This window comes from Labeo rohita, chromosome 21, assembly GCF_022985175.1.
Source record: "Labeo rohita strain BAU-BD-2019 chromosome 21, IGBB_LRoh.1.0, whole genome shotgun sequence".
Taxonomy (NCBI): Eukaryota; Metazoa; Chordata; class Actinopteri; order Cypriniformes; family Cyprinidae; genus Labeo; species Labeo rohita.
In genome coordinates this window covers 13,861,500-14,002,888 of record NC_066889.1, presented here as the reverse complement: position 1 = coordinate 14,002,888, position 141,389 = coordinate 13,861,500, and the positions used below count along the sequence as shown (strand labels likewise).

General features: G+C 35.5%; 18 protein-coding genes across 24 annotated transcripts; 10 read left to right on the top strand and 8 right to left on the bottom strand.

Moving 5' to 3' along the window:
* Window positions 1-933: 933 nt before the first annotated feature.
* fosl1b (FOS like 1, AP-1 transcription factor subunit b) lies at window positions 934-2,638 on the bottom strand. 2 transcript variants are annotated; one of them, XM_051093747.1, is made up of 4 exons: window positions 2,266-2,638; window positions 1,812-2,048; window positions 1,325-1,432; window positions 934-1,241 (listed from the first exon to the last, which is right to left on the bottom strand). In XM_051093747.1, exons 1-4 carry the CDS (start codon window positions 2,356-2,358, stop codon window positions 1,104-1,106), a joined length of 576 nt encoding a protein of 191 aa, XP_050949704.1. In that variant the 5' UTR covers window positions 2,359-2,638; the 3' UTR covers window positions 934-1,103. The 2 variants fall into 2 exon arrangements, with proteins under 2 accessions (XP_050949704.1, XP_050949705.1); XM_051093748.1 differs by lacking the exon at window positions 1,325-1,432.
* Window positions 2,639-5,846: 3,208 nt separating this feature from the next.
* On the bottom strand, window positions 5,847-7,008 carry tmem223 (transmembrane protein 223). The gene is made up of 2 exons (XM_051093746.1): window positions 6,413-7,008; window positions 5,847-6,327 (listed from the first exon to the last, which is right to left on the bottom strand). The coding sequence occupies exons 1-2, from the start codon at window positions 6,873-6,875 to the stop codon at window positions 6,029-6,031; spliced, it is 762 nt and encodes a 253-aa protein (XP_050949703.1). The 5' UTR covers window positions 6,876-7,008; the 3' UTR covers window positions 5,847-6,028.
* Window positions 7,009-9,224: 2,216 nt separating this feature from the next.
* ovol1b (ovo-like zinc finger 1b) lies at window positions 9,225-11,697 on the top strand. Its single transcript, XM_051093745.1, has 4 exons — window positions 9,225-9,639; window positions 10,355-10,572; window positions 10,726-10,969; window positions 11,071-11,697. The coding sequence occupies exons 1-4, from the start codon at window positions 9,540-9,542 to the stop codon at window positions 11,364-11,366; spliced, it is 858 nt and encodes a 285-aa protein (XP_050949702.1). The 5' UTR covers window positions 9,225-9,539; the 3' UTR covers window positions 11,367-11,697.
* A 1,640-nt stretch (window positions 11,698-13,337) lies between these two features.
* On the top strand, window positions 13,338-25,343 carry LOC127152865 (transmembrane protein 151B). Its single transcript, XM_051093733.1, has 2 exons — window positions 13,338-13,997; window positions 22,122-25,343. The coding sequence occupies exons 1-2, from the start codon at window positions 13,938-13,940 to the stop codon at window positions 23,745-23,747; spliced, it is 1,686 nt and encodes a 561-aa protein (XP_050949690.1). The 5' UTR covers window positions 13,338-13,937; the 3' UTR covers window positions 23,748-25,343.
* A 5,841-nt stretch (window positions 25,344-31,184) lies between these two features.
* Window positions 31,185-41,579, bottom strand: tmem179bb (transmembrane protein 179Bb). Of its 2 annotated transcripts, none has more exons than XM_051093743.1 (7): window positions 41,446-41,579; window positions 38,137-38,216; window positions 35,961-36,163; window positions 35,198-35,394; window positions 34,920-35,057; window positions 33,469-33,547; window positions 31,185-32,218 (listed from the first exon to the last, which is right to left on the bottom strand). In XM_051093743.1, the coding sequence occupies exons 1-7, from the start codon at window positions 41,466-41,468 to the stop codon at window positions 32,063-32,065; spliced, it is 876 nt and encodes a 291-aa protein (XP_050949700.1). In that variant the 5' UTR covers window positions 41,469-41,579; the 3' UTR covers window positions 31,185-32,062. The 2 variants fall into 2 exon arrangements, with proteins under 2 accessions (XP_050949700.1, XP_050949701.1); XM_051093744.1 differs by having other exon boundaries at window positions 35,961-36,804; window positions 41,446-41,456.
* On the top strand, window positions 37,710-41,907 carry sumf2 (sulfatase modifying factor 2). The gene is made up of 9 exons (XM_051093742.1): window positions 37,710-37,922; window positions 38,649-38,793; window positions 38,893-39,007; window positions 39,187-39,231; window positions 40,406-40,556; window positions 40,685-40,740; window positions 40,849-40,933; window positions 41,456-41,597; window positions 41,768-41,907. Exons 1-9 carry the CDS (start codon window positions 37,865-37,867, stop codon window positions 41,856-41,858), a joined length of 888 nt encoding a protein of 295 aa, XP_050949699.1. The 5' UTR covers window positions 37,710-37,864; the 3' UTR covers window positions 41,859-41,907.
* Window positions 38,142-48,084, bottom strand: phkg1b (phosphorylase kinase, gamma 1b (muscle)). Of its 2 annotated transcripts, XM_051093740.1 has the most exons (11): window positions 47,872-48,084; window positions 47,614-47,739; window positions 47,291-47,469; window positions 45,739-45,793; window positions 45,133-45,198; window positions 44,270-44,433; window positions 44,085-44,175; window positions 42,889-43,042; window positions 42,651-42,776; window positions 41,446-42,562; window positions 38,142-38,216 (listed from the first exon to the last, which is right to left on the bottom strand). In XM_051093740.1, exons 2-10 carry the CDS (start codon window positions 47,694-47,696, stop codon window positions 42,296-42,298), a joined length of 1,185 nt encoding a protein of 394 aa, XP_050949697.1. In that variant the 5' UTR covers window positions 47,697-47,739; window positions 47,872-48,084; the 3' UTR covers window positions 38,142-38,216; window positions 41,446-42,295. The 2 variants fall into 2 exon arrangements, with proteins under 2 accessions (XP_050949697.1, XP_050949695.1); XM_051093738.1 differs by having other exon boundaries at window positions 47,614-48,084.
* A 2,131-nt stretch (window positions 48,085-50,215) lies between these two features.
* On the top strand, window positions 50,216-57,825 carry bicdl2l (bicaudal-D-related protein 2-like). The gene is made up of 6 exons (XM_051093671.1): window positions 50,216-50,931; window positions 52,991-53,113; window positions 53,230-53,388; window positions 53,676-53,746; window positions 53,878-53,998; window positions 57,294-57,825. Exons 1-6 carry the CDS (start codon window positions 50,545-50,547, stop codon window positions 57,588-57,590), a joined length of 1,158 nt encoding a protein of 385 aa, XP_050949628.1. The 5' UTR covers window positions 50,216-50,544; the 3' UTR covers window positions 57,591-57,825.
* A 254-nt stretch (window positions 57,826-58,079) lies between these two features.
* abhd11 (abhydrolase domain containing 11) lies at window positions 58,080-65,975 on the bottom strand. Its single transcript, XM_051093672.1, has 6 exons — window positions 65,735-65,975; window positions 65,179-65,314; window positions 64,924-65,097; window positions 63,205-63,375; window positions 62,913-63,094; window positions 58,080-62,777 (listed from the first exon to the last, which is right to left on the bottom strand). The coding sequence occupies exons 1-6, from the start codon at window positions 65,887-65,889 to the stop codon at window positions 62,642-62,644; spliced, it is 954 nt and encodes a 317-aa protein (XP_050949629.1). The 5' UTR covers window positions 65,890-65,975; the 3' UTR covers window positions 58,080-62,641.
* A 10,981-nt stretch (window positions 65,976-76,956) lies between these two features.
* On the bottom strand, window positions 76,957-83,537 carry LOC127152823 (claudin-3). 2 transcript variants are annotated; one of them, XM_051093674.1, is made up of 2 exons: window positions 82,790-83,537; window positions 76,957-78,623 (listed from the first exon to the last, which is right to left on the bottom strand). In XM_051093674.1, the coding sequence occupies exons 1-2, from the start codon at window positions 83,270-83,272 to the stop codon at window positions 77,973-77,975; spliced, it is 1,134 nt and encodes a 377-aa protein (XP_050949631.1). In that variant the 5' UTR covers window positions 83,273-83,537; the 3' UTR covers window positions 76,957-77,972. The 2 variants fall into 2 exon arrangements, with proteins under 2 accessions (XP_050949631.1, XP_050949630.1); XM_051093673.1 differs by lacking the exon at window positions 82,790-83,537 and adding an exon at window positions 78,726-78,931.
* A 7,021-nt stretch (window positions 83,538-90,558) lies between these two features.
* LOC127152841 (uncharacterized) lies at window positions 90,559-102,672 on the top strand. Its single transcript, XM_051093696.1, has 7 exons — window positions 90,559-91,272; window positions 93,516-94,056; window positions 95,451-95,594; window positions 95,679-95,780; window positions 95,838-95,924; window positions 98,391-98,621; window positions 101,905-102,672. Exons 1-7 carry the CDS (start codon window positions 90,631-90,633, stop codon window positions 102,561-102,563), a joined length of 2,406 nt encoding a protein of 801 aa, XP_050949653.1. The 5' UTR covers window positions 90,559-90,630; the 3' UTR covers window positions 102,564-102,672.
* LOC127152825 (claudin-4-like) lies at window positions 93,454-94,250 on the top strand. The gene has a single exon (XM_051093675.1). The coding sequence runs from the start codon at window positions 93,570-93,572 to the stop codon at window positions 94,203-94,205; it is 636 nt and encodes a 211-aa protein (XP_050949632.1). The 5' UTR covers window positions 93,454-93,569; the 3' UTR covers window positions 94,206-94,250.
* Window positions 94,678-99,647, bottom strand: cldn29 (claudin 29). 2 transcript variants are annotated; one of them, XM_051093677.1, is made up of 2 exons: window positions 98,451-99,002; window positions 94,678-95,996 (listed from the first exon to the last, which is right to left on the bottom strand). In XM_051093677.1, exons 1-2 carry the CDS (start codon window positions 98,933-98,935, stop codon window positions 95,363-95,365), a joined length of 1,119 nt encoding a protein of 372 aa, XP_050949634.1. In that variant the 5' UTR covers window positions 98,936-99,002; the 3' UTR covers window positions 94,678-95,362. The 2 variants fall into 2 exon arrangements, with proteins under 2 accessions (XP_050949634.1, XP_050949633.1); XM_051093676.1 differs by lacking the exon at window positions 94,678-95,996 and adding an exon at window positions 99,621-99,647 and having other exon boundaries at window positions 98,232-99,024.
* Window positions 102,673-106,472: 3,800 nt separating the features above from the next.
* On the top strand, window positions 106,473-108,224 carry LOC127152827 (claudin-4). Its single transcript, XM_051093679.1, has one exon. The coding sequence runs from the start codon at window positions 106,577-106,579 to the stop codon at window positions 107,141-107,143; it is 567 nt and encodes a 188-aa protein (XP_050949636.1). The 5' UTR covers window positions 106,473-106,576; the 3' UTR covers window positions 107,144-108,224.
* A 2,741-nt stretch (window positions 108,225-110,965) lies between these two features.
* LOC127152248 (claudin-4-like) lies at window positions 110,966-112,952 on the top strand. Its single transcript, XM_051092809.1, has one exon. It carries the CDS (start codon window positions 111,538-111,540, stop codon window positions 112,165-112,167), a length of 630 nt encoding a protein of 209 aa, XP_050948766.1. The 5' UTR covers window positions 110,966-111,537; the 3' UTR covers window positions 112,168-112,952.
* Window positions 112,953-113,856: 904 nt separating this feature from the next.
* On the top strand, window positions 113,857-115,895 carry cldn30 (claudin 30). Its single transcript, XM_051092806.1, has one exon. The coding sequence runs from the start codon at window positions 114,002-114,004 to the stop codon at window positions 114,935-114,937; it is 936 nt and encodes a 311-aa protein (XP_050948763.1). The 5' UTR covers window positions 113,857-114,001; the 3' UTR covers window positions 114,938-115,895.
* Window positions 115,896-115,927: 32 nt separating this feature from the next.
* Window positions 115,928-121,357, bottom strand: mettl27 (methyltransferase like 27). 2 transcript variants are annotated; one of them, XM_051092807.1, is made up of 6 exons: window positions 121,292-121,357; window positions 119,134-119,254; window positions 118,930-119,058; window positions 118,687-118,822; window positions 118,316-118,408; window positions 115,929-116,713 (listed from the first exon to the last, which is right to left on the bottom strand). In XM_051092807.1, exons 1-6 carry the CDS (start codon window positions 121,309-121,311, stop codon window positions 116,511-116,513), a joined length of 702 nt encoding a protein of 233 aa, XP_050948764.1. In that variant the 5' UTR covers window positions 121,312-121,357; the 3' UTR covers window positions 115,929-116,510. The 2 variants fall into 2 exon arrangements, with proteins under 2 accessions (XP_050948765.1, XP_050948764.1); XM_051092808.1 differs by lacking the exon at window positions 119,134-119,254 and having other exon boundaries at window positions 115,928-116,713; window positions 121,292-121,331.
* Window positions 120,713-133,261, top strand: nf2b (NF2, moesin-ezrin-radixin like (MERLIN) tumor suppressor b). Its single transcript, XM_051092805.1, is given in 18 exon segments — window positions 120,713-120,981; window positions 121,566-121,672; window positions 121,752-121,877; window positions 121,979-122,101; window positions 122,262-122,345; window positions 122,434-122,502; window positions 122,608-122,690; window positions 122,776-122,851; window positions 124,297-124,434; window positions 124,516-124,590; window positions 124,663-124,776; window positions 125,250-125,372; window positions 125,624-125,645; window positions 125,648-125,840; window positions 128,693-128,795; window positions 128,885-129,024; window positions 129,109-129,259; window positions 131,629-133,261. Coding segments are annotated over 17 exon segments (1,758 nt in total). The 5' UTR covers window positions 120,713-120,981; window positions 121,566-121,582; the 3' UTR covers window positions 131,677-133,261.
* The last annotated feature ends 8,128 nt before the right edge of the window (window positions 133,262-141,389 follow it).

The window sequence follows — 141,389 nt, the reverse complement described above, 5'->3', positions numbered from 1 at the left end:
TTTAATATTAATATTTTTTAATTAATAAAAATGCATAAATATAATTGTGATATTGTGAACATAATATATAATAATTTACATTATATTTCAACTATACTTTATTAAATGTTAATATAACATTTAATATTACAATATTTACTACATTTAATATATTGTTTCATAATATAATATTTATAAAAAGTATATAACTGTATAAAACTATATAATTGTACTGTTTAAAAGTTTAGAGTGAAATGTTTTAAAGAAATTAAGGTAAGACTACAATAAGGTGTCATTTGTTAACATTAGTTAATGTATTAAGTACAGAACAATACATTTATTACACTATTATTAATCTTTCATTCATTGTTTGTTTATGTTCATTCACAGTGCATTAAACTAATGTTAACAAACATATCTTGTGATTTTAAAAATGCATCTGTAAATGCTGAAATTAATATTAAGATTAATAAATGCCACAGAAGTACTGTTCATTCTTAGTTCATGTTAAATTATATAGTTAACTAATGCTAACTAATAAACCTTGTTGTAAAATGTTACCGAAATTAAGTTCTATTACGCAAGGACTGAACGGGCAATAGACTTATTGCTACAAAAATTCAATTTCAGACAAATGTTGTTCCTTTGAATGTTCTGTTAATCAAAGAATGCAGAATGCATATATAGCAATTTCCACAACTATATATTAAGTGGCAAAACCTTTTTCAACATTAATAAATGTTATGATAATAAATGTTTTTTCAAATGATTTTCTAATGATGATTAGTACATCACAGGACTAATTATACTTTAAAAATAGAAAGCTGATATTTTAAATTATAATAATATTTTACAACAACTAATTTTACTGTACTTTTGAATGGCAGTGTATTTTAGCTACACCCATGTGACAAAACATCTGACAGAGAAACAACATCTGAAACTGTGGTTTATTATGAAAACAAGTGAAACAAATTGTGCATGCAAGATAATAATTCTCAAGGTATCACTGAAATATATTTTAACATTTCGCTATCTTTAACAAATATACGCCTATTATGTTATATAATCCACAGCTGATCTGAACCAGCAGACTCAGCACTAAACATGACCAGCATCAGTATTTATTCTGGGTTCAGGTCATTTAACTTGCAGATGGGCATATGTGCCTCAAAAACCAACTCCAGCCTCTCTCTCTCCCTTTCAAGAGCAGCGATCTCGTTCTCCAGTTGTGCCTTCACATTCTCCAAATGATCCGTCTCCTGAAATAGAAAGCACAAGCTCAGGACGTTTGGCTAACGGCTAAACATGTTTTATAACACAAATACAGTATTACTAATCTCACATTCTGTAATGTGTCTATACGCATCCGACGACGGTCCCGACACCTGGCAGCTGCTACTCTGTTCCTTTCCCTGCGGATCCTTATCCTGTCAAGTTCCTCTGAGGACATCTATAAAGCCCGAGGAGGTGTTAGCAAAGCCAGGCAATTCCAAATTTCATTTAAGTCTAAAAGAGTGATGGTGCTGCCATCTTATGGTTGACATCAAGAAAAAAAAACACACAGCAGTTCTACCCAATTCCAAATATGCTGTTCCTGTTACTCATCCACTGGCACCAATAACAACACGATCCATCCATCTGAGCCTGCGCTTTAAGATTCCCGCGCAAATATTACAGCGCTGACTCACTCCACATGCCCCTTTGTGATTCAGGTGTGAGTCATTTTACTCATTTACCATAAATGTATGAATCACCGGAACCCTTTAAGTTTACTTTCACTATTTTCTGCATTCTAAACTTGGAAAATATCAGAAATATCAGTAACTTACATGTTCGTTAGCAGCTCCTCCTGTGCTGTCCTCCATTGATCCGTTACAGGGCGGGTCAGGACTGGGACACTGTGACAAACAGGGGCAGTTAGGCATGGCGGTGGGTGTGAATGAGGAAAATGTTTCCAAGTTTGTCTCTGATTGGGAGAGTAGAGAAGACTGCAGAAGCCATTGGAGATCTGGACTAGATGCAATTACATCAAGATTTGGGCTGGATGTAGTGTCCTCAGTAAGATTCTGCAAAAATAGCAAATAAAAATAACAAAAATTAAGTTGAAAAGTGTAATAATGTTAAAAAATATATACACATTTAGGCTTTGAAAATATTTAAGAATTCAGAATACTTAATTATTGTCTGTTCTGCTGTATTTCTTCTATTTAATTCAGTTGGTTTTTAAAATGTATTACATTAAATATCTTAACATATTAAATAAATAAATAAATAAATACGTACCGGACGTATGTGAAGAGTCGTTGTGTCCACCCATGAAGAAAACTGGGAATCATGCATACGATTATACGACTCTCTTCCTTCATTATGATTCATTATGAACTAATCCGATTCGTATTCTTTGAGTTCATATTATTTCTGTTCGTTAAACTTGGCGTAAATCCATTTCCCGTGCTCTTATTTAAAATACAGGCCCACAACGGCATAAACTCGGTAGGAGACAAAATAACAAAACTAGGATAAATCCATCAGAGCGAATGATGAAAAAATAAATCAAAACACGTGCTACAACTTTTCTTAAAGTGTTTCAACGCCTCCTCACACCCACACTTTCTCCTCCCCATCACTGGAGCATCTATCTTTTCCAATCTGCCGCCTTTTCTCCTCTGTGGACACTACTGCTTTCTCTGATGGCTATTACTTATGAAGACCTTTTTGGCAATAGCGCCAACTAACTGTCGTTGAAATCATATTCACTAGGAAACCGAGTAAATATCCTAAGTTTAATGTTTGTGGTTTGAGAGCTACAGAAGCTTCCATAGCTCACACCCTTCACATGTTGAATTTCACTTACAGACATTTTTTGGCCAAGTGACGTGTAGGTTTGAAATGTATGAATAAGCGAACCGTTGAAGAACTGGAAGTACATCCGTGAATCACTGAACTGGGTAGAAAACAAATACATCCCGCATTTTATGTTTCACGGCGGGCTGGTCTGTACTGTATTCAAGAATGCATTAAAGTGAGAAAAAAAAAAGACCTGAAATAAAAATAATAATAATAATAATAATTTGAAACTCTTCTAAATTACAATTATTTCATTTTTTGTGGTTGGGGCATATAGTTTATATTTTTTGTGCATGAGGCATCATTTTTAGATCACCACGACTGCATGTCAGGGTCATATATTTTTTTAAATATCATATTTTAATGTTTTCATGAAAAGACACATTTTGTTCAAACATTTGGTCAATACAGTAGCCCCAAAAATGTCTTCACACACACAGAGATGATAGATAGATAGATAGATTGACACAGATATACAGATATAGATAAATAGATAGATAGAGACAGATGGTAGATAAACATAGATAGATAGATAGATGATAGATAGATAGATAGATAGATAGATAGATAGATAGATAGATAGACACAGACATACAGATATAGATAAATAGATAGAGACAGATGGTAGATAAACATAGATAGATAGATGGATAGATAGATAGATGATAGATAGATAGATAGATAGATAGATAGATGATAGATAGATAGATAGAAAGAAACAGATGATAGATAGATAGATAGATAGATAGATAGATAGATAGATAGACACAGATATACAGATAGAGATAGACAGACAATAAATGGATAGATAGACAGAGACAGATGGTAGATAAACATAGATAGATGGATAGATAGATGATAGATGATAGATAGATAGATAGATAGATAGATAGATAGATAGATAGAAAGAAACAGATGATAGATAGATAAATAGATAGATAGACACAGATATACAGATAGAGATAGACAATAAATGGATAGATAGACACAGACAGATGGTAGATAAACATAGATAGATAGAAAGAAACACAGATGATAGATAGATAGATAGATAGATAGATAGATAGATAGACACAGATATGGATAGACGATCAGTGTTGGGAAGGTTACTTTGGAAATGTAATAGGTTACAGATTACAAGTTACTTGATTTAAAATGTAATAAGTTGTGTAACTTTTCAATTACTTTATTAATGTAACTTATTACTTTTAATTACTTTTTGATAACTTTTCTAATTTTCTAATATTTTCATCTGTTAATGATTTTGAAACATTTAAACCAGGCAGAGTTAAGCTTACAGTAGCACTCAACACTGATTACTGTCAGACTTTCAAAATTCTTTATCACTTGAATTAAGATTATAATAAGTAAGGGATAATATACATTCTTACTTTGCGATAACAACTGGCTGAATGGACATTACTTCACACAGCTGCTTGATAAATTATTTATATGTTTTGTGTCAAAATTATTAGACACGAAACACTGATCTGAGTTTAAATATTTCAACGCAAAGCTTCAATGAAGAAATCAGTTGCTAGCAAACGGCAAGTTCAAACTAGACATTTTAGGGATACAGTGCAGTCATACCAGTTTTCTTACACAACATTTCACCACATAAACAATTAAGTAGTAGTACTAGTTTGTTAGTTATCTTATAATCCATTACAGTGTACAAGAAAAAAAAAAATGGCAGCAGCTGCGTTTGTATAAACAATAGAGCAAGTCCACGATACCAGATGACAGAATTAAGAAATTGTCCACATAATATTGAAAGAAGCTTTAATATTTTATTAGCTAACCAAACGCAAAGCTTCCACCAAGAAAAATTATCAAGCATATAGCACTGACTTAAGATGAAGATTAGATAGATAGATAGATAGATAGATGGACAGACAGATTTATAGATACACAGACAATAAATAGATACAGAGGGTAGACAGACAGATAGACAGAGTGATAGACAGATACAGATAGATAAAGACAGATGACAGATAGATAGATAGACAGCCATAGATATAGATAGACGATAAATAGACAGATAGAGACAGATGGTAGATAGCCAGATAGATAGACATACAGATAGATAGAAAGACAGACAGATGATAGATAGACAGACAGACAGATATATAGATAGACAGACGATAAATAGACAGACAGATAGAGACAGATGGTAGACAGACAGTTAGACAGAGAGTGATAGATAGATGATCGATAGACAGACAGATATAGATAGACAGACGATAAACAGACAGACAGACAGATGGTAGACAGACAGTTAGACAGAGAGTGATAGATAGATGATGGATAGACACACGATAAATAGACAGATAGACAGATGGTAGATACAGATAGACAGTGATAGATAGACAATAAATAGACAGATAGAGACAGATGGTAGATAGATAGTGATAGATAGATAGCTAGAGGATAGATAGATATAGATAGACAGACAATAAATAGATAGACAGATAGTGTTAGATAGCTAGAGGATAGATAAACAGATATAGATAGACAGACAATAAATAGATAGACAGACAGATAGACAGATGGTAGATACAGATAGAGAGTGATAGATAGATATAGATAGATAGACAGATAGAGACAGATGGTAGATAGACAGATAGTGATAGACAGATAGATAGATAGATAGATAGATAGATAGATAGATAGACAGATAGAGACAGATGGTAGATAGACAGACAATAAATAGATAGACGGACAGATAGACAGATGATAGATACAGATAGAGAGTGATAGATAGATATAGATAGATAGACAGATAGACAGAGTGATACATGATAGTTAATCCGCTCCGTGCCATGGCCACATTACCACCTCAGGTGTGTATTATCTTCTAATAATTCAATGGCCCGCTGCCAATTATTCCTTACTTAACTGAGTCAGATATCTATGCTGGTAAAAAAAAAAAAAAAAAGAAAAAGAAAAGACAACTATAATTTGATCTTAGTCATACCCATATGACTAAGACTATGTGTCATAACTCAGATGGCAGAATAAGCTTGTCAGCACAAATCCCAGGTAAAAAGTTTTATTATGAACAGAAAAGTTATACAGTTTACTCCTCTTGTAAATTCAGCACTTGTTTTTCCCCGTAGGCAAAACATAAAACAAAATGAATGGCAGATTATGATTCATTCATAGTGTAGCACAGACAAACAGGGGTGTGAATGACATATTATAAGGGCCTGTAGGCCCCAACAGTAATGTCAAATAATTTAGGATTGTTCAGAGTCCCTTCTTTGTCCAAAAGGAAGTAGAACTTGTACCCTTTGATTTTAAGAGGAACAAATGAAGGCGATTCCTGTCTGTGCGCATGACACGTCACTTGAGACAAAGGCACAGTCAGATGGTGAGCTCTGAGAGGTCCCAGCGGTGACTGTGTAGATACAGTGACTTTTCCACCTCCCTTATGCAGAATTACACGACTCACAGAACGACGGCTGAATAATATTGCCACACCAACAATTCCTCCGCCTACAACAACAGAACAAGAGAGCTTTAGAGAGCTGGAATACATTAAAAAAATGTAATCTAATTAGAAATCAGACCTAAGGCTTACCAATAACTAGACACCCAAGAGTGAATCCATACCTCCAGGCATTTGAACCAAGATTCATATCAAAACTGAAAAGCCCTCCTAACTCAGTTCTGACGTTTTTAAGATCACCACTATTTTTTCTTGTGTCTCGAAGACTTGTGAAAGCAAACTGAGCCAGATATGCCCAGAATAGAAACTGGCCAGCACAAAATATGGCCAAAAGTCTGAAAAAACGCGTCCGGTCGTGTTCAAAGAGAATCACGTCCTTTGCGACGGCAGTAGACGTAAAGTTATAGGCATTCCTGACTGAATTCACGCGTACGTGGCAACGTAGTGGATTCAAGATGTTTGTGATATCATTTACTTTAACGAACTGGGTCGCTGTGGACACGAACGCTCTCGAAGACTGAATACCTGTCAGTCGATACGCTGAAATAAACGTTCGACAAGATCTTACACCGAACAACAAACACTGAATACCCATGATTTAACAAAAGATTAATTTTCAGTAATTCTCTGAAATACTGACATTTCAAATATGACACATATCTGTACGTATTTTATTATCTAACATGCCGAGCGACTTGAATAGCACCAGGTCGACGCCATGTTTATGCTCTTCCAAACTACGGAAGCCTCATTTGTCCAATTGGTCCACTTCGCGTTTCTCCGTTGTAGTAAAAGAGATCGTCCACTTCCATATGAAGTAAGATTTTTAATATTCTGCTCACCAGGCCTGCATTTATATTATCCAAAATACAGCAAAAGCAGTAATATTGTGATATATGTTTACAATTTAAAATTACTGATATTTATTTTAATATATTTTAAAATGCAATTTATTCATGTGACAAACATTTTCAGCATCATTACTCCAGTTTTCAGCGTCACACAGTGCTTCAGAAATCATTCTAATATACTGATTTGCTTTAACATTTTTATTATTATCAGTATTTATAACAGTTAAGTACTTTTTTAGGATGCTTTGATGAACTGAAGGCAGTATCATTTTTTTTTTTTTTGTGAAAGAAATGATAGAAATTAATATTTTTATTGAGCAGGGATGCTTTAAATCAATCAGAAGTGATAATAAAGACATTAATAATGTTACAATGGATTTCTATTTCAGATAAATGCTGTTCTTCTGAACTTTCTATTCATCAAAGAAACCTGAAAAAATTCTACTTGGCTGTTTTCGACATAATAATAATAATAAATGTTTTTTTGAGCAGCAAATCAGAATATTAGAATGATTTCTGAAGGATTGTGTGACTGGGGTAATGATGCTAAAAATTCAGCTTTGAAATCGCAGGAATAAATTACATTTTAAAATATATTCAATTAGAAAACAGTTCTTTTAAATAGTAAAAATATTTCAAAAATTTACTGTTTGGATCTTTTACTGGACTTTGGATCAAATAAATGCAGGCTTGGTGAGCAGAATAGACTTAAAAACATAAAAAATCTGTATTAAAAAAAATCTACACTACCGTTCAAAAGTTTGGGGTCAGTAAGACTTGTAATAGTCTTTAAAGAAGTCTCTTATGCTCATCAAGGCTGCATTTATTTGATTAAAAATATACAAAAAAAAACCAAAAAAAAAAAAAAAAACAGTAATATTGCAAAATGTTTTTACAATATAAAATAATGTTTTTTATTTTAACATACTTTAAAACAGAATTTATTCCTGTGATGAAAAGCTGAATTTTTATCAGCTGTTACTCCAGTCTTAAGTGTCACATGATCCTTCAGAAATCATTCTAATATGCGGATTTATTATTAGAATGATCAGTGTTGGATAATATCAACAGTTGTGCTGCCAAATATTTTTTGGAACCTGTAATTTTTTTTTTCAGGATTCTTTCATGAATAACAAGTTTAAAAAGTACAGTGTTTATTCAAAATATAAATATTTTATAACAATGTAAATTATTTATTATTAACTTTTAATAAACTTTTAATTATTAACTTAATACATCCTTGGTGAATAAAAGTATTAATTTCTTAAAAAAAAAAAAAAAAAAGAAAGAAACAATAAAAATGTACTGACCCCAAACTTTTGAACGGTAGTGTATATGTTTCTAGCATAATAATATGGTAATGTAATTTATACAATAGAAAATGTTGGCCAACATTTTTTTTTCATATAGTCGCTGTTACTTAGCTATAATAAGCGTTAAATGCATCAAAATTGTTTTAACGATTACATTTTGCTGAAATGCCTTTAACGGGCATACTCACTACAGTATAAAGAGTGACCTGGTCTCCCCTACATGCAAAACTGCTTTTCTGCTATGTATAAAAATAAACTTTCTCCAAAAATAGGCTACCGATATTCCCTTTTATCCATTGATGTAGCATCAACAAAGTGCACGGACACATTGTGTATATAAACAGATCACTGTATTCATTTTCACAGGGTACTTTAGAAACAGATGGAGATTGCAGGTGTGTTTGTGTTTTCATTGTATGTATGTGTGTGGGAGGGCTGTTCACTCTTATCAGATCTTATTCTGAGACATTAACATGCTGCAAACTAATTTGCATATAAGGTGTGATGTACTAAACGGACTACAGTAGCCTATCAGTTACAAAGTAAACAAAGTTCCACAATCCTCTCATTGCCTATAAAAATCCATATTTTCAATGATTAACAGTGTCTCTGTAAAGTTTAGTAGACTAATTTACCCGACAGGACACGCCTGCCCCCCCTGCTGATACCCTACTGTTACAGCAATACACCCTAACAACACACACCCACCTCCACACAAACAGACAACAAGCCTACATAAACAAAGAAGACCCACACCCTACAAAAAACCTGAAGACGTAGGCAACTTCAAAAAGTTAATAGATGGACTAACATTACATTACAGTGTGCTAAAACTAACAAGAGCTTGTTAATATTTAATAACCGTTCACCTTTCTCATTACGGTTACGTTAACATTATTTTGAGAACCGGTTTTACCTGTACCTGCACTGCGCCGTTATATTTCTGCGCATGCGCAACCTCACCTGGCGGTTTCCTTGTTATAAAGAAAGCGATAGTTGAGCTGTGGATAACTGTAAAACTAGGTTGCGAGAGGATCAGCTTAAAAACATTTTTAGGAACTCGCATAAATCACTCGCTAGGGTTTTTTTTTAAACATGCCTCGCGCATTCCTGGTGAAAAAAGTGAACATCGCTGGTGAAAAAAGAAGCTGGAGTGAGATTCCGGATTCCGCGCGTGGGGACGTTTACATACCTGGTGAGTGTCTCGTTCGTGCGTGTCACTGGGTGGAGAGTTAACAGAATTTAATACTTATACATTACATAAGTAATTTTATATTGACAGTGGTTGCTGTTGGAAACAAATCACTTGACAAATGCAATTAGACTGAACGATAAGAAACTATTTTATTGTTATCAAAAATGTTATGATGAGGTATTTTCTGAGCCGAATTGTTTTATAAAGCTATTATTTTATTACATATCATTTTTTATATTTTAAAATGCCTTATGAATGACTATTGTGACTTACTGTGGTTACTTGCATTAAATTATGAATGTGACCCTGGACCACAAAACCAGTCATAAGGGTCATTGTTTGAGATGTAGGTTTGTTAGGATAGGACAATATTTGGCTGAGAGACAGCTGTTTGAAAATCTGGAATCTGAGTGTGCAAAAAATCTCAGTAGTGAAAACGTGGCCTTTAAAGTTGATCAAATTAAGTTCTTAGAAATGCAAAAATTAAGTTTTGATATATTTACGGTAGGAAATATACAAAATATCTTCATGGAACATGATCTTCACTTCATATCTTAATGATTTTTGGCATAATTTTTTTTTTTATATTGTTCGCTATTGCTACAAATGTACCCATGCTACTTATGACTGGTGAAAAAAGCATACATGAGTTGCCAGACAAAATCTGGTTTCTCTGCTCTGACTTAAAAACCTCTTTGCTTTTGCTTCTCCCTAGAGTTCATTTTTCCACCGTATGTGCATGAAGTCTCTGAGGGCAGCATTGCGGAGTACTCCTGCTTCACAACTGCACAAAAAAACAACACATTTCTACAGGTCCGGTCACATGTCTTGTCTGCACAGCTGCCATCTTCTGCTGCACAGAGTCAACCTGATCACAAACCGGAATGCCGCCTGAGGACCCAAAGAGTGCCTTACTTGCGCTCAAAGATAAAGGTGAGCCGACAACTCTTTTGTTGCTGTCAAATCGATTAATCGCCATTAATCGCATTTGAAATAAAAGTTTGTGTTTACATAATACATATGCATGTGCTGTGTATATTTATATACACAATGGAACATCTCTCTCCATTATTCTCCCGTTTTCAGATAACTACTGGTAATATGCCGCCTGTTTTACCAGTCATCCCTGATAATGCAAACAAATTAGCAGATATACCATCCGCTGCATCATTGTTATCCTGCCAGGTGTGCCAGAAGACATTCACTACAGCACGTATGCTGAAACGTCACGTAAAGTGCCACAGCGACACAAAAAAGTACTCATGTGAGCACTGTGGAAAAGGATTTAACGACGCTTTTGATTTGAAGAGGCATGTACGCACTCATACTGGTAAGTTTGTGTTTAAATTAGTATAAATAACAAGTATACTTACATGCTTAAATATGCAAGTGCATATATTTTTAACTTTCTTCTCAACTTGCAATATACAGGTGTGAGACCGTATAAGTGCACTTTGTGTGTTAAAGCCTTCACTCAGCGCTGTTCTTTAGAATCTCACCTGAAGAAGATCCACGCCGTAACTCAACAGTACGCCTACAAAGAGCGAAGGGACAAATTGTATGTGTGTGAGGAGTGTGGCTTGACTGCACAGACACGGGACGGTCTGCAGAAACATCTCCAAGATGAACATCCACAGAGACTGATAAAGACAAAAAGCAAATATAAACTGGGATATACTGTGGAAGATAACATGTCACCATGTTCACCTGAAACCCATCAAATATAGTGCCGAAGAAAAAATTAGAGAACCTTGTTGTTAATAGATGATAATCGTTTTGTTCCACTCTACATGCACTTTTGTACAGTCAGTAATTGTAGGCAGTACCAAATAGCTTAATTATTGCAATTAGGAAAATAATTTGGATGCTGAATCACAAGTTATGCTGAAACAGTGAAGTGTCTTAAGTCATAGTACACACAAAAATAAAATTCTGGTATGATTTTGTTTGTTTTTGTTTTGAACATATTCTCTTGTAAAGTTGAAGTGTAAATTATGCAAATATTACCAATGCATAATAATTTGCATAATATTATTGAAGTATGCAAATAATGTACTATAAAAGAATATACTTAACTGACAGTAATATTTTTGGAGACTTAATTGCATGTTATTTGTAATGTAATTTATATTTATATTAAATGCAAATAGTTGAACTTAAGAGAACTTTTTTGACATATACATTACCTGTCAAAAGTTTTTGAACAGTAAGATTTTTTTTTTTAAAGAAGTCTCTTTTGTGCACCAAGCCTGCATTTATTTGATCCAAAGTACAGCAAAAACAGTAACATTTTGAAATATTTTTGCTATTTAAAATAACTGTTTTCTATTTGAATATGTTTTAAAATGTAATTTATTTCTGTGATCAAAGCTAAATTTTCAGCATCATTACTCCAGTCTTCAGTGTCACATGATCCTTCAGAAATCATTCTAATATGCTGATTTTTAATGTTTTAAATGTTTTTCAAGAAACATTTATTATTATTATACTGTATTCAATTATATAAAATTCTACTCAGCTGTTTTTAACCAAATAATAATAGTAATAAATGTTTTCTAACATGATGCTTCAGAAATCATTCTAATATGCTGTTCAAGAAACATATTTATTACTTTTATTATCAGTATTTATAACAACTGAGTACATTTTTTCAGTATTCTTAGATGAATAGAAATATCTAAGCTTGGAGTCAGTATAATTTCTTTTGGTAAAAGAAATTAATATTTTTATTGAGCAAGGATGCTTTAAATCGTAATCAAATGTAACAACAGAGACATTTATAATGTTACAAACGATTTCTATTTCAGATAAATGCTGTTCTTCTGAATTTTCTATTCATCAAAGAAACCTGAAAAAATACTCAGCTGTTTTCAACATAACATAAAAATAATAAATATTTTTTAAGCAGCAAATTAGAGTGATTTCTGAAGAATCATGTGACTGGAGAAATGATGCTAAAAATTAAAGCTTTGAAATCACGAAAATAAATAACATTTTAAAATATATTCAAACAGAAAACTATTTCACAATTTTACTGCTTTTCTGTACTTTGGATCAGATAAATTCAGGCTTGGTGAGCAGAAGAGACTTCTATAAAAACATTAAAAATCTAACTTTTGACAGGTAGTGTAAACTGAATATTTTTGGAGACTTAATTGCATGTTATTTGTAATATTTTGTCATTTAAATTAATATTAAATGCCAACAGTTGAACTTAAGAGACCCTTTTTGACATATACGTAGGATTTATGTACATCTTTATGTGTAATTTCATAATTATTCATATTGTTTTTAAAATATGGTTCAAGTGTGGAATGCACCAACAAGCATTTAACTAAAATACGCTACTTGAATGTCATTTCTATTGAAAATGTATTTAAATATGTTCGTAATTACACATTTCTAATGATGATGTTGCAATTTAATAAATTTAAAACAGCCTATTAGTACTTTGAATGTAATACTGAAGTATTAAAGTACATTCAGTACTAGCTACAGTTAGGACGTATTTTTCACAAGCGTTGCCCATTTGCCTTTATATTACTACTGCAGCTTTAAACGTGTAGCCAGGCTATATGAAACGATTTATGGCTGTTAAATAAACTGTAAGACAACTAACAGGACCTACATTTAATACGGTAGCCTTGCATGTGTACGCGTTGTGAGCGGGTTGGCATGAACTGGCCAATTATTAGGATTTGAAGGCGCGTTTAAGGATGACGTCAGAGTGAAGTCCGCAAGGAGACCGTTCAGGTGAAAGGAGGTTGAGGTGGAAAACACGAGATGCTCGAGAAGGAGAGTCCGAGGATTCCGTCATTTCATCATGTCGAATGGTCGTTAAATTAAAAGGCAGAGAATATAACAAAAGATTAATCTCGCCGCCACTGATTACGACACACCGTCGTCGGCAGCTTCGACCAAAACGGCTGTGCTGAGCGAGGCGCGAATATGATGCACGCGCTGTTATCCAGCCATCGCTCTGTGTCGAGCTTGCGATGTTTTTGTCACACAGGCTGAGGGGAAATCAGGCGCAACAGTTACCCATTGTTCTTGGACTAAAATTCAAGAGAATCGCTACTGGGATAAGGTGATGTGATAACCTCTGTAAGACACGAAAAGGAATGGACGCATCTTTTGGGGATGCTCTTGTGTAGTGAACGACGCCACCATAGAAACGTGGTGGCACTCGCCGCTGATGGGGTGAAATAGGTTACGGAGAGGTCCTGACGGTGGACCGCAGTGCTATTTTTCATCCTGGACTGTGTGTGCCGTGATAATACGTTACATGTTAGAGAAAAATGCAAGGGGTGACGGTGACGGGAGAAGCGCCCACATTGAATGGGGGCGGAAGGGAGGAGGTAAGGCGTGAAAATGTTGGTAAATAAAAGCATGAGTTTATTGTTGCATTACGAATATGTAGAAGGTGAAATACGATAAAGAAAAATAATCGACATTTATATATTTTTAAATACTATTTAATGCATTTTATATATATTAAAGGTATCTACACTGTTCTTAACATGTTGCAGAGATTATAAAATCATAAAAGTAGTAAAAAACATTATTGTTAGCTTGCCTGTAGGCAACAGTGTGCAAGAATGAAAAGAAATTATTCAAAAGGTTTCATTTGGAGTGAAAGTGAGGGATTGCTATCCATTTTTACTTATGTCAGAATAAAAAATGTTTAAATGAAAAATGTATTACAATAGCCTACATACATATTAATAGCTATGACATAATCTAATAAAATTGGAATTTAAATTCCTTTTTACCTGTATTTTTATTGTAATTAAACATTAAATAATAAGAATATATATGTATATGTATATATACATATACATATATATTCTTATTATTTAATGTTTAATTACTTATATATATATATATATATATATATATATAAACATCTGACATAATAACACATTCTTCAGTGCATGAAGCAATACAGTGTCATGATTTCATATTCAAAATAATATTTTCTCACTGCTGTGATGCAAAAATGTATTTATAACTAATTTAAGGAAAATAGTTTTATAATAATATGTTTAGTACTAAATGTAGTGTGATCAAGCAAAAGCTTTTCTTTGTTTATTCAAAGTCACCTTCATATTTATCTAATTCATTGCCATCTTATATGTTACCGTGGACCACAAAACCAGTCATAAGGGCAATTTTTTTTTATTGAGATTTATACATTATATGAAAGCTTAATAAATAGGACAATATTTGGCTGAGATACAAAAATCCAAAATCAAAATATTGGGTAAATCGCCCTTAAAGTTGTCCAAATGAAGTTCTTAGCAATGCATATTACTAATCAAAAATTACGTTTTGATATATTTATGGTAGAAGATTTACAAAATATCTTCAAAGGAACATGATCTTTACTTAACATCCTAATGATTTTTGGCATAAAAGAAAAATCGATAATTTTGACTCATACAATGTTTTGTTGGCTATTGCTACAAATATACCCATGCTACTTGAGACTGGTGTTGTGCTCCAGGATCACATGTGGTTGCAAAGTGAAGAAAATTGTTACAGCATTGAGTTACTCACATTGAGAAAATATTATTTTGAATATGAAATCATGCTGTGCATGAACACTGTATTGCTTCATGCACTGAAGAATGTGTTATTATGTCAGATGTTTTTTTGAGCTTTAGCTGTAAGACATTTGACTTTATTTAATCTGGATTGCAATTGCCTGTTTATTAAGGGGGTAGGGCCTGTAACCTGTCTAAATGCTTTGTCACCATAGGAACGATGAAAGCTAGTAGATGAGAATGCACCCCCACTATTTCCGTTTCTCTTTTTTGCCAGATCTGTGATGGAAAGAATGATATCATGCATCTAATACAGGCTAAATAGGTTTCTATAGCTTCATGCGTGTAGTTTTTGTTAGCAGATTTTTCTGTTTATTATAAAAAATGACACTTTCAGAGAATCCTAACAAAGGCTTATTTATATGTCGTTGGATACATGAATCGCCTTAAATATGTGCATTGAAAAATAGGCTTTCTTCACACTTTGATTTTCTCACTTTGAGTTTTCCCACCTGGCTCACAGCATTTATCTTAGATAACCGGAGGTCAGGTCTCAACGGGCGCGTTCATTATTTTCTGGACGGTTATTTATCTAGTGTAGTTCATTAAAGAAAATCCAATAATTAACACACACACACCTTTCTAGCAGCACACACGGTGCCTTGCATATTCTTTGTGACAAGCCTTTTCTCTATTCTTTCTCTCACTCACACCCTCAGTTGCCGAGTTTACCCCCCATATACGGTTACAGACTGATCGATAGACTGAGAGACAGTGGGGGATGGGACGTTTTTGTAATCATTATTGAGTTTTCATAATGTTTGTGCTACATTGTCACTTACAGACGTATTTTAGCTGCAGCTATTTCTGTTTAGTGACAGCTCTCAGTTTACAACGTCTAACGTTCAGCTGTTCTCTTTCTTCGTATGTCTGCCAATGAGTCTGGATGCTTTGTTCGTGTTGTTTTGTGGATAAACGCAATGAGCAATCTCAATGAGCACTCGCCTGGTGGGATAGAAATAGTTGTATATGCTGACAAGGCAATTAAGACTTTAAGAGGGCACTCAGACCTTCCTGTTTTAATTTATGACTATCTCTTTCTCCTCTGCAATTTACTATCATTAGTGTATCCACATGCCTCTTACTCATAACTAGTCTCTCTGCTAGCTATTCACTGATTAGTGTGCTTTGTAGCCCAGCCTTTGATGCATTTCACTCTCAATATCATTTGTTCAGACTGAATATTTTATGAGGCCAGTGTCCTTCATCTCAAAATATTGCACTCACAAATAGAAATGAAAGAAAAGCCTCTACCAAGGATGAGAATCGTAAAGAATTTCCTTATTGATTCCAGTTCATTATTGATTCCATGTCAGTCTCCATTAGCAAATGATGAGAGAATTTCAATAATAAGTATATTTAAGACAATTTAAGGAGACAATCACTTCCAGAACAAAAATTCACAGATAATTTACTCAACCTCTTGTCATCCAAGATATTCATGTCTTTCTTTCTTCAGTCGTGAAGAAATTACGTTTTTTGAGAAAAACATTTCAGGATTTCTCTCCACATAGTGAACTTGCAGTTAGTTTTAAATGGCTCTAAATGATCCCAGCTGAGGAAGAAGGGTCTTATCTAGCGAAACTATTGGTTATTTTCTAAAAAAATTACAGGTTATATAGTTTTTAACCTCAAATGCTCGTCTTGTCTAGCTCTGTGTGAACTCTGTGTATTCCGGTTCAATACAGTTAGGGTATGTCGAAAAACTCCCATCTCATTTTCTTCTAAAAAATTAAAAATCATCCTACATCGCTGCAGAAATACCAACCCAGTGTTTACAAAGTGAACGTGCAAAAAAGATCAAATGCCCTTTACAAATGAAGATAGAACAGCAATGTAGGACGATTTTGAAGTTGGAGAAGAAAATGAGATGGGAGTTTTGCAACATACCCTAACTGTCTTGAACCGGAATACACCGGAGTACACACAGACCTAGACAAGACCTAGAGAATTTGAGGTTAAAAAGTATATAAATTGTAATTTTTTTTAGAAAATAACAGATTGTTTCGCTAGATAGGACATTTCTTCCTTGGCTGAGATCATTTAGAGCCCTTTGAAGCTGCATTTAAACTGCATTTTGGAAGTTCAAAGTCGCTGACACCATTGATAGTTCCCACTATATGGAGATAAATCCTGAAATGTTTTCCTCAAAAAACATAATTTCTTTACGACTGAAGAAAGAACACATGAACATCTTGGATGACAAGGGGGTGAGTAAATTACCTGAAAATTTTTGTTCTGCAAGTGAACTTCTCCTTTAATGCAAAAATTTTAGAGGTGGCCTATAATTGGCCTTAAAGAGATAGTTCACCTGCATTTCAGCCCGAGCTCGATGGGCCCCGACTTTTTTACACCCCTAGGGCTGGGCTTCAGCCAGTTTTCACGTCATAGTTCAGACGCGGGCCGGGCATCGAGCCTGTTTTAGGCTTCTCCTTATTTTTTTATTTTAGACATCCACCAGTTATGGTGATGAAAAAAAATTCTGCGCTGGTGGAAACAACACAAGACTTCACTTTCGCTTTCCTCTTCCGAGACCGGATCAGAAGGCGTTTAGTGTCTCCGTCAGCAGCAGCAGCAGAGAGCACACCTTCAGTGCAGCTGGAACAGCTAAAGCTTGCCCAAAGCACCTGCAAAAGTTATTACCATGAATATGTCGGAGGGAAATAGTAAGGGGATTTTTGAATTATTTATTAATAAACTAGTGTTTTCTAAATCAGTGTCGCAAGAATGATGTTGCCGATCCTGACTCGCCATCTCCTCTTTATACGCGCCTTTAGAGAGAAGTGCATCTTTACAGATTACATAATGAGTTTTTGTTTTCGTTTTGTTTTATTTCGTTAACTAAAAATTTAAAGCTTTCTATAGATATATTTATCATGTCTACGTTCATTTTTGTGAAGCTCTCCTGTTGAGACAACAGAAAGCGCATCTTGCTTGTTTTCTTGATTTTATAAAAGCACAGTTTGCAATGTTTTGTTGATATTGTGAGTTCACACAAATAAAAGTAGACCCTTTACAGTTTCGAATGATGTATTACTCTTACCTTTATGAGCAAAAATTACGGAATATTTCACATTGTTTCCACTGGCGCCTCCATATTTTGCACATCATGCTTTAGCTTCCACTCTCCACACAAATAATTGGGTATGTGCCTAATAGCGCACATTTAACCTTTAAAATAACATTGTTTTACTTGAACTGTTTTATAGATTTTATTTTATGCAAGTCGTGATGATTTAAGAAGGCAAAATTGATCAAACAGACTATGATCATGATCAGACTAAAACAGTAGTAAAAGCTGTTTTGGGAGAAGGGGGGAAAAAAGACGGGCTCGGGTCGAACTCGGCCGAGAATTCTGATGAGCTGTCGGACAAGGGCCGGGCTAGGGCCTATATTTGAGGCCCATGCACGGTTCTACCAAAAATTACAATTCTGTCATCAATTACTCACCCTCATGTTGTTCCAAACCTTTGTTCATCTTTGTTCATCTTCAGAACACAAATTAAGATATTTTTGATGTAATCTGAGAGCTTTCTAATCCAAAAATAACGACTTTATTCAACAAAATTCTAAGACTGACGCAGAAGAGAAGAAATTGTTGATTAAAGTCGTTATTTTTATTTTCTTTGCACACATAAAGCATTCTCATAGCTTCATAAAATCACGCTTGAAACACTGATGTCACATGGACTATTTTAATGATGTCCTTAGTACTTTTCTGGGCCTTGAATGTGTCAGTTGCCTTTCAGATTTAATAAACAATATCCTAATTTGTGTTCCAAAGATGAACAAAGGTTCTGACAGGTTTGGAACGACATGAAGATGAGAAATTAATGACAGAATTTTCATTTTTGGCTGAACCTTTCCTTTAACATAATACAGAAATAATGCAAATAATGCATTGACTGATACACACTTGCAGAAAACATCTACACTTGGTACACGTTATGATTCTGCCCATCCGTCAATGCCTCTCAATAGCATTGAAATTCACATGATCATATGACTGCAGACATTCTTGGCGCATCTAAATAATTTAACCTATAGAGTGGCTCTGAAATAGCAAACTTGATCCACTATTTATATATCACTGCCATTTTGTTCTATGCAAGTGTCGTAATCGCAGCATCCAGCATTGAATCTCACTGAATATCATTCACATCTCTTAAGACACATTTCCTTGTGGTACCAACACTAGCTTCTCACTCTCCCACAAATGCATCTCTCTGAGATGCTGTGCAGTGAAAGCATCTAGCGAATAAATAATTAATTTCTGATAAGGTTGCATATTTTATTGAAATTTAAAGGAGTAATGATACTTTGTAATCCAAAATATATTCAATATATTACCTTTACATAATATGCTAATTATCACGTTTCATGTTTATTAAAAACATGTAGATATCAGCTAGTGCTCATGGTAAAGCTCACTGCAGGCCTTAATGGATTCTATCTCTCCCATCCCAGTTTGCTCTCTTGTCCTTGTAAAAGGAACAATTAAACTCCTGCCAAGAGGAGCACAGCCTCCATGCCACGCTTGGGCTGCAGCCTGCTTTTAGTGCTGCAGTTTCTCACAGCAAGGGCATTGCTCGTACTATTAGCTGATTTATGTGTGTAAGTGTCTGTGTGTGTATTATGTGAAGAGACAGCAGGGAAAAAGGACAAAGATAGGACGAAAAAATAAAATATTGCAAACCGACCGTAGAAAACCTAATCTTTTGTGCCATGTGAAACTGTATGCTTTGTTTTTTCTCCCTCCTACTAGTTTGGAATCAGTTCATCTTTGCCCATATGGCCACAATACCTCAAGCCGCCACTGGGGTCACACCAGGCAGTAGAGATCCATATGCATTTGTGGAGATGATGCACTCAGTGATGTCTAAAAGCTTCTAGACTTCCCCTCCACAGTCATACAGAGTGTTTTAAAAGGAGACATGGTTTGGGTTACGAGCAGCCAGGAAATGTATTCAGCCCTCAGGAGAATGATCTATTACTGAGTTCTCTCTGCTGCATGTCAGAGTGGATATAGCGGACTGTGCTTCACTCAGCTGGGCATGTTGTATTACAAATGAAATATACTAGTTCCCTGAATCATCTAAAACACGGGTTCAACATAGCGTCAGGGGACCCCCAGGAGGCTGCAAAGGAGTCTTAGTGGGTCAGTAGTAGAAAATAAGCATTAAAAATGGTAGATTATAGGCATTCTGCCCTAGCACTAGTTGTTTAACAGTATTAAAATAAATAAAAGCAAAACTGCATATAATTGTGTGGCAAAAAGGCAAGAATCTCTCCTTTCTTGCAACATGCAGTTTATTTTAAAAATAGTTCTTTTGTGTCTTTCTACAGATTTTTTCTTGCCATTGTCAGCTAGAACTATATTTTGGAAAGTACCATAAAAATACATTTGAATCGAAAATGCTCTTTTATACATATCATCACTTCAGTAGTGGGTAGAAAAAAGTTCCATATATATTTGAATGATTTTGTTTTGTTCTTGGGGGGTAACTAGTTACATGTAACAGAGTTACGTAATTTAATTACAAAAAAATGTAACTAATCTGTTTACTTACAAAGGGGTGTTACATCTGAATATTTTTACATGCATACAGATTTAATTGATTTCTTTACAAAATCGCATTGACTGCTCTAAAATGTGAGACACCAATGTTTCGGGAGTTTAGGGCAGAGAATAGGATGATTTACAACCAGGGTAGGGCAGGAAAGGCCAGGGTGTATGACATATTTTACCATATGGAAATGCCACTGCTGCACATGGGGATCATATTTTGGGTTCCTTTATGGAAGCCTGTTTCCACCACTGAATAAAAAAAAAAGAACAATTGCGACTTTATATCTCACAATTCTGAGAAAAAGTCAGAATTGCAAGATGTAAACTCGCAATTGTGAGTTATAAAGTCAGAATCACTAGATATAAACTCAGAATTCTGACATTTTTCAGAATTGCGAATTTATGTCTCACAACTGTGACTTTTTCTCAGAATTGCGAGTTTACATCTTGCAATTCTGACTTTATAACACACAATAAATTCACAATTCTAATAACCTATCAGTCTTTTTTTCCCTCAACTTTAGAATGTGCAATTCCAAGTCTGTATCTCACAATTCAGACTCTTTTCTCAGAATTGTGAGATTTAAAGTCGTAATTGTGAGAAAAAGTCAGAATTGTGATATAAACTCACAATTTCAAGTTATAAAGTCAGAATTGCAAGAAATAAACTCGCAATTCTGAAAAATCTTGCAATTCTGAGAAATAAAGTCAGAATTGCGAGATATAAACCCACAATTTGGAGTTTATGTCTTGCAATTGTGATTTTATAACACGAAATAAACTTGCAATTCTAAGAACATAGTTGTTGTTTCCCCTCCAAATTGGACTTTATATATACTTATAACTCGCAATTCAGGGTCTATATCTAACAATTCCGAGAAAGAAATCAGAATTGCAAGATATAAACTCGCAATTGCGAGTTATAAAGTCAGAATTGCAAGAAATTATTTTTTGTGAAATTAAAAGCTTTTTTATTTTTTATTCAGTGGCAGAAATGGGCTCCATAATCCTTGGCATAAAAAAGTTAAAAAGAAAAAACATTGTTCTAAAATGTATCAAAAAGTGTTTTTCTGCCAGAACTAATTTTTACATTTTCTTTCTTTCTTTCTCTCCTGTTCCCCCCAACTATGCTTCCCTCTGCTTTCTTTTGGCCCTGGCATCTATTCACTCCCATTCTGTCAAATACCTTCCAACCCATCTGTTATTGAATCCTGCCCCATCCCATTTCTAATCCATCTGCACAACCCTCTGTCCCCTGGTCATCCTAAATTTCCATCCACATCCGGTCACCCTCTTCCCACCTACAGCAGCGTCCCCTCAAGCAGTCCCTGAGTGGCTCACTGTGCCGAGAGTCCCACTGGAAGTGCCTGCTGCTCACCTTGCTGATGTACGGCTGTTTTGGCACGCTAGGCTGGTGCTCCCTATACCGCATCACCGTAATTACTTTTGACGACCAAGCCTACTTCTACAAAGGCAATGCCCGACTCTACCACGACAGCCCGTGTTCCAACGGCTATGTCTATATACCCGTAGCCTTCCTGGCTATGCTGTACGTCGTATACTTGGTGGAGTGCTGGCACTGCTACTCGAAAACAGCTAACCTTGCCAAGGTGGAAATCACAGAGGTGTATGACAGGATACAGCGATTGCAGCAAGCCACACCCTGCATCTGGTGGAAAGCCATTAGCTATCATTACGTACGCCGTACTAGACAAGTAACGCGCTACCGAAACGGAGACGCCTATACGACTACGCAGGTGTACCATGAACGGGTCAACACACACGCGGCAAGCTCTGAGTTTGATTACTCGCGTCTCGGGGTCAAAGACGTTTCGAAAGAGCTGCAGGGATTGTTGGAACATCCCGTCACTCGCTTGCGCTTCACCAAGTGCTTCAGCTTCGCCAGCGCCCGTGCCGAGACCGCCTACCTCACTCAGCGAGCACGCTTCTTCGGGGACAATGAGGGTCTGGACGACTACATGGAAGCACGGGAAGGCATGCACCTTAAAAACGTTGACTTTCGGGAACACATGCTGGCATTCCCAGACCCAACACGACCGCCCTGGTACACCAGGCGTTGGGTGTACTGGCTGGCCTCGGCTTTCTTGCTATCGTGGCCTCTTCGTGTGATTGCAGAGTATCGTACTGCGTACGTACACTACCATGTTGAGAAACTGTTCGGCGAGAACGAGGACGCAAATGACAATGATAATACGGAGACGGGTAACTACTGTACGGGCTTCGAGCATGGCACTGGGGGTCCCACTCTGCGTGTCATATCGCGTGTCAACACGGTGGATATGACCGAACTGGAATGGCACATTCGCTGCAACCAGCAGATGGTGCCTAGCTACTCCGAGGCCTTGCTTATGGATTTGGATATGAATACAAACACGCCATTATCAGTTGCAATGGCTGCACGTATGCGACGCAATTCTAGCTACTTACTTCAGAGTTGCCCTAGGTGCCGGCGCTCAACAAGCAGCTCTTCGCTCCCTTCCTGGTTTCGAGGGAACATGGCTGCAGGGACAAACTCATTCCCAATTAGACCTGCCGGTAGGCTTTCCCTAAGTCGCAGCGGGTTCTCTCTCGGCCGGTTGCATAACGCAAGAACCCGCCATCCTTGCCTGTTTCACTCAAGGAGCCTCGGAGGTGGGATGGGCGGCCGTGTGGAAGAAGGTGGTGGGGGTTTCCTTGGTCTTGGGTTTAGAGTGCCAGATGAGGAGAGAAGGGGTGTATTAGAGAGCGAGGGGCTAGAAGACGACGACGTAGAGGAGACAGGCCAGGAACAAGTGGAGGACAGGGAGAACGGAGAGCCCAGAGAGGATGAGAGAGACAGGCCACCCACTTACCAAGATGCTCTGTACTTACCGGTGTTAATCATTCACGGGGAAGAGAGCTGTCATGGGGGGCATGGCATTGACACGGGTTAAAGAAACTAATATGATATAACGAATGATTGAAGTGGCTTTCGAAAAGTAGAGGCAGACTGACATCTGAAGGCAGATGGGAGACCAAGAAGTCGAGGAAGAGAGGGGAATTCTAAGAACCAGGATTGATGTCGAAGAGACTGATTTGTGTCTCTGTGTAACAACTCAGAATTTGTTCATGAATGTGTAGAACGTTGTAGGGACCGAAATGAAAATAATGTACGGTCATGTCGTATCTACGTCGATACAGACTGACCCTAAATATATATACGTAGTACATACCTAGTAGAAAATACTGATAGGCATGGAACATCAGTGTCCTATATCGATCTTAATGTCCTATTATTGAAATCTCTGACATATCATGTCCATAACAAACTAAAAAAATCAGCGTGTCCTCCTTTTGACCATGGGAGTAATATACTATACATGAAAAGCATGGCGTCTGCAAGCTGCTTTTAACATTGCGAAGCAGTTTTTGCGACTCCACATTAATGTGAAAAAGCCCATGCTGGTGTAGTTTTGTAAATCCATGCGTTGACAACATACAAGTAGCTTACTGAAAAAGGGGCTGTTCTAAATAGACGTTAGTTAATTCAGATTGACTACTAAGGTAGAGCTGATGAAAACCAAACGGTCCTCAGGGGGAAAAGTAAAAAAAAAAGAAATCAAATAATAGTAGACCTAATAAAAAAGGATGGTAAAAGATCAATGAGTGAATGTAGGCTGGTGAATTGTAATCCCTCACTGTTTGACACTGTGCTTTAATCCACTGTCCTGGCTAATGACTTCTTTTAATCTCTTGTTCTGTTTAATTGCCTGGTAGAAGCACGGTGCTTATGACTTCACTTATCTTTGCCTTAGAGGTTTGTTATGTCAGCCTCATGTCTACTGCAGCCAACTGAAAGTAGATCTGTTCAGCAACTCAATGTATTGCTTTTTATTCTCCTGCATACGTTTGTTTTTCTATCAACTTCTATTGCTTTTATACTAAGCTAACGATATTTTCTATCCCCTGCCGTTAAACCATTTCTAACACATTATTTAGTGTTTATAAAACCATTGTCCTTGATTTGTTGGGACATCCATCCGTCCATTTGTTAGGCCTTCACATTCCTTCCTTCTTAGACTGTTAGAATGTTTAAAAAGCTATTGGATTAAGCTCGTTTCAGTTTAATACAGCTATAAAATAGACAACACAAATACAAAGTAAGGCAACAATCCACCGTCCCATGTAGCCACATCGGTGATATGCACTTAGAACAGCAAACAAGCATAAAAGTAGTGTAGGTCAGTACAAGCACAAAGCGTCACCTACTTTCTAAACAGTGCAGGGATTGAGTTAAAATAAGCTGTCCTTGGAAACACTGGAGGAGCGAATGTATAAACACAGCCTTGCACATGGAGAGGATATTAAAAAACAAAAAAGGTAAAGTCCAAAGCACACACCAAGAGCATCCCTCTATTGTTTGTAGGATTTCTACTAATCAAGTTATTGCTAATACGTCAACAAGCACTAGCATATCTTTCAGCGATGAGGAAATGATTACAGTGGTCATGACCATGATGCTCTTATTAATAAAGTCAAACCATTAACAATGTGTTCGTTGAGTGCATTTATTTGACTAAAACTGCTGTATTATAGAGTGTGTTCACGACGCGTCATCAGTTGGCCATATTGGTGGCACTAAACAGTGCCAGTGAACAGAATGAAACAAGCATATTTTGCTGTTTATTTCTGGTGAAAATGATCAATTATTGTCATGTTTTGGGCTGTATTAATCGGTCAGACTAGGAAAAACATTTGGAGTACTAAAGACTGCCAAAAGTTATAACAAATCAAGGAGTAGAGTGCTAAAAACTGAGGGACAAAAGTCAAAACTGAACCAGGATTTTCAGGGCAAGTATCTTAACAACATTTGTGTTTGTTCTTATCATTTCTGGTCAGGTAGGTGAAGTATTAGGTTAATAATTAATACTGCTCGTAGGTATCTTTACCACCTATTATCTTTAGTCTGTCCAAATATTGTGCCCCTTCCTGCTTTACGTAGTCCTTCTCTATATGATTTAGCAGCTTCCACGTTTTTTCACATTAATTTTATGGTAATAAAAGTAATTTATGGTTTAGACAGCATAAATTAGCGGAACAAGGTATTCAGTAGTACATTAAGGGACAGCAGATGAAGCTTTGTAGCTAATTCTGCAGTTTTTTGACTGTCTAATTTTTTGACTTGTCCCTGTCAAATAATGAATTAAAAAAAATGAACAATGCATGTTGTTGTTTACATCTGAGTATCGCCAGTATGGCCGTGCATCTGGTGAACTGATTAAATCGTGCCATAAAACAGTTCATTTTGCTGCTTGATAGTGCAAATAGGTTTGTCTTACTATATTATTTTAATGTATTAAATCTTAATTATGAGCACACTGGTTTGTAGTGGAAACAGTTTTATTGTTTACTGCACGTTGTCACTACTTCCCTCCCTGGTGAAAAAAACAGCATATGCTGGTAGGTATGTTTTGATGCTGGGATGCTGGTTAGGTAGGTTTTGATGCTGGTTTATGCTGGTTCTTAGCTGGTTTAAGCTGGTCCTTTTGCATGGTCATGTTGCTGGTCAAGGACCAGCATAAACCAGCATCAGAACCTACCTAACCAGCATATGTTGGTTTTTTCACCAGGATTATGTGGCTAATGAACCGGAAATTTCGCTCATAAGCTTACTTCTGCGATCAAAAAAAAAAACAAGTGGATAGAGTTTTGACCGAACCTGAAAGTCATAGAAGCTTCACTTGACTTTGAATGAACCTTTACTATTAATTAATAATGCTGTGAAATTCTGGACTTAGTCTCAGTAACTCTAGGCTAATGACTAGAGTTGTTTTTAGGGTTGGATCAATGCAAACTTGGCAAACACCTCTGTTGTTGCTGAGACGTGCTCAGCAGTGTTTCATGAACAGTGAAACTGTTATATATAGTCTATGGTTACATAATTGAATGCATAATAATTTTAAATTTCCCAAAAAGCGCTTTGAATTTCTAGGGATTTTCACTGCGGGTGATCAATCATGCTTAATGGGTGGCCAGTAATAATCTCACAACGTGCTACACAACACAGGCTCAAATCGCATGTGTTTGACCAATGGCTCCACCTAGTGGTCGTTTTCACAACGAAGCCTTGGGACGTTTGAAGTGTTACTATGAGGAAACGTACAAAACCGAATATAGGTGGAAATGATGTTGTAATTGATTGCCTACTTACGTCTTAATTGCATTTAATGTCGGGAATCCCGCAGGGAATTACCTTGCAAAGTATGTCGTCCTCTCTTCCTCTCCCTCCCTCTGCTCATAATCTGTGTTTGAAGGACAGGACAGCAGTTCCCTCATTGCTGCTAACAAATAATAGAGGAAGCGAGGGAGAGCCAAAGGAGAGTGACTGTGTGCTGCATTAAAGGACACAAACCAGACCTGGTAAGTCAAACATAAAAAAAAAATCACACATTTTCAGAGTAGTCTGACATTACTCAATTATAGATTGAAATGTTAAATATGTGCATAGCAGGGTGGGTCTCTTAATGCCTGATTCAAGAAACTAATTACAAGACAATAGAATCTCGTTGTTAGTGTTAGTCATGCATTTCCAATGAGCACTACATTCCATTGCCATTCAAGTGCTTTCAGTGGATGCTTTGTTTAATTGATTTAATTGTTGAATAATGTCTTATATAAGTTATAAGAGTATAGTGAAGTAACAGTGTCACTGAGATAAGCTTTTCACTAAGCAGCTTGTTACCTCCCTTGAGCCTGATGATTCAGACTAGTGCTGCCATCAGAGATTTAGGTCGCACAGCGTGTTGCCCTAGTGACAATGATGAGAACCACTTTTTCGAATAGCAATTTCCTTATAAATAATGTGGATTGCATTTAAAAGTCTAATAATAGTTAAAACAGGACCACTTTTTCTGCAATTACACCACACTTTAAGTTTAGGAGTATTTCCTAGTGTATATATATATATATCAGCCAGTCACATAGCAGCATATAGACTCTATGCATATAGACATGTATGCATGGTCAAGACGATCTGCTTAAGTAAAATCTGAATGGGGAAGAAAGATGATTTAAAGGGATAGTTCACCCAAAAATGCTGATGCAGGAGCCACAAAAAGTATTCTCATAGCTTCATAAAATTATGGTTGAATCACTGATGTCACAAGGAATATTTTTTATGATGTCCCTAATACCTTTCTGGGCCTTGAACGTTCTGGTTTCATTGCTGTCTATGCAGGGTCAGAAAGCTCTCAGATTTCATCAAAAATATCTTAACTGGTGCTCTGAAGATGAACAAAGGTCTTACGGGTTTGGAACGACATGAGGGGGAGTAATCAACGACAGAATTTTCATTTTTGGGTGAACTATTTCTTTAAATGACTTTCAACGTGTAATGGTTGTTGGTGCAAGACGGGCTGGTCTGAGTATTTGAAACTGTTAATCTACTGGGATTTTCACAAACCACCATCTCTAGGGTTTACAGAGAGTGGTTCAAAAAAGAGAAAATATCCAGTGGCTGGCAAAAAAGCCTTGCTGATGCCAGAGGTCAGAGGAGAATAGCCACACTGGTTTGAGCTCACAGAAAGGCAATGGTAACTCAAATATCCACATGTTAGTTAAAGTATGAAGAAGAGCATATCTAAATCATCAGACCTTGACACAAATGGGGTGCAGCAGCAGAAGACCACACAGAGTCAGCTCTCCTGTCAGCTAAGGATAGGAAACCGAGGCTACAATTTGCACAGGCTCAAAAAACTGGACAATAGAAGATTGGAAGAAGTTGCATGATCTGATGAGTCTTGATTTCTGCTGCAACATTCGGAAGGTAGCAGCAAATTTTGAAAAGCATGGATCCATCCTGCCTTAAATTAATGGTTGAGGCTGCTGGTGGTGTAATGGTGTGGGAAAAGTTTTTTGGCACACTTTGCACCTCTTAGTACAGGTGGAGGGCCGGTGTCCTGCAGAGTTTAGCTCCAACCCCAATCAAACACACCTGAACCAGCTAATCAAGTTCTTAATAGGCCTGCTAGAAACTTCCCCACAGGTCTGTTAAGGAAAGTTGGAGCTAAACACTGCAGGACCGAGTTTGGGCACCCCTGCCCTAGTACCTCTAATTGAGCATCATTTAAACACCACAGCCTGCCTGAGTATTGTTTCTGACCATGTCCTAAACTGGTTTCTTGAACATGAAAAAAACTATACTCAAATGGCCTCTACAAGTCACCAGATCTCAGTCCAGTAAAGCACTTTTAAAGGATGTTGTGGAACGAGAGATTTTCATCATGGTTGTGCAGCCGACAAATCTGCAGCACCTAGACCAAACTCTCTAAAGCCGGGCTCACGCATAATATCTGTACGTCCAATGGATAGTGGAGATGGAGGAAACTGCTTCTTATGTTTTTGTAGTAACACTGTCCGTATAATATGTTGAAAACATACCACAACCGCATGGAGCAAGGAAAGCTCTGGAGTGAAATCGTCTGAGTTTTCAACATACCGGGTGAGTGCATAAAGCTGCTAGCACGCTAACTAACATTTGTAAACATTAGTTGCTAAAATGACGATCTGTTGTGTAAGATCACGTGAGGGGCTCCCTTCATCATGAAAATCTTAATAATATCTTGTAGTGTGTGATGCGCCACAATTTTCAAATCTTGTAGTGTGTGCATGTTTAAGATTTCAGGGAAGATAATCTGCAAAGTTTCTCCTTAAGTGTGCACTGCAACCAGATTTCATAATTGGTTAGGATTTTCAAAAATCCTGTAGTGTGAGCCCGGCTTAAGGGATGTTTCTAGAACCTTGTTGAACCTATGAGAAGGTGTACCTAATAATGTGGCCAATATATTAAATTGGGCAACGTTAGTTTCTAAGAACACCTTTTGTGATGTGTGACATACAGTAGCAGAGCAAACTGTCACACCAGAACCCACCAAAACACAAATTAATGACATTTGAAACATGACAACTTGATATAACCTGAGATTTATGTTAACTATCTTATAGTTATTATCAACTTTATTTGTTAACATAGTTACCAAAGTTCAAAGCTTTTAGCTTCAAACTGCCTTGATTATATATTTGATTCATTGTGTTCACTTGTTTACCCAACAGCAATAGCAAAAATATATTCAGAAAAAAGTTATTTTTAATAACGTGTCATTGCATCGCCTGATATGAAACACCTTCGGTTTTATTTTGTAGAAAACATGGATTTGTTGTATGAGACAGGTGACGAACGCACATTCTCTCATTAGCAATCGCTCCAGTGGCCTTATTTCACTTCCACAGCTTTCACGACAACTCCCATGATTCCACACTCAATCACAGCACCATCAAACCACGCCTTTGTTTTGTTGTTTGTTTTGAATATGTGCTCTCTAGGGGCGAAAATGACATATTGTGTCTTTAAAATGGGTGTTTGTGAAAACAGAAATGTGTGCAATTTGATTTGACTCCAAATTTAGTTACTATCCACCTTATTTTTCCGTAAAAGTAGGCGTGGCCATTTGTTTTATGTGTTTGGCTTACACTCTCATCTGCATCCAGCTATTTGTAGCTGTACAAAACAGCTGGTTTTACTGCTTGATATTGCCAACTGGTGTCTTACTAAATTATTTTAGTGTATTATCTTAATTATGAACACGCTGGTTTGTAGTGGAAACAGTTTTACCATTTTCTGCAATGTATTCTTCTTCTCGTTATTTCCCTATAGTGGCTAATCAACTGGAAGTCTCACCCATATGCTTACTTTTGCATTGAAGAATAAGGTGGATAAGCTGTCAATATTAATCATTCTAACTTTGTCTTGTTTGATAATTTTTTCTTACTCCTCTATCCATCTGGACTTGGTGTGGCGCAGCTGTGAAGTGAAGAACAACAGGATGTCGAAGGACCAGCTGGACTCAGTGGTGAGCCACGCGGAGGGCTTGCTCTCATTGGCCATTCAGCTGCACGCGCAGTGTCAGGAGGAGAGCGCGCAGATGGCCGCTCTAGCTGAGCAGCTGAGAGAGGAGAGCCAGAGTCTCCTCAGCCAAAGCGATGTGCTTCAACAGGACATGGCTGAGATGTCCAAAGCGCTGGAAGTTCTGATGGACACTAAGGTGGCATTTGAAGCCAAAGAGAGACAAGCTCGCAAACTGAGTAAGCAGCTCTGAAACACAGCTTGTCCAGTCACTTAAATTCAATGAAAATTGACAGAATTGATAGAAAAAATAGTGATCTGCTAATTAACATCATTAGATGTAATGTGGAATTTCTTTATTTAAATTAAAATCTAATGCTGAGACAACAGCAATCACTCAACCAGAGTTTGGGGTGGGACTATCGACCAATGGCTGATGAGGGTGTGTTTAGCAAACCTTTTTGAAAACCGTCATGATTTTACACACTCACACTTATTGACATTTTTAATTTAATTCTCTAAACAATCCACAGCACACATTTGTAAAGAATTAATATTTTACACTAAGCACACAAGCACAACGTTTCACAATCTTGAAAGACAGTAACATAAATATGGATACAAAATACAGATCCCCATTCCCATCTTCACATTTAGCTCTTATTTTAAGACGTTAAAGGGATAGTAATTTTGTCATTAATTACTCACCCTCATTTTGTTACAAACTCGTAATACCTTTTATGAAGCTATGAGAATACTTTTTGGTTGCAAAGAACTACCTTTGCCTTAGTTCTTACTATCTTTCTGGGCTGTTTGAAACGACTGTAGGATGAGTAATGACAGAATTTTCATTTTTGGTTGAACTATCCCTTTAAGTGCAACATGTAGAAAAGTACTGTTATTGCTGAAAGTGTCAGTAATATATATAATTTACATAGCCAATATACTATAATTAAGATAATTATAATATAAAATTATTTAAACTCTGATTACAATACTGTGTCCATTCATTTATTTATTATTTATAATGGACTAAATATCCTTGTAGTAAGCAGGAACTCTCCTCTTTGTTTTGAGGTCTTGATTACTTTATTTTGCAATAATGGTTGGTTGACTGTATATTAGCATTTCGTATTTTTCTTATATCTGTCATGTCCAAAGACATGGTCTTAGACGTCTTTGGACATATTTATACTTTGTGTATGTAATTAGCTATCATACATCAAATAACTGTTTATGTGAATAACTAAATAAAAATTCAAATGTTGCAAGGAAAATATTATACGATATTTCATAACTACTTGTGGTCCCATCTAAGGGTATGTACTAAACACTACATAAGCTCATGTAATAGTGACCTCTGGTGATTTATCTCTGGCGGGACGGGCGATGGAGGAAGGGCTCTGTCTCAGCACGGCTCCACTCATCATCGCCCCAAACCTTCAACCTTGAGCTCTGGCGTTTCTGTATGACCACCACGGCCGTTATTAACACCCAGAAGAAGAAGCTTACCCACATAGATCTCTGGAGAGGAGAGAAACATAAGGGGTGACTGCTTAAGAAACACAAGAGGTTTATTTTTACAGAATTAAAGGGATAGTTCACCCAACAATGAAAATTACCCCATGATTTACTCACCCTCAAGCCATTCTAGGTGATGACTTTCAGACAAAGTTATATTAAAAAAATGTCCTGGCTCTTCCAAACTTTATAATGGCAGTGAATGGGTGTTTTTGAAGTTCAATAAAGTGCATCCATCCATCATAAAAAGTACTCCACAATGCTTCAGTGAATTAATAAAGGCCTTCTGAAGCAAACTGATGTGTTTGTGTAAGAAAAATATCCATATTTAAAACTTTATAAACTGAAATCTCTAGTTTCCGCTAACTGTCGTACATACATTTACGAGAAAGTGGCGCTCCAGTGGATGACGTAGGACGTAGGCGAACACAGTGACGAACGCGGAACAAACAAAACACTGGTCACAAATTAAAAATGAGGACTTCAATATAAGCCACGAAGAGACTGGTTTTCCTTTGCTCCTGTAAACAAAACTTGGTTCTCGAGAGACTAGCATATTCTCACCAGAGCTTACACTATACCTGCGTCCTACATCATCCACTGGAACGCCACTCTCTCTTAAACGTACACATGACAGTGAACGAAAACTAGAGATTATGTTTTAAATATGGATATTTTTCTTACACAAATTCACCAGTTCCCTTTGGAAGGCCTTTATTAACCCCCCGGAGCTGTGTGGAGCACTTACTATGATGGATGGATGCACTTTATTAGACTTCAAAATCTCAACACCCATTCACTGCCATTATAAAGGTTGGAGGAGCCAGGACATTTTTAATATAACTCCAATTGTATTCGTCTGAAAGAAAAAAAAAAGTCATATGCACCTAGGATGGCTTGAGGTTGAGTAAATCACGGGGTAATTTTTATTTTTGGGTGAACTAACCCTTTAATACAAATAATAACATGCATAAAGAAACACTAGGAAGCCCTAAGCATGTATACTGACACCTGTTGGTGTGGAGGCAGCATCACATAAAAGCTTTCAGTTACAGAGGCCGCTGTAGAAACACCCTATTCACATGTTTGTTTGTTGCTCACAACTAATTTAATTTTGCAGCAGAAGGTGTTCAGCTGTTTGGGTTAGCGAAATAAATTTCTTATTGACGGTCATGTGTTCTCAACTCAAGAAAACTGCAGGAGAGATTGATGACCTTATGAAAAATGAAAAATAACGAAACCATAGTACTAACCTCAGTACTGTACAGTCCTGTGTAGAACTGATTTCCAGTGTACGGGTGGGCCCATGTCTTATTTTCTGCATCTTCACAACTAAAACAAAAACATTTCCAGCAGTGCATTTTTAACTTGACATGACTTTTGTATGGAACCCCTAAAGAAACATGGAGGGGATAAAAGTAGTACTAAAGCATAAAATTACTGAAATATGTTGAACTCATGACGAAAACGTACCTGTGGGAACTTTTAACAAGACGCGAAACACGTACCGCCATGTACGTTTCGTGACATATGTGACCCTGGACCACAAAACCAGTCTTAAGTCGCTGGGCTATATTTGTAGCAATAGCCAAAAATACATTGTATGGGTCAAAATTATTGATTTTTCTTTTATGCCAAAAATCATTAGGAAATTAAGTAAAGATCATGTTTCATTAAGATATTTAGTAAAATTCTTACTGTAAATATATTAAAACTTGATTTTTGATTAGTAATATGCATTAGTAAGAGCTTCATTTGGACAACTTTAAAGGTGATTTTGTCAATATTTAGATTTTTTTTACACCCTCAGATTCCATATATTCAAATAGTTGCATCTCGGCCAAATATTGTCCTATCCTAACAAACCATACGTCAATGGAAAGCTTGTTTTTTCAGATGATGTATAAAGCTCAATTTCAAAAAATTTACCCTTATGACTGGTTCTGTGGTCCAGGGTCACATATTTGATGTGAAATGTCCACTGAGTGGCGCTAACAGAGAGGTCGTTTTTCACTCCTGAAAAGATGAACGTACATATGGTACGTTTTACGTGATGATGATTTTGTACGTGCAGTTCTGAAATGTCCGGGTGGCCCTATAACTCTAATGCTCCATGACGTTTTAAAATAACGTTTACCATTAGCTTGTTTTTCGATCTGTCATTTTTCAGCTCTTTCATTGTTGAGTCATGTTTTTGACGGGATTCGTATCTAGGCTAAGGATTCCGCATCCAAAGTACTACTGAGCAAGGCTGTTATGTCCAGAAAGTGAAATGTGGAGCTGTAATCATAACTGTGTACGAAAACAATTACAAGTGCTCGCTGTTTTAGTGTTCATTTCTGTTGGAAGCTGATGTGATATATATACGTTTCCGCGAAAAAGTTCCCACAGGTACGTGGGTATTTCTGTGGAGATAGCACACGTACGTCTGCAAGATGACTCTGGAAAGCATCTGCTGTGTACAGACGTCTGGCAGACATCTGTAAGATGTCAGTTTTACATACATTCTAAAGCATAAACATCTTAAAAATCATCTATTTGACATCTGATAGGAAACTTCCAATAGACGTATTGCAGATGAGCAAACTACGTCTTGCAGATGTAAATGCAGACGTCAAATAGACGTCTCCAAGATGTATGTGTGCTATCCGAGTGGTTCTTAAAATGCAGAATGCTATACACAAAAGAAAGGAGATTAAATCACCTGGTAATGGAGGGAGTGTTATGAAGGACAGAGAAACACAGGCTGTCCCGACCGATCTTGAGAATACATCCTGATACCAAGAGAAAAAACAGAAGAAGACCACAGACTCCCAGAGAGGCGTTGAGAGAAAAAGCCCCCCTGCACATACATGCAAGACAAAAACAAAAAAGTTAATTTGAATGTTAAATCCCATCTGCATAAATAAAAGTAAGTGGAATGCGAAACATAAACTATAAAAGAATTATGGAAAATGTCAACAGAAAGGTCAATACATTCACCTTCTCACATCCTCATCTAAACAGCTGGCATAGATCCAGTAAAGAATAAGGGAAAAGCAATAAATAGCCATGCACACAGCGATGGCTGATACAAAATAGCAGACGGAAGGAGAACTGGAACCTTCTACGATCAGAGCCTGGCCAGATGCATTATAATGAACACTTCCATAAAGGATGCACCGTCCATCAAAGTGACCCTAAAAGACAATCAACAAAAATCATCTATATTTGCGTGTGATAAATATAGGACTATTTCGAAAGATTTGTATATATCTGACACTCACATAGGAAAGAGCTGTGCTAAGAGCTTTTGTCTCTGTATCATATGACTCTAATAAGCTATAATGTGGTACGAAAGGCCAAATGATCACATGGTGATTCAATTTTGAAGCTCAAGAGGGTCTGACTTGAGATTAGCAACATAACACATTCTATGTTTTATTTTAAATTTGACATGTATTTCAAAATAATTATGAATAACAGATGTAGCCTGTAATTGAAAAGGATTTAAAAATCAATTCATCTCCCTCAAAAAAATAAGAAAATAATCTGACCACTTCAATAAACATAGTGACATACTGTATGATCACACAATGTTTCATGTATGCAAACTTGCAACCTTAATACTTAAAACTCTGAACTAAGACACTTAAAACACTGAGACATTATGCTTTTAGTTTTCTTCATGATAAATAATTTTACACTTTCAGTGCTCCCAAAATAGCAATGATCAGACATTGTGGAGATGATTAATTGGTGTTACCTGAGTGAGTGTCATCCAGGCGGCAGCTATCACTCCACAGATGAAACAACCAGCGTAAAGGACAAGCTCCAAAACTAGCAGCCATGGTAGTCCCATCATGAACATGCTCTCACGGTCACTGTCTTTCGGAGTCAAGCAGCCGAATACCTCATTCATGTGCTCTTCGAACTGCTGTGCTGTGTGGATCGTCTCTAAAGCATGTCCTGTCCTCACAACAATGTTGCTTTTCAGAATCATTTTTGACAATCGGGCCGAAGAATTTCACAGCATTGCTATTAGGTTGGCTATAATAAATGACTGCATTCAGGTCTAGCTAGCCTGAAGCATGTGCCATACAGCTATAAATTATGATTTACTCAAAAAAGCAAACAAACAAAAAAACCCACCTTTTTCTAAATATCAGATATATCAGTATCTGCTTATGACAGACCAGTTGTTGATATGAGAGAAAAGTATAAACAGGCATAAAGATATGATCTCACAAATAATCAACAGCTGAACTATACATAAAAAAAAGATAAAAGTGAATTAGTTGCGTCTCCATGTCCGTGATGATTACACTAATGATAGTTATGAAAGATTTGCTATTTATTAGAGTAAAAATAAAGTTATTTACTAATAGCTGAAAAGTAAGTGAGCTGTGACAACAATTAACAGGAATAAAAACAAATGAATAGGATGAAAACAGTGCACCAGGAATAAAGGGATAGTTCACCCAAATATAAACATTTTTTCATCTTTAACTCACCTTCAAGTTGTTACCTGTCTGAATTTATTTCTTTGGAAGACAAAAGAAGATATTTTGAAGAACCAAACAGTTTCTGATCCCTACTGACTTCCATCCCTGCTGAAAACAATAGAAACACAGAAATTCAAATGGTTTTCACTACAAATGTGACTCTGGACAACAAAACCAGTCTTATGTTGCACAGGTTTATTTGTAGCAATAGCCAAAAATTTATTGGATGGGTCAAATGTATCAACTTTTCTTTTATGACAAAAATCATTAGGATATTAAGTAAAGATCATGTTCGATGAAGATATTTTGTAAATTTCCCACCGTAAATATATCAAAACTTATTTTTTGATAAGTAATATGCATTGCTATGAACTTCATATGGACAATTTAAAGGTGATTTTCTCAATATTTTGATTTTTTTGCACCCTCATATTTCAGATTTTCAAATAGTTGCATCTCGGTCAAATATTGTCCTATCATAACAAACCATACATCAACAGAAAGCTTATGTATTCTGCTTTCAGATGATGTAAAATTCTCAATTTCGAGAAATTTACACTTATGACTGGTTTTGTGGTCCAGGGTCATAAATAGGCTTAACTTTTAACCATTAAAACCGCTTAAAAATGTTTTTCAGTAGTGTTTTTTGGGATTTAGTGGTTTTAACAAGCCACCAATAGAAGGCGACGAATTACTAGTAGAAACCCACAGGGTCCATTACAGTTTCCATTAAAATCAATACAAGTCCCATTATAAACAGTAAAACCATTACAGTTTTTGTTATGGTGTCTATTGTTTTTTTTTTTGTTGTTGTTTTTTTTCAGCAGGGATAGTAGCCTACTTCTTGTCCATACAAGGCAGAGGGAGAGAAAAAAGAAATTCATACAGGTTTAGAACAACTTGAGAGTGAGTAAATGGTGACAGAATTTTTATTTTTGGGTGAAATGGTCATTTAATTTGCCTTCCAAACCAATAGATGGCGATGAAAATTTTTCAACGAGCCTCGTCGATGCGTAGAAGGACATTGAATGACTGAACTTTGCAGTGTTATTGTTAAACGTTTTTATGTTTTTAGATAAAGCTGTATGTGCTTATTTTGTTTATAGTTTGATAAATCAGACCCTGGACAAGAACCTGTCCACCACGTCTCTTTATATTTATCATAATGATTTCTTGGAAAACGTTATATCTCGTATTATTGTGCATCATATCTTGTGCAGCAGGTAGGAAGTCCCAAAAAATCAGTATTTCATTACTTTCTTTTAAAAACATAATTTTAACATAATTTTCGCCGGTATGTCATAGTTACTAAAAGCTTTTAACTTGGCATTACTCACCACTGTCATGTCACTGTCAATATATAAATAAGCCTAGGCGTATTTAAAATAAACAAAATTACAATTTGATAAAAATATTGTGGTCACAAGAGACATTTACCTTGGTTTTCCTTATTTTCTTCACACACCACGTCATATTTCATCTCCAGTTCTTTACCGACACTGTTGTTGTTGTTGTTTCTGTTAGACAAGTAAACTTTTTTAAAAAAAACTTAAACTTAAAACAAAAATAATGACGCCACAGCTGCGGGACGTCATTTGTCTAAAAGATTTTATTGAAAACCATTTTCATACCATATGAAATAGTTGATGTTTATTCAGGTGTCTAGAATAATAAATCATAGTTTTGATAGAACTTCTGTCTCCGGGAAAAGTATAACGCAATAAAATTATATATAAAAGGCATTTGGTAGCAAAAATAAATAAAAGCATGGCACAAGTTTCCAATATTGTTTGAAAGAAAACCATTCAAATTAGTGTAGTTTAAATAAAATTAAACTGAAGAAACACAAACGTGATGTTTTAGTGAAAACTGTGTGGAAATGTTAGATTCTGAACCAACCATTTGTTGTACGTAGATATTTTATGATAAATAACAATTTGTTTTGGCAGTTGATGAGATGGTGTCTATTCCTGGTGGGAAAATGATGATGGGAACCAGTGCTGCTGATGGGAGAGATGGGGAATCACCAACACGAGCTGTGACTCTCCAGCCATTTAAGATAGACAAGTATCCTGTCACGAACTCTGACTTTAGGTACTTTTCATTTAAGATATTGATGCAAACCCTACTTTATCTTCCTACTGCTTGTGTATCCTCTTACTGGCCTGATACAGCTGCTTGTGTTCATTCCAGGGAATTTGTCAGACAGCAGAAATATAAAACAGAAGCTGAAAAGTTTGGTTGGAGTTTTGTGTTCCAGGATTTTGTCTCAGATCAACTGAAAAGTAAAGTCACTCAGAAAATTGAGGTATGAACCCAAAGTAGGAGCATAAAGAAACAAAATAGACTATATTGAATGTCTAATCCTTGTGTCTGATTTTTGGAGTGTTTAAATGGTAATTTACATTGATCTAAACACTGTATTTTATAGATTTTCTCCCTAACCCCCCTTGTTCTCTTGAAAATGACCTATTTCTTCGTTCCTAGTCGGCTCCGTGGTGGTTACCAGTCGAGAAAGTTTTCTGGAGACAGGTGACGTAGTTAACACTTAATGTGCAGACTTTCAAAATACATTATTAATAATTCTAGAAATGTATAAATGACTTTAATAAGTGGCTTATATACACTACCAGTCAAAATATTTGAACAGTAAGATTTTTTATGTTTTTAAAGAAGTCAGGCTCACCAAGCCTGGATTTATTTGATCCAAAGTACAGCAAAAGCAGTAAAACTCTGAAATATTTTTTACTATTTAAAATAACTGGTTTCTATTTGTATATATTTTAAAATGTAATTTATTCCTGTGATTTCAGAGCTGAATTTTAAGCATCATTACTCCAGTCTTTAGTGTCACATGATCCTTCAGAAATCTGAAAAATTATGTTGAAAACAGCGGTGTAGAATCAAGTTTCTTTGATGAATAGAAAGTTCAGAAAAACAGCATTTATCTGAAAAAGAAATCTTTTGTAACATTATAAATCACTTCTGAACAATGTAAAGCATCCTTGCTAAATGAAAGTATTAATTTCTATAATTTATTTCTTAATTAAAAAAAAAAAAAAAATCATACTGACTCCAAGCTTTTGAATAGTACAGCGTATAATGTTACAAAAACTTTTTTTTTTTATTTCAGATAAAAGCTGATCTTTGGATCTTTCTATTCATCAAAGAATCCTGAAAAAAATGTACTCAACTGTTTTAAATATTGGTAATAATAAATGTTTGAACAGTAAATCAGCATGTTAGAATGATGACACTGAAGACTGGCGTAATGATGCTGAAAAAGTAGCTTTGATCACAGAAATAAATTACATTTTAAAATATACTCTTATTTTAAACAGTAAAAATATTTCACAATATCACTGCTTTTGCTGTACTTTGGATCAAATAAATGCAGGCTTGTTGAGCAGAAGAGAAAAACATTTAAAAACATTAAAATCTTTTGACTGGTAGTGTATATGAAGAGTTCAGATGCAAAACCAGCTAAATCCATCTGACGTTTTTCTTTAAAATGAGCATTTCTTCCTGGCTACTTTGTATAGGTTTCTATGTAAGTACTGGTACTTCTAATTGGGCTGAGGCTGGAATTTAGCAAGTCTGAAGTAAAAGTATTTGATGGACGCTTCATATATACTTTTAAATTTTGTATTTATTAATCAGTATTTACTGTACGAATGTCTGGGTTCTCTGGTTTTGATGTGTGCAGCCGGCAGGTCCAGGCTCTGGTATCAAGGACAGACTGGAATCCCCTGTGGTGCAGGTCAGCTGGAATGATGCCCAAACCTACTGTCAGTGGAAGAAGAAAAGGCTGCCAACTGAGGAAGAGTGGGAAATGGCTGCACGTGGAGGTCTAGAAGGCAAGCCAAAAAAACCTTATGCCTCCCAGCGCCTAAAAAACTGCTGTCTTACTCTTGTCATACAATATTGTCCACCTAATTTATTAATTTTATGTAGCGATCATAGCCAGCACATTTTTGTATTTCAGGCAGGACCTACCCATGGGGCAACAAGTTCTTGCTAAACCGGACTAACCTGTGGCAAGTCAGTATATTCAGTATATTCTTGTCCATAGCAGGTGGGACAAATATTTATTTTCCCTTAGGATAGTTCTTCTTAGCTGTTGGTAAACTGCAAACTCTTTGTACAAAGGGCCCGTTTCCAGATAGGGACGCCGCAGAAGATGGTTATCATGGTGTAGCTCCTGTGACTGCCTATCCTCCACAGAATAATTATGGTATGTAGTAACTACAGTATGGTTTCACACACTGTACTGATGCTGTGTCACATTTTATCAATAACTCATATTCATAATTTATAGACAAAGATCTACAGGAAATCTACATTCAGAAGTTTGGGGTTTAGTAAGGTTTGCTTAATGTATTTAAATCTCTTTTGCTCACCAAGGCTGCATTTATTTGATCAAAAGTACAGTACAATAGTAATATTGTGAAATATAATTACAGTTTAAAATATATATTTTAAAATGCATTTTATTTCTGTGATAGCTGAATTTTCCAGTCTTCATTGTCACATGATCCTTCAGAAATCATTCTAATATGCTGATTTGTTGCTCAATAAACATTATTATCAAAGTTGGAAAGTTGCTTTTTTCAGGATTTTTTAAGAATAGTTCAAAGAAACAGCATTTATTTGAAAATAAAAATAATTATAAATACTGACCCCAAACTTTTGAACAGTTGTGTAACTCTCTTACTATTGCTCTGAATTTAGAGAATAATATCCCACCTTGTTCCAGGACTATATGACATGCTGGGTAATGTCTGGGAATGGACCTCCTCACGTTTTCCTGGTGCTCAAACCATGTACGTCCTGCGCGGAGCATCCTGGATCGACACGGCTGATGGCTCAGCCAATCACAGAGCTCGTGTCACCACTAGGTCAGTCATGCTCCATCCTGCTACATTCATATGATTCAAAGTCAACTTTTATTAGGCTTTTATTATTCATTATGCAATTGATTTAACAGTTCCAATTCCTGTCAACAATTGCAACAGCAGTTTATGAGAATGTGATACATAAAAACTTATTTTTATATTCTCACATGCAGGATGGGAAACACACCAGATTCGGCCTCTGATAACCTGGGCTTCCGCTGTGCTATGGGCTCAAATGCAAAACAGAAAAAAACTGAGCTTTAAGAGCCAATATGTTTAAGAGTTGATGCCAGTGCATTATGGGATTGATACTGTATTTCTCCTGTGGAGACACAAACTTTTGGAATTCAGTGTTATATCTGCTTTTTTAGACAAAATACTGTGAAATTAAAATCATCTTAATCTTATAGTTTTCTGTTTTTTTTTTAGCCTTTCTTTATGGTTACTGAAATCATTTAGATATAAAATGTAAATAACGTCATATATTTAAAATAGAATAAAAATGTAATTGTATTAAATAATACCACACATATTAAATACTTCAGGTCTCAGTTGTACATTTTTAGCATTGTTATTTCCTTCTCACTGTGTAAACAAGTAGGAAATATGCTGTCGAGCAGTAGAGGTGTATTTTTGGACCAATATCAACGTGCTACTGAGGTAAATTGTGGTATCTGGGATTATTCGGAGATAATGAACCCTCACCAAGTCCTGGATGATCCATCCATCTCCTCAGCTGCAATGGAGAGCAGAATAACTTTTGGAGTGTTCTCAAATAAAGCTGCTCTGTTCTGAGTTTGCCCTTTCTTCACCCAGTGGCCGTAGATTTTAAAGGCACACGCGTCGATCATCTTGCGTAGAGGTTTGATGGCGTACGGGTCGCTGCGGATCACTTCCTTCGTGACAGGTTTAGCACGACGATAGTTGCAGTAGATACGCATGGCAGCAAGTACGGTCATACAAATAACCTGCAGGACAACAGTGGTGTAGGGTGAAATGCAAAACCTCAAAATCTATGCCTTCTTTGAGAACTCATGTAAAATATTTGCTCTTTACCTTGAATTTTCTGTAAGGGCTGAAATGACGTACTTCCGCAACCACGTACTGTTGGAAGAACGGGTGATTGAGGGCTTCTGTGGCTGTGTAGCGGCTTTGCGGGTCCACAACTAATAACCTGGAAATCTACTGGGAAGAAAAAAGGTGATTTTGGAAAGGCATTTTGTCATACAGTTTTGCATTACTGCTTTTGAAACTGGCTGTCGGCAAGACAAATAGGACGACAACCAACACGTACCAAGTCTTTGACAGTGTCCGATCGGTCGTCCCATTCCGGAGAGGCGAATTCGTAGCTTCCTGCGAGAATCATTCGAAGCATCAGCATTTGTTTCCTGTGCCAGAAAGGTGGAGATCCAGCCAAAAGAGTGTAGAAGATCACTCCTGCGCTCCACCTGCACAACAGAAGACAGAAAGAAGGTTATGTAACATCACATTAATGTACCAGACATGCTAGTTTGCTGTAATTATTTACTGTTACAATTCTTCTGGTTCGCTGTCACTGCTAGGAAGTTCATGTAATTATTTATTTGGTTGGTTTATTTGACTGTTAATGCAATATTTTCCTCAGATACAGTTCTGAACAAACATGTCAGTTGATTTTGATGTGAGAAGGCAACAGGGAGTCCTTTCAGTCCACAAGAGAAAATAATAGATGAATTTATAAAAATGACCCTGTTCAAAAGTTAATGTACGCTCGATTTGTCCCTTGTTTGTCCTGAACTGTTAAACTGCCCACTGTTCTTCAGAAAAATCCTTCAGGTTCCATAAATTCTTTGGTTTTTCAGCATGTGTGTGTATTTAAACCCTTGCCAACAAGGACTGTATGATTTTGAGATCCATCTTTTCACACTGGGGACAACTGAGGGACTCATATGCAACTATTACAAAAGGTTCAAATGCTCACTGATGCTTCAGAAGGAAGCATAATGCAATAAGAGCCAGGGGGTTAAAACTTTTTGAATTTGAAGATCAGGGTAAATTTAACTTATTTTGTCTTCTGGGAAACATATACGTATCTTCTGTAGTTTCAAAAGGGCAGTACTAAATGAAAAAATATGATACTTAAAATAAGAAAAATGTACACATTTTCATTCTGTTCAAAAGTTTTCACCCCCAGCTCTTACTGCATCGTGTTTCCTTCTGAAGCATCAGTGAGCGTTTGAATCTTCTGTAATAGTTGCATATGAGAAGATCTCAAAATCATACAGTCATTGTTGGAAAGGGTTCAAATACAGAATTTATGGGACCTGAAAGATTTTTCTGACGAACAACAGGCAGTTTAACTGTTTAGGACAAACAAGGGACTAATGAACAACTATCACTAAAAAAACATTTTGCAGATTGTAAAGATGTATGTAAACGTTTGATTTCAACTGTATATAACAGAATATAGAACTAAAATAACACTGATGCATACTTATTTTATGCACTTACAAGTCAACAGCAGGCCCATAGCCAGCATGGTTGGGATCCATGGAACACTCAATGATTTCTGGAGCCAAGTAACCTGGTGTCCCACAAACCTCTAGGGGTGAAACAGAGGCATGTTCTTCTAAACTACAGTATCTGCAAGCATTTCTTACGAAAGCTTATATTTAAAGGTGCGCATAAGAACTCACCGTTCAGTCTTTGTCCAGGCTCAATCTGGATCGAGAAGCCAAAATCAGTGAGTTTGATATTCAAATCATCATCTAACAGAATGTTCTCTGGTTTCAGGTCACGATGGACTATATTGTGGGTGTGAAGATACTCGACCACCTCCAGAAGAGCTCGCATAATCTTTCTATCAAGAAGAGAGAGAAAAGAGAGCACTCTGCCAATAATCAAGATGTTACCTTTAAGATTAATACAGCAGCTGTAATGAATAGGTTAGAGTTGCTTTATAAATTAATTTCACTGATTAACTTTATACTTGATGTATGAGATTCTATGGATATATGTGCTAAAAACAACTTAACAACATGAACTACAAAATGTTTCGGGGCAGTATGTTTTTTAAATTTTTTAAAATAACAAATATTATCTCTTACTGAAATATGTAGTAGAAAACCAATGAAAAATTTACATTACTTAAAAAATAGACATCGTTTTATACGTTTATGCGTTTTATCGCATACTTTGGATTATGGGGGGCACCATTATTTCGATGACGTGAAATGGTTGCAAAACTATATGAATTTGTTAAATAACGTAAAGCTTTTGTGGGTTTTCTACTATATATTTAAGTAAGAGACATCATTTACGTTATATTCAGCCATACAAATCTTAATACCCGGCGTTTCCTTTAAATGGTAGCATTTAAAGCAATTCATAAAAGTAGACAGATCACTACATTTATGAGCATGGCAGTGAGCCGTGACCTAACTTTAAACCCAACAACATTGAAAATGCCCTTTAGTTGTTGGCAACATTTAGCATAGGATTTGTTTTACACAGTTCAAATACAAACAGGAGCATCGAAAATTCATATCAGACTTATTACCTTGTCTCTTTCTCACTTAGAGTGACTTTTTCTGTGAGGTAATCAAAGAGTTCTCCTCTCTTCATCCTGTTAAAAGAAAATGCATCTTTAAACATAAACTAACAAACTTTAAAAATGAAGAAAATTATGGAATGAGGTAAAATTGGCACATTACAGAGAGATAATTTCTGTCTGTAGAAATTCTAAATGCATCTATTGAAAATATCAGTGTCAAAAGAAGAAATTTGGAGGGATTTTGTACATATGTTTGTACTGAGAGTTGGGCTCTGGCAGAAGCTTGGCATCTTGGCAATGAGCCTATTGTGGCTCTTAGAATAGCCAGTGTCTTATCTGTATGCTGCGGAGTGTGAACCAACCGATAATCTCCACAGGGAACAACTAGAAATCTGAACAGAATGCAAAATTGTAAACAAAAAAGCAGTTAGCTGTGAAAATTGGCTACCAGGGAAATTGAGGATAAAACTGCATTTCTGTGTTTTCTGGGCCAAGTTTCAGTAGTTTGCCTGTGCAAAACTTAAACAGTTTTGATGGTGTTTGCTAAATGTGACCACTAGCAATATTGATGCATAGACTGTTTGCCATGAAAGAACAAGAAGCTGTACTTACAGATCAAATACCAAAAAGAAGAAAGCCTTTGATTCAAAGCAATCCTTCAGTTGAACTATGAGGGGGAAAAGACATCTGATTTGTTGATGTTGCAGAAACACCACAGTTTTGTCATTTTCATTTTTGTAATTTAAAAAGAAATTGAATTTCTTAAAAGATACTGTTGAAGATAAAAGTTGACATACACCTTGCAGAATCTGCAAAATGTTAATTATTTTACCAAAATAAAAGGGATCATACAAAATGCATGTTGTTTTTTTTATTTAGTACTGACCTGAATGAGATATTTCACATAAAAGATGTTTACATATAGTCCACAAGAGAAAATAAAAGCTGAATTTATAAAAACAACCCTGTTCAAAAGTTTACATACCCTTGATTCTTAATACTGTGTTGTTACCTGAATGATCCACAGCTGTTTTTTTTTTTTGTTTTGTTTTGTTTTTGTTTCAGAAAAATCCTTAAGGTCCCACAAATTCTTTGGTTTTTCAGCATTTTTTGTGTATTTGAACCCTTTCCAACAATGACTGTATGATTTTTAGATCCATCTTTTTTACACTGAGGACAACTGAGAGACTCATATGCAACTGTTGCAGAAGGTTCAAACGCTAACTGATGCTCCAGGAGGAAAAACAATGCATTAAGAGCTGGGGGGTGAAAACTTTTGAACAAAATGAAGATGTGTACATTTCTCTTATTTTGCCTAAATATCTTTTTTTTTTCATTTAGTACTGCCCTTCAGAAGCTACAACAGATACTTATATGTTTCCCAGAAGAAAAAAATAAGTTCAATTTACCCTGATCTTCAAATTAAAACAGTTTTACTCCCGACTCTTAACGGATCGTGTTGCCTTCTGAAGCATCAGCGAGTGTTTGAACCTTCTGGAATAGTTGCATATGAGTTCCTCAGTTGACATTAAAAACTCATTTCTTTTCAGTGGCCTATTAGGTTTTACTTTGCCTATTATATTTCTTATTTATGTGTTTTGTTTTTGTTTTTCTCTCTCTTTGGCTGTAATTGTGTACTCCTAATTTTAGGATGATGTCTCTACGTGTAAAGCACTTTGGTCAGTCTTGTGGCTGTTTTAAATGTGCTATATAAATAGAGTAAACTTTGAAACTAGTGTGAAAAGATGGATCTCAAAATCATACAGTCATTGTTGGAAAGGGTTCAAATACACAAAAATGCTGAAAAACCAAAGAATCTGTAGGACCTGAAGACCAGCGGACAGTTTAACCGTTTAGAACAAACAAAGCACTCATGAACAACTATCACAAAAAAAAAAAAAAAAAAAATTCAAACAATTAAATAACTATATAAATTCAACTATTATTTTCTTTTGTGGACTGTAATCGTCTTTTATGTGAAATATCTTATTCAGGTCAGCATTAAGTAAAAAAATAACATGCATTTTGTATGATCCCTCTTATCTTGATAAAATTAACATTTTGCAGATTCTGCAAGGTGTATGTAAACTTTTGACTTCAACAGTATATTTTGTGGTATATGTACAGTATTGTGAAAGGGATCAAAACTAGTGGCCAGTCATACTTATGTTTTTCTGTCCAGACACTTTTCGAAGAATGTCGATCTCTTTCACAGTGGCCTGCTGGATTTCTTCTATCTCTTGAGGTGTCATTTTGTCTGATGGTGTGATGTCTATAATCTTTACCGCATATTCCTGACCAGTCAGTTTGTCCACACATCGGCGAACTACACTGCTCACACCTCTGGTAGAGAAAACAAATTCAGCACTTACAATGTAAATTTTGATGTTAGAATTGTATCTTTATTGTTATTTATTTTATTGCAGTCTAAATTGTTATACATTACTTTTTCCAAACACAAACCTCATCAAGACAGGCAACACTTACCGTCCTAATATCTCCTTTGGTTCATATTTGTCATTAAATTCTTGACCACCAACCCACTCTGGGTTTTCCTCCTCTTTTGTCATCCTGATATCCAGATATCCAGTGCTGTACTTCAGATTCCTTGTCCTTTTAAAGTTGATCCCATACACAAACACGTATAGTATTTTACTTAGTCATGGGTCAAATTGTTTCCACCATAATTCGTGGTGGAAACAGGAAACAAAAGAGTCTACTCTTGAACTAACTGAGTTCACTCACTTTTATAGCGGCTCGTCCTTTAGTATTTATAGAAGCTCATAATTCATACTTCTGCTCACCCATAACAGGCGTCGCTTAGTTACAACACCCTCAAGAACAAAACGCCTTAGAAGTTAATTGCTTTTCTGTCGTTTCTTTATATAACCTTTATAGTGCACCAGTCCAGTTTTCGGTCCAGAAGCGTTTGCTATAAATAAGTGATGTCAGCTTCGTGAATGAATCGTTCTTAAGAGTCGAATGACTGAATCGGTCGAACCGGTTCTCAGTTTGAACATTTCGTTCACCAACTGACTCCAGTAAACAATTGGTTTTAATTGATTAAGAAACGTTGTTCAGTGTAGATACAAGTCATAATTTCCATACGAAAATAAACCATGGTTTTAATGTAATAAAAGTGTTTAGCGTATTGATTACCATTTGTATAACCACCAGTTATGGGAATAACGGCGTTATAAATAAACGGCGTTACTAACGGCGTTATTTTTTCAGTAACGAGTAATCAAACGAATTACTGTTTCCTACGTTACAACGCCGTTACCATTACTGCCAATAAAATACGGCGTTACTATCATTTATTATAATATTATTATAATTTTATTTTTCAGTTCATCTGAATTGATGCGCAGCGTACCTGTATTTGACGAGCTGTAAACTCTAGTGTGAAGGCACACGACTAGCCGTCACTTTGTCTCACACACCCAAAGAAAGATACAGAGCGAGAGAGTCTTTTATACCATGCAGAATTGACGCGCTACGTGTAAACGATATTCTTTGTTGTATTTTCCTCTCAAAACAACGAAGCTCCTTTGGAACACTTCAGCTTTTAAGAACTGCTGGTTTCTCCGGTAGTAGGCGGAACTAATGTGCAAACAGCAATCTCATTGGCTGGCGCTCACCTATTATCGTCCCTGTTTTGATTACAGCAAATCAGTTAGAGCGAACGCAGACAACGTGATTAATATTCATGAACCTAGCAGCTCATTAAACCTTAGTGTGTTTAATATTGTTATTAATAGTAGAATCCGTGGTAGTAACAAGACGTTCATAGAAACACTAAATTACAAACAATATCACCACCAGTCCTAAGTTCAGTCAACATGACAAACATGCATTCATACATGGTTATTCTAATTACTAAAGTTCTAATGGCTAAAGTTGAATGCTAATTATAATTATAATATATCAGATATTTAATATTAGTCTGGTGAGTAAACTAAAAATGTAATTAATTTCATAAAAATTTCATTCATTTAACATTTAATATTGGGGTCATCCAAGTTATTTAATATATTTATTTTTTTTAAAAAGCAACACAATAGTTACTTTCCCTGGTAATTAGTTACTTTTATAATGACGTAACTCTGTTACTAACTCAATTACTATTTGTGAGAAGTAACTAGTAACTATAACTAATTACTTTTCAAAGTAACATTCCCAACACTGCCCACAACATTAAAATAGTGTAGATTAGTGTACAATGTTTTATATTTATTTTATAGTTATATTAAATTAGATTTTTTTTTAAAGTAACGCAATAGTTACTTTGCCTGGTAATTAGTTACTTTTATAATGATGTAACTCTGTTACTAACTCAGTTACTATTTGTGAGAAGTAACTAGTAACTATAACTAATTACTTTTCAAAGTAACATTCCCAACACTGCCCACATCAACATTAAAATAGTGTAGATTAGTGTACAATGTTTTATATTCATTTTATAGTTATAGTAAATTAGATTTTTTTTTAAGTAACGCAATAGTTACTTTGCCTGGTAATTAGTTACTTTTATAATGATGTAACTAGTAACTATAACTAATTACTTTTTTAAAGGAACGTGCCCAACACTGATAACCACAAAGACCAGTTAAACTAATGTATAGTTCGTGTAGCAAAGCTATAGTTAATTTGTGGTTAGCATGTTTTTTTGTTATTTTATCTGTAGTAAAACCATGGTGAATTTTTGTAAGCGTTACGTTCAAATTGTACTTTGTTTTATGTGCTGAATCGCGACGGGAAAAAAGACTGAAGTAGAGCACTTTAAATTATAACAAACACCTTTATTAATAAACCTTAATAAAATAATGATAAACAGCACTTATTAGACATATGACGTAAAAGAATCACTGAATCGTTTACGGTTCTTTGACAAACGATTCCAAAGAATCAATTCGCAGAAATGAGTCGGAGTTATCACTACTATCTATAAATATACCAGTTGTTATTTGAGTAAGGGTGAAAGCACAGCCAAACGGAACAGCTTGTGCCCATGTGTTTACTTTAGACATATCTGATAATATTAACAACATTTCATTTAGCCTTCATAATATGCATGTGATTTCATTCTCAAGCTTCCACTTCTTTCTTAGGGAGACTTAATTATAGCCTAAGTGCTGTGTTCAAAGCTTATCATAATCAAAGGGCGTTATCCATACTTCACAGACGTGCCTGAACACGCAATACCATCTCGTCAGTGTTTATATTAACTACGTTGATAGAGGTACAATAGCCTCAGTCCCACAGGTAAAACCCTCTGTGATGTCAAACCTTGTGAGACCTGTTGACGCACATGACATTTCTGAGCGTCAAAAGACTGGAAGAACTGGTTTGAAGACATTCTCTCATCTGAGTTTCAGTCTTGATAAGAACATGCATTTCAGCTCTGGCCGCTCTTAGATGACAATGGAGACCTACAGGAGAGATTCACCAGTGACACTGCGCACTTTCAGGGACCTCCTGGAATCTCCACTGACCACTGAGGAAATCCACAGACGATTAACTGACGATGAGGATTCGGTTTCAAGTCATGACACTGATAGAGATTCTAACAGCTCGCCGCTGTGCACACTGGATGAGTTACAGGAACAGCTGGCGGTGGATGACAACAGTGGCCGTACAGAGACCGGTCAAGCGGATGACTCGCGGTTTATGACTGTGGTTGAACAATCTGACCCAAACTCGTCCCCGAAGCCCGCTCGGTCATACTTAGATGAAGCGTTACCGGATCTGCTTCGGAGTGGAAGCCCACTTCGCAGACGAGTGTCCAGTCCGGTGTCTGCCACGGTGAGTCATGTTATTTTGAATACAGTGAGTCAAAATCACAGTAGCAGTGAACTCACTCTGAACAATGGGGGATAAAAATAAACAAAGAGTAAGTTAGCCGTAATGGTGATTAATCAGTTAGGCTCACCTTTCTGTCCCTTATGACTAGTCAGTTTTTTAAAGAAATAAATATGCCTGCTTATAGCTTTAATTACATTTATTTTAAAGCGTTTTGAAATGTTTGAATTGACTTAACTCTCAACCAGACTCTGTAAGACATGCATAAAAAGTGTTTACAATTTCTGACTTTTAATTGCTTTCATTTATTTGTATCGCTTTAATTATTTTTATTTATTTGGAAGTGTTTTAAAATGACAGAATTTGGCTAGCTTTGCATTATCCCTCACCCAGACTTTATGAGAAATGCATAAAAATGTTTGAAATTTCAGACTTTCTTTTCAAAAACTTTATATTAAAATTAATCATAATTTTTTTTATTTTAAAGTGACTAGTTGACTTGTGACTAGATAGTTTAGTTTACAACTATCCCTTACCCAGACTGAAAAAAAATCATAAAATGTTTTTTGAATATCGCAACCTATTTATTGTTTATTCATTATTTACATAGTCTGTAGCTCATATTGTTTCTAGTGCTGTGCAACGATTAATCGCATCCAAAATACGTTTTTGTGTACCTAATATATGTGTGTATACTGTGTATATTTATTATGTATATATAAATACACAAGCATGTATATATTTAAGAAAAATATTATGATTATTAAATATATTTATATATAAATTACATGAATATAAACATATATATGTACATATTTTCAATTTATATATTGTATGTGTGTGTCTTTATATATACATAATAAATATATAGAACACAGCACACACACACACATATATATTATATAAACAAAAACTTTTGGATTTTGGATGTGGTTAATCGTGATTAATTGTTGCCCAGCACTACGTTTTATGACAAATAATCACTCTCTCCAAACTAGCTGTCACTACATTCATGACGATAATTTTTTAGCACTGTCAAGCGATTAATCATGATTATTCATATCCAAAAATAAAGTTTTTGTTTACAAAATATATATGTGTGTACTGTGTATATTTATTTTGTATATATAAAGACACACATACAGTATATATTTTAAAAATATTTACATGTGTATATTTTTATTCATATAATATTATAAATATATTTAATATATAAACATAACATTTTTCTTAAATATATATATACATGCATGTGTGTGTGTGTGTTTATATATGCATAATAAATACACACAGCACACACACATATATTGTGTAAAGAAAAACATTCATTTTGAATGCGATTAATCGCGATTAATCGATTGACAGCACTATTTCGAATACTTTTATTTGATTTTGATGTCAATACAAAGTGACTTATGAAACATTTCTGCCATGACAGCAGAGAAACAGTGACCAGAAATGTTATTTTGAGATATTTTAAATGTCATAATTAAAGAACGAAACAAACAACAAAGGACCAGGTCAATGAAAGTAGCAGATTGGCAGTCATCGTTTAACAAATATTCATCTGCTTTTTCTCCATTCAGCCAAATTCTTTTTGAAGTAGCATGGCTCTTTAAAGCTAATAATGAACATGAGCATTTTTATCTTTTATTTACGTGCAAATCCATGTCCAGGACATTGACAAACTGTCAATGGAATGTGGGTTTTACTGGCTGAATGTATAATGTTTTCCTATGGATGAATGTTTGACTAAAGCTAAAACAACGCAGACATTTTGGACACACCGTACTCAGACATTTGAAACATTTAGTCTAAACATTTTTCAGCAGATTTAAGTAACCAAATCACCTCACACTAGGAAGTAAAGGTTATCTGAGATTTGGTTCTGAACATTTCCTGGTACTTTCACCAGAATGTCTGGATTCCAATGTTCTGTGTTTATATTCGCAGATGTGTCAGTCTGATATCATTCATGCACCACAAGTGTAGCTATTTAAATCCTACTGTATGTCAATAGAAGCTTGCACATTGTGCTCATTTAACTTTCTTTATGGCGCAGCTGAAGCATGTGAAAAGGGAAGTAGAATTATCTCGACAGCGCAGTCTGAGGCTCAAGGCTCAGGTGGACAGACTGCAACAGCAGAATGATAGCGGACCAGGCTGGAGTGAAAACAGACAGCGGGTGAGTCTTAAACTAGGTCATGCCACAACTGAAAATGTTCTTTCTGGATTGTGATTTAATTTATGCAACCAGGGCTTGTCTTAATTGCATCTTTAATGTTTTTGTGTTGTTTCTAGGTGGCAGAGGAAGTTGAGTCTGTTGTAAAGCTGCTGCTCCCTCTGACAGACTTAGAGTCAGCAGAAGTTGATCAGCCATCCCAGACCAACCCTTTAGACAAGGCACTGCTTCAGCTGCAGAATGTGGCCCGGAGACTCGCTGTTAACCACACCTCTCAGGTGAGCTTTAGCCACGCCCATCAGCTCATATAGAGCACGCCTCCTTTTTGAATATGCACATCCCTCTATTCTATTATAAGACCTTGCATAACCATTACATGCTTTTATTATTGTTTGAACAATTGCAGACATTTTTTAAGAGCCCATATTATGCTCATTTACAATTTCATTTTCACTTGGACTTTGTAACTTTACTGATCGTTTACATGCGCAAGCAACTATATTACACATTAAAGGAAAGGTACAATAATAAAAAAAGCATAATAGTTGCCCTTTACCATTGATAGGGAAAGAGGTCTGGGGAAGAGGCTGCCATTTTACAGCAAGCTCTACGGGACAGAGATGAAGCCATTGCAAAGTGAGTTTAGTTGATCTCTAACGCAAATTATTTTGTGTTATGAAATAAGACTTTGAAATACTGCTGTCTGATAACAAAACTTAGTTTTTAGTGTATGAATCAGTAAATCAAAGCAATTGTTTTTAATGCAGGAAACAAGCAATGGAGACTGAGCTACTAAGAAGCAAGAACGAACTGATGACACTGAACAACCAACTTCTGGAAGCTGTTCAGAGTCGACTAGAACTGTCCATAGAGCTGGAGGCCTGGAAGGTATGTTTAATTGCACATTTAATTATCAATAAAAATGCTAAAAAGTCTGAATATTTGTCTAAAATAAGAATTTTTTAAACATTATTTGATGCACTTATTATTTTTTTTTTTTTTCTGTATTTTTTTAGTTAATATAAAAACAGTAACAATCAAAAATAAAGTGCACATATCAATATTAATGTAATTTAAAGGGATAGTTCACCCAAGAATAAAAATTCCCCAATGATTTACTCACCCTCAAGCCATCCTAGGTGTATATGACTTTCTTCTTTCAGACAACTACAATAAGAGTTATATTAAAAAATGTCCTGGCTCTTCCAGGATTTATAATGACACTGAATGGGTGTTGAGATTTTGAAGTCCAAAAAAGTGCATCCATCCATCATGAAAAGTACTCCACAAGGCTCCAGAAGGTTAATAAAGGCCTTCTGAAGTGAATCGATGTTTGTGTAAGAAAAATATCCATATTCAAAACTTTATCAATCGTAATCTCTAGCTTTCGCTAACTGTTGTATGCATGCGTTCATGAGAGAGTGGCGTTACAGCGGATGATGTAGGATGTAGGCGTAGCGTAAGCTCCGGTGAGAATATGCTAGTCTCACGGGAACCAAGTTTTGTTTACAACAAAGAAAAACGAGTCTCCTCTTTGCTTATACTGAAATCCTCCCATATTTTTTTTCTTTACAAATCCTTGGTTTATACTTCCGCGTTCATCACTTCCACATTTGTCACCGCTTTCGCCTAGCGGAAGCTAGCGATTACGGTTTATAAAGTTTTGAATAAGGATAGTAGTAAAAAAACTTTTATTTTAGATGCGATTAATCGCTGCCCAGCACTAACTGTTTAATGACATATTTTTCTTAAATATATCCATGCCTGTGTGTATATATATATATATATACATACAGTGAGGTCAATAAGTATTTGATCACCCTGTGATTTTGCAAGTTCTCTTACTTAGAAATCATGGAGGGGTCTACAATTTTCAGCATAGGTGCATTTCCACTGTGAGAGACAGAATCTAAAAATAAAAATCCGGAAATCACATTGTATGATTTTTTAACAATTTATTTGTGAATTACTGTGTCAAATAAGTATTTGATCACTTGAGTCAAAAAATTTCAACATTTGGTACAGAAGCCTTTGTTAACAATTACAGAGCTCAAACGGTTCCTGTAGTTCTTCACCAGGTTTGCACACACTGCAGGAGGGATTTTGGCCCACTCCTCCATACAGATCTTCTCTAGATCTGTCAGGTTTCGGGGCTGTCGCTGAGCAACACAGAGTTTCAGCTCCCTCCAAAGATTTTCTATTGGATTTAGGTCTGGAGACTGGCTAGGCCACTCCAGAACCTTGATATGCTTCTTACGGAGCCACTCCTTGGTTTTCCTGGCTGTGTGCTTTGGGTCATTGTCATGTTGGAAGACCCAGCCACGACCCATCTTTAATGCTCTGACTGAGGGAAGGAGGTTTTTGCCCAATATGTCACAATACATGGCCCCGTTCATCCTCTCCTTAATACAGTGCAGTCGTCCTGTCCCCTGTGCAGAAAAACATCCCCAGAGCATGATGCTTCCAGCCCCATGCTTCACTGTAGGTATGGTATTATTGAGACGATACTCATTATTCTTCTTCCTCCAAACACGGCGAATGGAGTTAAGACCAAAAAGTTCTACTTTGGTTCCATCTGACCACAGGACTTTCTCCCATGACTCCTCTGGATCATCCAGATGGTCCCTGGCAAACTTCAGATGGGCCTGGACATGGGCTGACTTAGACAGGGGAACCTTCCGTACGATGCAAGATTTTAAACCATAACGTCTTAGTGTATTACTGATAATAGCCTTGTAAACGATGGTCCCAGCTCTCTTCACTGCATTGACCAGCTCCTCCCGTGTAGTTCTGGGCTGATTCTTCACCATTCTTAGCATCATTGATACCCCACGAGGAGAGATCTTCCGTGGGGCCCCAGTCTGAGGGACACTGACAGTCATCATTAGCCTCTTCCATTTTCTGACAATTGCTCCAACAGTTGTTCTTTTTTCACCAAGCTGCTTGGCAATTGCCCCGTAGCCCTTTCCAGCTTTGTGAAGGTCTACAATTTTGTCTCTTGTGTCTTTTGACAGCTCTTTGGTTTTGCCCATGTTGCTACTTAGACTTTAGCTGATTGTGGGGTGCACAGGTGTATTTATGACAGCTAACAACCTCAAAAAGGTGCTACTAATTTAGATTCATGAGCAGAGTGTAGCTGGACTATTTAAAAGCAAAATAACAGGTCTTTGAGGGCCAGAAATCTGGCTGATAAGCAAGTGATCAAATACTTATTTGACACAGTAATTCACAAATAAATTGTTAAAAAATCATACAATGTTATTTTCCCGATTTTTATTTTTAGATTCTGTCTCTCACAGTGGAAATGCACCTATGCTGAAAATTGTAGACCCCTCCATGATTTCTAAGTAAAAGAACTTGCAAAATCACAGGGTGATCAAATACTTACTGACCTCACTGTATATATGTACATATAATAAATAAACACAGTACACACACATATATTGTATTTGAATGCGATTAATTGTGATTAATCGTTTGACAGCACTATTTCAAATATTTGTTTCTGATGTCAATACAAAGTAAAAGAATATGCTAGTCTCGCGAGAACCAATGTTTGTTTACAGCAAAGGAAAACCAGTCTCCTTTTTGCTTATACTGAAATCCTTCAACATTTTTCTTTTCAAATCCTCAGTTTGTACTTCCGAGTTCATCACTCATTTCGCCTAGCGGATTACGGATTATAAAGTTTAAATATGAATATTTTTCTGACACAAATGCATCCATTGGCTTCAGAAGGCCTTTATTAACCCCCCAGAGCCATGCGAAGCACATTTAATGATGGATGGATGCACTTTATTAGACTTCAAAATCTCAGCACCCATTCAATGCCATTATAAAGCTTGGAAGAGCCAGGACATTTTTAATTATAACTCTGATTGTATTTGTCTGAGAGAAGAAAGTCATATACACCTAGGATGGCTTGAGAGTGAGTAAATCATGGGGTAATTTTCTTTTTTGGGTGAACTATCCCTTTAATACTGTACGTGATTGATATTATTAAATGTAATTTAATTTAATAGGCGGAAGGGTAATCTTTAGGGAGAACATCTGCTAGGGCTGCATCTCTGCAGGACTGTTGGATCTGAACCTGTTGTTGCTATCTGGACTCCGTCTGGTTTTCTTGCAAACCCTTGAAAATACTTCATGGAGGTTCTTAAAAGCAGTTTCTTGTCTCTTACAGGATGATGTACAGACCATTCTTCATCACCAGCTCCTCAGACAGCAGCAGGAAGAAACTCAGAAGAAGTCTAGAGGGTTCGGAGTTCTGCGGCGCTCAAATAAGCCCCTTCCTCCCAAACCTGAATTCTCCACCTTGACGCACGCCACTGTCCCAATCCCCCAGACTCAATCACATACAGGAACACAGAGATGGAAAGACAAGTTCAGACGTGGAAGAATGGGCACACAAGGGCCTGTCGAGTCTCAACCGCAAAGGATCGACAAAGAGGACAGTTTTCAGACTGTTTCTTTGGACTGATGAGGCCGTTACCTAAAGTATCTCACATCTCATTGATTGTTCAATCCTAAGGATGTAAATAATGTGATGAATAATGTTATGACACATTTGAACTATGTTATAAATGTGCTTTTCGCTGTAGAGATTATGTTAATGTGACTGCCGTGCTGAGAATCTTAAGTAGTTTTGTTGACCTGCAGTCATGAACTTCCTAGTAATATATTAAGTAAAGGGAATAAAGGTGACAGAGAAACAATATACAGTTCAAGGCTGATTTATAAAGGCTGTTTGCAATAACATTTTCAGGAACATAGTTTTTTTTTTTTACACTTCATTAATTATTAATCCACACTGGGTCTTAATATGCTCAAGGGCTCAAGGGCTATCTCTTTTATTTTCTTTTTTAGCAAGTTGAAAAAAGAACAAATGTTTACTCAAAGCAGTGGAATTACAGTATTGTAAATGTGGTAAAATATCTGTAAGGCAATGCAAATCAATCACATGAGCAGGTTTATGACTTGTACATTTATTGAGTAGTAACAAATCTGCACACAGATACACTCTAGCATGCAAAGGTAATACACCCACACAAACCGCTCAACACAGACGGTCATACTGTTACTGCCTGAATGACCACACACTCTTTCATGACATTAGATCAATAAAACAAAGAACCAGTATCACTGTGTATCAAATAGTAACAATACATTTAGTTACTTCCACTTTCAAACAAACAATACTGCATGAAGCCACAAGAATAAGTTTGACTCTCTAATTTACTTTAAGTATACATTAAGTACAATGAAAATATATCAAGTATTGTGAGCGCCAAGATAACAAATCCAAAATCTCTATATTAATTTCAGTACTTTCTGAATGCGCTAAGCAGATAGTATATTGTTAAAAACATCCTAAATATCTGTGCATTACGTTTTCAACTGATTGATCTCTTTAGTATTGCATACATGTACATTCTTTAAATCAAAGGGCTGTTTCATATGAGGGATTAAAAACGAAAATACACTGTATTCTCTATGTTAATTTTTGAGTTAATCTAGCTTTATGAAACAGTCCATTGAATTGCTAAAAGTCAGGCAAAATCTCAAAAGAATGTTTTCACAGGATCAAGAAAGACCCAAGTCACTGTTTTTATCTAGCAGAACAAAATACCCAGCTAACAAAAACATGCTAATGCTAACATTAAGTTACAAAAACATTCTGAATGTTCTCTAAATGTTCAAAGTCTCAAAACGCTCAGTTTTTTATTTGGTTAAAGGAGAAGTTCACTTCCAGAGCAAAAATGTACAGATTATTTACTCACCCACTTGTCATCCAAGATGTTCATGCCTTTCTTTCGTCAGTTGTAAAGAAATTATGTTTTTTGAGGAAAACATTTCAGGAATTATCTCCATACTGTGGACTTCTATGGTGCCTGCGAGTTTGAACTGTAGTTTAAAACAGCTTCAAAGGGCTCTAAACAATCCCAGACGAAGAATAAGGGTCTTATCTAGCAAAACAAAAAAGTTATTTTCTAAAAAGTACAATTTATATACTTTTTAACCTCAAATGCTCGTCTTGTCTAGCTCTGCGTGTATTCTGTGCACTCCAGTTCAAGACAGTTAGGGTAGGTCGAAAAACTCCTATCTCCAGTACCCCAGTACCAGTACTGACCCAGTGTTTACAAAGTGAATGTGCAACAAAGTTAAAACGCCCTTTACAAAAAAAAAAAGGTAAAACAACGATGTAGGATGATTTTGAAGTTTAAAAAATATATAAATTGTACATTTTTATAGAAAATAACCAATTGTTTCGCTAAAAAAACCTTCTTTCTTGGCTGGGATCGTTTAGAGCCTATTGAAGCTGCACTTGAACAGAATTTTGGAAGTTCATACTTGCGGGCACTATAGCCTATATGGAGAACATCCCTGAAATGTTTTCCTCAAAAAACATAATTTCTTTACGACTGAAGAAAGAAAGACATGAACATCTTGGATGGCAAGGGGGTGAGTACATTATCTGTTAATTTTTGTTTTGGAAGTGAACTAATCCTTTAAGCGAACATTCCGTTTTATCATTACGTAAACATTTTGGAAACATTGCTTTTGAATGTTCTCTGAAAATTCCGAATGTTCTCTGAAAACTAAAATGCTTAATAAAAAAAAAAAACACTCCATTGAAGGATGTTTTTGTACTGATGTTTTGAGAATAGGACTGTCAAACCATTAATCACAATTAATCACAAACTTTTATTTTGCATGCGAGTAATCATATGACAGCCCTAACTGAGAACATTATTGATAGAACTGTCAAAAAAATGAATCGATTAATCTTGATTAATCACAAACTTTTATTTTGCATGTGATTAATCAAGATTAATTATATGACAGCCCTATTGAGAACATTATTAATAGGGCTCTCAAACAATTAATTGATTAATCACAAACTTTTATTTTGCATGAGATTAATCACGATTAATCGTTTGACAGCCCTATCTGAGAACATTATTAATAGGGCTGTCAAACAATTAATCGATTAATCACAAACTTTTATTTTGCACGCAGTTAATCATGATTAATCGTTTGACAGCCCTACACTGTAAAAAACACAATTTGTTGAGTCAGCTTAAAATAATTTGTTACCCTGCTGCCTTAAAGTTCAGTTAACTAAAATAAGTTTAGTCAACTTGAAATGTTAAGTTGTAGTAAGTAACAACTTAGATATTTGTGTTTGCTAAACTTAACAGATGGGCAAATAACTCATCTGCCTTAAAATTTGAAGTTGATTCAACTTAAATATCTAAGTTGTCACTTAGTATAATTTAACATTTCAAGTTGAATAAACTTTTTTAGAGTTGACTGAACTTAAAATTTTAAGGCAGCCAGGTTACAAATTATTTTAAGTTGACTCAGCAAATTGTTTTTACAGTGTATTTGAGAACATTATTGAAGACGAAATAACTTTGAATGAACATTCTAATAACGTTACTGGAATTTTCTAAGAACGTTTGAACTCCAAAGTTCTGAGAAAGTTTCCTGTTAGCTGGGTAACTAGCAAAACATTAAACTAGCACTGCTGATAATCACTGGCAGTAAATTTCAGGTAAATCTGAAAGATACAGTTCCATGTAAACACAAATATACAACAAACTGTATGTGAATAGACATAACAAGCAATGGCAGTGCTATGATTCTACTGTTCCACCATACACATTCAACACGATTATTACTTGACATGAGAGACACACACTGATATTAAGGATATGTCATTTTGCAGCATATTTCTTGATTTATCAATCATTACAATATTGTAGTCATAAATATAATATATATAATATTTAGTATAGTATACATTTATATAACTAGTACTGTATATGAATATACAAAATACTCATCATTTACAAACATTGACACTTTCACAATGAACAAAAATATCCCCTTATAACAGCAGTTTTTATACTAAAGACTGCCAAAAACAGTACATTGACATTTATTCTTAAATGTGAGCCGAACATAGCGTTAGCACACCACTGGTCGAGGAAAACCTTTCCATAAACCCCTGCTTTGGTACGTCAATAACTATCAATAACAGTTATAAACCTACTGATAACTGATAAACCTACCAAGATTAGACGACAAACAGTGCGCAGAGGTAGGCACATCGCTCTCTCTGTAATAAAATCACACTTATATACCTGTACATGTTTCAAAAAGTTAAATTGTGCGGCATCTAATAGTCCAACGAGCACCGAAATGGGTATTTTATTCACATGCTTATGTATTTGATCAGTTTGTTGACTATTCGTTAAATACATTTTACTACTTTTAAAACAGAAAAAGGACCCAGGGCCAAAAAAAAAAAAGAGATTTCTAGTAAAACACAAATGTTGTACCTGACATCATAACTACTGATGCTCTGAAAAGTGTCTTAGTTACATTGCAGCATCTTTGTTTGTTCTAAAGCCATACAAAATTGTTTTAACAAAACACCTAACACAGTAACACAGGCTTAACAGTTTTTAAACAACAAAAAAGCTAATCTATTACACACTACAGTGTTAATTAAAACATTCTACAAACAATTAAATTCTCTGTTTCCAGAAAAAGAGTAAAAATTCAAACACAGCCATGGCTGTACGTCAGTGTTGTGGTCTTAACGGATCTTAAGTTGAGTCTGTGAGAGATGCTTACGGCTTGAAATAGTGCTGTCAAACGATTAATCGTGATTAATCATGATTAAGCGTGATTAATCGAATCCAAAACAAAAGTTTATGTTTACATATGTGTGTACTGTGTGTGTATATATATATATATATATATATAAATAAATACATGCATGTATATATTTGTAAAAATTATATATAAATTATATATGTGTAAATACACTGTGTGTGTGTGTGTGTATATATATATATATGCAAATATACACATGCATGTCTGCATTTTTTATATATATGCAACAAATACATAAAGTACAAACACATATATTATGTAAACAAAAACTTATGTTTTGTTGTTTGACAGCACTAGTTTAAAAATATTAAATAAGTCACACACTGTTGCATAGACATCTTTGCATTTCTTATCAGAGAACGGCAAAAGGGTGTCCATGTCAACAATATGCCTAAAAAAATAAATATACTAAAAACAGAAGAAATGTATGTATAGTCCAAATATTATTTAGCTATGGAAAAAATAAATCTAAATATAGTCCAATTTTTATGAAGGTAAAATATATATATATATATTTTTTAAAGCCACTGGATCCATTGTTATGTAACATGTTACACTAGAGAGCTACAAACAAATGTCCTTGATCGAAAGTCATGGACAGATTTCTACATATCCTCTTGATAGAATTGCATTTTTATGTACTATGTTAAGCCACAGTGCAAATACCACATTAAGAAATGAATACACTAACTATCAGGAATTATGTAACGAATCTGTTGTGCATTATAAGGTAAAAGACTAGATCTTACTCAGTACAAGTCATCTTGGTCCATACCCTTACAATTCATTCACTGTCCCTTTATGATTGGGCCCACCTGTGCGTATCCTCTCCTGAGACAGGGACTATAATTGTAAGAAGGTTATTATGGAGCTGATGAAATCCAACGGCTTGTCAGCATGAATCCAATGACTGGCATCTGGGATGTACTGGATATCAGCACAAGGAAAAAGCCTCTGGATTTCAGGGTAATCTTCAGAGCTAAGAGAATAACAAGGGGTCCATAGCAAGACAACAGTTGTACACTTAAATAAACATGCATTCAAGACATTCAAATGTTCACAAGTAATAGAGAGATTCAAATAACACATGTGTACAAGTATCAGTTTAACTTACCTTATATAGGCTGAACTACTGCCACCTAAGAAAAGAGTTGGACCCTCATAGGTGGTATTAAAATCAGGAAAACCTATGAGGTCCTCTAGGTGTTTTGAGATAGCTTCCAGGTTAACCCTCCAGCCATAGTGACCATTTTGCTCCTCCAGGTTAGTGAGGAGGAACTGACGCACAGAACGCTCCTGCAAACATCATAAATGTGGGTAATTTATTCTAGGATTTTAATGAAAACACCCAAAGAATAAAAAACAACAACAGATTAACAGATACAAGTTCTAGTTAAAGTGGTTACCTTAACTATCTTCCTGAGCTGGTCTTCAGCCAGTCTTCGTGCTGTGGAACGTGGGATATTACTGGGTACCTTTACCTCTTTCATTGCCTGAATGTAGGCATGGAAATTGGTGTGGATTGAAGTTGGAGAGGGACTAATGTCCACAACCACCAAACGCTCCACTAAACTTGGCTGAATTAGATAGAGAGACAAATGAATAAAAAATGCAATATGATATCCTTAGACTCTAAATACAAGTAATTGTATGTATGTATGTATATATATATATATATTTGTAATAAATTTATAATCAATTTAAAAATTTTTACACACACATAAATTCATATTAGTATACACTACCAGTCAAAAGTTTTTGAACAGCAAGATTTTTAATAAAGTTCACCAAGTCTGAATTTAACTGATCCAAAATACAGCAAAAGCAGTAATATTGTGAAATAATTCTACTACGTAAAATAACTGCTTTCTATTTGAATATATTTTAAAATGTAATTTATTCCTGTGATTATTGCTAAATTTTTCAGCATCGTTACTCCAGTGTTCAGTATCACATGATCCTTTAGAAATTATTCTAATATGCTGATTTGCTGTTCAAGAAACTTTTTTATTAATATTATTATCAATACTTTAAACAGTTGAGCACGTTTTTCAGGATTCTTTCAACATTTATCTAAAATAGAAATCTTTTGTAATCTTATACACTACTATTAAACACCATTCAAAAGCTTTTTTAATATTTAAAATTATACTCACCAAGGATGTTTTAAATTGATTAAAAGTGATAATGAAGACATTTATAATGTTACAAAAGATTTCTACTTCAAATAAATGCTGTTCTTCTGAACTTTCTATTCATCAGTGAAACCTGAAAAAAATATACTCTATATAAAAATTATATCCTTATAAAATTATACTGTTTTCAACATAATAATAAATATATATATATATATATATATATATATATATATATTTTTTTTTTTTTTTAGAATTAAAAAAAAATTAGAATTATTTCTGATAAATCATGTGACTGGACATTTTAAAACATATTCAAAGAAAAAACTGTTATTTTAAATAGTACAAATATTTAAAAATGTAATTTTTTTTCCTGTACAAAATGCAGGTTTGATGAGCAGAAGAGACTTTAAAAAACCCCCAAAAATATTACTATTCAAAAACTTTTTACTGATAGTGTATAATACATATATATATATATATATATATATATATAAAATTTTTATATTTTAATTTTATGCATATTTTTAAAGCTTTAATTTTAAAGCATCCTTGCTTAATAAGAAAACACACACACACACACACACAAACTGACCCCTAACTTTTGAACTGTAGAATATCTTTATAATATATAATATTTTCATGTTGGCTATACCACATGATTTTGATTTGGCAGAAAAAATAACAATGATTATAATAATTTAACAAAACTGTTTAATATTAATACTAAAAATGATGCAATACTACTTTGACAATTGTATCACCATGCAGTTTTTGCCTTTTAAAAAGATCAAAATGAATTTTAATTCCCAAATTTCAAAAACATCATCATATGTCTAGTGCATTAAAGTCACTGTATGCATTAATTGCATTTTATGTTTTTTTTTTTAAATTAATTAATTCATTGTCATGACAGTCACATCACTGACTCTTGGCCTAGTAAAATGTTTCAATAAGATCCACACAAATAAATTACACAGCATGTAATACCTGTGACAAAGCTGTTGTCATTGCAACCTTGCCGCCCATGCTGTGTCCAATCAGGACACACTTCCCAATGTGCAGCTGTCTGAGCAGATGCGTCAGATCGTAAGTCATTGCTTCGTAGGTCAAGACAGGACTGTGTGGGCTTTTGCCATGGTTGCGAGCATCTACCGTCAGCACCTAACTAGACAAAGTACAGTCAAGACAGACTCTTCTAAAGCCCACAGCACCTCTAAACCACTGGAGAAACTGGACACATACCTTCCTGCCAGTCCGCTGAACCAGAGACTTGGCTATAGAGTGAAAGTTTGATTTGCTCCCAAATAAGCCATGAAGAAACACCAACGGCGTGCTTTCTCCTTTCCCATCAAACACATCGTAGGTCAAATTTATAGGGCTAAGAAAGAACAAAGCAGACAAAGATTAAGACTATTACACAATCAAAACCATTTCAAAACAGATAATGACTTAATTCACGTTATTTATAGAAAAGATATGTTTTGACTACATACAGGGCCTTGTTGATAGATTCATAACAACAGAGTTCTATCTAATTCATAACTTTGTTTATGTGACCCTCACCTGTAAATAGTCAAAACAGAACATAATATGTATAATTAGGCATTTTTGCTTTGGTTTTACTCTTTTTTAATCTTAATAAAACTACCTACAACTGGCTAATTTGCTAATGCGGTACAGAATGCATAGATATCTATTTTAAAATCAAGTATAAACTTTTTAATGCAACTTCCCTCTCTCTCACATGTAGACCTGCGTAATTAACAGTATTTCAACCCGAACATTAAAGATGCAACACCTGGCAGCTCGCACGCTGTCACTACCAGCACGGTCCAGTCGTGAGACTCCGCTGCAAAAATCCCGAAGTCCCGTTACAGATAAACAAGACGACGGGCCGCAATACGCTCCCCTGGTTAAAATACGGCACAGGGCACTCATGGCAAAATTTGACATGCTAAAACCTGTGTCCGGACTTCATTCATTCGACCGGGGTTGGCCACTTCAAAGGTCGTGATGTTGTTTAGCTAACACTAGGGAAACCAGACGGTGTTGCCAGATCCCTCTGGAAAAATAAAGTAAAGGATAAATGTATCATTAAAACGTGTGTAAAACATCTAAATACTGTTGAAATGCATTTATCTGAAGCTAAAATGCATTTTAAATTCTTCTAAAAAAACAAAACAATAAAAAAATTTCCCATATACACTAGCTAGTTAAATCAATTTTTAAATCACACATCTACATGCTAAACACGCATTTAAACATTATTCAGGTAGTTTGAAAACACTAGCAATCCTAAAAACGTGACTGTATTTATATGAAATGGTATGATTCGTATAAAATATGATATTTATAAGCAGCTTAATGGAAAAAAAAACAACCGGAAGAAGCAAAAAATAAACGGTCATGGCAACATTGCAGAACAACAACCAAGTCTGTTCGTGATGTCATTACGTCGTGCGTCTATAATCCCTGCAAAGATAATGAAATTTCAGACACCACAACTTTGGGAATAATGTTTAGTGTATGGCATATGCGCGCACACAAGAGGCAATCAATTAAAGTAGAGGAAGATTAAACAAAAAGGGGAAAATATATTCAACAAATCAACAAGTACTGCTTATAGACCAGTATTACCAGACAGTGGCGCCACAGACCACGACAACAGACTTTATAATACATTTGAGAACGGCTTTAATGCATCATAAAGACAAGGAACTGATCGTTCAAAAAACATCACAGCCCTCACAGAAAACATGTTTGCATCGTTACACTTTCAGATAAACACCATTTACTATTTTAATAATTTTTTAACATTGTCAAAAAATTTTAACAATGTCAAAAATTTCAGGTTTTACTATCCTTGTGGGGACATTTGGTCCCCACAATGTAGCAAAAACAAGTACACACACACACACACAGTGTATATACACATATAATATATAATTTTTACAAATATATACATGTGTGTATTTATATATACATAATAAATATACACAGTACACACACATATGTGATGCGATCTAGGAAAACCCAACACATGGTGAAATTTTACCTTTTTTAGGTTTGATATATTGATATTTTATATATTTATTTATCTAATGTGGTGTTCCAACATGTCATGAAACCCATCATCCTACAAAAATTGCTCATAAATTTCTTAATCAATTATTATTTATTATTATTATGCAAAATCCAATATTTGGATCTATAAAATCCATATATATATATATATATATATATATATGATGTCCTAAAGATTTATTTATTTTTGTAGACTAATTTTTTGCTGAAAATCATTTATCTAATTTGGTTTTCCAAGCCTACAAAAATTGCTCATAAATTTCTTAATCAATCAATCATTCAATATATATATATATGTATGTATATATATATATATATATATATATATATATATATATAGTTTTTTTTTTTTAATACTGATAAGTTTTAAACCAAAAACAAGCAATGCGATTGCATTCAGGAAAAAGAAATTCCTTTCTGGGTCATAATAACCGAAACACAACATGAGAGTCAGTTAATAATTAATAAAAAATAACTTAATAATCTTAATTCAGATTAATTGCTTCCAATATCCAGATATTTATTATTAAACAATAACATTTCAAATCACACTTTATCCGTTGAATATTTTTCTGTGTCAACACATCTCTGCCTAAGCAAATGAGAACAGAAGATTTGCATTTTAAGTTTATCAGCTGACATCAGTTCTGTAAATAAATATCACATAGGCCATTTGAATGTAAACTATGAGATGGATGAGAAATATTTTCATATCTTCATCATAAACAAGTTCCCACCAGCGTTTCTTAATAACAGAACTGGCACAAGCCTCCCAATACAATGACCTTTGAATTAGACCTGATAATAGTTAATACAATTTAACTTTGCCCCACAAACAAAGAGGACATACTTTGACATGCAGAAAGCCAAATTAAGGGGAAGTCTACACGCAATGGTGTGACTAAATGGACACATAAAAACAAAATATTCCACAGCAAAACAAAAACAGGCAGTAAAAAATGAAAAGAAGAAGCATACCAGTATTATCGGTAAGATCCTCAAATGAAACATTATGGGAAGTGATTAAAAATGGTTAAAAACATTTATTTACACTAATTACTTTAATACATATTTTACTGGGAACATTCAATGATTTGTAAACATGTTTTCCAACATTTACACAGGCCTAGTTACATGTTAGAGGGTTATTTAGGGTTAACCGCTTTCACAATCCCCTATTTCATACCACCTAAGAGGGCCAACAGCTGTTTGTTTACGTGCATCTAAAGAGAAAGTGACACAGTGAGAGCTTCATTCTCCTCCATGTCTGCTGCTGCCATAGGCAACCCAGCAGTGGGGATAAAGCAGCTAACGATCACAGTAACCATGGTGAGGACACATGCAGAAGGGACACTCACTATGAGAAAAAAAATAAGAAAAAAATGTTAGATAGCACTGCTAAATAATACATATTTGATGCATATTGATCTCTGAAATGAGTTTGGTAGATTCACAGGCATAAATTGCTTGTTTTAAATCTAAAGGAAATGGATGGGATTTACTTTTAAACTGATGTAAACAATTTAATTTGATTAGCTAATGCTTTTGAAAACTGAATGCATAAGCAATACAGTGCCATAAACCTGACCTGCCCTGTTTTATCAAAATAAAGTGCAGACCTTCACTGGATCTGAACATTGAGGTCAGTGCAGATAAGGTTATTTGGCAGTTTATCACTTGATCTTAGGTGTCGTGTCTTCGTGATTGATTTAAAAAACGTTAAAGTTGTTTATGTGACACTTGGCTAGAGACAAAGTACACGCAACAATACACATTTTAAATTACAAAGAGGCTATATTGCCCCCATATGGGGTTTTAGAAAGAAATCCTTCCTTTTCAAAGTAGCCTGAAGCTCACGGAACTGATAGCCCACCTTTTAAGCAGACTTCCGCCAGGCAGTCTCGGGAAACATAAGCAAATAAATCTCCTCACCTGTTATGGTTTCGGTCACGTGACGGTTCACAGGTTTCATTTTCTGCACTGCAGGTGAACTAGAACAGCCTACAATAATGTTGTAACATAACTCCATATTCTTCAGTTAGATATCAGGAGAATTCGTGATGTTTCCAAGATCCTGCTAACTTCATGAAAATATTAAGTGAATTAACATGAAACATTAATGTTTCCGTCATTTCATTGTCAGTTAATGGTGTTTACACTGTGGGCAAACATTTCTTAAAACCTGGTTAATGAGCAATATATATATATTGTCGTATACATCATATTATAATAACGCACAGTTATTGTCTTCATATAATAAAGAAGAACAACAACAATTAGATTGTTGGGAAGGTTACTTTGGAAATGTAATAGGTTACAGATTACAAGTTTCTTGATTTAAAATGCAATAAGTAGTGTAACTTTTCAATTACTTTATTAAAGTAATGCAACTTATTACTTTCAATTACTTTTGATTACTTTTCTAATTTTCTAATATTTTCAACTGTTAATGATTTTGAAACATTTAAACCAGGCAGAGTTAAGCTTACAGTAGCACTCAACACTGATTACGGTAAGACTTTCAAAATTCTTTATCACTTGAATTAAGATTATAAGAAGTAAGGGATAATATACATTTTTATTTTGCAATAACAACTGGCTGAATGGACATTACCTCACTTATTACACAGCTGCTTGATAGATTATTTAGATGTTTCGTGTCAAAATTATTAGACACGAAACACTGATCTGAGTTTAAATATTTCAACGCAAAGCTTCCACGAAGAAATCAGTTGCTAGCAAACGGCAAGTTCAAACTAGACATTTTGGGGATACTGTGCAGTCATACCAGTTTTCTTACACAACATTTCACCACATACACAATTAAGTAGTAGTACTAGTTTGTTAGTTATCTTATAATCCATTACAGTGTACAAGAAAAAAAAAATGGCAGCAGCTGCGTTTGTATGAAACAATAGAGCAGGTCCACGATACCAGGATGACACAATTAAGAAATTGTCCACATAATATTGAATTAAGCTTTATTATTTTATTAGCTAACCAAACGCAAAGCTTCCAGCAAAATTATCAAGCATATAGCACTGACTTAAGTTGCCCCGAAAGAGCCTGAGCTGTGTAATAATTTAATTTAAAGCACAGCCACCACTTCTTTTTTTACTTATTTTTTTGGGGCTTTTTATGCCTTTTATTGTGATAGGACAGTAGAGAGATGACAGGAAAGAGCTTTGAGAGGACCTCGAGACGGGAATCGAACTCGGGTCAACGTGAGCGAACTTGCGCTATATGTCATAACAAAATCATAACATAAATAACATCATAACAAGAAATAGTTTAATAGCTATGATACTGGGTTTGAAATCAAATGTTTGCATAGTTATGACAGAAAACACTAGCATCTAACAATGCCTTGGGAAAAACAATCTTAAAAAGTAAAGTTTATGCATAAACCCAAATAGGAAATAGAACAGTTATCAAATAAGCGTCCTATTCTGTGTCCTAAACTCCTGAAACATTGGTGTCTCATTTTAGAGCAGTCAATGCAATTTATGAAAGAAGTCAATTAAATCTGTAAATTCACATGTAATCCCCTTTGTAATTACTGGCATTTTTCAAAAGTAACTGTAATTTAATTACACATTTTTTCTCAGTAACTGTAACTAATTACAATTCAATTTATTTTGTAATTAAATTACGTAATTCCGTTGCATGTAACTAGTTACTCCCCAACGCTGCAATTAGCTACCAGATGTTAGATGTACAAACTGTAACTATTTTCTGGAAAACATCCTTTCCAAAATGATGTATCCAGTGGGAAAGAATGTGCTCTGTTCAAATTAAATGTTTCTTTTTTTGTGATAATTCAATTTTAGTATCTAAAAAAACACAAAGTAACTGCGCATAATGAGATGAAATTCCATGTTTTCATTGCATTTTATGAATATGACATAGATGCTTTTATTTAAAGCATCTTACAATTAGGGAACACATCTCAACTCTCAAGCAGTCTGTCATACAGCCAGCAATATTTATAAATAAAGTTTTTATGTAAACTAGACTAAGCAACTGAGCACATACCGTGAGCTAATCTTTAACCAGTGGGGATTTCTTGTGTCTCATTGTGGTAGTGGCCCTGCACCCATTTTACACTAATGTAGATAGGTTTCGTTAGAAATTTCTTAAAGGGGCAGAATGAGTTTTATGACATCATGGAAGCATTTACAGATGTGATTTGAAGTGTTCATCTTATAATATGAATGGAAACATAATATGATAGATTACAGGAATGTTTTCGTTGCATATCTGACTTTGACCTTCGAACCTTTCTCCTGTAGTTTTTACACTTACTGAGTTAATAATAGCTGTAAGCAACTTAATACAGCATTGATTAGTGAGAAGGTGAAGAAAATGGCAGAACTGATATTTGCCCTCTGATTATTAATTTTATGGTTACTTTGGCAAGATAGATTCTGTTGCATATAAGTTGCATATCATTTCTTTTGTAACAGAGTCAGTCTGTTGACTGGAAAGAATGAAAGAAAATTGCTACACATCCGTTTTTCTATAAACTTCTCCCATGAGGGGAGGAAACCTTCAGTTCACATTCCTGAGATAACCAACACTGCAGGCTGAGAGAATTATGATTACTTTATTAAGGGAATTGCCTTCTGAAACTTTATGAATATATATAATTCTTAAATGACTTAGCAAATTCTATGAATGAAGTAGATATAATTAATATAATATGATTCATCCTCTTTGAATATATTCATTTATAGACAAAATACTTCATTTCATTTGAATATATCTGTTAGAAAAATCATTCTATAGAATTCTTAACTGTGGATAATTTATTTTTATTTTTTTAAATCAGTGAATAATTAAAACAAGTACCAGTACTTGGAGGTGGAGTTGCTGGAAATATGAGCTGTTGATTAATACAATAACAGAGTGTAAACCGTATATAAATATTTGTTCTAGTTAATCTTTTTGTTTGTCTTCATGTTTGTCCTGAATGGATCTCAACAATGATATCTCTCTCAGTTGCACTGTTCAGTAAAAACACTTTTATATAACCTTTAAACTGCTCCTCATTCTCTACACCTAAAACTGCAGCCATTCATTTAATTCTGCCCAATGGTTTTTTTTGAATTCGCTGACAAGAAGAAGTTTTTTTTGATTGGTTGGGTTAGGGTCCTTATTCTTCTCGTTATTTCCCAACAGAGTGTTTTCGCAATGCGTCATCAGTCCACCATATTGGTGGCACTGAACATAAACAATGTCACTGAATATTCACTGATTATTGCTGCTGAAAATGGTCAATTATTGCCATGTTTTGGGCTGTACCAATCAGTTGGACCAGGAAAAACATGTGGAGTACTATAGACTGCCAAAAGTTATAACAAATTAAGGAGAAGAGAGCAAAAAACTGTCTTGAGGAGCAAAGGGGCTTGTGGTCAGCCAGACTGAACCAGGTAACCGCACTCTTCGTACGTATCGTTACCACCTGTTAACTTTAGTGTGTCAAATTATTGCACCCTTTCCTGTTTACTAAGTCTTTCTCTATATTATTTAGCAGCTTCCACATGTTTTTCTGTGGTTTAGACAGCATAAATTAGCAACACAATGTATTCAGTAGTACATTAACCGTGCAATCCATGCTGTTGTTTACATCCAAGTATCGCCAGTATGGCCACACATCCGGGTAACTGACCAAATCATGACGTAAATGCAAACCCTTTATAGTGGCTAATGAACCTGAAGTCTTGCCCATAGGCTTATATTTCGTTTTTAATTTTTTTTAATGTATGTACATTAATAACACAACTTTGTATCGTACCACCTTTGCATTAGATTACAAAAAAAAAAGCAACAATGATTACCGGGGTTGAAGCGATTTAAGGCATTTAAGCACATGTGCAAAAAGACATGATTTAGCAAGCTTGTAACCACCTAAATCAATGATTTAAAAATACATTTTTGGCAAATCCAGGTAAGTGACCTTAGAAATGTGATGTTTTTTTTAATGTTTATGACTGTTACAGCGCCGGCTGTGGTCCGATCCCCTTAAAACTTTGCATGCTTGTTTAGAGTCACCTGTCGCTTGTGCTCAGCAGGTTTTCGTGAAGTTTTGAGTTTTCCTTTAGGCTTTATAGGATTTGGGGTACAGTCCCCTTTTCTAAACGACCCTGTTACAGCTTCCTAACGGGGAAATGTCAACCTTTTTTTATGGTTATTGGCTTGAGAGTCTAGAGTCTAGATTGAGTGAAAAACCTAGGACTAGCTTGCAAAAGTAGTTTCTTTTTTTACATCTTCTCAATCATTTAGGAAATGATTTGACTGACAGCAGTGCTTCTAGAGGCGAAGTTGAGTGGAATGAGGAGTTCTACTGATTGATATGAATATTGCATGACGTACAATCATTTACGCCCTTGAAAAATGCGATATCGTCTGATTTTGTTTTAAATTTCTCTCAGACCTTTGGGGTCATGAGTCGAACGGTCCCATTGAGTTTTGTTCTAATCAGCCTCTGTTAACCTTGTTTAACAGGTGATCATGTTTCATGTTTTTTGAGATATGCAAATGTCGTTGTAGACACTTGTGGCATGTTGGACCAAGACTGTGCATACCGATTTTCATGTTGATAGTACAAATGGTTGCGCAGTTATAGCCATTTTTATGCTTTTTCCTTTTTATAACACCACCAAGTGGCCAAGCTTCCCTGTGACCTCAGACTGAGCTCTTACTTAACTGTTCTGAGTTTGGCTGAAATATCTCATTCCATTCAGGAGTTACAGGCATTTTACTAAAAGTGGCCCTGCCCCTTTCGAACGTTTTGGTGTCCCTTTTCAACGGTGAGTCAAAAGTTCAACTTTTTTTCGTTAATTATTGATAGTCACTCTCAAAAGAATCTTTCTGCTCTGGTTAGGTTCTGATCAGGGAACCTAGGACTAGTTTGCAAAAGTAGGTTTTTCAAAAATTCCAAAATACCTGAAAATTTTGCCAGGCTCATGATCGAATCTGATGCGTTCTGTCCAGCGTGAGCCAAGGATTCCAACGATAAGACCTGTGAGCCTGAGACAGACGGTTTAGGAGTTATGAGCGATTTTGTACTTTTGATTGTTGTAGCATCCACGTCAGGCTGATTGGGGTGAGCCTGGGTCATGTTGTTGGTAGTGTGAGTACTACTATCCCTCCGAGTTTCAAGTCACTATATGATTAACGGTTTGGTCTGCACGATCAGTTTTCAGTGGAGATCGCTGATCCGTGACCATTCTAACAATTACAATAGGGTTTCAGCGCTACGTCTAACTACACTGTAAAAAATAAAAAACATAATTGGTTGAGTCAGCTTAAAATAATTTGTTACCCTGCTGCCTTAAAATTTTAAGTTCAGTCAACTAAAATAAGTTTACCCAACTTGAAATGTTAAGCTGTACTAAGTAACAACTTAGATATTTGTGTTTGCTAAACTTAACAGATGGGTAAGTAACCCAGCTGCCTTAAAATTTTAAGTTAATTCAACTCAAATATCTAAGTAAATGTAACATTTCAAGTTGAATAAACTTTTTTGAGTTGACTGAACTTAAAATTTTAAGGCAACCAGGTTACAAATTATTTTACAGTTTTTCTCAGTCGCTTTGGTGCATTTCTCAAATCTGAAATGAAATTCTCAAAACTACTTGTTCAACCTCCACATCATCTAGTCACTTGTGCACATCATAATAGCAGTTTCTCATTTATTTGAACAAGTTGCGATTGCTTTGGTACATTCATGCAATTGATTATGTACATTTGTCTGCGTTTTCCTACATTATCAGTTGCTAGTGTCATGTTGCTCAAAATGTATTATATAGTTCTCTGTGCAATCGTCTTACCCCTCAAAACATCTAGTCATTAATTCATCGTATAAGTCATTAAATGCAAAATGACTGATATAGTTGTCATGAACTGTCAAGTATATTTTCTACACATTCCTGTTAGTCTATTTGTAAATTTGCCATGCATTGTGCAGGTGAATCTTGACTTTCACTAATAAGGGAATGTAGATTAACCAATAACAAACCAGTTTTCTGAAATTCCTCATACAGTGCTGTATGCAAAAGCAAGGGGTGAATTCTGTGTTTGCCTTTCTAATTTTGTATTTTCGCTTTTGTGCATCTGCCATGTACAAACATCTGACAGACATCTTTAAGATGTCAGTTTTACATACACTCTAAAACATAAACATCTTACAGTAAAGACATCTAATAAAAGTCTATTTGACACCTGGTAGGAAACGTGCAGATGAGCGAACACTCTAAAAAATAAATCTTGCAGATGTAAATGTAGATGTGAAATAGACGTCTGAGTGATGTACGTGTACTATCAAGGATATTTCTTTTTCTTGTCTATCACAATGACTCTGTAATGTGTTTTTTTCTTTTCTTTTTTCTTTTTTTTGTCCTATCCAGTCTCCTTCAATCAATATCTCACATACAGTAATGTGTACATTTGTACTTTTGAAATGGATATATGACACACATAAGAATTGCAGCCTTCTGCATTTCAATACAGTAACTGTCATGCAAACTATTGCTATAGTTTACATCAGGTAATGCTAATAGAGTACACTGTTTGATTGACAACATGACTAAGCATTTTGACTATCTTGTTTGTGAACTATGACACAAGGACTTTTTATACTAATGGCACTGATATGTTCATTGACATGCATACTTACTTTTGATAGATGAACTAAAGATTTTGAGTAAGTTACAGACTTTTGCAGGTAATCCATTGTGTTGTGCTGTTTGTACGAATTGTTTTGAGAAATGCACATACTTCTTTGCAAATGTTAAGGATGATTTGAGAAATGCACCAAAGCGACTGAGAAAAACTGTAAATTGACTCAACACAAATAGTTTTTTACAGTGTAGTTCACGCTAATGCTAGAGTGTTTCTAATGCAGTGTCTGTAGGAGGGACAGCAAATTTGACATCGTTCTCTCTTTTGACTGCTGTTATCAGTCTCGCTCAAATTTTTTCCTTTGACTGAAAGCTGTGAAAACACTATTGTGGAATTTTTCTTTGCTATATGAGCAAATGGGAATGCACTTGAAGTTTACCCAACTATGAAGACTTCCGCTGCTGAGAAACACGGAAATGTGAAAAAGGTCTATAAGGTGGATCATTTATTTGCTTTTTGAATAACCATGGAAATTAAAATATAAAACTGTGATATTGTTAAATACAAATTTAGCCTTATTAAAATATTTTATTTACCTACATGACATCCTGGTACTTGCCTAAAAAGATGGGTTTATCATGCTTATAGTTAATAATATTAGGCTACTTTTAGCCTTACCCTGGAGACGGCTCACCCTCCACCTATGAGAAACTGTATAATTACATAAATGTTCTATATCAGGGGTGGTGAATGTTGGTCCTGGAGAGCCGCAGCCCTGCAGAGTTTTACTTCAACCTTAATCAAACACACCTGAACAAGCTAATCAACATCTGAAAGGTTACTGGGAAGCTACAGGTAAGTGAGTTTTTATTAGGGTTGGAACTCTCCAAGACCAAAGTGCGCCACTCCGTTCTATATATTCACACCAAATGACAATTAAATTCAGCGTTATGCATGTCTTTGCACTGAAAGAAACCTTACAGCAGGTGAGTCAGTTCTCGACGTGGAGTTTCCCCTCCCCCCCGAGACAGGTGGAGAAGAGGGCGTCACCTTGACAAGCATTGTCTCTATGGCAACAACGTTCTAGAGCACAGGCTTGTATTAATATCCCTTAGGGTTATGTGTTTGCAACTCACCATGGTTTCATGGCCTGACTATGTAGACTAATAGAATTCATTACCTAGAGTTTCCATGTCCATCTGTGGTTATATATTTTATGCCTCAACTCAAAGAATTACCAGGAATAGTGCAACTTCTTTTATGTTTTGTTTGCTGCTCAGTGTGCATCAGCTTAAAGAATCTAAGAAACACTTAAAGCATAAATTCTGTTTTTATTGCAGTCATGTTGAAATTACAATGCACTTAAGTACAAACATACAGTATATGCATATGATAAGCTAAACATTTGCAACTTATAAGTTTCCTGTTTAATTCCCATTCCTTTTCACCTCACAGTCACTCAGACCGGTTTTGGTTGGATCTGTCTGCCACCACCTATGGCAAACAGTACAGCTTGCCTAAGGTTTGTAAACCGAGTGGTCGATCTCAGAATGTGTATTCACATCACTGGCCCAATTGTACAACAAAGGAGCAAACAGGTACAACCACTCCAACAGTCTATTGTTTGTTGTAACTGACCATTTGTTTTATATATCAACTATTGTACTACTTTACTTTTCCAAGCATTCAATTTTGACAAATATTTAAACGGTTATGTAGAAAATACACTCAACAATGTCTTTTAAATCTGTAAAAAACATCAACGAATAATAAAACAATTGTACAAAAAGGTTTAAGTAAACTATACAGAAAGGCGATGATGTACAACCTCTATAAATTTGAAATGTAAAAGGAAAAACAAAACATATCTTCAGTTTCTGTGTTCAGTGAAATTTTCATAAGCAAATATATGTAAAGAGCTGAAGCCTTTCTCTTCCTGCCAACATACGTAAGCGACAGATAAGCCATCAAAACGACACAGAAACTGTTTTTAGACATCTTTTCATGTCTGCTTACAAAGAACAAAGAGTCAATTTTGACACTAGTTATTTCATTGTTGACCTTTGGGTATCACAAGAAGCAGGAACAGTTGAACAAAAAACACAAATATTCTAAAACATAAAATGTATAAACACAAAATCCCTGACAGGTAAACCTACCAGCCCTTAACACACACACACACACACACACACACACACAGTCTTAAACAGTCAAAAAGCAATCGTATGACCCTTCATTGCGGAGTCCTTTCAGAAGCATCTCCATCCTTTTGGTGAGATCTTCAAATTTTTTTTTTTTGTTTCTACTTTTTCACAAGAGAACTAATTTTAAACATAGTCCTTCCTGTCATATCCACCACTGACGGAGCGTGGAGCAGAGTAGCCCATTCTTGGTGGCTTGTACTTCTTCTCCCGTGGAGGACAGGTGCAGCACAGCAACGCTCCTCCGATCAGCAGCAGAGCAGCAGCGGCAAACCCTATGTAGATGGATGCCCCAAGCTCTCTTTGCTGAGCGGTGGTCAGTAATGGGTTGTAGAAGTCCCGAATGGTTTGGTTTGCCACCCAGGCCGCCGGAATGAGCACCAGGACGCCGGCAATAATGAACATCACGCCGGAGACGATCATCACTTTAGCCTTGGATGCTTCATCCTCGATACAGTTGGTGCATTTGGCGCCCATGATGGAGATCAACACGCCCAGGATGGCCAAGATGATGGCGACGACCGACATGGCCCTGGAAGCCTGGAGATCCTGCGATAGAGCAAGCATAGAGTCGTAGACCTTGCATTGCATCTGTCCGGTGCTCTGGACAACACAATTCATCCATAAACCTTCCCAGATGACTTGTGCCGTGACGATGTTTGCGCCCACGAAGGCCGAGACACGCCACATTGGAAGAGCGCAAGCGACAATACTAATGATCCAGCCAATGATGCCAAGGGCAATGCCCCCAAGCTCCATTCCCATCGACATTTTTACCTTGAAAAAGGAGATATATAACTTAGCTGTGAATACTGTACACAAATAAAAGCTGCACTTTCAAACAGAAGATTAAAAAATGTAAGGAGGAATGTCATTTACCTAGCGTTGAGATGTTGATGCAGATGTATGCGTCCTAATAGTTTCTTTCTTTGTGTAGCCTGTGAAAGGTAGCTATGAGCCCAAGCAGCCTTTATATTCCCAGAGACAGGTGCGAGCGGAGGAGGATCTTAACGTGACGATGGGGATGTGATACAGGTTTGTGCACGACACCTGCCTGCTATGGCACACTGTGCGGAGAAGAACAATGTTAGTATAGGTTTTCCCTTGTAATATGATTCCTACTAGCATTGTGTGGAGTAGAAAAAAACAGGCTCAGCCAGAAAAAGCAGCTGGAAGCACAAATCAGTAATCAAGGGGGTGGAGAAGAGGGCTAATATTTCACCTGACTCACACTTAATATTCAAACTGCATGGAGACATTAGTGATGTTGTATGTGAGGGATCTCCAACTTTTCTTACGATTCAAGACAGTGTTGATTAATGTTTTTGTTGACCGGCTTCAAAAGCATCCTTTTTTGAGCATAAATAGTATGAAATGCTGTTTTGGGGTTTTAGCAGAAGTACAGAAAAATCATTATCATCCACTCTGTTTCCTCTTATTAGTCTGCAGCTTGATAAAACAGGATAAACAGGCTTTGGCGGCATGACTAATAGGTTATTTTAGTGTCTGAATGATAATGAATAATGATCTGTTAGCTATTAGTTAACCCAAAACATTATCAGGATATATAATGCAGGAAACTGCTTTATTAGCTTGTACTATTGTCACAAACATTATAAATATGTGACCCTGGGCCACAAAACCAGTCGTAAGTAGCATGGGTATATCTGTAGCAATAGCCAGCAGTATGGATCAAAATTATCGATTTTTCTTTTGTGCCAAAAATCATTATTAAGTAGAGATCATGTTCCATGAAGATAGCTACTTTGTAAATTTCCTACCGAAAACTTAATTTTCGATAGTAATATGTATTGCTAAGAACTTAATTTGGTGATTTTCTCAATATTTAGTTGTTTGTTTGTTTGTTTTTTGCACACCCAGATTCCAGATTTTCAAATGGTTGTATCTCGACCAAATATTGTCATATCCTAACAAACCATACAACAATGTAAACATTATTTATTCAGCTTTTAGATGATGTTTTAATCTCAATATTAAAAAATGAACCCTTATGACTGGTTTTGTGGTCCAGGGTCACATATGACTTACCAAAACATAAATGTAGAGGACATAAAACTGAAGAAAACAAAGTATGAGAAAAACAAACGTAACGTCAGACATTAACGTTACAACCAAATTAACCAGCAGCACCTCTATCCGCCCTGGTGAAAAAACCAGCATATGCTGGTAGGTATGTTTTGATGCTGGTTTATGCTGGTCCTTTGCTGGTTTATGCTGGTCCTTGACCAGCAACATGACCAGCATAAACCAGCATAGACCAGCTTAAACCAGCATCAAAACAAGAAGAGTTCAAATGCAAAAACAGCTAAAAGCCATCTCGGTCAAAAATGACAGCATATGCTGATTTTTTTCACCAGGGCGTAATGTTACAGCCTTGCTCTTGCATTAAATATGGTGTCTACCTTGATTAAACTCGTTAAAACATTGATTAAACGTCTTTGAACTAAAAAATGACAAAATTAGCTGGTGAAATGCTGAACCAAAATATTGAGATACTAAAGTATTAACACTTAGCCGACCAGTCGTGTCAGCTAAGCAGTAATGTTAATGCAATAACATTGCTAACGTTAGGTCTTAATTAATTCCTTCATTTGGCGAAAAATGCTAACGTTACATGATTCTATTCAGTTGCCCTGGTGAAAAAACCAGCATATGCTGGTAGGTATGTTTTGATGCTGGTTTAAGCTGGTCCTTTGCTGGTTCATGCTGGTCCTTGGCCAGCAACATGACCAGCAAAAACCAGCAAAGGACCAGCTTAAACCAGCATCAAAACATACCTACCAGCATATGCTGTTTTTTTCACCAGGGCATAATGTTACAGCCTTGCTTTTGCATTAAATATGGTGTCTACCTTGATTAAACTCGTTAAAACATTGATTAAACGTCTTTGAACTAAAATATGACAAAATTAGCTGGTGAAATGCTGAACCAAAATACTGAGATACTAAAGTATTAACACTTAGCCGACCGGTCGTGTCAGCTAAGCAGTAACGTTAATGCAATAACATCGCTAACGTTAGGTCTTAATTCATTCATTCATTTGGTGAAAAATGCTAATGTTACGTGATTCTATTCAGTTGCCCTGGTGAAAAAACCAGCATATGCTGGTAGGCATGTTTTGATGCTGGTTTAAGCTGGTCCTTTGCTGGTTTATGCTGGTCCTTTGCTGGTTCATGCTGGTCCTTGACCAGCAAAAACCAGCATAAACCAGCTAAGGACCAGCATAAACCAGCATCAAAACATACCTACCAGCTGTTTTTTTCACCAGGGTGGCTTTGTCCAATTATTACAGATTTATAGAATATTTTATTTTAGCTAACATTTTTCGTTAAACCTCATTTAAATGATAGCATATTTACTTACCTTAACTAATCTGTTTATTATTCACGTTATTCAAACGATTTAATTAGATGTAACGTCACAGTAATTACTTCAGTGTATTAGAGTTTAAAGATTTGTACATTTTTGAGATCAATAATATGATCCTGACGGGAGCGCGACCTGTTTTAAAATCTTGTCTGTCTATTAAAATGTAGTTATCGCCAGATGTGCCATTAACAGAAGCGCTAGCTGCTTTAAATATCGTAAAACGTGCAAAGATAGTCCTTTCTTCTCAGTTAACGTAATTGGCGTCGCTGTAAGGTCACTGTACGCGTGCAACGTACAAAGTTCGTGAATATGTAATGAGGTAAGCACACTTCGGTTATTAAGTAGTTGCTAAAACATTATAGCAAAAACACTGTTTTACACAGGTACCATAACAACCATCTTGCAACTTTGCAAACGTTGCTTAATCCAGGGGTAAAAGTGGCCTTTACCCAATGTTTGATAACTCAGGGTTAACCAGGCAGTGTAGAAAGCCCACAAATGACCAAATATCTGAAATGAAGACGTGGAGATTCTTTGATTTATTGGCTGTTATTTTTTTTAATAATCAAGAATTCAATTATAAATCAGTTATACTTATTCAAATGCATGTTCTAATTAATCAGTGACAAAAACAACAACAAACACACAAAAGTGCACAATAATCTGACGAAACTTTGGGAGGTGCCTGCACATAGTCTCACAGTTTCTCTGCTGTGTTGTCCAGTGGAACTTGAATCCAGTCTGGTGTTTATGTCTCTCGGTTGAGAGAAAACAAATGTGTTTTCCCTTTTGTCAGTTTTGCATACATCCACTTGTACTGTAATTTGTAACACGCACATAGACTGTAGAAAAAAGGCCAAAGGTGTTGTGTAGATATTTTCCATAGCTACACAGTTGTCTGCTCGATTTTTTTACAGCGTTTCAGAGAATGCGAACGCTGCTGAAACATTAACAGTTGATTGCAATTCAAGCTAAATATAAACACATTAGTACAAGATTTTTTTTCCATTGTATTCTTAATGAAAGTATAAAAATATGAATCTTCAAACAGCTTTAGTCAAACCGTAAAAGAAAAATAAACTAAAAATGAAAGCACACAAGACTACAAAAATAAAACCACTGACGTTTTCCCATGAAATCAACTTACATATTTGATTTAAAACATACAGACTACACAGGATGATTTATGCAAGTGGTGCTAAAATATATCTTTAAAAAAGTGTGGAGTGACAATGGACACTGATTGAACAAAACAACAGCATGTAGAAATATTCACATGGAGAAAAAGTAAACAAAATTTTGAGTTACCTCCAACTCACATGTCACAATTATCTTTCAATGAAAGACAGACCATTAAAATCAAAAGTCCTCTGAGGTTCTCATACATAGTCTCTCTTGTTGTAGGTACTCGGAGGCATCGAGTGGTGGGCAGAGTAGGCGATTCGACTATGCGGTGGGTACCTCGCCTCATCCTTAGGCGGGCAACTACAGCATAGAATGGAGCCTCCGACCATCATGAGCGCCGCGGCGGCCCAGCCAAGGTACAGCGATGCCCCTATTTCCATCTTCTGAGCTTCTGGAACAACTGGACTGTAGAACTCCAAAATAACGGTGTGCGCTGACCAGGACACGGGAATGAGCTGCATGACCGCGGCTGTTATGAAAGCGGCACCAGAGCTGATCATGACACGGGCTTTGGCCCCTTCATCCTCAATGCAGTTGGTGCACTTGGCCCCCACTATTGAGACAAAGAGCGCAAGGATGCCCAAGATAATGGACACCACCACCAGAGCGCGAGCCGCCTGTAGGTCTGCGGCAAGAGACAACATGGAGTCGTAGACTTTACACTGCATCTGTCCAGTACTCTGAACCACACAGCTCATCCAGATTCCCTCCCAGTACACCTGCGCCGTGACGATGTTGTTGCCGATGAACGCGGTGACCCTCCACATGGGCAAAGCACAGCACACAATGCTGAGAATCCAGCCAAGAACCGAGAGCGTGACTCCCACTAACTCCAGACCGAAAGCCGCCATGTCTCTGCACTTTCTCTTTTAAACTCTCTTTTGTGCTCTCTGAGGCTCACTGTTCGTCTGTACGAGTCCTTGACACAATTACATCAGGAATCTCCAAAATCACCAAAGGACCATTCAAGCATGGAGGTGGGTGTTGACACACTGAATCTCCTCTTCAAGGTCGGCTGGAATGTTCTGTCCTGGTAGAAACTTCAGTCGTTCTGAGAAACAGGGCTGACCTACCTGGGTTATGACATCATATGATAAGGTGCGATCTTGGTATTGGTCGGTGTCCTCATAAAAAGTGGGAGCTGCTTGCTGTGTAGCACTTGTAGACAATGGAGTTTCCGGTAAATGTTTGTTTAAACCAAAGGTTGGGATTATTTGTTAATAGATAACTCAAGGTGGGCCTGTAAGAAATACTCTTTAATGGACAATCTTTGACAACACCAATGTAAACACCTTTTGTAGGTCAAAATGCATGCTTACTGAAATCTTAAAGGAATGGTTCAAATATATATTTGCTCTCATTCACAGATTTTTTTTCCCCCCATTTCCTTTTACAATGCAGGATGGTGACCAAAGCTCCAAAAAAGTCCATAAATGTGCTTGGGTGATACTACTAGTCTTGTAAAGCCATGCAATAAATTTAGTTGAGGAAAATAATGAAACTGATGTCATTGATTTGCTCACTAAGCCTGCATTTATTTGATCCAAAGTACAGCAAAAGCAGTACAATTTTGAAATATTTTACTATTTAAAATAACTGTTTTATATTTGAATATATTTTAAAATGTAATTTATTCCTCTAAATAAAGCTAAATTTTTATTATCATTACCCCAGTCACATGATCCTTCAGAAATCATTCTAATATTCTGATTTGCTGTTCAAGAAACATTTATTTTTATTATTATTAACATTAATATTTTAAACAATTGAGTACATTTTTTCAGTACTCTTTTCGGAATTATAGAAATTAATACGTTTATTTAGTAAGGATGCTTTAAATTATATATAGTGTTACAAATGATTCGTATTTCAGATAAATGCTGTTCTTCTGAACTTTCTATTCATCAAAGAAACCTGAAACAATTCTTCTCAGCTGTTTTCAACATAATAATAATATTAAATGTTTTTGTGAGCAGCGAATCAGAATATTACAATGATTTCTGAAGGATCATGTGACTGGAGTAATGATGCTAAAAATTCAGCTTTGAAATCACAGGAATAAATTACATTTTAAAATATATTCAAATAGAAAACAGTTATTTTGAATCATAATACTTTTGATCAAATAAATTCAGGCTTGATGAGCAGAAGAGACTTCTTTAAAAAAAAAAAACATTAAAAATCTTACTGTTCAAAAACTTTTGACTGGTGTAAACATTAAAAAAAATAAAACAAAAATAGCCAAACTTTTTATATGTTTCTTAATACTTCCTTCTTAGATAGTAAGCAGTAGGCCTAATTCAAATTCCAGGTAGCAATCTAGGTCACCTTTGATGACATTTGATTGCATGCCATAAAATCAAAGCCGTAAAATATGATGTATTTAGAATATTTCAGATGCCCGTTTCCTGGTTGTATAACGGAAGAATTAAATTTAGTGATGCAACCCAAAAAACAAGTGTACATGGAAGCAAAACAAATAAACTGATAGGCTATGTCCATATATGCATAAATGAGGAGGCTAGGCAATTTCAGTTTAAAAAATGCAAAACATCCTGAGAGAGACTGGAAAAAGTGAAACTGTGGTAACCCATTATGTTAATTTTGAAAATAGAAAAGAATGAAAATTGAAAATTAATTTACTTTTGTGAGTACCAATGTTACTGCTTACAAAGGTAAAACACTGATGTGAAACAAAATGCTAAAATTTAACTCATGACCACAAAAAACGTTCTTAAAGGGACAGTTCACCAAAAAATTAAAATTCAGTCATTACCCACCCTCATGTCGTTCCAAACACATAAGACCTTTGTTCATCTTCAGAACACAAATTAAGATATCTTTGATGAAATCCGACAGCTTTCTGACCCTGCATGTTCAAGGCCCAGAAAGGTAGTAAGGACAACATTAAAATAGTCCATCAGTGGTTCAACTATAATATTACAAAGCTACAAGAATACTTTCTGTGCGCAAAGAAAAGAAAAATAACAACTTTTAACAATTTCTTCTCTTCCATGTCAGTCTCCGCCACCAGAGTATCACGATGCCACATGAATTAATGAATTAACCACAACGAACAAAGGTTTTACAAGTTGGGAACATCATGGGTGAGTAATAATGACAGAATGTTCATTTTTAAGTGAACTATCCCTTTAATGTGTGGCTTTCACAAAACATCATGGGTGTGAAGATAAAGTTACATTTTATCCAAAACATCATTGTTTTAGTATTATAAAGTGCTATTTCCCTCTTTGAAATTATAAATATATTTTTTTAAATCGACACTTATTAATTTGCTTGCTCCAATGGCTTATTTATTCTGAAGTATGTGAGCGTTTTATCTTGTTTGTGCTTGATATCTTTTGGCCTCTGATGTAGGGTTTGTGTATTTCCTAAACAGCTAATTAATGCTTTCCTGATAAGACAACTTACAACAACAACAACAAAAAGAGGGGGTCGTCTGTTTAACAATGTGACACTTTACAGTGTAAACAATTGCAGTGCAGTGAACGCACATGGGAGATTTCAGTACATACATTGATGTGTTTAAACCAGACTCTAAGTCAGTAAATATCTGATTAATCCACTAAATTGATAAATAATCTATTTGACACGGAACTTGAGAAACGTTTTACTGGACATTCAATAAAAACTACAGTTCTCGAATGTGAACTCACATGTGACACACCTGGAGAGCCTAAAGATGAGGATACTGAAAAGCTTTGAAGTACAAATCCCAAACCCATATAAGCTTTTACATTAAGTAAAAAAAAAAAAAAAAAAAAAAAGAAAGAAGACATAGTTATTGCCATGTTTTCACAAGACAGCCCGAAACCGGTCTGTGTTTGATAGGTGAACATGACATCATGTGTCGTGTGATGGCCTACTTCCTTCTCAGAGAAAACTGATTATATTTAAATGAGTTTCTGTGAGGCACAGTAGCGGTGGTGACTAAGGAGTTTCAGTGGGAAGATATTGTTCTTTAGAAGGGTGGAGTTTGGAGAGTGGCTGGTTTCTGTGGCACATTTTTTAAATATTAAATTAATAATATATTTATTTCTTTTTAAAACAGGTGGAATTGCTTTTCTACATCCCAACAGGCACAAACATGTTACAACATTTTACTATTTTGGTTACATTATATTGGAGTTTACTTTTTTAAAACATTCCGAACACCAAACCAAAATAGAACGTTTCAGTTTCACGTCATGAAAATGAGTAGCCTCAAACATCAAGATTTTACTTTATAATTTGTTTGTTTATTTATTAAATTAGTTCATTTATTAACTCTGTTAAGGTAAAAAGACATTTTGAACTGGCACACGACGCATACATTTGTCTTTGCAATCTGCGCCCACAGCGTCTCTGATTCTGGATGCCACGATGATCTTGAGGTAAAACACTTTAACCTCAAGACAAATTACACAAGAATTGACATGACTTTTTTTTACATTATTTTTGTGGTGTGGTTAGTAGATCTTGACTTATAAACAATAAACGAGTCGGAACAGGCGCCGGTTGGACAGATTTTATAAACTGAACTGGAATGTAAATACAATTACGTATGCAGCCACTAGTCGGCGTACATTTACCATACAAAGCAACTGCCAATCATTAGTAATACATTGAGTTAATCATGAAAATGATTTATTTCTTTCTTTTTTGTTGGCTTAAGTATTATGTCATACTACTGTTAAGCGGTATTAAGTCGTACTGTTTGTAGTTGCGTAAGGCTAACTTTCTAACTTGCATTCTGTGCTAGCAAAATAGCAGTCCCCTGGTGAAAAAAACAGCATATGCTGGTAGGTATGTTTTGATGCTGGTTTAAGCTGGTCCTTTGCTGGTTCATGCTGGTCCTTGACCAGCAACATGACCAGCATAAACCAGCAAAGGACCAGCTTAAACCAGCATCAAAACCTACCTAACCAGCATATGCTGTTTTTTTCACCAGGGTCGGTAGTGACATTAAAGCATTTTTTGTGAATCCACTTAAATGTTAAAATGTTAATTTTGTGTTGCTTATGTCAATTTCATATTCATGTTGCTCATATAATTAACACCCATCCATAAGTTGTAAAGTTGGAAATGGTTCAACATTGTATGATTAGTCTCAAAAACGTTATGTTTATCTACTGAGTTGGCTTACAGCTCTTCTCCAAAACAGTCCTGTGTGAAACAGCCTCATATCAGTGAATGAGGGTGTCTCTGTTTGACTCAAACATCATGTTTATTTTTCTGAATGTGATATTCTGGTGAAAATTTAAACATTGAAGGAAAACACAAACACACTCTTTACCAAGTTGGGACATCATACTGGCCTTATTATTATTCTTCAGATAAAATGTAAGACTATTCATACATTCTGAGGTGAATGAATACATTATTAAGTCTTACACTATGTTAGAAACACCTAACTGCATGTATAATGTAATGTATTTTTGTTCCTCCCATTCTGATCTTTTATATTTGTTGTGCACTGTGTAACCATGTGTTCTTATTGAGGAACAATATTAACTCATCCACTTCTTGTAAATAAGGCTTGATGTTGTGGATAGGAATGAAACCTGTTTCTCTTTTTTTTTTCCATGCTTTATTAGAGCAGCATCTAGCCTATATACCCACACGCACGTCCTGATTTTGCTGAGTTAGATGTGTTCCTGGGTCAACACATAGATGAATGACACTGATGTACAAGCACCAAACACTGATTGTAAGCCTAAACTTCACAAAAACTATAAACTGATTTTTCAAATCTGATTGGTTAATCACAATGTTGTTTCAGGGTCAACAAAGATACTGATCCAGGAACATGTCGTACTTGGTAAAATCAGGTTCTGCATACCCACACACAAATTGTGTTGTTTACAAATTTTATTTATACCCTGTTATTGTCGGTTGAACAGGCTTTTTGTTGCGAGGACCTGCAATGAGCTGTTCAGTCTTGCCCAGGCCAAGAGTCAACACCTGTGCTCTAGCAGAAACCAGTCTAACCAGTTCAGGTGGGTACAGGTGCATTCAGGCTGCTCCTCCCCCTCACTGAGGCACAACGTCAGGGAACTCCTGAGAAATAGTTGTCATGGGAATTTCTAACGCGCTGAGTAATACACGAAGTAAATATAGAATATTTTTTACACCTGTGTCATAGCCAGAAGTGAAAGACTTACTTGAGATATCTTTGACCTGAGTCTGAAGAAGTAATGGTCATTGCTCCACAACAAAGGAAAAAAAATCACTAAAATCTCAACATCCGCTTTATTGTGTCATATGAAACCAACGCTCACTTTCTTGATACTTTGTAGACCATGAGAGAACACAAAGCACAAGCCTAAACAGAGAAATATGATAAAGGTCCATGCTGTGGAGGAAATTCCCCGTACATTGTAAAAATATTTGTTGTAAATAAAACAAAGAGTACTGCGTATGAATTACAAGAAAATGCTATTTTAGTCTTTCTACTTCTTTGTATTTATTTAAACAATTTCTGAGTAAAAATTATTTGTATGTACATATGTATGTGTGTGTGTGTATATATATATATATAGATAGATAGATATATAGATAGATAAACACACACACACATATTCCTTTTTAGATATTTATATTTATTTAGATATTTTAATTAGATATTTATATATTTTAATGTGGGTGTGTATATATGTATATATATATAGAGTGTGTGTCTTTGTGTGTGTGTGTATACACACACCTGCCTGGTTTATTATCCTTGTGGGGACTCTCCATAAGTGCAATGGTTTTTATACTCTCCACACTGTATTTTCTATCCCCTTACCCTAACCCTACCCCTAAACCTAACCCTTACAGAAAACTTTCTGCATTTTTACTTTCTCAAAAAAACTCATTCTGTATGATTTATAAGCTTTTGTACCCATGGGGACCTCAAGCCAGTCCCCACAATGTCAAAAATTTCAGGTTTTACTATCCTTGTGGGGACATTTGGTCCCCACAATGTAGCAAAAACAAGTACACATTCTTTTATATATATTTATATTTACATATTTTAAATATATATTTATAATTTTAATGTGTGTGTGCATATATGTATATATATATATATATATAGAGAGAGAGAGAGAGAGAGAGAGAGAGTGTGTATATATATATATATATATATATATATAAAACACATTTTATATATTTATTTACATTTACATATTTTAAATAGATATTTAGATATTTTAATGTGTGTGCGTATATGTATATATAGAAAGAGAGAGAGAGAAAGAGAGAGCGAGAGTGTGTGTGTATATATATATATATAAAACACATTTTATATATTTATATTTACATATTTTAAATAGATATTTAGATATTTTAAAGTGTGTGTGTGTGTATAAACACACACACAGACGTACACACACACACACATATTTTCTTATATATATATATATGTGTGTGTGTGTGTGTGTGTGTGTGTGTTTTAGATATTTTAATTAGAATAAATAACTGTATTATGTTGTTATGTGTATTGTTTAAGAACACTGTAATCTATCTATCACTTAATCACTATTAATATTATATCTGTTTATTATATCTATATTTTTAATTTACAAATTTTTATTCATAGAAATGAAATAAATAAAAGTTAAATAAACTAAAACTAAAATATCATTCATGTAAAAAGCAAATTAAGCATTTTAATATAATTTAATTGAATAATACTTCTTCATATTAGTTAAGTTGCATTTATTTTTAATAGTTTACTTAGTGGTGAGTTTCGACATCCCTCAACATTTTCCGAAAGTAGTTCCAAAACATTGTTTTGTTTAGTTGTTTACTTCCTGTCAGTAGCACTTGCTGTTTTGTATTCTGTCTTTGAATGTTATATTTTATTCTTAAAAAACGTTTTAGTAGTGCAGTACACATGTTCTTGGTCTTTTTTACCGATCCCTCCATGGATTTTGCTACACAGATGTTTAAATTTTAAAGTGTAAATAATAGTTTGAGAAAGCCATATATGGTACTGCGTCCGCAACCAAAAAAAAAATGACGTGGTAGTGACTCATTCAAACCAGGGCTTAGTCTCACCCCATGGAGTAACGACAAAACCAGCAGAGCGAGTGATTCGCTAGAAGTCCCTCCCCCAAAGCTTCACAACCTCTTTTAAAGCATCAGCACGTAACCTGTGAGACACACACCTGTACGCAGTGCAAAGAGAGCCACCTCGAGAGACAAAGAAGAGAGAAAGATCATGGTGTCTGCCGGGCTTCAGTTACTGGGCACCGCCCTGGCCATCATAGGATGGATCGGTGTTATTGTGGTCTGCGCTCTTCCCATGTGGAAAGTTACAGCTTTCATCGGCAACAACATCGTGACGGCGCAGACTGCATGGGAGGGAATCTGGATGAGCTGCGTCGTGCAGAGCACCGGACAGATGCAATGTAAAGTCTACGACTCCATGTTGGCCCTCTCCTCAGACCTTCAGGCCGCCCGTGCCCTCACCATCATTTCCGTTGTGATTGGGATCCTGGGCATTATGCTGGCCATGGCTGGAGGTAAATGCACCAACTGCGTTGAGGACGAGAGCTCCAAATCCAAGGTCGGTATCACTGCCGGTGTGATTTTCATCATTGCTGGAGTGCTGTGTCTGATCCCGGTGTGCTGGACGGCCCACGTCATCATTCAGGACTTCTACAACCCCTTGGTGAACCAAGCCCAGAAGAGAGAGCTGGGAGCAGCGCTTTACATCGGCTGGGGAGCCGCAGCCTTGTTGATCATCGGGGGAGGTTTGCTCTGCTGCAACTGCCCACCAAAGGAGCAAACAGGAAAGTACACAGCTAAATATAATGCTGCACCTCGGTCTGAAGCTTCTGCACCTTCTGGCAAGAACTTTGTCTAAATGAACTCTGAAATGAACTCTTATAGTGCCTATAATGTTTACAGTCTTGGTTTGACCAGGATGTAGCGGTTCAAAAAGAGTTTGCAGCAGGTATCAAAAGGACTTGGAAAGCAGTCAATGAAACACTGATGTTACAAGTTTTCGATATATTTACTACGACGATGTATTTTCTACGACGATGAGGAACGGGGAACCACGTTTAAAAATACCTCTGCCATTTGAGGAGGCTAATCTGAAATCTGTCTTGTTTAGTAATGATAAATTTCCTCTCAAACCATTGTTTGATATATGTTTTCATTTTAAAATAAGTATTTGAACTTGTTTGAATGTAAATATTTCTGTTTTGTACAGCATTTTTATTTTCTATAAGCATGTGTTTGAAATAAAAATGATATTTGTATCGTACCTGTCTGTTGGAGTGTCTTTTAACTGTATAAAATGCATGGGCGTTAACATGGGTGTCACATTGCAGCCCTCCATTATGTGTCACCCACCCTGTGGCACTTAAAGAGATTTCAAAAGAGTCCCAGTGTACAAAACATTCTTGGAGGGAGTTGTCAAACAACAAATCCAGAACAGGTGTGGTTTTTCAGGTTCTTTCTAAGAGCCAGTGAGAATAATAAGACGACAAGGCTAAACATGATCTGAGGTTTGGCTCGTGTTTATGTAGAACTGCTAGTAATTAGACTAATTATGAAACATTTTGTTTTTGTTTTTCTCTTTCAACAAAACATGTTTATTGTAAAAGTCAATAGCAATCGGGCCGTGCACCATTTAAAATTAAAATTTCAAATTTTCATAGTCAATCTCATGAGAAAGTACTTTGTACAAAACCTTAAATATACAAAAATAAATATGGTGCAAGATCGTACAAATTTATACGAGTTACCCACCAATTTGCATAAACACAAAAAAGTTATGAATTGCCATGAAAAAGCAATGTTAGTCAAACTTTGAATTCATAAAGTAGAAAATGTAAGGGATAGTGCAACGAAAACTGAAAATTCTGTCATTAATTACTTTACCTTATTTTATTCCAAAACCATAAGACCTTTGTTCATTTTCAGAACACAAATTAAGATATTTTTGGTGAAATCCGAGAGCTTTCTGACCCTGCATAGACACCAATGCAACTGACACATTCAAGACACAGAAAGGTTGTAAGGACAGTGTTTCAACCGCAATGTTAGTGAGGTTAGTGAGTATGTTAATGAGGCTACGTCGAAGGGTTGAAGACTGACACAGAAGAGACGAAATTGTTGAATAAAATGTATTCTAGTAGCTTAAGAAAATTAAGGTTGAACCACTGATGTCACATGGACTATTTTAACGATGCCCTTACTACCTGTCCGGGCCTTGAACATGTCGGTTGTGTTGATGTCTATGCAGGGTCAGAAAGACGGGGGGTGAAAACTTTTGGAATTTCAAGATCAGGGTAAAAGTAGCTTTTTTTGTCTTCTGGGAAACATGTAAGTATCTTCTGTAGCTTCTGAAGGTCAGTACTAAATGAAAAAATATGATAGGCAAAATAAGAAAAATGTACACATCTACATTCTGTTCAAAAGTTTTCACCCCTCGGCTCTTAATACATTGTGTTTCATTTTGAAACATCAATGAGCGTTTGAACTTTCTGTAATAGTTGCATATGAGTCCCTCAGTTGTCCTCAGTGTTGGAAAAGATGCATCTCAAAATCACACAGTCATTGTTGCAAAGGGTTAAAATACACAAAAAAATGCTGAAAAACCAAAGAATTTGTGGGACCTGAAGGATTTTTTCTGAAGAATGGTGGGCAGTTTAATTGTTCACGACAAACAAGAGACTTATGAACAACTATCACTAAACAAAAAAAACAACAACAATTAAGAATCAAGTGTCAGTTATGTAAACTTTGGAACAGGGTCATTTTTATAAATTCAACTATTATTTTCTCTTGTGGAATATGTGTAAATGTCTTTTATGTGAAATATCTTATTCAGGTCAGCACTAAATAAAAAAATAACACGCATTTTGAAAATAATTTTGAAAAAAACATTTTGCAGATTTTACAAGGTGTATGTAAACTTTTGACTTTTTTCTTCATTTTAGCAAATTCATTTGTACTGCCAGGTGTATCAAGTTATCAAGCTCTTCATACACTTCAAACAATAGTGAGAGAATATCAAATATCCAGTTTTCTTTTTACTTCTTTTTATGCTCGAACTCCGCCCAAAGTTTGAGGGCTATAAAACCCTGACAGTTAAAACCTCTCAGACGCTTTGCGCAACCCCAAAGTGACCTGTGTCCAGCAACGATGGCATCTCAAGGCATTCAGATCCTGGGCATCATGCTTGCCATGATAGGCTGGTTGGGGACCATCATCACCTGTGGCATGCCAATGTGGAGGGTTACGGCCTTTGTTGGAGCAAACATCGTCACAGCACAAATTATCTGGGAGGGTCTGTGGATGAGCTGTGTGGTTCAGAGCACCGGACAGATGCAGTGTAAAGTCTACGACTCCATGTTGGCTCTATCGCAAGACCTGCAGGCTTCCAGAGCAATGGTTATCATCTCCATCATGGTGGGCGTCTTTGGATTCCTGATGGCTGTGGTTGGAGGAAAGTGCACCAACTGCTTGGAGGACGAAGCAGCCAAAGCTAGAGCGTGCATCGTTTCAGGAGTGGTTTTAATTATTGCTGGTTTTCTCATCCTGATACCGGTGTGCTGGTCTGCACACACTCTTATCAGGGACTTCTACAACCCTTTAGTAACTGCAAGCCAGCGGAGGGAGCTGGGAGCCTGTCTGTACATAGGCTGGGGATCTGGAGGCCTTTTGTTACTGGGTGGTGGACTTCTTTGTTGGAACTGCCCGTCCAATGATAATAGGCCCTACGTGGCAGCCAAATATGTCCCTGCCAGATCTTTGGCCCCAGCAATGGATTATGTGTAAAAATAACCTTAAGATATGTGGCAAGTACTATGAAACATGACTGAAATTGACTATCACACAACTTTGTCATTTGTTAATTGAAAATGACTGAATGAAAGCTGATTAAATAAGTTCACAATTGTTTGTTTACAATAAAATGTGATTTAAAAATTGTTTGTGTGTGACTGATCACGAACATTTCCAAATACAGATGTTAGCTGTGAAAACTATTTTTTTCTTTCACACACACGTAACACTGAGTGAACACTCCTGTGTTGACCAATCCACAGCTGCTGTTTTGTGCTGCTGCTTTTGTACTCATGCAGACAAAAGATAAGTTATTATCGTTGCCAAGGAGAAACTCTTTGCATTCCAACTACTGTGCAAAATCAAACAAGCACAAGCATTAATTACAGAACCTGTTTTAAGCAGGCAAGAGCAATCCGTCCAGAAAAAAAAAAAAAAAAAAAAAAAAAGTAGACATAAACAATCATTTTATATATATATTTATATATTTTATTTATACATTTATATTATGTCATGAAGTGGTGTACAATTTCCCTGCATGCAAGTTTACATGCATGGAAAAGCATTTTCAAAGATTTTTCAAAGAAAAATAAATAAATTAAAAAAATAAAACCTTCAAGGCCTTTACACCAAGGCATCATGGTCTAGGTGGGATATCTATTTATTTATTTTAGGTCTGCCAAACTATTAATCGCAATTAAAAGTTTGTGTTTGCATAAAATGTGTGTGAGTACTGTGTATATTAATTGTGTATATATAAATACACACATACACAAACTTTTTCTGGACAGTCATATTTTGCACATAACACATAAATGAACAAAAACTTGTTAATCATTGAAAAGTTAGTTATTTTGTTTTAATAGTACTGCATTTGTAGTATTAATACTGCATTCTTACAACAACATAAAAAAAACGTGATATGACCATTAATTAATTAACTATATGTACTTATTAGCAATAGGTAATTTTACAAAATAAAAAATGTTCTATATTAAAACTGTCTAGACATGTACATTCACATAGGTCTTATTTAAACCACTGGATTAATAGTCCATACTGTCAAAAATGTAACATTTTATGTTCATTATAGAAAACTTGTCTACAACACAAATGAAAAGCAAACTTGGACAAAAGAATGTGTATGTTCTTCATACATATTCTTTTTCCGAGGTGTTTGATTTCGGTGGCTGGTATTTGGGGACAAATGCTGGTTCTTCTTTCTGCGGGCACTGGCAGCACAGTATCGCGCCCCCGGTGAGCAGCAGCCCCGCGGCACCCCAGCCCATGTAGAGCGACGCCCCGAGTTCCCGTCTCTGCGCGTCCGCCAAAAGCGGGTTGTAGAAATCCCGGATAATGGTGTGCGCCGACCAGCAGACGGGTGTGAGACACAGCAGTCCACTGATGATGAAAAACACCCCTGCAGATATGACAACTCTTGCTTTGTCGGTTTTGTTCTCGATGCAGGTGGTGCATTTCCCTCCTACGACCGCCAGGAGAATGCCGATAATAGAGAGCACGATGGAGATGACGAGCAAAGCGCGGGCGGCTTGCAGGTCCGGGGACAGGGCGAGTAATGAATCGTACACTTTGCACTGCATGTGTCCCGTGCTCTGAACCACACAGACCATCCACAGTCCTTCCCAAATGATCTGCGCTGTCACGATGTTGTTGCCGATAAAAGCTGTGACCCTCCACATAGGGAGGACGCAGGTTATGATAGACCCCAGCATCCCAACAAACGACAGGGCAACTCCTAAAATCTGCAGTCCTAAAGATGCCATGCTTCTTCTCGTCCCGTCAAACCCTTTCGTTTAAAAAATGTTATTGCCTGAGAGGGAGTTTATATGCAGACCTCCCGACCTGTCAGGGTGGGACTTAGCGATTTGAACAAACCAACTGGACTTGAGAGAAACAAATAAAAGATGTGGTCTTGGACGTGGTTCATTTGCCTGGCTTGTGAGTTTTTTTCTTCTGTATTTGGGTCTCTTTTGGTTATATAAACTCTTCTTAATTTACAACCCTTACATATTTACGGATATATATATATATAACATGATACACACTTTCGTGTAAAAGTACTGTAGTACATAATGTATAATGCTTCTTACGTGTTTCAATGTTTTGTAATCAATAATAAAGTGTTAAAAACATTTCACATTCTACCTAGTTCTTAATTTGTCTTAATGTGTACAGTAGGCCTAAAACATAAACATTTTAAATGATGTATTTTGTTTGATTCCATGCTTTGATGGAGATGTAAGTGAAATTTTGTTATAGAAAATGTCAATTTCTTTGTTTTGATAAGGCTAATTTCTTAATGAGCATGTACCCTAAATGCACACACCTAAATTATATTTTCACACATTTTGCATCATGTGAATTAGCATGGTTGCAAATGATGCGCAATAAGCAATGTTGTCTTCACACAGCTGTCTTGTGGTTCATCTGACGTTGTTGACGCTTTGGTAAACAAGCCAACACTTGGAAAAGCAAAATAACCAATTTAGGGCAAAAAAATGTTGGCCCTATTTTGTGGAGGGGGTGGTAATGGATAATTTCTGCGGTTTTGTGTTAGCATCATTTAAAGGGGTCATCGGATGCCCATTTTCCATAAGTTGATATGATTCTTTAGGGTCTTAATGAAACATCTCTAATATACTTTGATTAAAAATTCAAATTGGTTTTGTAAAACAACACCCTTTTGACTGCACACCGACAGGCATCTGAGAACGGCTCGATTTGAAAAAGGGGATATTATTTTTACAGATTAATTAAAAACCACTGCATAGATTTTTATCATTATAGGGTAGATTTGTACATACATTGCCAACACACATTAATGATCAAACAACATGAAAAAGTGAAGTTTGCATCTGATGACCCCTTTAAGAAAAATAAAAAGCAACAATCTGTTTCTGTTCTGCTCTTTCACTCCAACAAAGGGCTAAAAATTATTGTGATAATAATAATAATAATAATAATAATACATTTTCTTCAATAATAAAATGTAATTTTAATATATCAACTGTAAGAATGTGTTCAGACCTCAGCCAAACCATAGACACTGAGAAAAATCTCGAAATAATGAGATATACTGCAATTTCTTTGAAGCCTTTCAGTAAATTCACTTACACCCTGTAATTTTTGTTGTTTTCACAGTTATATGTATTTGCAATAGATAATACATTTTAAAATATGGTAAGACACACCAATCTCCAAAATCAAGCAGCAAAACAAGCTCTTTTGTATAGCTAAAAATAGCTGGAGGAGACCTGAAGCCAGATCCGTAAAATTTACAAATAGCTTCACACACACTTACGTGAAAAATGACTGTGGATAGGCCAAATTTAGAGATCTTTAATCTGGTTGAAAATTGCAGGCAGTGTGTGCTGAAGCAGGTTGGAAATAAACTTTCCAGGAGAGTGGGTCCCCAGGAGCAGGGTTGAAGACCTCTGGGCTAAATCCTATAAGTACACTCAATACCTCATGAAACTAGGTGAGCACATGTGTCTGATGATTCTAAACAATCATGCAGAATTTCATGGAGATGACCACAGGTGGTGCTATAACAATTAAAAGGTTTTACAAACACAATATTCTAAATGACCTCAGATTAAAGAAAATGTTCATATATTAATCATTGTAGTGTTGTTTCACACATACACTAGACCTCATTCTGAACAACTTTGCCTCTATAGGACCACTGCTATAATTCATAATGTTCATAATTAAATGTTTGAGATTAGTTTTTTTTTTTAAACCTACTTTTGCAAACGATTCATACGTTTTTCAATCGAAATTATTAAAACTAGTGCAGTAGGCAATAGAACAAAAGTTGGTGCTATAACAGTAATAGAAAATATTATATTTCTGTGGTCAGTTACCTGAAATTACCATTATACCACTAAAATTGCAGAAGAGGACCTCTCTTTGGCTAGTCTTTGAGGCAGTTGAGTTCTATATTAAAACTTGCCTTAACATGTACACTCGTTATACTGAAGACAATAACAGACCGAATACTTTCAAAACAGTGTAGCATTTTATGTTCATTGTAGAAAAGTTGTTTACAATAGCCTACAAATAAACACCAAAACTCAAACAAAAGTTCTGGCGTTTGATTTCAGTGACAGATATTAGGGGACGAATGCTCGTTCTTCTTTCTGCGGGCACTGGCAGCACAGTATCGCGCCCCCGATGAGCAGCAGCCCCGCGGCGCCACAGCCCGTGTAGAGCGACGCCCCGAGTTCCCGTCTCTGCGCGTCCGCCAAGAGCGGGTTGTAGAAATCCCAGAAAATGGTGTGCGCCGACCAACAGACGGGTGTGAGACACAGCAGTCCACTGATGATGAAAAACACCCCTGCAGATATGACAACTCTTGCTTTGTCGGTTTTGTTCCCAATGCAGTTGGTGCATTTCCCTCCTACAATTGCTAGTAGAAAGCCAATAAAAGAGAACACGATGGAGAGGACAAGCAAAGCACGGGCGGCTTGCAGGTCTTGGGGCAGAATGAGCAATGAATCGTACACTTTGCACTGCATGTGCCCAGTGCTCTGAACAACACAGTTCATCCACAGTCCCTCCCAAATGGTCTGCGCTGTCACAATGTTGGCGCCGATGAAAGCTGTGTTCTTCCACATAGGGAGGACGCAGGTTATGATAGACCCCAGCATCCCAACAAACGACAGGCCAATTCCTAAAATTTGCAGCCCCAAAGATGCCATGCTTCTTTTCGTCCCGTCAACCCTTAAGTTTAAAAATCTTTATTGACTGAGAGTTTATATGCAGATCCTCCAACTTGTCTGGGTGGGATCTGAGAAGCAAAAAGGGATGTGGTATTGAACGTGATTCATCTGCAATGGTTTGTTTTTTTTGTATCTGGTATTTATTTTTGTCATTAGAACTCTCCTAAAACACGTCATAACCCTTAAATATTTATGCATGGCACGGGAAACTGTCGTGTCTGCATTTGTTTCGTGTTTATATGGGGTTTTTCTTTCTCTTGGTGTTTTTAATTAATTAATTAATGTATGTCTTTTTTAAACGTATGTTTCTGTGATAGTACTTAATGTATAATGTTAGGCTATTGATAACGTGTTTCAATGTTTTGTAATTGGAAAATCTGAAGAAGCGAATCTTTCAAGTGTTAAAAACATCAAATCTAAAGTTTACATTATTGTCTAACGGCGTATACAGGTAAACACGAGGACGCTTTTATTTTCTGAAAGTCATCAACATTTTAAATGATGTATTTTGTTTGATTATAGGCTACATGCTGTGTTGAAATGATGTTTTAATAAGGCTAATTTCATAATGAGCATGTATCCTAAATAAACTAAATTATATTTTCAAAAAAAAAAAAAAAATAATAATAATAATAATAATAATAAAATAAATAAAACTGATTACCTTGACTTTTTCTGTGTTGTCTTCACACAGCTGATGTCTGGTTCATCTGAATCTGTTGCCGCTTTGGTAAACAAGCTAACACTTGCAAAATGCTGGTTGTGGTTCAAGGTGGGGGTGGTAAAAAAAGGTTCATGCTATTTTGTGTGAGCATCATTAAAGAAAAATAAAAAGCAAAGAGTGAAAAAGCTGTTCTGCTTTTTCACTCTAACTAAGGGATATTGTGATAATAACAATACATTTTCCTTGACAATTTTTTTTTCATATTAACTATTAAGAGATAACAACTATAAGAATGTGTTCAGACTACAGCCAAACCAAAGACACTGAGAAAAAATCTGGCAATAATGACATACTGCAATTTCTTTGAAGCCTTTCAGTAATTCACTTACACCGTAAATAATTTTAGTTGTTTTCACATTATATTATTTTATTTGCAATAGTTTTCTAATCTGCGTAAAGTAGGGCCTATATTACTGTGAATTTAGTTGTTTTCACAGTATACAGCATTGCCTCTAGGACCACTGCTGTCAATCAAATTGTTAAATTAAATATTTGAGATTATTTTAAAAAAGTACTTATGCAAACGATTCATATGTTTTTCAATCATATATATATATATATATAGCTGAAAAAAGCTATACAACTATAACAGCATAGCTTTAAAAGGGTGCTATTATGCTTTTTCACTTTTTGAATTTTAGTCAGTGTGTGAAAAAAGATCTACAAAGTTACAAATCTCAAAGTCCACTCCAAATATTTTGTTTTTAAAAAATCCCTTTTCTTTTGTATAAACACAAGCATTGACTAGAGTGGCCGCTTCAGACGCAGACGTGTGCAGTACAGGGGGTCTAAATGAAATTAAGTATGTAAATAATTAAATAAATTAGCACAATCTCAGGCTGACCTATCAGCACTACTATAGGGTATCATTTACTCACCCTCCATGAATCCTAGGTGTATATGACTTCCTTCTTTCAAACGAATGCAATCAGAGTTATATTAAAATTTATCCTGGCATTCCCAAGCTTTAGAACGGCATAGACGGGTGTCTCTCTTTATCAGTCCAAAACAAGTCCAATAATATGCATCCATCCATAATAAAAAGTACTTCACACAGCCCACCAAGCATGAAAGTATGTTCTAGTATACCCCCAAAACAAAAGCAAGACTTTGTAAAAGAGCATAATAGGACCCCTTTAAATCCTAAAAGAAAAATTTAAACGTCACAAAATGCATGTATGTTCATGTATCATACAATTCTAAACAAGCAAGCTTAATGGCAATAGGAAAAAAGTTGGTGATATAACAGTTACAGAGGTTATAGAGGAGAGAAAAAATATATTTCTGTGATCAATTACCTGAAATTACCATTATAAAATTGCATTACCATTATAAAAATACCATTATAAATTGCAGAGGAGGACCTTTTGTAGCTCATTCTATAGTTGTTGATTGTACTCAGTAATAATAGATTTTGCTTCTAAATGGATTTATATTAAGATATTATAAAATCGCTAATATTTAATTTAAAATCACATTCTGTCAGTCCATCATGCCATTACTACTCAAATGTCACTTTTTGCATTTCTGCCACATTTTGATGAGAGTGAAACCTGAAAATGGTTAAAGTATGAATTTTGCTACATTTATTTCAAATACCATCTACAACAAAATGTGGAGCATGTGTGTAAGCATGCTTAGCTTGTATTGAGTGTTATAGTTTAACCATTTCCTTTTCGTGTGTCTAAGTGTTAGAAGCATTGAAGGTCTTGCACCTTGGTCAACGCTGCTTGCAGCTATATTAATAATACTGAACATTAATGCAGCAGCTGACAGACAAAAAGGAGTGTGACACAGAGCTTTATTTTCTTTTCTTTTGTGCAATTATCTATTTTTAGGAAAGGCAGGTTCTACATGTATAATGCAGAACGTGGTAATAAAGTTTCAGCGTTTTTTCATTTAAGAAAAATAAAATGTAAAAACTCTGTCCTGCTTTTTCACTTCAACAACGGGAAAATATTGTGATATTAATAATATATTTTCTTTGATAATAAAATGTTATTTTAATTATTAAGAGATCACAACAATAAGAATGTGTTCAGAAAACCATACTGAGACAAATCTCGTAATAAAGAGATACTTAACTTAACTCAGACGGCTTTGTGACTGAAACTAATTAGGAGGAAAGTGCATGAAATCCTCACCAGCTGCATCAAATCACATTAATTACAAACCACACCTTTAAAGCCACTATAAATAATTGTATCGGACACTGGTGTGATAGAGTCTGCTACTTTTCACACTAACGAGAACGTAATGGCATCTGCTGGGCTTCAGATTTTGGCCACTGCTCTGGCGGTCATCGGCTGGTTGGGCGATATCATTATCTGCGCGCTCCCCATGTGGAAAGTGACGGCCTTCATTGGCACCAACATCGTGACCGCACAGATCTTCTGGGAAGGCCTTTGGATGAACTGCGTGCAGCAGAGCACGGGGCAGATGCAGTGCAAGGTCTACGACTCTATGCTGGGGCTACCACAAGACCTCCAGGCCGCTCGAGCTCTGGTTATCATCTCCATCCTCGTGACCTTCTTGGGAGTTCTTCTGGCCGTCGCTGGAGGCAAGTGCACCAACTGCATTGACGACCGGGACGCAAAGGCTAAAGTGGGTGTCGCGGCCGGCGTGTTCTTCCTGGTGGGTGGCGTCCTGTGCCTGATCCCGGTCTGCTGGTGCGCACACAGTGTCATCCGGGACTTCTACAACCCCATCCTGTCTGAGGCTCAGAAGCGGGAGCTGGGAGCATCGCTGTTCATCGGCTGGGGCGCGTCTGGTCTGCTGATCATCGGGGGCTCGCTTCTCTGTTGCCAGTGCCCGAAGAATGACGGTCGCGGTTATTCCGTGAAGTACTCCGCTCCGAGGTCTGCTCCAGGAGCCTATGTGTGAGACTCAGACTTTTTGGACTGAAATGAATTCTCCTGTTTGTGAAGGAAGAGATTTTTAACTTAGTCTTGGATGACTATTTTTAACTTAATAAATTCATGTTTGTTTTTTACGTTTGTCTAACTGACTCGATTTTTATATAGTTCGGTTTTATAGAGATTTCCGCTTTAAAGAATAAGATGGATGGCAATGATCTTCCCCATTTGTGAGGTCTGTATTCCTGCAAAGTTTAGCTCCATCCTTCATCAAACTCAGCTGACAGTAACTTTCTATCCCGATTGGCTTGTTCAGGTTTGATTTATGGTTGGAGCTAAACTCTCCAGGAAAGTGGACCTTGAGGGCTAGAGTTTAAAACCCCTGCTTTTTATTTAAAAAAAAACCCCCCACATCTTCTAAATCTCTTATCGGAGATGGGTCTTTGTGCAGAAACTAGTTGTGCAAACCTAGCCAGTGTCTTAAAGGGATAGTTCACCCAAAAATTGAATTTCTGTCATTAAATACTCACCCTTATGTCGTTCCAAAAACACCTTTGTTTGTCTTTGGAACACATTAAGAGCATCCGAGAGCTCTGTCCCACCAGCATGGAGACTAATTGTTAAATGAAGTGTGTGGTGGGGGTTTGGGGGGTGCAACAAAATATTTTCATAGCTTCATAACATTATGGCTGAACAGCTAATGTCATGGGGACTAATTTGTTGCTGTTCTTGGTACCTTTCTGGACTTTGAACGTGGTAGGACCCTTGCTGTCTATGGAGGGTCAGAGAGCTCCTGGATTTAATAAAAAATATCTTTATTTAGGTTGTAAAGACGAACAAAGGTGTTGGAATGACATCAGAATTTCCTTTTTTTTTTGATGAAATAACCCTTTAAGAACTAGTTTGACTACCAGTTACTCAAGAAGTAATCAGTCTTTCTTTTTAGATTTAATTTAGATCAATCTACCTTTTTGTAACTGACTTTAAAAAGTTATGACCAGTCTGGAAGACCATTTTGATGACTAACAGTTTAAGACTGAGCAGTTTATGCAGCCAGCCGAGAGGTTTGACATTAATAACATAAAATGTCATAATGTGAAACCTACACCTTTGGAGCTTTATTTATAGGGGTCATCGGATGCAAAACTCACTTTTACATGTTGTTTAAACATAAATGTGTGTGTACACAGCCACCCTATAATGATAAAAATCCACTCAGTGGTATTTTTGTAATCTTTATAAGAAATATCCTTCATATATCTTCAAATCAAGCCATTCTCAGCTTTTTGTCTGTGTGACGTCACACTGACAAAAGCCGCTCCCACAGTTGATTGACACAGTCGTCCTACTCACCCTGATTGAGCTGTAAACAATCCAAATCTGACCACCATTGTGTCCACTCCCGTACATGGAAAGACAAGAATGTCTCCAATTAAGCAGTTGAGGTGTTCTGTTGTTGGATGTAATAATGATCATAGCAGCTTAAAAGCTTTTCCAGTTTTATTTTACATCAGTAATACCCCCTTGTGTATGTGTGTTTAAGCTTTTACTTCACTTGAAAAAGGTGGTTGATAACTAGTGGTTAAATGAGAGGTTGTTGGGGACATTATATCACACCAAACAGGAAAACTCGTCTACTCAAACTGCTTTCACAGCCCCACTGTATAAGCACACTTTTGCAAACTATTCTAACTTAAACCTTCAAGGAAAACACTTGTTTAAAGAAAGAGTTGGTGAAATTAGTGTAGTTTGTTTATAGCCTTGATTTAGCCTTTTTCTTCTGGTGATTGCATTTAGGCTAGAAAATTAAAAAAAATGTTCATTTCAGGGCTGTTAAACGAATGAACAAATTAATCTATACATTTTAAAAAAATGTTATTTATGTACAAAATATTTTTATTTATATATATATTATAGAAATTATATAAAAATGATAATAAATACATAGTGTTGCTTGAAAGTTTGTGAACACTTCTCTATATTTCTGCATAAATATAACGCAAAACATCATCAGATTTTCACACAAGTCCTTAAAGTTGACAAAGAGAATCCAATCAAACAAACAAGTGAAACGAATATACTTTGTCATTTAGTTGTTGAGAAAAATGATCCAGTGTTAAATATTTGTGAGGTGCAAAAGTATGTGCTTTCAGTATCTGTTGTGACCCTTTTTTGAAGCATTAACTGTAGGTAATGTTTTTTGTAACTGCACAACGACTTCTAGGAATTTTAACCCATTCTTTAGTACAGAAACACTTGAACCCTGTGATGTTGGTGGGTTTCCTCCTAAGAACTGTTTGCTTCAGGTCATTCCACAACATTTTAATTGGATTAAGGTCCAGACTTTGACATGGCCGTTCCAAACTTCACCTTTGTTCTTGTTTAACTATTTTTTGGTAGAATGATAATGTACTCACCCCCTCATCCAAGATGTTCATATCTTTCTTTCTTCACATGTAAAGAAATTATGTATATTGAGAAAAACATTTCAGCATTTTTCTCCATATAATGGACTGATATGGTGCGCCGAGTTTGAACTTCCAAAATGCAGTTTAAATGCAGCTTCAAACGATCCCAAATGTGGTTGTAAACAATCCTAGCCGAGGAAGTAGGGTCTTATCTAGTGAAGCGATCTGCTATTTTCATACAAATAGTACAATTTATATACTTTTTAATCTCAAACGCTCATCTGGTCTTACTGTGCCTGAACATTTTTTTCCAGTTCATGACAGGGTATGTCAAAAAACTCTCACCTCATGTTCTCCCTCAACTTCAAAATCATCTTATATTGCTGTTTTACCTTTTTTTGTTGCAACTCACAAATATTTAAGTCTGGACAGTTTTTCATAATAAATGACAAAGTATATATTTTCATCTTATTTGTTTAGTTGGGTTCTCTTTGTCAATTTTCAAAACTTTTGTGAAAAAATGATTAACTTTTTGGTCATATTTACGCAAAAATATAGAAAATTCTAAAGGGTTCACAAACTTTTAAGTGGCACTGTATAAATATTTCTTAAATATAATGAATGTTTATATTTATATATGCATAATAATTACACACAGCAAACACATATATTAGGCAAACTCAGACTTTTATTTTGTATGCGACTGACATTTGACAGCCCTAGTTTATTTGTGAAGATTATGATGACAAACAAAACACGTAAGAATCATAAACATTTTTTTGTCACAGATGTCATTTTCAGCAATAATCAAAAAAAAAAAAAAAAAAAAAAAAAAGGGCAAAATTGGGTAACTTACCCTACAAAAATATGTAATCACTGCAGTGCTCTATAGCAACATGAATTGCAGTTTGTTTATAAAACAATATTTGACTAAAGAAACCTTGAAAATAGGAGTTGTATATTTTTATAAAGCCTTTTTTGGAGCATAGTCTCTATTAACTGGAAAATAAATTCAGTGGAAAATAAACAGCATACAGGTTTGGAATCAGCATTAGTTGAGTAAATACAATAAAGACAGAAGGTGCATAATAATTTGCATACTTATAGAAAATTCTATGCCGTTTTTAGTATAAATAGCGCATACTAAAAATCCAAAACAAAAAGTGCACTTCAAGTGCCTGGATGATGCACTTAATTAACTGAAAAAACTAAGTGTATAATGTTGGACACTTTATGCACTCAACTGTCTCAAGTTGTCCTGATGACCTGAAAGTAACCATACACTAGACCATTGAGTATATAGTGCATAATTTGGGACGCAACTAGAATTTTCATTTTGGATTAATCGCTGTTCTAGCAAAACCTTGTCAATTTTCAATTTAGGTTAGCTGTTGCTTAAAATAATTGAACTGTGTACTTTTTCCACTAATCCGTCCTACTGAGTAGAAGAATCAAGTTGAGCAGGAAACACTATACGGGTCTCCTCCCCTCGCTTTGCTTTCTCTTTGTTCAAATACCAATACCTGAGGCACAACAAGGAAGAGCATTCACTTTGTCAATAGTCGTTCGCTCTTTCAACTGCAACGTTTAGCTTTCCTTTTACCGCAGATGAATTGCATTTGTTCTGTAAACGATGAGAAGACGACAAATCTTGGCTGTATGTCTGGCCATGTTGGGCCTATGCGGTGTTATTCTGGTGTGTGCATTGCCTATGTGGAAAGTGACAGCTTTCGTGGGGGCAAACATCGTGACAGCACAGGTTTTCTGGGAAGGCTTGTGGATGAACTGCGTCCTGCAGAGCACCAGTCACATGCAGTGCAAAGCGTATGACTCCATCTTGGCTCTGACTCAAGATCTCCAGGCAGCTCGAGGTTTGATCTGTGCTTCTATTGCTGTCGGTGTGGTCGCCGTTGGAATGTATGTTGTTGGAGCCGAATGCACTAACTTTTATAGGGAAGAGCGGCTTAAAAAGACCAACATTGGAATAGCAGGTGGTGCAGTCTTTATAGTTGCAGGTGTAATGTGCCTTATTGCCATCAGCTGGTCGGCGTATGTTATCATCGTGGACTTCTATAATCCTCAAGTGACAGCGGGGAGAAAAGGAGAGCTGGGAGCCTCCATCTATGTAGGATGGGTGGCTGGTGTTCTTCTGATTGTAGGTGGCGGACTGTTTATCAGCACATATTCCAACCGATGTTGACCAGATGTGCTTGATTAAGCCTCAAGCGACTCAAGTGATGTGCCTGGATTGTTTGAGAACTGTTTCATGTTTCAAATACATTAACCTTCAGTTATGTCAACCTCTGGTATATAGACTTATAGAAATTCATTTGTAGACATTTCATATATTTCATAATGTTGTAAAAACCATCTTGAGCTTCAACAGAAGCAAGAACATCAGATTGTACAAATGAGATTATATGGTCATTGGTCACAAATGATTTAGAATATGTTAATGCAAGGAAAGGCAAATGAATTTATATAGTACATTTCATAAAGTGATAACTGTGTGAATCATTCATAATCATAAAAAGAACATTAAAATGATAATAAACTAAAATGAAATAAAGATTATACATTAAAATGACATAAAAATGCCTTTAAAAAGAATAGTGCAGTGCAGTTGGAACAGCACACAAACAGTGTATACAATATTTTTTCTTTATTTTGTAAAAAAAATATTATTTTTTTTTAAATCTTTCTATTCATTTGCAGGCTCAAATGAAAAAAATAAAAAATAAATAAAATTCCAAACCCCAGTTTTTAAATCTGTTGTATGTCTGTCTTCTATATGTATTTAGTATGGTGTTCAATCATTTATTCAGATGCTTATAGATATACAGCTGTGTTATATATGTGTATAAAATGAGTTTTCTGATTATAAATCTTTTTAGATTTAGGTTTCATTAGATTTACCACAAGTAAAATTTAGATATTTAATCTTAATTCATGCGATCAAAATGTGAAAATGTCAAATAAATACTAATAATGAATATAATTCTTGGTTTCTTTTCATGTAAAAGTTTTTAATTTGCACACTTGCATTTTTTTCCAATGTAGAGACCACAAAAGTGTAGACGAGTGAATGTAAAACACACAGTGGCTGTAATATATCAACCAATAAACATTTACACAGCCATATATGGTAATCTACAGGGTGGGCCATTTATATGGATACACCTTAATAAAATGGGAATGGTTGGTGATATTAACGTCCTGTTTGTGGCACATTATAAGTGGTCAGAAACTTGTAAATAACTCATGAAAAAATAAAGTTACGTTAAAACCAAGCACACCATTGTTTTTCTTGTGAAATTCCCAATAAGTTTGATGTGTGATGTATCCATATAAATGGCCCACCCTGTATATACTACTAGAAGTTATCTAGTATTTTTTTTCTTATTTCGGTAAGTTTTTCTTATTTCGGAAATGTGGTAAGTGTTACTGCCATCAGCATACCGAGCTGATATATCTTTTGTGGTAAGACATATACCACTAAAGTAACCAATGTTATTTTGCTTGCACGTAAGCTATCAGCATGAGCACAGACAGGAAAGAGAGAAAATGTCAAGTATTTCATCATACCTCACAGTAGTCAACATTTGAAATGGATCAATAAAGTTCATCAAAGTTGTCCTAAGACAAGAACGGGTATTGCTTTGATGAAAGGTTTTGATTCACTTCAAATGTTGACTACTGTACAAAATTTAAACATCAGTACTTTGTGTGATGATAACAGTACATGTGTCTGAAAGTGTTTGAGCAAGAAGGTGGATATGCTGAACCATTTGTTCTATAAACTACAAAATGTTAAAACAAATGCCACACATTTTGGTTTAACGTGCTATAAAAGTGCTTACTTCTAACTTTTAAAGTCTGTTTTTATATTGTTTAGCAACAGTATAATTTTTATATTGTTTGGATCAGCTAGAGTAGACAGATATGAATGTTTATTCAACCATACTGAAAATAAAGTAAATCTTGTTAGCTGATGCTAACTGTCTAGCTGCTTGCTGGTGCTAAGTTGAGATAATTTTTAGATATAAAATCCACATTTTTTTTTTCAACCACCTAGATAGATTACATCTGAGAGAAAAAGAAAGGATGTCATGCTCAGAACACGGTAACTACAGTAATTATCAAAGTGGAAAGTGATGCCCTCTGGGGGCATTATTTGAAAGGAAAAAATCATTATGAAAACATAATTATATTTTCCTTAAAATGTTCTTGCTAAATTCAGGCCTTATTCTCATGTCATATATAACTGTGACATTATGCAAAACAAGCTTTAAAACACTTTTTTCTTGCTGGTGAAAATTTAGCGGTCAAATCTGTTTTCTCTCAGGTACATTGCAGTGTAAGCTTCACATTGAATATTACTACATCACTCTCATCAACACAGTCCATATCAACAACAAAAATTTATTTTTTGGGAAAATCCCAGGTATTTTGAGCAGTAGGATTATAAATAAATATGTGCTAATATAAAATTCCTATATAAAATTGCAAAATAAATCTATCAGTACTTTTTTACTGAAGTACATAAAAAATCGGGTACTTCTGTGCTTTCACTCGAGTAAAATTGAAAGAGGAGCACTTTTACTTTTACTGGAGTAATATTTTATTATACGTATCTGTACTTTTACTCAAGTACTCAACTTGTGTAGAGATTGCTGATCCTTGGCCATTTGAACAATTACAATAGAGTTTCAGCTCTACGTGCTTGAAGCCCTAATTGTCAGAAGTTTTTGGAAATGAGGAAATCATGTCATTTGGGCTAGAAAACCTTGCAATGCCATTATCCACCTTTTACCTGAGTAATCAGTGAGCGGCATCATGAGAGATTCCAACTTCCATTTGGGTGCTCTTGTGATCCGGTCTCCATAAAAATCCATGTTAAAACGAGGTAAAAAGATCAACTTAATTAAACATAACATTTTTAATATGACTAAATTTCAACAATGTAGGGCCGTTGTTATTGACAACACTGAGTAATAATTTATGCTATTTAACTTATTAGAGATCTCTAAAATGCAGGTATATTAAACATGGCACCTGCTGACTAATTTACTATTTTTTGTTCCATGTCATTTCGCTTTATTTGATGTTTGATTCATTCCAGGTTCCTTCTTACATCATACTCCAGGGTTCCCCTAGGCATGTGTGCGCCTGCGCACTATTCAAATGCGTCACTTGCAGAGGAAGCATAAAAATACATAGATTAAAATGCATTTATATTTAGGTCGAGTGAAAGATATAGATTGTACTGAATGTTAGCTTGTTTATTGTGCCAAACAGCATAATTTATTGAACCCATTTGTCTTACAAACAAGAAACTATATGCTTCTAACCACAGGGCGAGAGCTGTAGTTCCACGTTTTTTAAGTGACGCTGTTAGCGAATGTTCGTATGAACTGTGGTTATGGCCACCTCTTTAGCTGCTCAGGCTGGTCTTAACTGGTCAGGCTGAGAGACCAGCTAAAACCAGCTACTTTCATCTTAAACCAGCTAAGACCAGCCAACAAGCTTAGGTTGGTTTTAGCTTTTTTTTTCAGCAGGAAAAAAACAAGCATGACTTGCAGAGCCTAAGTTAAAATACTGTGTGAAATAATAAAATAATGTACATGGTAAATGGATTAAACTATGGTGCTGTGTGCTTTTTAAAACCATTTTTATAGATTTAACATTATATTATCAGATCGGAAAATATGATAACTAGAAACACCAGAGACTGGAAATGTAAAGCGTCGTTCCAGTTGGGCGAAGCATCCGCATTCAGGAAAAAGGTGGATAAAACATTATGAACAGATAAACATCTCTAGAAGCTTTGCCTTTTGCAGTTTTCCCTCTGGTAACCATTTACAAATTTGACAAGCATTTGATGCCTAGTGTTTGAAAATTAAAAATGTAGTGTAATGTAAGTTCCAGCTTTAAAAGAAATGTTTTTTTTTTTTCTGATAGTTTTTATTTCATTATCATTTACACTCAAAGAGATGATAGACATAGAAAGTTTCTCTTTTTACATAATAGGCTTGACTACACTCTTAAAAATAAAGGTGCTTCAAAAGGTTCTTCAAGCGATGACATAGAATAACCATTTTTTGTTCCACAAAGAACCACTCAGTCAAAGGTTCTTTAAAGAACCATTGCTTACTTTTTTATAATCTGAGGAACCTTATTTGCCACAAAGAAGCTTTTGTGAAACAGAAAGGTTCTTCAGATGTTAAAGGTTCTTTACAGAACCATTTAGACAAAAAGGTTCTTCTATGGCATCTGAAGCAGCTTTATTTTTAAGAGTCTAGACTTTCAAAAATGTTTTAGAACAAAACACCTCCAGCTTCCGATGTGGGCCCATTTAAACAAAAACTAGTTTGGCAGCTTAGGCTAAACACTCGCTATGACCAACAGTAACAAGCAGGAAACGAGTCTAGCTAGAAAGTCCTTAAAACTGGATTCCCTCCCCCTTTTTTTTGTATACAGCCATACCTATAAGTGAGTGTTACATTTAACAGTACAGACACACAGCTAACGGCCGTTGGGGATAACAGCAACGTCTTCCCGTATTTATTTCTTCAAGCCAACAAGTAAAGAAACATGCCGTCAACGGGATGTCAAATCTTGGGCATCTGCCTGGCTATGGTCGGCTTCTTGGGAAGCATCGTTGTCTGCGGCTTGCCCAACTGGAAGGTATCAGCATTCATCGGAGCCAACATTGTGACCTCGCAGATCATTTGGGAAGGTTTATGGATGAACTGTGTGGTTCAGAGCACAGGACAGATGCAGTGTAAAGTGTACGACTCTCTGCTGGCTCTTCCTCAAGATCTGCAGGGCGCCAGAGCCTTGGTGATCATCGCCATCATCGCTGGGATGTTTGGACTCATCCTGAGCATCGTAGGAGGAAAGTGCACCAACTTTGTGGAAGACGAGGCATCTAAAGCGAAGGTCGCAATTGCTAGTGGGGTCATCTTCATCATTGCTGGACTTCTTGTCCTCATCCCCGTCTGCTGGACTGCGCATACCATAATCAGGGACTTCTACAACCCTGTGTTGGTGGACAGCCAGAGGAGGGAGCTTGGGGAATCGCTTTACGTTGGTTGGGCTTCTGCAGGTTTGCTTCTTCTGGGTGGAGGTCTCCTCTGCAGCTCGTGCCCACCACGTGAGGATGATCGCCCTGATGTTATGTATTCAAAAGCCAGGTCTGTGGACAGCAAAGCTTATGTATAAAAAGAAGGATTGATAAAACAAATGATAGTAAGCTGACAAGGAACTAATTTACACAACAGTAGGAAATTAAGATGAAAAACATTTCTTTAAATGAGTATTACCACAAAATAGAAATGCATTATGTAACATTTTCATGAAATATTAATTGAAGAAGTGTGGGCTTCTGGGCTTCTGAAATGTTCATTAATAGAGGACGTTTTGTCACTTCCATCACCGTTGTGTCCTTGAGAACCTCATTGCCTGAGGAGTTCATCTCAGCACAAAAGAATAATGTTGTATTTAACAAAAAATAGCACTGTGATTTCAAAATGTTCTTGTTTTGTCTTTCATTCAACGCAATTATTTAAAGAAGTCTCTTATGTTGCCTAAGACTGCATTTGTTTGATCAAAAATACAGTTAAAACTGTATTATTGTTTCAATTTCATATAATTGTTTTTTTTTATTTTGATATTTCTTTAGCAATGTAGAAAATAAAATTCATTATTCTTTGATAAAAGTAAGTTCAGAAGAGGAATAGAAAACGTTTGTAACATTATAAATGTCTTCACTGTCACTTTTGATCGATTTAGGGCATCGTTGCTGAATAAAAATATTAACTTGTTAAAATCTTACTGACAATATTTTTAACAGTTGTGTAATAATACATCTTTTTTTGCATTTCAATACTGTGTATTAAAAATGTAAGACAGTCACTGATAGCACACTTTCTTGCATTAAACTACAGTTATTTTCATACTTTCACCTATTCATATGACATGTAGCAATGTGTACTTAATAAAAAATATTCTTGCACTTAAACATTGTGACTGATTGTGTATTTTCACATGCTTGAGATGTTATGTTTTTTTTTTTTTTTTTTTTTTACATCAGGAAGAGACTGACCTTATTTTTTTCAGTAAGTATTTTCCACACTATGACTAACTCACAACTGGTGTTTGAACAAGTAGGTGTGATGACAACAAAATCTAAATGCAATGAGTTTAGGATTCTCTTCACTGTTGTTTTAAGACCTCTAGGAACATATTTTAGATGAACGCTATGTGAGTCATCACGTTTAATCATTTGAAACTACAGTAAGCAAACAGACGAGCCGCAAGGCATGTGAACAGTCACAACAATCCTATTTGACATTCAAATAATTAATTTAGAGCTTTAACTTCGTTAGTCCTTTAAATTAGTTAGCATAAGCATTCTTAAGGCCAAAGCTGTTTGACAACCAACATTTTTCAAAATTCTTCTATTATGTTCCATAGAGGAACGTCAAACAGGTTTCAAATGATGTGAGGGTGATTAAACGATGGCAGAATTTTCATTTCTGCCTCTTTCTAATATATAAAAATGATTATGGCGTCAATAAATAATGAATGGGATATAGAGGCTGCCTAGGTGGTCGGATCTTCAAACAAATCTGTAAAACCTCCAAAAGAAAACAAAAGCGTGAGATCGAAACTGCATTTGTATACCTGAACGCAAGTGACGTACAAAAACCCGAGCCCTTTTCAGAAGTCTAATGCAAATTCCCGACTAAAAAGTAGCCCATCTACCTCTTTTTACATGACCCGCCCATTTCATCCATGGCTAGAACAAGGAATCTGGTTCGTCTGGTAGCGTGCAGACTAATGGAGGCATGGTCTGTTTAACAGTACACGCCTCCTCAGTCATTCTCTCTCTTTTTTTAGCATATAAACACCTCATCACTGTCGCCAGAGTGAAAGCTGAGCTGCAAACAGGAATGAGTGAAGAAGGAAACACCACAAGGCCTTCAAAAAGCCTTTAACTGGTGAGAAGAACGAAGAGTGTAGCTGTGGATGTGAACATTTGAACTCTAGCAAGATGGTTTCTCTAGGCATGCACATGCTAGCGAGCGCCTTATCGCTACTTGGATGGGTAGGAGCGCTCCTGTCCTGCATCATGCCAATGTGGCGTGTGACAGCCTTCATTGGAACCACAATTGTAACTTCAGAGATCATGTGGGAGGGCATTTGGATGAGTTGCGTGATCCAAAGCACGGGGCAAATGCAGTGCAAACCGTACGAGTCCACGCTCGCGTTGGGCACAGATCTGCAGGCCGCTCGGGCCCTCACGGTGATGGCGATCCTTTTAGGAGGCGTAGGCCTCGTTTTAGCCTTCATCGGAGGAAAGTGCACCGTCTTCATGGACCGCTCCAAAAGATCCAAAGCGAGGGTCGCCACAGCAGCCGGCGTCACGTTGATTGTCGCTGGAGTTCTCATCCTGATCCCCGTCTCATGGTCGGCTGGCATTGTGGTTAGAGCGTTTTACAACCCGCAGATGGCCGATTCGCAGCGAAGGGAGATCGGCGGTGCCATTTATGTCGGTTGGGGTGCATCCATCATCCTCATTTTGGGTGGAGGAATGCTCTGCACCACTATCTGCAAAGACAAATCAGAAGACGACAGTGGTCGTTCGGTGAAGTACCTCATTGTGCGCTCTTCACAGGCAGGGTCCAGCAGGGCGGGCTCCCAAAGGATGCGTCCCATCTCTGTGAGGTCGATGCAGAGTGGTGCTCCATCTGTAAGGTCCCAATGGAGTCAGAAACCCCCTTTCAATCAGGGCAGACCTCCTTCTGTGGGCTCTTACCAGAGCAGGCCATCAACTACAAAGTCTCAGCTTGCCAAAGCTGAATCGATGCCAGAGTCTGAGCAGGATGAGTGGGCGTTGACTAAGTCCCCTAAGCTGATTGATGATGGTTTGGATCAGACACTGGATGCTTTTGAACCTAGTGAAAGTGATCCCAAGACATACATTTGATTAAGGAGACAACCCGAAAATGCAAGATTTGGGTTTATTGAAGGACCTACATGCACTTGGACAGTTGTTTATCTGCCTAAGCACTGTGAATATGAAGGATTTGTGATAAAATGAAGAACATGTTAGTGGCTGAACTTTACTATTATGTAAAACTGATTGCTTATTTAGTTATTCCGACTTTTTTAGAGAATTTGAGGCACTTTAGAAAGTGCAGCTGATCGAGATGAAGATTTGCACTGTTAATTACACTCAGACCTCAGCAGTCATGATTATTATTGTTGTTTTATACTTAATTTTAATAGCTTACATTGATTTTAATGAATGTGTGAATGTTCATGATTGGTAAAAATGTACTTAGCACAGTTTGTTCTTCCTTTCAGCTGACGCCTCTTCAACAAACATGGAAATTTCTCAGTTTCATTCAAATACTAGGTTGTTTTCCCTCCTAGGGAACTAGAATGAACATATTTCTGGTTGAAACACTTATATAAAAGCACTGCTATGATCTTGGCCACACAGGTGGTCTTTCAGAGATGGACAATGGCTCAGTTCAAATGTTACAAGGGAGGGAAAAGAACACTCTCTTCCTTGTTAGCCTTTCATGTATGTCAGCTCAAGCGCTGAATGAAACGGCAGATCCAGGCTAAACCGGTTTAACAGAAAGTATCACCTCATGGAAACGCTTTGCATTTTGTCAGTGCACAGAGTGTTTAAACAAATGTATTGTAGTGAAGCTTAAGCTGTAGAGATAAAGCAAAAATAAAAATGTTAATGCTCATCCATTTTGCTCAAAACTTAAGCAAGTTATGAAGTATAACGTCAGCACTTCCTGAATGCCTTCACATATGCTCTTGTAATATTTGTTTAGTGAGAACACTGTGAATCCACCTGTTCTGAATGTTTAAGGAAATACAAACTAATAAAAATGTATGTAATATGCTAACTTCTCTCTGAAATATCGTCTAATTTACACAAAATCAAATGGTCACTGTTAGGTATTGATGTTTATTTAACATATCATAACACTAATAAAAATCATGACATTGGATTTCAACAACAGCCTTTTAAACTAGAAATTTTCTTAAAATATTCTTATTCATAATGCGCACTCTCTGTTTGTGTGCTTTATTTTTGTCACATGAAACCTGTGGAGATGGCAGTTTCAAAAGTTTAGCGGTCGGAGTATCGAGGAGTGGCAAACCGAAAGGTTAGATGTAACTGGGGAATGGCAGATCTGTAACCACACACCTTAGATATTTTCTCACAAAATCCTTTAGGTTCATGGACTTTACTTGAACAAAAACCTTACATTTTTTCAAATGACTGCACTGTGCACCAGTGCCAGGTGAAATAATCTGGTGACAAAACAAACAGAGACATCATGTTTTCAACTTTTCTCTTGTCAGGAGCTTCTCTTTGGAACAAACTTGTTTTAAAAACAAGTGATACTAATGATAATTTCTGAAAAAATACCACCACCTGGTGGTGGAATAAGAATAGCTGTATGGATTATTGAGAATATTTGGTCACTGGGTTGAACTTGTGCAGTCCTAAAATCAATGATTGCTCTTCTTTAACTTTTCTGATACAAATAAATGGCGCCTGGGATGTACCCGCTGTCCTGTTCTGAAACGGCCTTCTCCCACTCCTCCACCTCAACTACAGTCACACGGCTCCATTTCTGCTCCTCCTCGAGTGCTCTGATCAGTTGCTCCAGCTCAGCCTTGTACTCCTGGTTATCAGTGTTCCCTCTTGTAGTCATGCACACATAGCCGCCTGTTACAGAGAATGGAGTTTAGAAGAATATCTTGACATGCACTTGAAGTCAAAAGTTTACATACACCTTGCAGAATCTGCAAAATGTTAATTATTTTACCACAGTGAGAGGGATCATACAAAATGCATGAGTACTGACCTGAATAAGATATTTCACATAATAGATGTTTACATATAGTCCACAAGAGAAAATAATAACTGAATTTATAAAAATGCCCCCGCTCAAAAGTTTACATACGCTTGATTCTTAATACTGATTCTTAATATTTAATACTGTACAGATGTGTGTTTTTTTGTTTTTTGTTTTTTTTTTAAGTGATAGTTGTTCATGAGTCCCTTGTTTGTCCTGAACAGTTAAACTGTCTGCTGTTCTTCAGAAAAATCCTTCAGGTCTCACAAATTCTTTGGTTTTTCAGCATTTTCGTATATTTGAACCCTTTCCAACAATGATTATGAGATCCATCTTTTCACACTGAGGACAACTTAATTAATTAAGAGCCAGGGGGTGAAAACTTTTTGAATTTGAAGATCAGGGTAAATTTTGTCTTCTGGAAAACATGTAAGTATCTTCTGTAGCTTCTGAAGGGCAGTACTAAATAAAAAAAAAAAAAAAAATATATATATATATATATATATTAGGCAAAATAAGAAAAATATACACTATACAATATCTTCTTTTCGTTCAAAAGTTTTCACCCCCCGACTCTTAATGCATCGTGTTTTCTTCTGAAGCATCAGTGAGCATTTTAACCTTCTGTAATAGTTACATATGAGTCCCTCAGTTGTCCTCAGTGTGAAAAGATGGATCTCAAAATCATACAGTCATTGTTGGAAAGGGTTCAAATACACAAAAATGCTGAAAAACCAAAGAATTTGTGGGACCTAAAGGATTTTATTCTGAAGAACAGCGGGCAGTTTAACTATTTAGGACAAACAAAACATTCATGAACAACTATCACTAAGCAAAAAAATATACATACATATACAGCTGTGGATCATTCAGGTAACAGCACAGTATTAAGCATCAAGTGTATATATACACCTTTTTTTATAAATTCTACTAATTTTTTCTTTTCTTGTGGACTATATGTAAACATCTTTTATGTGAAATATCTTATTCAGGTCAGTACTAAATAAAAATTAACATCCATTTTGTACAATCCCTGTTATCTTACTAAAATAATTAACATTTTGCAGATTCTGGAAGTATGTAGACTTTTGACCTCAACTGCATATTCATGCAAAAAGTAAAACAATAACACATTAATCACATTAATTAAAAATGAATTATAGTAATTAAAAACACTAAACATGTGGGCTGTGTCCAAAACTTATGCAGCTGACTTGTTGCTATGCTGCCCTATCAAGTAATGCCTCTGTAGGCAGTGTTTGTGCACAAGGTACCTTCCAAAACTCATTTCAGACAGGCTTCTGAGGCAGCATAATAGTTTAATGATCTAACTAAAGGAATGTTTATTTAACACTAATAATTTCTCACTAAAAATGACATCAAAAGTTGAAAAAGTCAGTGATGTGACATGATTATTGGATTCTTGGACTCTTATTCAGCTTTTGGATGCAGCTATGAAATATACAAGTTACCTGGTTTTGTAACATCCCAGAGCTCTCTGATGACTGTCAAAGGCACCTGTCCAACACTCAGAGCTCCAACAATTATAACAATATCATATGTTTCTAAGACAAAGGAGAAAAAAATGCATGCTTTATGAGTTAGGTTATTAGTTATAACATCCAAAACATGGGTGAATCAAAATATGGATTCCTTATGTGCAGAATGTCTTAAAGGCTGAACCAGCAAATTCTGTTTTACAGTGTTCTGGTTTTAACTGGTTACCTTTTTTACAACAGTCTGAAATTGCAACATGACATCCAAACAGGCATCTCTGATAAGAAAATGCAGATTACATTTTAAAGGCAAAAGCCCAAAACATTAAAGTCCACAGCGTGGTTACCAGCTTCAACAGGAATTTCATCTTGACCGAGGAGGCATTGCGTAAGCTGCTGATAAAGTCCAGTTTTCTTTGCGACCTCCAGCATCTTCAAACTTCCATCTATTCCAACAAAGTGATGAAATCCTATTTTCCTCATCTTTCCTCAAACAAGTGGGATTGAGAAATAAATTACATCACTCTTTGCTTTAGCAGGTGTATCACGTTCTCTTGTGCCCACCAGAATTCAAATAAATCAATGCTTACATGTGCAGAGACCAGGCCTGTTCCACAGGCCACATCTAGGACAGCGGCCTTCTCTCTGTCACCTCTGAAAAATGAGCTCACACACTCAGCAGCTAACAAGGGGGCGCGGTAATCCAGCAGCGCTACATCCTGAGAAAGCAAATCACAGATGAAATAGATTTACTGGAAAAAGTGCTGGGAAAAGTACTGGTGCCTAAAGTTTACCTGCTCATAGTTCTCAGCCCAGGTGTCATAGAAGCCGACCTTATCCTGGGCCCCTGTGTTTTTATGGGCAGACAGGATCACGTTCCTCACGTCAGAAAATGTCCGACTGCTGTTTGCCATTCTTTTAGGAAAAAATGCACTGCTTCTGAATATTTTTAAGTCCATACATTTTTATGATGTTTATATAAATGTTAAAGGTATATGTACACATACAGATGTATTGCAGATTTTTTTTGGATAAAATCATGCATATATGCATTTGTAAATATACAGCTGAAGTCAAAAGCTTACATACACCTTGCAGAATCTGCAAAATGTTTTACTAAAATAATACAAAATGCATGATCAAATACATGTTATTTTTTATTTAGTACTGACCTGAATAAGATATTTCACATTAAAGACATTTACATATAGTCCACAGGAGAAAATATTAGTTGAATATATAAAACGACCCCGTTTAAAAGTTTACATATGCTTCATTCTTTACACTGTATTGTTACCTAAATGATCCACAGCTGGGTTTTTTTTTAATAGTTGTTCATGAGTCCATTGTTTGTCCTGAACAGTGCATTCAGGTCCCACAAATTCTTTGTTTTTTCAGCATTTTTGTGTATTTGAACCCTTTCCTACAATGACTGTATGATTTTGAAATCCATCTTTTCACACTGAGGACAACTGAGGGACTCATATGCAACTATTACAGAAGGTTCAAACACTCACTGATGCTTCAGAAGGAAAAACAATGCATTAAGAGCCAGGGGTGTAAACTTTTGAACAGAATGTAAATTATTCATATTTTGCTTTTCATTTAGTACTGCCCTTCAGAAGCTACAGAAGATACTTACATGTTTCCAAATAAGTTAAATTTACCCTAATCTTCAAATTCACAAAGTTTAAGCATCAGTGAGTGTTTGAACCTTCTGTAATAGTTGCATATGAGTCCCTCAGTTGTCATCAGTGTGAAAGGACATATCTCAAAATCATATAGTCATTGTTGGAAAGAGTTCAAATACACAAAAATGCTGAAAAAACAAATAATTTGCGGGACCTGAAGGATTTTTTTCTGAAGAACAGAAGGCGGTTTAACTGTTCAGGACAAACAAGTGACTCGTGAACAACTATCACTAAACAAACAGACAAACAAACAAACAAAAAACAAAAAAACAGCTGTGGATCATTCAGGTAAATTCAACTATTATTTTCTCTTGTGGACTGTATGTAAATGTCTTTTATATGAAATATCTTATTTAGGTCAGTACTGAATGAAAAATAACATGCATTTTTTATGATCTCTCTTATTTTGGTAAACTAATTAACATTTTGCAGAATATGCAAGGTGTATGTAAACGTTTGACTTCAACTGTCTACATGCAAATATATGACATATGTATTGGACACAAAGTCCAATAAAACATGACACATTAAACCAATTTAATAAACTACATTTAAAAATATAATAACAGTTTACTTATTTTACATCAGCTCCTCATTCAAATGTTATTGCACATGCAAATAAATCAGTGTAGTATTAAAAATTCCTTAAATTGATATTCTTCGTCCTTCCATTGGAGGGCGGCAAAGAAAATCAACAACAAAGTATTCCAGACTCCCTGTCCAACACATTCTACTCAAGCTAACATCAGATTTATATTCCACAACCGCCCGACTTGTGGTTTAATAAGAAAATGGACGCTTTTGAAAAGTTTTAAACACTTTTCGACTGCTATATACCGATTTCCATGTAGGGAAACACACCAAATCCGGTTTGCATTGTTGTGGTTTAGCGGAGAGACTGGAAACTCCTAGCCGTGGATCGGGCCTGTTTCAGCACAGAAACTATTCAAGGTAATTGATTGATATTTAGCTGCTTTTATTCCTAAATATTTAAGAATATATATTCGAAAATATTTTCTTTATCGTTTAATGTGACGTTCGGCCGCTGCAAACGGAGAAAATACGCTAGCGTAATGTTTATGTTAGGTTTTGAGAGAAATTCAACCTTTGTTAAGTCATATACCTCTTGCTTCCTTTCTATAACATGGCAGACGGTGTCTAACTTATAAAGAGTGAAGACTAATAATGTTTTCCGTGAAAATAATATGTCTTTAATGTACAGTATTGTATGTAAATAATCATTAGCGTGTATGCTACTTACCTGTGGTCGTCTGACTTCATGCATCTGCCATGTGAATTGTGGAAGTAGCACGTATTGATAGATGCATTTATGATAATGCAAAGAAGGTTAAGTATTATTATTTTACATACTTAAAAGGTGTATTTATATATTGCATAAATACGTTTATAATTTATTAATGCCTTTATTTATCTCTTTAACTGTCATCTTTTGTTTCTGAATAAATATATGAATGAATATTTACTTCGTAAAATGTAAAATATACTTGACTTTCACAGTAGTTCTTTGTTTTCAGGTGCTTACGAAGTCACAATGTCAATTTTGGGTCTGAAAAAGAAGCAACCAAAGACTTTTAAAGTCAAAGTCAGCACCATGGATGCTGAAATGGAGTTTAGTTGTGAGGTAAACATGTTTGAACATACAAGAGTGTTTTGGTTTCTGACTGTATTATCATGTTTTTGTGTTTGTCTATGTCTTCTAGGTCAAATGGAAAGGGAAAGATTTGTTTGACCTGGTGTGTCGGACTATTGGTTTGAGGGAAACGTGGTTCTTTGGTCTTCGATACACAGTAAAGGACACTTACGCCTGGTTGAAGCCTGATAAACGGGTGAGATGTGATTGCAACTGCATTGCAAACAGATACTTGGAGTGATGTAAAGTGATAAAGGAATACTTAGAAAATGTTGATGGATTTTTAAATCCATCTAGGTTCTGGATCAAGAAGTTCCGAAGGACTCTCCGATAACATTTCATTTTCTGGCCAAATTCTTCCCCGAGAAAGTTGAGGATGAGCTCGTTCAGGAAATTACTCAGCACCTCTTCTTCTTACAAGTATGTGGGAGTTGTTCTTGTGAATCTGGCATGATTTCTGTCCATGATGGTCTTTTCCGCTTTACAGAAATCACTTGGGTTTTGCAATGATTTATCTTCTTGTCTTTGAGCAAAGGTCTTCTAGAGTTGAAATGAAGACTCTTCTTGTTTCTTTACCAAGGTCAAAAAGCAGATACTAGATGAGGAGATATTTTGCTCTCCAGAAGCCTCTGTTCTTTTGGCGTCATATGCTGTCCAAGCCAAGGTGGGTTTCAATACCGGTGTTTAATCAAAGGGTGCATCTGATTATATAGCGTCTGTTTAATATTTCCCATTTGTCTTCCTTTCTGCAGTATGGGGATTATGATCCAAACTTTCACAAGCCAGGCTTCTTAGCTCAAGATGAACTCTTGCCCAAAAGAGTGAGTAATGGCTGTACTACTCGAGAATGGGTTCATTTATCAATCTCCAGCATTTGCATTCATTAGCATGAATCGTTTGTTTGATTTCTGTGCTTTATTTTCCAGGTGTTGATGCAGTACCAGATGACACCAGACATGTGGGAAGAGAAGATAACAGCTTGGTATGCCGAACACAGAAACATCACAAGGTAAGACATTTACATGTGCCTATCCTGTTGCATCAATGTAAACCGTCTGCACATAAAAGACACACTGTTTGTTTTGTGTTTGTAGGGACGAGGCTGAGATGGAGTATCTAAAAATAGCACAGGATCTAGAGATGTATGGAGTTAGTTACTTTTCTATTACAGTAAGTCTGTATTTGTTTATTAAAATAGAAAAATGCAAAATTAAAAGCATTTGGTTGTCTCTGGTTATCTTTTGACTTTTGGATCTCATGTGTTTATTGCTTTTCAAAACTGAGACCACTTGGAAGGATAACATTTCTCTTGTTATATCTGCATGTACACACCAGTCAAAAGTTTTTGAACAGTAAGATTTTTTTTTTTTTTTTTTTTTTTTCCCCCAAGCCTTCATTTATTTGATTTAAGTACAGCAAAAACAGTAAAATTGTGAAATATTTTTACTATGTAAAATAATTGTTGTCTATTTGAATATATTTAGAAATGTAATTTATTCCTTTGATCAAAGCTGAATTTTCAGCATCATTACTTCAGGCTTCAGTATCACATGATCCTTCAGAAATCATTCTGATATGCTGATTTGCTGTTCAAGAAACATTTATTATTATTATTTTTATTATCAATATTTAAAACAATTGAGTATTTTTTTTCTAGGATTCTTTGATAAATAGAAAGATACAATGATCAGCATTTTTCTGAAATAAAAAGCTTTTGCAGCATTATACCATTCAAAAGCTTGGAGTCAGTATAATTTTCATTATAAAATATTTATTATAGAAATTAATACTTTTATTCAGCAAGGATGCTTTAAATCGATCAAAAGTGATGATGAAGACATTTATAATGTTACAAAAGATTTTAATTTCAGATAAATGCTGTTCTTCTGAACTTTCTGCTTAGCTGTTTTCAGCATAATAATACTAAAATGTTTTTTTTTGAGGTGCAAATCAGAATATTAGAATGATTTCTGAAGGATCGTGTGACTGGAGTATTGATTCAGCTTTGAAATCACAGGAATAAATTACATTTTGAAATATATTCTAGTGCTGCCAAGTGATTAATCGCGATTAATCGCATACAGAATAAAAGTTTGAGTTTGCCTAATAAATGTGCGTGTACTGTGTGTAATTATGTATATATGAATACATACAAATTAATGTATATATTTAAGAGAAATGTTATTTATGTACAAAATGTTTTATTTATATATAATATAAATTATGTAAAAATTATAATAAATGCATATACTTGTAAATGTTTCTTAAATATATACATGAATGTGTTTGTATTTATATATACATAATAATGTATACATAGTACATAGCACACACACATATACTAGGCAAACTCAGACTTTTATTTTGTATGCGATTAATCGTGATTAATCGTTTGACAGCCATATTATATTCAGATAGAAAACAGTTATTTAAATAGTAACTATTTCAAAATTTTACTGTTTTTCCTGTGCTTTGGATCAAATAAATGCAGACTTGGTGAGCAGAAGAGACTTCTTTAAAAACATTAAAAATCTTACTGATCAAAAACTTTTGACTGGTAGTTTATATTGTGTGTAATTATTACCAAATTATATATGATGACTTAAATCTCACAGCAAAATAAGAGGGACACAGAGCTGCTGCTTGGAGTCGATGCTCAGGGTCTTCACATCTACAGCCCCAACAACAAGCTCAGCCCCAACAAATCCTTCCCCTGGAGTGGAATCCGAAACATCTCGTACAGCGAGAAAGAGGTTGGGAGAAGACAAATTCCTCATCAAAAATATAAACGATAATGCAAAATTGCTTAAACAAAAATATGTGTCTCTTCTCAGTTTACTATCAAACCATTGGACAAGAAAAAAGAAGTTTTTAAATTCTACTCGTCTCAGCTCAGAGTTAACAAACTGGTGAGTTACTTTTATAAGTGTTTCTGTAATAAGTGTTTCAGAATAGTTGCTAATGTCATTTGGATAAATTAGATCTTACAGCTGTGTATTGGGAACCATGACCTATTCATGAGGAGAAGGAAAGTGGATTCCATAGAGGTGCAACAGATGAAGGCACAGGCCAAAGAAGAGAAGGCCAGGAAAAAGGTCTGGCATTTCACTTCCATTCATTAGTTTAATGTTTATTGTCATTAACCTTGTTCATATTAAACATTAAAGGTATAGTTTACCCAAAAATGAAAATTCTGTCATTAATTACTCACCCTCATGTCATTCCAAACCTGTAAGACCTTTAAGATATTTTGATGAAATTCAAGAGATGTTTTTGATCCGGCATAGACAGCAATGCAACTGACATGTTCAAGGCCCAGAAAGGTAGTAAGGACATTGTAACTACATTGTTATCTCTATTTGTGCACAAAGAAATCAAAAATAACGACTTTATTCAACAATTTCTTCTCTTCCGTGTCAATCGACACACATTCACAAGAGTACCATGATGCATGCTTGTGGTGCTGCTGAAAATGTATTTAGTTTGTTCAGTTGTTTAGTTTTGCATCTTATATTATCTTGTGCATAATCTCTACCATTGTCTTATGTGTGTGCGTGTGTGTGGTTAGGTTGAGCGTCAGATTCTTGCACGGGAGAAGCAAATGAGAGAGGAAGCGGAGCGAGCGAAAGAAGAGATGGAGCGTCGCCTGTTCCAGCTTCAGGACGAGGCTCGAATGGCCAATGAAGCTTTAGTGAGGGTTTTGCCAAGCTTGAAATTGAGTGATGCCAAATAGTTTACTTTCTGTTCTCCGCCAGCTTGTAATATATGTCCTCATAGCCCCGGCGGTATAAAAGTATGTGGTCCGGACGTAAATTTGAGATGAACTGCAGAGCTATTAAGGTCCAAACCATTGTCCTGGACTCCCATTAGAATTCCATCCATGCTCTGAGACTCCCGGAGCCTGATCCGGTAAGCCGTTCTTATCTGTCTCCTTTCTTGCAGCTGCGCTCCGAGGAGACGGCCGACCTTTGGCAGAGAAAGCCCAGATCGCAGAGGAGGAGGCCAAACTACTGGCTCACAAAGCAGCTGAAGCAGAACAGGAGAGGCAGAGGCTGGAGGTCACAGCCCTCAAAACCAAAGAGGAGAAGAGACTGATGGAACAGAAGATGAGAGAAGCAGAACAACTGGCGGTTAAGCTTGTCGAGCAATCAGAGAGGAGGTGGGTCAGTAGGGTTGTCAGTCATTCATACTAGAGATGCACAGAAAATCATCAAATGAAAATAGGGCCATATGATTTTTTTTTTTTTTCCAAATTCTGTTTTTTGGGATTCCGTTTTTTTCTGTTTTAAGTTTTATCAACTATTATTTATAAATAATATTTACAGATACTAGTCCATATTGCTGTTTAAGTGTAATGACCTACTTTTGATTAATTCATTCAAACTTTGACAAATTCCGTGACGTTCCGTGTTATTCAGTAAATTCTGTTTTTATGACTGGATTCTGCCATTCCGTCCACAATCATAGGGCCCTACGAAAATTGCATTTTTTTTTTTCTTTTTTTTTTTTTTTTGACTGCCAAAAATATGAGCCAAAAACATATACTACAGCTCTCCGCCTGGCACAGATTTCACTCTCCCTCTAGCCGGTTGTCACTGTGTGGTGTGATGCTCCACTCAATATTGAGTTGCTCCTAGACCATGCAATTGCTCCACTTGTTTACTGGTCATGCCCGCCGGAAAAGCACTCAAATCCACTCAAGTCCACTCAAATAATGCACGATAGGAAATTTCTATGTAGTATACTTGTTCCTGTTTGCATTAGCGCTACTGCTACCTTCTCGTGAAGCTATGCTCTGCTCACATGCTCTGATAATAATAGCTTTGTAGAGCTATACATTTGGTAAATTAGTCAAAAACAATAAAATATAAACGTATAATTCTGATTCCGTTGAGTAGAGTTGAATAAAAATAATATGTTGATATTTAGGGCCAGCTTTACAAAGCGGCAAATTAGCACGCAAGCGCAATTCCAAAACAGCGCTGGGGAATTTATGTGGGTGATTTACTAACAGTGTGCAAATTGAAGAACACAGACACAACCTCTCATTTACAAATTGACCAACGCAATATACCAAGCGCAGTGCAAATTAGTGTAGTTGCAAATAAAGAAGCCACATTACACTAAAAACAACTGGAGGCCAAATAATTTTGGTTTGTTAGAAGTTTTGATAGACTTGGTTTTGCGTGACTCCTAGTTGAGGGTTCCAAGTCGTCTTTTATTTCCTGAAGCAAATTAAAAATAACATGGCTTGGCAAACGATATGTTCGAATAATGTGTTCTTCTGGCATTCCAAATAAATGAATACATGTGGAAAAATCTTCTCCATTCTACCACGCACTCTCTGTTCTCTGCCATTTCAAGCACGAAATAGTTCAAGACATGCTTTTTTGGGCATTAAGTAATGGCCCAAATGCCAGTAATTTGACGACTGCAAATGTTAGTAAAACGCATTGCGTGCTTTATTTGAATACTCTCCTCCCATAAATTTTGCGTCTGAAAGGGAAATTCCTGCAAATGCATATTCAATAAGGTCAGGTGCAAAAATAACTGTCTATGCCTTTTCAGGACTAATTTTTCACTGTGTGTCTTTAGTAAAACCTGACAGTTCATTTTTAATGCCAAAAGATGGTTTGCGTTAGCAAGCTGTTAGCAAAACTGTCTCTTTATATTTTTTCTGTCCAATTTTATTGTGTTGCTTTCATTAAAAGTGTGGCTATTTTATTGGCTTATATTTTTGAATTCAGTATCATTAAATTAAAAAGTAAAAAAAAAAAAAAAAAATGTAATTATTGTAAATAATTATGAAAAAGTATTCTCGGTTTTAGTTTTCGGCCAGGGCATCAAGAAGTTTCGGTTTCGGTATCGACCCAGAATTTTTATTTCGGTGCATCCCTAATTCATACCAATATGTGTGAAAATTCTGGATACTAATTTCATAATAATGTTAACGAACACACTTCTTAGGTAAAAAGTTGAATATTAAAATACACTGGCCAAAAGTAATATTAAGATTTTTAAAAACATTTATAAAAAAAAAAATCTCTCCAAAGATACAATTATTTTATAAAAAATAGATTGAAAACATTAATATTGTGAAATTAATATTACTATTTAAAATAACTGTTTTTTATTTTTTATTTTTTGCTATTATTTTAAAATGTAAATTATTCCTGTAGTGACAAAGCTGAATTTTTAGCATCATTTCTTCAGTCTTTAGTGTCACATGATTTTTCAGAAATCATTCTAATATGTTTTTGCTTCTTAATGTTTATGGAAATCATAATACCCTACAATTCAAATGTTTGTGGCATGTACAAAAAGAAAAGAAATTAATACTTCTATTCAGCAAGGATACCTTAATTTTATCAGAAGTGACAGTAAAGATGTTTATGATGTTACAAAAATATTCTATTTTAGATAAATGTTGTTTAATTATCTTTCTGTTCATAAAGGAATCGTGAAAACATTATCATGATTTCCAAAAAAAAATACTAGGCAGCAAAAAGTTTTCAACATTGATAATAAGAGCCATTAAAAATAGAGCACCAATAGTAATTGAGCATCAAATTAGCATATTAGGATGATTTCTGAAGACTCATGAAAACTGAAGACTGGAGTAATGGCTGCTGAAAATGTAGCTCTGCCATCACAGGAAAAAATAACACTTTAAACACTTTTAAACACAGTTAAAATTCTTAGTCATTACAAACTGTTGGCCTCCAGTGTAAATATTAATTTAAATTAAACAATATCTTGTAGCCTTCTGTTATTCTTTCTTAGTTTTTCAATTAATTATTCAAGTAAACATAAATTAGGAGCAGTGAGTGGTCTTTAATTTCATTTTTAATATTAAAATCACACTCTGTTTTTCTTCATTAAAAGTTTTACAAAAATGCTGTTATGCTAAAATACTTGACACAAAGTGCTGTGATTGTCTAACCAGAATCAAGCACTACAGACATTTAATTAGAGAAATTCAATTCTTGTTTTGTTTTTTGTGGTGTTCAGATTGAAGGAGGCAGACCACCTGAAACAGGATCTGAGCGAGGCTAAAGACGCTGAACGGAGGGCGAAGCAGAAACTCCTGGAAATCACCAAAACAACATACCCTGTAATATGCTATGACATGTAGCACGATTATTCTGCTGTTTATCATCCTTATAATGTTTTACAAACATGTCATTTGTTTCATGCACTCAGTTAATAGCGGCATACTCTAGTCCTCCTCCACCCACTGGGCCAGAGTCTCCAGAAATGGCTGTGGACGTGGGCAGTTCCATCAGAATGGACTTCAAGGACTCGGATATGAAAAGACTGTCAATGGAGATTGAGAGAGAACGGTATGCACTTGATCACATTCTGTCTGAAGAACTATTGACAAATGAAGCTGAATATATTCTGCTGTCTCCTCGTGTGTGTCTCAGGCTAGAGTACATGGAGAAGAGCAAACATCTTCAAGACCAGCTGAAGGAGCTCAAATCAGAGATTGAATCCTTGAAGTTGGAAGAGCAGCAACAGGCTGGACTCTACAGTCTCAGGAGTTACGCTGAACCTCCTTATATTCCCCACAGCAATGTAAGACACACTCAGACATACTTAGGGCCCTATGATTTCCATGGAAAGCGCAAATGCAATCGCCGAATCCAGTCATAAAAATTACTTGTATAATGCAGAATGTCATGGAATTTGCCAAATTTTGGATGAATAAATCAAAAGTAGGTCAGTAAACTTTAATCAGTCAGTAAACTTTAAACCAGTAACCAGGCATCACAGCTGGCAAAGGGGCATGTCTGACTTTGACGTATGTATTGCCATTATTATATAATCACAATGAAAATTATTATTGCTGGTCTTCAATGAAAATGTCAAGTTACTTTAATGTATTTAGACCAAAAAATGATAAGGATTTATGCTGATATCATCCAAAACCATACTTTGCCAGGGGTGTTTCCAAACCTTTGAAGGGCAGTGTATAAAAACAGAAAATTAAAGGTTTTCACAGCAACCCATCAAAATACAAGTTAGGTTTAACTTAAACTGTGACAGAAATATATAACTTAATGTAATAATAGTACTACTACTAATAAGGAATGTTTACTATTATATTTATTTACCAGAAAAAATGTAAGTGCATAATGCAGTATTTCTAAAAAAAAAAAAAATAAATAAATAAATAGTGTGGACAGTATACAAATCATTGCGCCTATGGAGAGTCCCCACGAAGATAATAAACCAGACGTGTGTGTGTGTGTGTATATATATATATATATATATATATATGTGTGTGTATATGTATATATATATATATAATATATAATATATATATATATATTTTTAATAAAATCAACTAATTAGACATGCTTTTGATTATTAAAATTGAATGAAACCATTAAAATAGAATCTATAAAATTAATGGAAAACACAGAATTTGGTAAAGATAAAACTGCATTTGAGAAAAAAGTAAAAGATTTTATAGGGCATAAATTTGTTTTGTTAAACATGTAATAAATTGCTGTTAAATTGAGTTTAATGATTTCAATTAATTAGACATGCTGTTTGATTCATATTTTTTATTTAACCATTAAAACAGTCTTGGAAAAATTAAAATGGAAAAAATGGAATTAGGAAAATAATAAAATAGAATTTAGGAAAAATAAAACTGATTTAGTAGGGCCCTACATACTGAATGCTCACTGCAACAAATTTATTGGAAAATAGTCAATGTTACATGGTTAATTGGTATATCAAACATTTTGTGGTTAATTTTTACTGCAAAAATAAGTAAACCAGCCATTTAAAAATTTTAAAAATTTTTGTAACATGATTTTTAAAATGTTACAAAAGATTTCTGTTTCAGATAAATGTTGTAATTTCTATTCTTCAAACAATACTGAAAAATATGAAGCAGCACAACTGTTTTTACAATGATAAAAAATAAGAATGTTTTTAGCACTAAATCAGCATATAAGAATGATTCTAAAGGATCGTGACACTGAAGACTGGAGTAATGCTGAAAATTCAACTTTGCATCACAAGAGTAAATTACATTTTAGAATATATTAAAATAGAAAGCGGTTATTTTAAATTGTAATAATTCTTCACAACTTTTAATTTTGGATTTAAATAAATTTAGCCTTGGTGAACATGAGAATGGGGAAAAAACAAGATCTGAACTGTTACTCAGATGTAAATGTGCTGAAATATGATATTGATTATTAAAATTAAATGAAACCATTAAAATAAAATTAATAAAATTAGATTTCATAGGACATATTTTTTTGTTAAACATTTAATAAATTGCTGTTAAATTTGTGTAAGTTTAATGATTTCAATTAATTAGACATGCTTTTTGATTCATATTTTTTCATTTAACCATTAAAACAGTCTTAAAAAATATAAAATGGAAAAAATGGAATTGGGAAAATAATAAAACAGAATTTAGGAAAAATAAAACTTCCAAATTTAATAATGCTGAAAATTCAGCTTTGCATCACAAGAATAAATTACATTTCAGAATATATTAAAATAGAAAATGGTTATTTTAAATTGCAATAATTCTTCACAATTTTAGTTTTTAATTTTTGATTTGAAATAAATTTAGCCTTGGTGAACATGGGACTTCTTTGAAAAACACAACAATCTTACTGACCTTTCTGATACAATAAATAGACTCAAAGGTTGTCTCTTATGCCTAACAAGACTGCTTTTGTTTGTTAAAAATGTGGATTTTAAGTGATTTATTTATTGAGTTAAGTATGTAAATAGTTTATGTAGTAAATGGGTTTAGAAATTTGACTACTTGCACTGACCTTCAAAGTGGATGTTTGCTTTCAATTTGCATGAATGTTTAATAGAATTTTGTCAGCAGAAAATGTTGTTTTTCCCCCTGTAATGAAATAGTCTGCATTCCCCAAAAGACTGTAACACTGTTCTGTCTGTTGCAGAGAAATTCTGCCTACATGGCTCAGATGGCCTTCTACGAGGAAGTGTGAAAGAACAATCCAGTCTCTGTTTCAGGAGCAGGAGCGTCTGGAGGAGCAGTTTGCAGCTATCACTGAAGCATGCATGTACACCAAAAATGCAGCAACCTCATATACTGTGCTTTTAAAATTAATATATTTCTTTTACATTTTTGGGGGAGTTTGTGTACACCTCAAGTCATGTTTTACTACGACCACAAATTATTTGGCACTTTCAAGCACATGAAACACTGTGTGTTTGTTCACATGCCAAAAATGTTTGCTGGAAATGCAAGGTATTAAGGGACATTTCTAATACAGATAGTGCCTTCAGAATGATCAAGGTTGGAACGCCACCAGAAATACTAGGACTTAGAAAGTATTACTATTACTTTCTCCTCCTATTCATTTCCTATGGGATGCTTGATCGGTTTAACACTAGGTGCCTTTAACACGCCTGCAATATCAACGAATGTCAATTCATTTTACGTATTTGCATGTTTTCAACTGTGGATTGTCTTCTTTTTCTATTGTTTTTTTTTTTTTTTTTCTTGGTGCTTTTTAAATATGTAGATGATGGATATTTTCCAGAACACTCCAGTGCCTTTTGCAAAAGCTTGCACTACTCATTGGGCTGAATGATTCTCTCGTTGCACTCTTTCTCTGGTCGCATAACCCGCTCGACAAGCGCGTCGGCTGTAACTACTCTATCATATTCAGGAACAGAGGTAGATTGATAGCCTCTCTGTTTATAAATGTGCTGTACTCATCCATTTTGGCTGAAGACTCCGACTCGGAGTGTGTTTTGAATCCGTGACAGTTTTTGATATAGCACTACACAGGCAGATTTATTGGTTTATCTGCCGTTTTCTATTCCTAAATCAACTGACGCCTTGGACTTAGTGTTATGATCATGAGCCATGTTGGCATTTCAGCACATTTACATCGGAGTAACATTTCAGATCTTGTTTTTTTCCCCCATTCAAAAGTAGTTTTTGGATTTTTATTAGAGAACATCAAAATGTCCTTTGTTTCAAAATGCAAAATGTATCCATTTTTGAATGTTTGAATGCTTTTGGTTATAAAGACAGTGCTGAAATGTTGATGTGAGACAAACGTGTGCTCTCATATTTAAAGGGATGAGTTGTTGATGTTGGAGGAGTTTTAAGGTTGTTATGCCTCGTTACAGCGGATTGTGTATTTAACTGCATTAATGGATTTTGCCGCAATGTGTTTTGTAAATACACTACATGCATTGCTAAGTCTTAGTTTAAGTAGTGCAAAACATTCCTGTTATCCTCAGCATGATTGTGCACATTAGCTTGAGATGTCTTAGGCAATTATTCATGTTTTAATGAATGCCACAACCAAGTGTGTGTTTGTCCTTATCCGTCTGCACCACATAAACAACCTTGTTTTTGCATGAATCTCATAACGTCATTATCAACAAGGATCGTTTTCACTTGTGTTTGACTGAAACATCTATCAGAGCACAAACTGCCTTTAATATGTGTGCCATGAATTCAGACACAGATTGTCCATACGAATGTGGACACGGCAATCTCATGTGCAGTGAATTGTAAACTGATATACAAATAAACTGCAAAGATGCATTTAAGACTTTTTGTGCTTTGTGTTTGTCTTCTGAAGTATGTACTGTGAAAAACAACAAGAGACTAAAACAGAAATGCAATTTGTACATCAAACCATTTATCTCACACTTGTTTGTGTTTATCTACAGAACATCCAGTGCTTAGTTTATCTCTTGAGGTTAAAGTACGATGTGAAAATAGTTTTGGAGTGTCTCACAATATGAAAAAGTTCCAGTCACTGCCAAAAGAGGGCGAAATAAACCACTTTATGCTGCTGAATAGCTCTTACAATGTTTTCTACATTTAATTTTGCACTTTATTGAGCTTTAAAAAGAAAACGAGGTTCTTTCTCTAAAAATTGATTAGTGCTCTGGTGAAAAAAACAGCATATGCTGGTAGGTATGTTTTGATGCTGGGATGCTGGTTAGGTAGGTTTTGATGCTGGTTTAAGCTGGTCCTTTGCTGGTTTTTGCTGGTCATGTTGCTGGTCAAGGACCAGCATGACCCAGCAAAGGACCAGCTTAAACCAGCAAAGGACCAGCCTGAACCAGCAAAGGACCAGCATGACCCAGCAAAGGACCAGCCTGAACCAGCAAAGGACCAGCTTAAACCAGCTAAGGACCAGCATAAACCAGCAAAGGACCAGCTTAAACCAGCAAAGGACCAGCCTGAACCAGCAAAGGACCAGCATGACCCAGCAAAGGACCATCTTAAACCAGCAAAGGACCATCTTAAACCAGCAAAGGACCAGCATGACCCAGAAAAGGACCAGCTTAAACCAGCTAAGGACCAGCATAAACCAGCAAAGGACCAGCTTAAACCACCATCAAAACATACCTACCAGCATATGCTGTTTTTTTCACCAGGGTGGTGTTCAAATTACATCTTTAAAGAGTCTCTAAAGTTTTCTCTTTGTATTTGTTAGCCTACATGCTGCTCTCCTCAGTTACCTTGTGGATATGATACAGTTTCCTAAGCCATATCCTATTCTTCAACGCAAAGTAAGCCTCTGAGCAAGACTTCCGGTTCAGCCGCATGACGAGAAGAATAACAACATGCAGTAAACGGTGCTGTTTGCACTACAAACCATTCATAATTAAGATAATATATTAAAATAACATGGTAAAACACCAGTTTGCAATATCAAGAGGCAAAAACAGCTGTTTTGTAGATTTATAGCTAAAAATATTTGGACGCCTATGAGACCGGAAGCCAGGTCCATAAAATGTACAAATGGCCGTGCCCACTCTAATGGGAAGAAAAAGGTGGATATTGGAGATTGAAGTCCCAGCTGGGGTGGTTTCATGGTGGCCCGGTGGAAGCTTGTTTGGTTTATAACCCAAATGTTGATAGACCATCTGTTTCTAAAACCTGCTGTTGTCGTCTGGGACATAGGAAAACGTCAGTGAGAAAAAGGTTAGTGGTTGTTAAACAGTAGAGCGGATATGAAGCTCAGAAGGGTTTAATTTTTCATTCTTACACAAGTTCTAAAGAGCAAACAAACTCACTAATGGCTGTTCATTGAAAATTTATAAAGTTATGGTAAGGTAACTACTGCATAAATTTCACAAACATCCTCCTACTTTTATTACATAATAGCATAACTATCACATTTCAGTCCTCAGATGTATTTAGATTTTTTTTTATTGCATTTGTGTTTTATTATTTTGCATATTTTTTATTTGCTCTGCCGCTCTGTTTTGTGATAAAGGAAATTTCTCTTTTCTGATACAGAAGTTATGGATAGTTACAAGAGATTTGTAATGATGCATCTGAGGCCTGTTATATTTTTCTGGTGGCTACAACAACAATCAGATCCACCCACAAATATTTAATGTACAGTGAAATATGGATGTGTCCAAAGCTGTATATTTTATCATGCATTATCATACATTACACATTCAAGGCCATCTGGCAAGTAGTTGAAAGAAGGTAGAAATCTTGAGGAAAATCCAACTTGGTGTTGAGGATTAGAACTAATTATATTACTTTCAGAAATTCCATTAGATGCGAGTTAGAGATGCAAATTGCTTTGAAGGACAGTTTTGAAACAAAGCCCAGAATAGCATATGAGTAGGTCTATGCATAAAGTGATCCAGATATTATTAACAAACACACCAAATCAGTACATTTACTTTATTTAGTGAAATAACACTATTAATTGTAAACATGCAAAATTTGTTATTATTTTTTATTCACACCGGTTAGCTTTTAAAGAATGAAACATTTATCAATTTTTATGTCATTTTATTTAGTTTTCTTTAATTTTATATTAGTCAAACTATTAAGTAAAATTATATATATGTAATAGTTACATATAGTTTATATAATAATATATTTAAATATATTAATTAATTCATTATTAATATTTATATGTATTAATTGAATGTGCATGTATCCATTAATTTTTATATATTTGATTAATATATGAATTATTATTAAGTACACATATACATTTTGATTATAATTTAATGTAAACATATGCACTAGTATGGTTATTTTATATTCATTAATACATATTTATATATTATTTACATTTTATTTAAAATGTAATATATAATATAATATGCATTAGAAAGTAAAATTATTTTAGAATATTTATATATATAACATATATTATTATTATTATTTATTATATATTTACATTTATATTCATTAATATATATATTTATATATTATTTACATTTTATTTAAAATTTTATATATATAATAATATATTTAAATATATATATATATATATATATATATACATATACATACATACACACACACACACACACATATATGTATATATATATATATATATATATATATATATATATATATATTTTATATTCATTAATATATATTTACATATTATATACATTTTATTTAAAATTTTATATTTAATATAATATGCATTAGAAAGTAAAATTATTTTAGAATATTTTATATATAAATTCTGAATTATAATTGAATATTTATTATAATAACATTAAATAACAATATATGTAAATATGTTAATTAAAAAGGTATACATATATTATTATTATTATTTTTATATATTTAAATTTATATTAATTAATATATATTTATATATTATTTACATTTTATTTTTAATGTAATATATATAATAATATATTTAAATATATACATTTATTTATATATGTATTAATTGAATTTCTTTAGAAAAAGTTAAAGTATTTTAAATTGTGTATATAAAATCAACAATATATAATATAAAATAATTTAACGTTTAGGTATTTATATTTGTATTCATTAAATATATATTATTTAACTTTTTTTACATTTTTAATTTCTATCATTTTAAATTAGTAACCATTAGTTTTTATATATTTTATTTTATGTATTTGTGTATTCATTGAATTTGCATTAAAAAAACGTTTTTACCAATATGTTATATATAAAATCTGAATATATCATATATATTCTGAATATATCTTATATAAATATAATTAAATATTTTTTAGTTTTTTTTCTAATTTATATTCATTAATATATATGTTTCTAATTTAATATAAAGAAATGGACAACAAATTGCATTGGCTGTTTTCCTGAGTATAAATGTGCTTATTAAATGTTTCGAACAGTGTAATTAATTTCACTAAAGTGGTAGCTGTTATTTATTCATTGTGTCTTGCAACGTTTGTCACTTCTTATAGATTTTTTTTAAAAACCTGATTTGCACAAATCATTAGAGTGTTGCATTATTGTTCACTGGACAGTGTTTCTTTAGACACAAGCCAAGCATCAAACTGTGAAGGTGACATTTTTGCGCGTTTGCAATGGGGGTTGGGTCCCTCTATCGTCTGGTCTTTTATTCCAGAATACTTCAGTGTTTAAGCGATGAGTCACCGAGTGTTTTGTACCTCGTACTGCAGGCACAGGGACATTGTTTCCCATCCAGCGCCTTCATGACTTGCCAGCTTAAAAATGCATGCAGATTTTTTACGGTCCCATCTCCACCACTAATGTGTTTCACATCCCGTGTTGCCCCTGGCAGCGCTCTGCTCAAAAAGTTAGAAAATATGTTTTAAATAGACTTTCCCATCGCAGGTATTTTTGAATATTTGTTTATTTGCAGCAGTAGACATCATTGCCGGCACGTCGCTTTCGCTCGAGGCAGATCGGGAAATATTTTATATTCACGACACTGTGTCATAACACGTATCGTTCAGATTGAACACATTTATTTTTCCAAAGGCTCCCGAAAACACTTTTGATTCATTAGCCTAACCATTTCAACTTGGAAAGCTGATGGTTTGCATTTTGAACATGTGCACTTTCCTCACTCAACAGTGCCGAATGACTGGATGTCTTTTCCCACAGCTCATTTCAACTAACTGTTATTTGCTCATCAGTGATTTCCCTCTCTTTTGGTGCCTAGAACAAGACCTAAATGGGCCCTGTGTGGAAAGCGAGACCTCGCGTCTTCCGGCACGTCCCACATAACAACATTTCCTCTGTTTTGGTTACTAATTAAGACCGACCAAAAAATTCATTAAATTAATGAGGCTGTAAAATGCACACCATTTTCAAACCAGGGAGATTATTTGTGTCCGTTCCAAATGTATAAATCCAATAAACAAGTACATCAGTTGAGTGAACATTTGTAGAAACTTTCTCCTATTTTGTCCTGATATTTTTTGCTGGCACTGCTGCAAACCCAACAATTTTCCTCTTAGAAATTATTCATATGGTAGCTCTGTACTCACATTTCTCTTAATGGTGTATTTAGAAGCAGGATTGCTGATTTGATCTACTTGCGCAAATAAACAAGACATTATCTTGTAATCTTCAGCTGTGTACTGTCACTATTTCTTTCTCTAGGGTAAAACATGATCATTATTGGCTAATCATTTCATCCGCTCTGTGAGACGTCGTTGGGCTCAAAAATTGAGGTAGTTGATCACTCCGAGGTATGAAAATGTATATGTTAATGAAAAAGAAATGCGGTGTGAAAGACATTAATGGCACACTTGAAACCGCCTGTTTTTATTGCCTCTCATCCAGAGTTAATGTGTCTCTGGAGATTTCCTTCAAGGCATCCCATCTGAAGGTCAGATTCTCTTGTTTCTTATTTCTTTGGAAAGTTTTCATGAAGTGTGGTCCAGTCTATTGGAATTTTGATATGTACATGATTATTTTAAAGATACAAGTAACTCTAGCAGATGAATCCAACACACTTGCATGGCAACTGCTGACTAATTTGTTTAAATTGTACGTTTTTGCATAAAATCGAAAACCAAAACAAAATTACTTTCAACAATTGTTACTTGGTAATGATGTGAGTTTACAGGGGCTTTTCCTCAGAGGAGGCAAGGCAGGCAGTGTTTCCTTAAAAAATTGGATTAGAAAAAAAAATTATAATACAAAAATGCAGATAGTACAAAATATGACATAAAAAGTGTATAAATCACGTTTCTCTAAAGTAAAACTGTCCAACAGCGACACTAGCAGGTGAAGTTACAGCGGGTGTCCACGTCTCTCTTGCCTCCCCTGAGCCCATTCAGTTTTAAAGGAGAAGTCCACTTCCAAAACAAAGATTCACATATAATGTACTCACCCCCTTGTCATCCAAGATGTTCATGTCTTTCTTTTTTCAGTCATAAAGAAATTATGTTTTTTGAGGAAAACATTTCTGCGTTTTTCTTCGTATAATGGACTGATATGGTGCCCCAATTTTGAACTTCCAAAATGCAGTTTAAATGCGGCTTCAAACGATCCCAAATGCGGTTGTAAATGGTCCCAGCTGAGGAAGAAGGGTCTTATCTAGCGAAATGATTCAGTAGCTTTCAGCAGTCTGTAAAAATATACCTCAGGTTTCTTGTCAAATTTCTTTGTACAGTCAATCGCAAAGCTCGTTCTGGTTTTAGAGGTGTTTTGTGTGTTCTGTCGCAGCATTCATGTTAAAACCAATGCTGCCTCTCAGTCTTTTTGCCACTCAGTGGGCGGAGTAAAGAGTGAAGTTATAATAATAATAATCTATAATATTTTACACCTTTTGGCCTTATTTGATATTACTATTAATTCTTATGTCTACACTGTAAGAAAAAATTCATAAAAAAGGTACTGGTAATTTTCTCCCACTACTTTATTTGTAAAGTTTACAGACATTTCCCTAACTCTGGACTCTAAAGTCTGTAAGGTAATGTACTGTGTTAATATGAAAGATTTTTTGGTATCAATTTTTCACAGGTGTTTTACTCAGCTTTTTAATTGTTTTTACTCATTTTACACAGTAAGAAAAACAAAATCTATAGAAAAACAATAAAACTATTGATAATTTACTGGCAGGACATTATCGAGTTAAGTTTGGGGCCATATACTTTAACCCTAAAACACAACACAGTGCAGTACATAATTCAATCTGCAAGTAACAAATCTGTGAATAATCAATATGTAAAATCCTTTGGTCATATTTACAGACCTTTCTTAAGAATAAAGGAAGTGGCTGTAAATCAAAATTTTCTGCTTGTCTTTGGATAGATGGATTTTTTCTTACACCGTAGACATAATGATTAATATCAGATAGGGTCAAACAGTTGAAACTATTATGAATTATTATTATAACTGTACTTTTTTTGCTTCTTTGTTCCTTGGTTCAATTGGTGGTGATGGAAATGCCAAAATTCAAAATAAAAACCCTTTAAAAATCCATAAAAAGTGTTTACGCCCGCTTGAGGTGGTTTTTGACTTATGCGAAAAAAGGGTTAACATGAATAATAGGAGATGGAAACGCATTTTGCGAATAAATTCCTCCACGCGCACCAAAAAAAAGTCTTGTGACTTGACTAACTGTTGAACCGATCTTGTTCCACAGCATCTGAAATGCTGTTATGATCATTTTGAAAGTCTGTCATCAAAGTATTTTTGTATAATTGCCTCCCAGAACTGTCTTACAAGACTGTGTACCCAAACATCTGGCATCCACCTCCAAAAGCAGTGACCGCATTTATTATATTGTGTCTGCTCTCTCTGAGGCACAATTCATTTATTATATTTGAAAATTATTATACTTACTGGCTTCTCCTACTTTTCTTAGTAATATTTAGTGCAAGTTTATTAGGAAGCAATGATTTTGTTCTCTTTGACTTATGCGATATTCCAATTTAAATTAGCAAAACTATGCAATTTCCTGAAAGTACTCAAAAATATAAACCATTTTTACAGATTTACCATAGAGGTGCCTGATGTACTTGCTCAGTAATGAAACTGTGTGTATATTAGTATAGTGCAGCTTTAATTAATAGATGTCACTAGGCCATAAGAAGTCAATTCAAACTTCTAATAGAATGTCGCACATTGAACTCTTCTTTAGTGCAACAAGAAATTAGGTAATAAAAGGCTCAAAATCTAACTAACAGCAGGTGAGTTATTCATAGTAATTTGCATAACATCTGTCTTATCCAAATGATCTCAATCTGCTAATTACCGCTCATTTATTGTGTCTGCCTCGGAAATGTGCCCAGAGACAGAGTGAAGCGAACGTGACTTCAGGGTGCTCAGGTAATGTCTAGTGCAACTCCAGAGCTTTCAGCTGACTGATTTTAGTCCGCATTTCAGACTCGTGATTAAACAAAGGAGTTCTCTGCTGCATTATATTGGAAGAACATGACAGGTTTTAGAGGAGATTGTTGTGCAACCCCAAAGCAATGCTCTCAGGAGCTTCAAAACAAGAACATAATTGCACTCTTAACAGATAAAACGCCTCGCCAAGCATTTTCCACAAATGTAATGGGGAAAAAAAGCAGTCAGCATCATGGATCCTAAAGATACGTGCAACTTGGACTGCAAAGTGTTCATCAGGTGCACAAGGATGGTTTAGCCTGAAGCTGATGGACAGTTTTGCATTAACAGTAAAGGCATATTACTTTCTGAAACCAAGCTTGTTTTTTCTTAAACAATAATTGTTAAGAGGGCAAATCCATTGTTTTGACCCTGCAAAAGCTATCATGAGAAATCTAAAAAAACAGAAGAAAATGGGAAGGAAATTTCGAGCTACTAATAATAGCTAATAGTTGTTTCCGGCAAGGTGTCTTTGACATTGCTTGGGACTGTATCCGTTTAGAAGGAAAAAACGACCAATTTAAAAGCCAATATTTCCCACTGGAAGCCTCTCTGGGACGCAGCTGAGGGTTTCAACATTTAGAT

Coding starts and splice junctions, on each gene's coding strand:
- fosl1b (XM_051093747.1), bottom strand. CDS start 2,358: ATGAATCATAATGAAGGAAGAGAGTCGTATAATCGTATGCATGATTCC. Junction 2,049..2,265: donor CGACTCTTCACATACGTCCG/GTACGTATTTAT, acceptor CTATTTTTGCAG/AATCTTACTGAGGACACTAC. Junction 1,433..1,811: donor GAGGAGCTGCTAACGAACAT/GTAAGTTACTGA, acceptor CGGGCTTTATAG/ATGTCCTCAGAGGAACTTGA.
- tmem223 (XM_051093746.1), bottom strand. CDS start 6,875: ATGGGTATTCAGTGTTTGTTGTTCGGTGTAAGATCTTGTCGAACGTTT. Junction 6,328..6,412: donor TCTTGGGTGTCTAGTTATTG/GTAAGCCTTAGG, acceptor CTGTTGTTGTAG/GCGGAGGAATTGTTGGTGTG.
- ovol1b (XM_051093745.1), top strand. CDS start 9,540: ATGCCTCGCGCATTCCTGGTGAAAAAAGTGAACATCGCTGGTGAAAAA. Junction 10,573..10,725: donor ACTTGCGCTCAAAGATAAAG/GTGAGCCGACAA, acceptor TCCCGTTTTCAG/ATAACTACTGGTAATATGCC. Junction 10,970..11,070: donor GCATGTACGCACTCATACTG/GTAAGTTTGTGT, acceptor TGCAATATACAG/GTGTGAGACCGTATAAGTGC.
- LOC127152865 (XM_051093733.1), top strand. CDS start 13,938: ATGCAAGGGGTGACGGTGACGGGAGAAGCGCCCACATTGAATGGGGGC. Junction 13,998..22,121: donor ATGGGGGCGGAAGGGAGGAG/GTAAGGCGTGAA, acceptor TCCCACCTACAG/CAGCGTCCCCTCAAGCAGTC.
- sumf2 (XM_051093742.1), top strand. CDS start 37,865: ATGATTTCTTGGAAAACGTTATATCTCGTATTATTGTGCATCATATCT. Junction 37,923..38,648: donor CATCATATCTTGTGCAGCAG/GTAGGAAGTCCC, acceptor TTGTTTTGGCAG/TTGATGAGATGGTGTCTATT. Junction 39,232..40,405: donor AGAAAGTTTTCTGGAGACAG/GTGACGTAGTTA, acceptor TGATGTGTGCAG/CCGGCAGGTCCAGGCTCTGG.
- tmem179bb (XM_051093743.1), bottom strand. CDS start 41,468: ATGTCATATAGTCCTGGAACAAG. Junction 35,395..35,960: donor CCTGGATGACACTCACTCAG/GTAACACCAATT, acceptor ATTGTCTTTTAG/GGTCACTTTGATGGACGGTG. Junction 32,219..33,468: donor CAGGACTGTACAGTACTGAG/GTTAGTACTATG, acceptor TCTCCTCTCCAG/AGATCTATGTGGGTAAGCTT.
- phkg1b (XM_051093738.1), bottom strand. CDS start 47,696: ATGACAAAAGAGGAGGAAAACCCAGAGTGGGTTGGTGGTCAAGAATTT. Junction 47,470..47,613: donor CCAAAGGAGATATTAGGACG/GTAAGTGTTGCC, acceptor TTTCTCTACCAG/AGGTGTGAGCAGTGTAGTTC. Junction 43,043..44,084: donor TATGGGCCTGCTGTTGACTT/GTAAGTGCATAA, acceptor TCTGTTGTGCAG/GTGGAGCGCAGGAGTGATCT.
- bicdl2l (XM_051093671.1), top strand. CDS start 50,545: ATGACAATGGAGACCTACAGGAGAGATTCACCAGTGACACTGCGCACT. Junction 50,932..52,990: donor CCAGTCCGGTGTCTGCCACG/GTGAGTCATGTT, acceptor TTTATGGCGCAG/CTGAAGCATGTGAAAAGGGA. Junction 53,114..53,229: donor GGAGTGAAAACAGACAGCGG/GTGAGTCTTAAA, acceptor TGTTGTTTCTAG/GTGGCAGAGGAAGTTGAGTC.
- abhd11 (XM_051093672.1), bottom strand. CDS start 65,889: ATGTCAAATTTTGCCATGAGTGCCCTGTGCCGTATTTTAACCAGGGGA. Junction 65,098..65,178: donor TTCAGCGGACTGGCAGGAAG/GTATGTGTCCAG, acceptor TTGTCTAGTTAG/GTGCTGACGGTAGATGCTCG. Junction 63,095..63,204: donor AGCTCAGGAAGATAGTTAAG/GTAACCACTTTA, acceptor TGATGTTTGCAG/GAGCGTTCTGTGCGTCAGTT.
- LOC127152823 (XM_051093674.1), bottom strand. CDS start 83,272: ATGGCGGCTTTCGGTCTGGAGTTAGTGGGAGTCACGCTCTCGGTTCTT. Junction 78,624..82,789: donor CTCAGAAGATGGAAATAGGG/GCATCGCTGTAC, acceptor TCCTTTTTCAAG/GTAAAAATGTCGATGGGAAT.
- LOC127152841 (XM_051093696.1), top strand. CDS start 90,631: ATGGTGTCTGCCGGGCTTCAGTTACTGGGCACCGCCCTGGCCATCATA. Junction 95,925..98,390: donor TCCACATAGGGAGGACGCAG/GTTATGATAGAC, acceptor GGGCACTGGCAG/CACAGTATCGCGCCCCCGAT. Junction 98,622..101,904: donor TTTTGTTCCCAATGCAGTTG/GTGCATTTCCCT, acceptor CTGGTGTGATAG/AGTCTGCTACTTTTCACACT.
- LOC127152825 (XM_051093675.1), top strand. CDS start 93,570: ATGGCATCTCAAGGCATTCAGATCCTGGGCATCATGCTTGCCATGATA.
- cldn29 (XM_051093677.1), bottom strand. CDS start 98,935: ATGGCATCTTTGGGGCTGCAAATTTTAGGAATTGGCCTGTCGTTTGTT. Junction 95,997..98,450: donor CAGAGACGGGAACTCGGGGC/GTCGCTCTACAC, acceptor GACGAGAAGAAG/CATGGCATCTTTAGGACTGC.
- LOC127152827 (XM_051093679.1), top strand. CDS start 106,577: ATGAGAAGACGACAAATCTTGGCTGTATGTCTGGCCATGTTGGGCCTA.
- LOC127152248 (XM_051092809.1), top strand. CDS start 111,538: ATGCCGTCAACGGGATGTCAAATCTTGGGCATCTGCCTGGCTATGGTC.
- cldn30 (XM_051092806.1), top strand. CDS start 114,002: ATGGTTTCTCTAGGCATGCACATGCTAGCGAGCGCCTTATCGCTACTT.
- mettl27 (XM_051092807.1), bottom strand. CDS start 121,311: ATGAAGTCAGACGACCACAG. Junction 119,059..119,133: donor GGGCTGAGAACTATGAGCAG/GTAAACTTTAGG, acceptor TTGCTTTCTCAG/GATGTAGCGCTGCTGGATTA. Junction 116,714..118,315: donor CTGGGATGTTACAAAACCAG/GTAACTTGTATA, acceptor TCTCTGTAACAG/GCGGCTATGTGTGCATGACT.